The sequence below is a fragment of the Sceloporus occidentalis genome, unplaced genomic scaffold (assembly GCF_023333645.1).
Source record: "Sceloporus occidentalis isolate IW3139 unplaced genomic scaffold, rSceOcc1.0.p SCAF_3, whole genome shotgun sequence".
Taxonomy (NCBI): domain Eukaryota; kingdom Metazoa; phylum Chordata; class Lepidosauria; order Squamata; family Phrynosomatidae; genus Sceloporus; species Sceloporus occidentalis.
This window is the reverse complement of record NW_028316983.1, coordinates 74,532,521-74,652,798: the sequence shown is the minus strand read 5'-3', so window position 1 is coordinate 74,652,798 and position 120,278 is coordinate 74,532,521. Positions and strand designations below refer to the sequence as shown.

The 120,278-nt window shown below is 39.9% G+C and overlaps 5 protein-coding genes across 10 annotated transcripts; 1 reads left to right on the top strand and 4 right to left on the bottom strand.

Moving 5' to 3' along the window:
* Positions 1-801: 801 nt before the first annotated feature.
* Positions 802-39,270, bottom strand: LOC149316237 (fatty-acid amide hydrolase 1-like). Its single transcript, XM_089515071.1, has 15 exons — positions 39,102-39,270; positions 32,543-32,656; positions 32,006-32,149; positions 30,644-30,777; positions 29,097-29,303; positions 27,105-27,145; positions 26,117-26,241; positions 22,634-22,759; positions 21,583-21,680; positions 21,098-21,197; positions 18,597-18,637; positions 14,870-14,909; positions 14,387-14,495; positions 3,003-3,148; positions 802-2,878 (listed from the first exon to the last, which is right to left on the bottom strand). Exons 1-15 carry the CDS (start codon positions 39,267-39,269, stop codon positions 2,750-2,752), a joined length of 1,722 nt encoding a protein of 573 aa, XP_089371197.1. The 5' UTR covers position 39,270; the 3' UTR covers positions 802-2,749.
* Positions 39,271-40,207: 937 nt separating this feature from the next.
* LOC149316236 (5-cytosine rRNA methyltransferase NSUN4-like) lies at positions 40,208-59,251 on the bottom strand. 2 transcript variants are annotated; one of them, XM_089515069.1, is made up of 6 exons: positions 59,047-59,251; positions 55,172-55,563; positions 53,861-54,015; positions 48,208-48,362; positions 44,863-44,987; positions 40,208-44,052 (listed from the first exon to the last, which is right to left on the bottom strand). In XM_089515069.1, exons 1-6 carry the CDS (start codon positions 59,176-59,178, stop codon positions 43,776-43,778), a joined length of 1,236 nt encoding a protein of 411 aa, XP_089371195.1. In that variant the 5' UTR covers positions 59,179-59,251; the 3' UTR covers positions 40,208-43,775. The 2 variants fall into 2 exon arrangements, with proteins under 2 accessions (XP_089371195.1, XP_089371196.1); XM_089515070.1 differs by lacking the exon at positions 59,047-59,251 and adding an exon at positions 58,187-58,236.
* Positions 59,252-60,523: 1,272 nt separating this feature from the next.
* On the bottom strand, positions 60,524-64,347 carry LOC149316235 (cytochrome b-c1 complex subunit 6, mitochondrial-like). The gene is made up of 4 exons (XM_089515068.1): positions 64,224-64,347; positions 62,388-62,414; positions 61,208-61,369; positions 60,524-60,761 (listed from the first exon to the last, which is right to left on the bottom strand). Exons 1-4 carry the CDS (start codon positions 64,272-64,274, stop codon positions 60,729-60,731), a joined length of 273 nt encoding a protein of 90 aa, XP_089371194.1. The 5' UTR covers positions 64,275-64,347; the 3' UTR covers positions 60,524-60,728.
* Positions 64,348-64,416: 69 nt separating this feature from the next.
* LOC149316234 (leucine-rich repeat-containing protein 41-like) lies at positions 64,417-86,621 on the top strand. Of its 3 annotated transcripts, none has more exons than XR_016280451.1 (10): positions 64,417-64,906; positions 66,048-66,134; positions 67,368-67,438; positions 68,666-69,848; positions 71,621-71,872; positions 75,400-75,564; positions 75,815-75,913; positions 78,465-78,587; positions 80,754-80,890; positions 83,046-83,112. XR_016280451.1 is itself a non-coding variant. In XM_089515062.1 (10 exons), exons 1-10 carry the CDS (start codon positions 64,795-64,797, stop codon positions 86,565-86,567), a joined length of 2,403 nt encoding a protein of 800 aa, XP_089371188.1. In that variant the 5' UTR covers positions 64,420-64,794; the 3' UTR covers positions 86,568-86,621. The 3 variants fall into 3 exon arrangements, 2 of the variants coding, with proteins under 2 accessions (XP_089371188.1, XP_089371189.1); XM_089515062.1 differs by lacking the exon at positions 80,754-80,890 and adding an exon at positions 86,333-86,621 and having other exon boundaries at positions 64,420-64,906; positions 83,046-83,121; XM_089515063.1 differs by lacking the exons at positions 64,417-64,906; positions 80,754-80,890 and adding exons at positions 66,746-66,973; positions 86,333-86,621 and having other exon boundaries at positions 66,084-66,134; positions 83,046-83,121.
* An 89-nt stretch (positions 86,622-86,710) lies between these two features.
* On the bottom strand, positions 86,711-107,812 carry LOC149316233 (DNA repair and recombination protein RAD54-like). Of its 3 annotated transcripts, none has more exons than XM_089515064.1 (18): positions 107,558-107,812; positions 105,741-105,827; positions 103,942-104,061; positions 103,175-103,235; positions 101,700-101,835; positions 101,032-101,101; positions 99,438-99,726; positions 98,670-98,794; positions 97,580-97,730; positions 96,555-96,681; positions 95,801-95,875; positions 94,932-95,062; positions 92,618-92,728; positions 91,867-91,990; positions 91,411-91,489; positions 89,916-90,095; positions 88,785-88,948; positions 86,711-87,839 (listed from the first exon to the last, which is right to left on the bottom strand). In XM_089515064.1, the coding sequence occupies exons 1-18, from the start codon at positions 107,558-107,560 to the stop codon at positions 87,638-87,640; spliced, it is 2,235 nt and encodes a 744-aa protein (XP_089371190.1). In that variant the 5' UTR covers positions 107,561-107,812; the 3' UTR covers positions 86,711-87,637. The 3 variants fall into 3 exon arrangements, with proteins under 3 accessions (XP_089371190.1, XP_089371191.1, XP_089371192.1); XM_089515065.1 differs by having other exon boundaries at positions 99,642-99,726; XM_089515066.1 differs by lacking the exons at positions 98,670-98,794; positions 99,438-99,726.
* Positions 107,813-120,278: the final 12,466 nt, after the last annotated feature.

Sequence of the window (120,278 nt, the reverse complement as noted above, 5' to 3'; positions counted from 1 at the left end):
CCTCCCATAGCTCCTATGTATTGACTGAAGTTCAGTTCAGCCGCCTTTCAACTACGTCACATACTACAGTCTACAGAAAAGTTGGAGAACCTTTGGCCTTTCTCAAGACTACAACACCCATAATATCCTGTATCAGTTACCATACTGGCTTGGAGGGCTGAGGCGATAAATTTGTTCCACAGAACCCAATGGAAACTCATTGAGAAATGAGACAGCATTCAGATATATAGAACTAGCCATCTAATTCAGGTTCCTGATGCAATACTCATATGGTACTGAGCTGGCACAAATGGGTTCTTTTTCTTTTCTTTTCTTGGTTTTGTTTTCTTTGCTATTAAAATGGTCAGCTGTCTTGAATTCCTTATGAGCAAGAACCTATATTAGAGACTTTTTTTTTTTTTTTTTAAAAAGACAAATTCCACTCTTCTCACCAATTTCTTCTACATAATGCAGAACATAGCATACTGCATACAATTAACAACTGGTCTCTCCATGCAGGTTCCAGTGTGGTGCAGTGGTTTGAGAATTGATTACAACTTGAGTTCAAGGTTCGAATCACCTGTCAAGCATAAAAAACCACTGGGTGACCTTGGGCACATTCTCTCAGCCTCAGAGGATGGCAATGGCAAACCCTCTCTAAAGAAACTTGCCAGGAAAACCCTATGATAAGTTTGTCTTAGAGTCACCATAAATCAAAAAGTGACTTGGAGGCACACAACAACTCTCCATGAAGTTGTTGCGAAACACAGGCCATGACATGTTGAACATATATAAGGAGCTACACAGAATCTATCCCTTTACAAAAAGCACTTATTCACTACTTTTCAACTTAAATTCCAATTAAACAAATAAGGACTGTACACAAATGTTGTGATTTGATCCTAATGGTGTAACTGCACAGCAGACCTTGGGGAAAAATTTAACCAGAATTCCTAGAATCCCCCAGCCGGTATGGCTATTGACCAAACTGGCTCAAGATTTCTGGTAGGCAGCTGTAGCCCAAACAAGAAACGTTTTCAAGCTCTTATGAATTCCAAGGTGGGGAAGACAGGTCTGGTGAAAGCTTGGGGTGGGGGAAGAAAATGAGCAAGTTGGGAACATTTGGAGTTGAAATCAGTGGGCATAGTACTCTCTTCCCATCACGAACACCTAAAGAAGCATAGATATGGAGGAATACATGTGAAGGCACCAGAGACTTAGAGCTAAGATTTGAAAAACAAATATTTACAGATAGGATAAAGACCACCACCATTGTGATTTTTAAAAAGATTACAACTATCTTGGGGGTGGGGAGGTACACAATAGAGCAGAATTACTGCAGAGCTTTAAAAAAAGGAGCAGTAAACACTGAGGTCTTTGGGGCAGCCTTTTGGAGCCTGAACAATGTGGTTGAGGAAATGGTAGGAGGACTGGACTTTGGTCTCTCTTAACTAAGCCCCACAGTTATTCATTTCCAAACTTAAACCCATCTGCAGCATTTCAAAGAATAACACATTTTATACTGCTGAATAACTTATTAATGTACTTTTGCCCCTTTCAAGTATGGGACAAAGGAATTGGCTCAGGTTTATACTTCGGCTCTGAGGTGACTGTGCAGAATAGAAGGAGATGTTTCCCTTGCTTGCAGTAATTTCTTCTTTTTTTTCATCTCTTTATAAATTTTATTATTATTAAAATTTACAAATCAGATTTTTGCTCCCCAAGTGTACAATTATTTCATCAGTACTTCCTACTTTCAAGTAAGCGGCACTAACTAAAACAAAATGACTTTCAATTCTGTTTGTATAAATAAACCTCTACCTATATACAAACTCTCCTGTCTGTCAAACTGGTCGTTTTGATATTATTTATATAATATTGCATTCATTCTGACACCGATACCAAACTGAGTATTTAAATAATCAAAATTTCCTGCTGTTATCTATTAAATTCTTAATGCCTGCTCTAACTTAAGACAAAACCAAAGATATAAATTATCAAATACATTACCAATATTCTCAAACATATTATCAAATTATTAAATTAACAGGTTATCACATACACAAAACTCTTGAAAGATTAATATATGAATGAATGAACATGTACCAGTAATCAATCCATGTCTAAGTAAGCAAGTCAGTTTATCCATTTCTGCTAAATCATATATTTTAAGCAGCTAGTCATGTAGAGAAGGTATGCTTGAATTTTTCCATTTCTGTGAGAGTGTGAATCTGGCCATTGTCACCATGTACAAATCTAGTCTACCTGCAGTCCTTTCCATGGTGAACCATGTTCTAATGTTTCCCATTCAGTCCTTTATCCTCCAACTTTAAAAAGCAACCATGGTTCAGTGGTAGAAAATATGCTCCATGTGAAAAAATGTCCAAAGTTCTATCTCCATCATCATCTAGGCTAGGAAGAGCTAGGAAAGAATTCTGCCTGAATCCATAAAGAACTGTTGCCAGTCAATGTCTCCTGCATTGGATGGCCCAATGTCTGAATGGATTGTGTGGCAGATGATGGAAGTGGATACTTCTACAATACTGGCTTCTGCACTGACTACAGACCCCTTCTTAATGAAAGAAGTCACAGTTATCATGTAATCACCACAACTGATCCTCTGCATATTCATAGCAGCCCCATGAACAGTCAAAGTTGAGGCAGAAAAGCATTTCAGAGATTTAATCAAAACTTGGTCCAGCTAAAAAGCCCATTGTCTGTCAGTCGCAGGAGACAGTTCCCCATCATTCTGCTTCCAGCAACTTCACACTCAGTGCATCCTTTCGTTTTCCGAAGTCAGCTTCTCCACTTCCTTCATGAATCGAAGGCACAGCTCATCCTGCCATGGTAAAGCTACGCACTGGACAGCCACAGGGAGTCCCACAGCTCCTTTCACTGCCTGTAAGGACAGAACACAGGAAGAGAAATGGGGACTTTTTGGTTTAGTTTGGGTACCAAGTCCCCAAGAAAGGTTGCTGACAGTATTTATGAAACAACACTTGCCAACAGGACATAGGACATACCTTCACAAAGATCTTGTCCCATATATCATTATAGTGCCCTTTGTGGCTCTTCAGTTCCTCCTCATCTTCCTTTGTTACTGTTGTGACAGGGACCACTCCAGCAGGGAAATCCAAGTAGTTATACAACAGAGTGTAAATGGCTCCCACTGTAGTGACAAAGCCCAATAGATTACTACTACTTTTTGGTACAGTTGAGGTGCCTAGTTAAACTTTTTATGACAGCTTATGATGCTTAGTAATAATTGTTATATCATGTTTGAGGAGGGAATAGCTTTATAATCCCAGTCTCTTCATATTTGCATTCTATTCTATATAATTCTATATAAAATTCTATATTTTCTATATCCAATGTATTAAAATACTGACAGGTGGGATGGAGGATTTCTGCAAGCTATTAATTGTGGGCCACTTCATATGTGAAAGTCTCAGTGTAAGTGGCCTTTAAGAAGATGCTGAGGCACCAGTGGAGGGGTACCAGACCCAAGAGCTACTAAAGTAAGGGTCGGAAACTATCAGGAGACCTAGGAGGGCAGCACCCTGAAAATACTCCCGTAATGGCCCCTGGGTCCAAAGGAGCCCCTTTTTAAACATGAAATGACTTGTATGGAAAACACCTCCCTGTTGGGAGCACTTGGGACAAAGAATTTCTTTTTAAAAAATGAGGGTGCTTCAGGTGTGACCTTTCCTACCCTCAAAATAAAGAGACAAAGACCACAAAGCCCAAGACACTTGAAACCTATAAACCCAAAAGATACCAAACAAAAAGGAGCCTCAGGCCTGTTACAGACAGCCAAAATAAAGCTGCTTCGAGTCACAGTGGAGGTATGGTGTTTCAATGATGCATGCGTCCTAAGAGCCCAGAAGTCACACCAAAGCCACGCTCCAGCTGGAGCATGGCTTTGTTGTGGCTTCTGGACTCTTAGGACGCATGCATCATTGAAACACCATACCTCCACTGTGACTCGAAGCAGCTTTATTTTGGCTGTCTGTAACAGGCCTCAGTTCCTTGAGCCCAGACCTGACAGTCCCTCTGTGGTGGAAATATTCCCTGTTGAAATAAAAAACTATAGAAAGATGGAGTCACCTTTGTCAGCCAGAGAGATGGTTTTTGAAATAAAGGCTTGGAGTTTAGAAAAACTAGAGCAAAGGAATAATGAGTGCATCTTGACCTGGATGGAAGCTGGCACCAGTAAAAAGACATAACATAAACTACTGAGATAAGGACACATAGTTGACATTCAGAAGCAAGGTTAGGAGGAAGGTTACAGGAGGGGGTAAGGAGTGATGATGCAGTTTTAATGTATGCATGTATTTCTGTTCTGATTGTAAGAATTCTGTATGTTTAAATTGTAATTAGCCAATCAGGTGTATTGAAGAAGCTTCTTTGTATTGATTGCCAAAGTGTGGGATCAGTGTGGAAGTATAAGGCACTTGCTCAGTTGTACTGGGGGTAGTTAATCTACTGATCTCCAAGTGCCAATAAATTGTTTTACTTTTTGTGTGGTGGCAAACCTTTCCCTTCTGTGGTATTTTGTTTTAAATAGCTAGAAGTTAGGTGCTGGTGGAGAGTTGGAGGAGAGCATTGGTCTATTGTGAGTATAAATTATGGTTGTGATATTTTGTTTCATTCTGTCTGGTTGTGGTGGAGGCTCCAGTAAAGACTGTTGAGCTGCAGTAAAGAGTAAAACGTGGGTATATAACATGTGGAATTTGTCTGTATGTAGTGTCTGAGATTTGTGGGTTTTGCAATCTGTCCAGTGTGTACTTTTAAATCCTAATCCTATAGTGTTTGCGCCTGTTGAAATTGTGCTTGTGGTCTTTTGTTGTTTTGTGTCTAAGGATGGCTGAGGGAGGTTAAACTCCTTTGGATTACATTAGGAAAGGCATGGGGAAACGTTTGAAAAAGGAGCGATTAATCTTTTTGTGTAAAGATGTTTGGAGTCAGATTTTGCCAAATTGGCCGAGAGAGGGTGGTATAGATATTGACATTGTCTTGCAGTTGTATTCTAAAACATTGGAGCCAGAAAGAGGGTTACTCAATGATTATTTGTATATTTTCTATTGGTATAAGACTGTTGGAAAAAGCCCACCTGGGTTGAATAATTGCAGAGAATTGGTGTTTAAAAAGGATGAGAGATTAACTAGTATTAAAGAAGCTGTGTTCAAGGTTCAGATTGATTTGGCCCAAATTGTGGAAGAGATAGAAAAGATAGAGATAGACTCTGTAGAGAGAGGTGCAAATCAGGGAAGAAGGCCCCCACATGACAAGAAAAGAGGGTTTTGAATTAGCTTTGTGTGTTAGACAGTGGCCAGGAGCAACCCAGAGGTAGAAACTTGTTGTTTGGGGAAATTGAAATTGTTTAAATTATAAAAATGGGAAATTGCCTTTGTGTATATTGTAGATAAATTTTGGAAAATTGGTGTTTTAACTTGAGGTTTTCATGATTTTAAATGATCAGTGCCTTTGGGAAAGTTCTGCCCTAAATTTGAATGCATACCCATTTAAAGCCAAAGGAAAATCTAAATTGAATATTAAGCCTGTGCCTTCCCAGAGACATTGCAAATTCTTTTGTCGGTGAAAGTTTTAAGAAGATGGGCAGAAAGAAGTGCTTTATAGTGGTGTTGTTATGGCATAGTAATAATAAAATAGTGAGTTTTAAGCTTAGCCAGTAAGCTTCAGCTGTGGTCTGATTTTGTGAACTGGACTGTGGTTAGAAGTTATCTAAGAGTGGAGAAAATTGTGAGAAAGATAAAAGAAAGTGTTTGAAGGTATGAGGATGTGAAAATGATGGTGTGTGAAAGGAGAAAGCTTATGGAGCGAGTTTATAATGGTTTGGAAAATGGTTGGAAAATGTTTACAGAGGAAAGTATAAACAAGGTTTGAATTGAAATTGATGGCTCAAGAATGTTGCAGAAGGTTTGAGTATGTTTAAGTGGCTGAGAAAGATTTAGAAATGAGTTTGGTGCAGATGGACAAGCTAGAGTGAGTTAGAGAGAGAAAGGGGGGTTAGGGAAAGCCCATGGTTTGCATTTTAAAACTTTTCCTTTGGCTAAAGCTAAAGCAACAGTAGAAGCTATGTTGGAAAGAAAACCTGGAATGGAGGTTCGTGTTGCCAATCTGGTGACTTTCACACCAACATGGGTACTTTTCAGAGCTTTTGGTGTGATTTTGGTGATTGGTTTTAATAGTAATTTTGAAAGTTAAATATTTGGTGAGTTTTGGCCAAACGTTTGGGGAATTATCTTCGAGGCTTGTTGGCTACACTGTTTGTGAGAGTTTTTTTTCCTGGCTGTGGCTAAAGGAGATGGAGCAGCACAGCGTTGTAAGTTGTAAGTTCAAAGCTTGTTTTTTTAAAAAAAAATTCTCTTCCCCTCTGGCTGAGATTTTTGTAGACTATTTTTAAAGGCAAAGGATTTTTTTCCCCTTAAGTTCATAGAATAGATGTTGTGCTTTAGACTTAGATGAAAAAATAGTAAATGTCTTGTTAAGGGTGATCTATGAAGATGCTTGTTAAAAGAGATTGCATTAAGATGGTTTGTTTTTCTTTGAGCGGGAAGTGTGTGTGTTTGTAGAGAGAGTTCATATTACATGAATAGCAGCCAGCCAGACTGGATTCTATCTGACCAGAGAATGCAAGCTTGTTTTTGATATTTTTAAATTTACAGGCAAGCAGCTTTTTGCTCAATGTTTTGTTTTTATTTTCTGGCCTCAAGATGCTCTCATGGGTTTTTAAAATGAAGTTTAAGTTGTGCCTTTGGGAATTTATATATGTTTTTTTAAATGCAATTGTTTTTCATTGTGCTTTTTGGATTTTAAATTATAAACCTGCAATCTTCTGATTGGCAATCCAGCTAAATTATTTTTCCAATTAAAGTTGATAAGATTAGTGTGTTAGGCCTGAATTCTTTTGAAGCCTGGGGAAAAGTTAGGATGTTTTGGTTTTGTAAGGCTACAACTGTGCTAGGCTGAAACAGCTGTTGCAATCATGAGCATTCGCCATGCAAAGTTTTGCTTTTGCCTGGTTAGAATTGGTTTATTTTTTGAGTTTTAAGTTGTGATCCATGAGTTTCCTGGCCTATTCCCTGGCCTATTGAATTTTCGCTTTTCCTGAATATTGTGTGCTTGTTTTGTACTTATTTCAACTGCTAATTTTTGAGGCCATAGCTTTTGTATTTTTGAGCTCAAAGATGCCTGCAAAGTCTTGCCAATGTCATGTTGTGCACCGCCCTGATTTGTAGAAGGGCGGTATATAAATAAAACTTTTATTTATTATTTATTATTATGTTAAATTGGCTTGTTTTAAATCATTTTTTGTTCCTGGTTTTAATTTTTAATTTTGCTCTTGAATATTTTGATTTGTTTTGATTCTTGCTTATTGATTGCAATAATTGTTTTTTTGTTTTAAATTTCTGGCCTAAAGTTTTTGAAATGATTTTTTGTTATAACAGATGCTGAGAACTATTTTTATATTTTTAAGTTTTGAGAATGGCCCATCCAAGAGGTTTTTGTATATTGTTTTAGCTTGAATTTTTATTTTTATTTTTTATAATATCTAAATGTATTTTTGAAAGCACCCGAAGTTTCTTTTTGTGATTTTGGAACCCAGAGATCCAGAATATAATTGTTATATTCTGGTTAATTAGTGATTGTCAATTTGATTTACACTCATTGAAATTTATAATTTTTGTTATTTTGAAAAAATAACATGGCGAGCCAGTTGATCCTATGTTGAATTATTATGTGGTTCTGGAATGGAATAAGGAACGATATGAAAGTATTAAAGAAATTGGTATTCTACAATATTGTAGCAAGAGAAAATTTGGCAACATTTTACTAATTTAAATTCTGGTTTCCACTGCCAGACGTAATCAAAATTAATCACGTTAAACTCAAGCCAGCATGTGTGAAATTGTATCCTAATTCCAAGCTAGAATATATCATTTTGGCCTGAGAGGAGTGACTAAAAAAAGAGCATGAACTGATTTTTTGAGTCCTGAGTAAAAAGCAAAGAAGTCACTCTATCATAGTTTTGTTTTTTCCTGTTCCCTGTTCTGTTGTCAAACTGTTGTGGATTCAAATGAGATAAAGCTGTGAGTACATTAGGTCAGAGTTAAAGTTTCATATTCAGTATGTACATGTAAATGCAGTCTGTAAAATTAAGGTTACATATGTATTAAAAAAAAAGCATTCAAAAGGTCCAAAGATGCAGGCATAGATAAAAACCTAAAGCATAAAGAGCTCAGAATGACCCAAGAATGATCCAGGGGATCTGTTGTTAGTTAGAGTTAGCAGTGAGACATAAATTCTAGAAGAGAAATATCTTAGCAAAGCCTATAAGAGGGGAGTTAATGAAATGTGGCTAAAGTATACCTTTAATGTATTCATAACATTCTAATAACTTGTCAATTAGTATTTTTCAGTTTTTTGCTTTTCCTTTGCCTGGGAAAAGGGGGGGGGCACAGACAAGAGGAACGAAGTTTAAGCCCCACTTACAACCGGAAGCTGAGTGGGCTCTACTTCGCCATCAATCAAGAAAAGCTAGGCTGCACCTTTCCAGGACTTCAGGTACTCTACGCCAGCTCCTCTGAAAGAAAGATTTCAAATGCTCTCTATCACCCCTTTTCTCTTTTATGATTTCCTATATGTCTGTTATAAGTGATGCACAAAAATAATAAAAAGAATACACATACAGGTGCATGTCCCATTTTCACACCCCGGAAGCTGAAATGGGCACCACCTTGGACTTCAATCAAGTTTGAGCTGAAGCTCCATCAAAATATTATTTTTTTCAGAGACATTGCCTCTTTTTCTTGTCTATATTCCTTGTTTGTGTTCTCTATTTATGTTTCTGTTTGTTGTCTGAGGTTTTTATAAGTAATTAATGCTAAAAGTGATAAAGTTCAATCATACATATTCTCAAATCAAATCACATCCCAAAACATAAGCCTACATATACATGCACATATGTTCCTGACATAAGCAATAACATATGATTTTCACAATAAAGTTAATAAAGCAACCCTATTGAAAAGAAGAAATAAGCTCATCAAGCTCCACGATCAAAGACATAATTGTGTTTGTCGTCAGGATTCCTATTGTTAACTGTGGAATTGGCATAAAATTCAAGTCAAGCATGGTAAGTTTTTTCTCAGGACGCTCTTTGAAAGGAGGGAGACTTTTATACATCTGGAGATAGTCTTAAAGTGTGAAGGCCAGATCTATTCTGATTAAATGGCATTACACAACAAGAGCTATTCCATAGTGATCTCCCTGAGGAAACGTGAGATGGAAGATGCCCCTGGAGTGGAGGAACATCTGAAACATGCGGCACCCTGGGCATTCCTATTCTGTTATGAGAGTAGTCCAGAGAAGCATAGTAACAGTTGCTTGGCAAGAGTCTGTAACCAGGCTAAAAATTATAGTTTCTCAATGACATGTGATTCTGACAGCAGATACAATATTCTTTATAGTGGAGTTTTCCTATTGAATCATGAAACAAATACACAATACATCACTATTAGAAGATTAGCTTGGTGGCAAGAGTAAACTCCAGAGAATCAGATCCAACAAAAGTGCCAAAGGGTTAAAAGCAATGAGAATATGTGTGCTATACACTGTCTTTCTGAAATTGGACCGACTGGAAGATGTTATTGCCTGGTGATGGTAAGAATATTAATATTTTGGTAACTGCTAGACAGGTTTGTTTTGTTCTGAGTTTAGAGTGTCATATAAACATAGTTAATAGTTGATAGTATCATGCAATATGAATATTGATGAAACATCAAAAGGGGGGAATGTGGTGGAAATATTCCTTGTTGAAATAAAAAACTATAGAAAGATGGAGTCACCTTTGTCAGCCAGAGAGATGGTTTTTGAAATAAAGGCTTGGAGTTTAGAAAAACTAGAGCAAAGGAATAATGAGTGCATCTTGACCTGGATGGAAGCTGGCACCAGTAAAAAGACATAACATAAACTACTGAGATAAGGACATTCAGAAGCAAGGTTAGGAGGAAAGCTACTGAATTCCTACAGGAGGGGGTAAGGAGTGATGATGCAGTTTTAATGTATGCATGTATTTCTGTTCTGATTGTAAGAATTCTGTATGTTTAAATTGTAATTAGCCAATCAGGTGTATTGAAGAAGCTTCTTTGTCTTGAATAATATAAAAAGAGCCATTTTGTCTTGTTCGGGGTCTCAGCTTTTGGAACTTGAATTCCACTGAGTTCATTGTTTTCCTTTGTCGACAATTGGAAATAAACTTATGGATTTTCAATTACTAGGTCCTCTTGCCAATCCTATTGCTCTGCCAATCCTAGAAATTTAAGTTTCCTGAAATTTCTGTTACATATTTGGCGAGCCAGCCAGGAGCCAAGGCAAGCAGGAATTGGCAAAGAGTGGGAGAAATTAACTCTTTCCTGGCTGCACATGTTTCTACTATGGGTAGATTCTTATCAAGGCCCTGCGCGCACTTCAATACCTTTAATTGAAGAGGGCTAAAGATAAGGATTGGCTCAAGTGGTAGGAACAGAGTCTAGCCAAGGAGACCACTTAGTAATTTGAAAATTCACTGGGGGAAAAAGGAAAGGGGAAAAAACAGAAAAAGAACAAATCATCTCTTCAGGAACAGGTAAAGTATAAAATATAGGGAAAAGTGAACTAAAAAGGGAGCCTCGTTGACCGGTCCAAATCTTTGGATGCGAGTGGGAGAAACGACCCCCTCCCTGTGTTAGCTGAGCCAGTAGCAAAGGTTCTGCCCAGAGAAGCCTTCTTGCCAAAACTCAGGAACCGGGCCCCTAGAGAACATAAGCAAGGAACTGGGAACTGAAAGGAGGTAGATTGTGGTGTAAGTATTGATTGCCAAAGTGTGGGATCAGTGTGGAAGTATAAGGCACTTGCTCAGTTGTACTGGGGGTAGTTAATCTACTGATCTCCAAGTGCCAATAAATTGTTTTACTTTTTGTGTGGTGGCAAACCTTTCCCTTCTGTGGTATTTTGTTTTAAATAGCTAGAAGTTAGGTGCTGGTGGAGAGTTGGAGGAGAGCATTGGTCTATTGTGAGTATAAATTATGGTTGTGATATTTTGTTTCATTCTGTCTGGTTGTGGTGGAGGCTCCAGTAAAGACTGTTGAGCTGCAGTAAAGAGTAAAACGTGGGTATATAACATGTGGAATTTGTCTGTATGTAGTGTCTGAGATTTGTGGGTTTTGCAATCTGTCCAGTGTGTACTTTTAAATCCTAATCCTATAGTGTTTGCGCCTGTTGAAATTGTGCTTGTGGTCTTTTGTTGTTTTGTGTCTAAGGATGGCTGAGGGAGGTTAAACTCCTTTGGATTACATTAGGAAAGGCATGGGGAAACGTTTGAAAAAGGAGCGATTAATCTTTTTGTGTAAAGATGTTTGGAGTCAGATTTTGCCAAATTGGCCGAGAGAGGGTGGTATAGATATTGACATTGTCTTGCAGTTGTATTCTAAAACATTGGAGCCAGAAAGAGGGTTACTCAATGATTATTTGTATATTTTCTATTGGTATAAGACTGTTGGAAAAAGCCCACCTGGGTTGAATAATTGCAGAGAATTGGTGTTTAAAAAGGATGAGAGATTAACTAGTATTAAAGAAGCTGTGTTCAAGGTTCAGATTGATTTGGCCCAAATTGTGGAAGAGATAGAAAAGATAGAGATAGACTCTGTAGAGAGAGGTGCAAATCAGGGAAGAAGGCCCCCACATGACAAGAAAAGAGGGTTTTGAATTAGCTTTGTGTGTTAGACAGTGGCCAGGAGCAACCCAGAGGTAGAAACTTGTTGTTTGGGGAAATTGAAATTGTTTAAATTATAAAAATTGGAAATTGCCTTTGTGTATATTGTAGATAAATTTTGGAAAATTGGTGTTTTAACTTGAGGTTTTCATGATTTTAAATGATCAGTGCCTTTGGGAAAGTTCTGCCCTAAATTTGAATGCATACCCATTTAAAGCCAAAGGAAAGTGTTTTCTCTATGAATCTCTGTTCTCCAGCACTACACTGTGGTCATCATCCAGCAGAATTTCTGTGGAGGACCTAGTGATTCGTAGAGAGAACATATTAATCAAATCTGCAAATACTTAAAGCCACAAATGAGGAGTGCTGACTGCATGTCTCTTATGTTTATTATCACTGTCATAGTGGCTGTTTGCATGGTGGAGACAGCTACCATGTCTTCTCTGTTTAGTAGGCACTCCATATGACAGCCGTAACATTTGAAAAGCCTTCCCATGGGGTGAGCACCATGCAGATGCCCATGCAGTGTTGTAGTCCTCCACACACACGCCCCGCAAGCCTGCTGCTACTGTTCAGTAGGAGCAAAACAAACAAAAAACCAAAAATTTCCTTGAAGTTAAACAGGAAGGGCCACTCGGTTTTCAAGCACAGTTGTCCACCCTACTCTCCAGGAGGTACAATTTTTGTTTGACAACAGGACACATATTCCCTTCACACCTTGTTTGTAAGGGAAGGTGCCATTTAAAAAAATGCAGCACAGTGCTGAATTTCAATGACAAATTCACTAGTGGGCAGAACTTCCTAGAAGCTTACAGAACTACTGTTGTGCTTAAAAACAATATACATGTTCCCTGTGTACCTTGTTTGTTTAGTATGATGTGGATTTAATTTTTTTATGATTTCTGCCACTGAAGTACTAAATTTTGACAACAACATCAGAGGGGCAGGGACAATTCATGTATCTGCCAGCAGGTTCCAAGGGGTAGAATTGGGTCAAAGATGTTGTCTGTTCCCACCTTACCATAATAGATTAACCAGATGCATGGGTCTTCAAAACATTACTTGTTGTCATGTAGCAGTCAGTAAAAGAAGCCCAAGGGGTTCAAATCAGGGCCAGATGCTGCAGCACTCAGGAATACTCTTAAGTAAGCAGCTTGCTCCAACAATATCTGAAGCTTAGATTGTATTTATCTTGGCCCAAGCTACTCCACCCAGCTCCCTCCTCTTCCCACAAAGTGGGAAGTCTTAAAGGGATAGACTTGGAGTTTTAAGCCCAGATCATCTCTCTCATTGTGAGAGCTCATGCCATGCATGCTGTTGGTACTGATGTGTCATTCCCAGCAATTGTGGAGCTTTCAGAGAAGGGTGTGCATTTGCAATCTAGTGGTGGAGGTGTAACAGAAATTTCAGGAAACTTAAATTTCTAGGATTGGCAGAGCAATAGGATTGGCAAGAGGACCTAGTAATTGAAAATCCATAAGTTTATTTCCAATTGTCGACAAAGGAAAACAACAGAGATTCATAGAGAAAACACTTTCTAGGCATTTGTAGGTCCTCCAGCATGATTCTATGGTCAAATTCTGGCAGATGCTGACCATAGTTCTGCTGGACAACTTAAGAGATTCCAAGAGAAATGTTCTCTCAGGTTAAAAATGTAGTGTGTTTTTATTTGTGGTTTTTCCACTTTCATGTGGGTCCTGTGCCCCTAACCACAGCAAACGCGGAGGCCCTCCTGTACTTGCTCTCATGGAAGGGTTACAGATTTGCCACTGTGAGAATTGGAATGGAACACCTGATATGCATCATTCACCCATTAAGCACAGGTGCACTCCTTCTATTGACTATGGATTGACCATTAACGCTAATTAATGGTGTCCCATAGGGATCAGTTCTGTTTCTTACGCTATTTTAACATCTCCATCAGGATGGCAAAATGTGCTCTTTCAGATATTATTGATTTGCAACTCCCACCGTGCCTCGCCATTTGCTATGTTGGCAGAGACTAATGGGAACTACAGGTTTTTTTAAAAAATAATTAATTTAATTTATATCTCATTTTTCTCCCCATATGGGAACCAAATCGCCTTATAAGTTAAAATGAAATACCTAAAAGCAGCAGTGATGTCCAAAGTACTACTGCCCAGTCCTGATCTAGACAGAACTGCTGAAAAGGGCCATCTGGGGGTGTGAGATGCATTGGCACCAACATGCAGGCGACATTCAATACTTGGTTTCCTTATATCAATTGAATTGTAGAACATTTTTTACTAGCCTGGTTCTCTTCAGATGTTTTGGACCACACCACCTACCAGCATGGCTGTTTGATGATGATGGGGGTTGTAGTGCAAAAGATCTGAGAGTCTGGGGAAGGCTATTCCGCAGGTTCTGAATTGGGAAAAAGAATTTTTCAAAAACAGTAAGCCAAAAAGTTAAACAAAGAAGACAGCTGTAATTATAAAGCTGGGAAGACATTTTACATCTTTGTCAAAGAAAACTAGTTTCTGAAAATTCCTCAAAGAGCTATGTAGAACTGTTTCATTTCTAACTCAGCTAAGAAATGAATATTTGAAAGTATTCTAAAGAATTTCAGTGCCCTCTGGAAATCTGATTTCACATATAATGTTCAAGTACTTGAAAATTTTCCAGGAAATCCAATCTTAAATGCAGGAGTTAGTGCAGGGCAAAGCATCACATCCAGCTGCAGTTTCTTCCACTCAGCAATGAATTCCTGGCAGTATTCCTAAGGAAGGGAGAAACAGGGAGAGGGAGAGGGAGAGACTTCAGCATTCATGCCTTAATTACACATTTTCTTAACTGCTGCAATATGCTGTACATGGGAGTACTCTTGAAGAGGGTCTGAAACCTTCCATTGGTGAAAATGCACCAGGCTATGTTGTTCTTTAATGCATGGCAACAATATAGTATTATTCCAGTATTGACTGGTTGCCAACTGCTTTCTGGGGTCAATCCAAGATGTTGGTCTCCTCCAACTCTATGATTCCATGAGGTCACATGGACAATCCTAGAAGCTAAATTTTCTTAATATAATTTCAAACATCTAAATAAAACAGATGTTCCTGAAAATTGACTCAAAAGCCTTAAAATAATTTTTACCTCAATTTCAGAATGAAGTTTCCAAAGTTCTTTCACAGGCCTAAAATTTGAAAAAGAGGAAAGAAGTAAAAGTAAGCAAGAAATAGCTTTGGCTTTCCATGTTAATCTGATCTACACCAGTCTTGCCCAACCTGGTGCTCTCCAGATGTGTTGGACTATAAAACCCACCATTCCCATCCAGCATGGGGAAGGCTGTTGTACATTAATGCCAGACCAAGCCATTACCTAGCCAAAGACTGTTCCTGATATAACTAATAAAGGAACTAATATGCCATTTGCAGGGAAGAACCACTGAGTGGGAGGAATGGATACTTTAGACTTCTTGTGTCCATAAATAAACTCCTAGCAACCCCCCCCCCAAAAAAACCCCACATCCCCCTCAACACAAACTGTTTCCCCCTTGATTCCAGTGTTAATTCTCATTTGAATGCCTTGCAGGAAAAAGACTGAAGGAAAAAAAAGCATAGTTCAAGCTCAGTCTTATTCCCTTCCAAAGAGCCATATTACATTTTTCTTATAAGGAAAGATGGAAATGGGAGCCAAATACTTCCCTTGTGAAGTCTAGCTTTACTCTTAAAATGTTGTTATATACAGATATTGTTAGTTTAGACTGCTTTTTTTTCCTGATCAAGACTATTTTTTTCAGCAGCAAAGTACATAAGCTTTAGGTCCCCAGAAACTTAACTGTCGGTTGATTATGACTGTCAGCTTTTAGCACAGTATCTCAAGGTTTCTTCAAAATTCTAAGAACATGGGGTTTTATTTTAAAGCATGTCTTTAACTCTCATAATTATAGCAAACATATACGCACACATATACACATCTGATATAGACTCAAAACCAGAGGAAGGTAGTGGAGACTGTAACAAAATATCCCAATATTATTTCACCAACAAACACAAAGCAGTTACTTAGGTAAAATATTTAGATACATTTTGAACAGATTGCTTATTATATGTATTATCTCAGCTACAGAATTGGAACCTTCTATTTCAGACTTTTTCCCTCTGGTTCAGACTTCTATTCTAGTACTCAATTTAGAAATCAAAGATAAAGCCATGTTAGTCTGTAAAATCAGTATGGAGAGAGATCTTGTAGTACTTTTGAGACTAACTGAAAGAAACAAGTTGGCAGCCTGAGATTTCCTAGACTTCAGTCTACTTTCTCAATGCATCTGTCTAGCAAATCTCATGCTGCCAACTTCTTTCTTTCAGTTAGTCTCAAAGGTGCTACAAGATCTCTCTACATGCTCAAATTAGAAAGTTCCTTCTGACACTAGAAGAAGTCCCTCCCTCCATCTTATCTAGTGTTACACTGATATTAGGGGTTGTAAAAATTAAGTTCTTCAACAACTCCCAGTATCTTTTTTTGTGGGTTTTCAGGCTATGTGGTCACATTCTCAAGATACACAGCCATATAGCCCCCAAAGCCACAAAAAACTATGGATGCTGGCCATGAAAGCCTTTGACTTCACAACTTCCAGCATCCTTGGACAAGCTGGCTTAGGGATTTGGCAGTCTTTGGTACAAAAACATCAATTTTCCAAACCTTGGTTTTTTATATGCACATGTCAATTAAGGGAGTCCTGGTATGACTTCTCAAGTTCTTTTCTCCCTGATCAAGTGTCTCAGCTACCTTCTTTGAATTAATATAGAAATCACCTGGACCTTTGCTGACAATCATATTAGACAATACCATCTGCCCTTCATATCCATGGATTCTTTATCCATGAATTCAACCATGCACAGCTTGAAAATATTTCAAATGGATATAAATCCCAAGAACCAAGCCTTGATTTTGCTATTTTATATTAGGGACACCATTGCAGTATGACATTGTATTTATGGGATTTGAGCATCCACTAATTTTGGTATCCATGGGGAGTCCTGGAACCAAACCCCAGCAGATACCAAGGGCTGACTGTACATTTAGCACATTTTTAAAAGAAGTGCTCCCTCAGGTGGTGAAAGATATTGTGTCATAGAATGTGATTTTCCTCATCCATACATTTAATATGTATTATTTTGTCACTGGAAAATAAACCTTGGTTTAACTGGCAAGTCTGATTGTTGAGGCATGCATTCTATTGAAATCTCACTGTGGGAAGGAAAACTTATTACATTGCAGGTGATGTATATTCCCTTTAATACCTAGTTTGGTCCTGGGAAGATGCAAGCATTCAGATATTTATATTTTACAGTCCACCATTGGATGTTTAAATATTTCCTGGCACACAAATATATTTCTGAGAGAAAATCCTGTCCCCAGCACCTGTACCCTACTTTTTCCTTTTTGGTGTGTAAGCAAATTTTAACATGGACAGCTTTTCAAAAAAATGTCTTCCAAGATGGGATCCAGAGAACTTTCTTCCAAAACCAATTTTCTAATGGGTCTTACTGTCAGCTTTCTCCACTGCCCAGTTTTCACAACCATACACTGAAATGGGAACCACAATGAAAAGGATGATTTTGACTTTGGTATTTATTGATATATCTTTACACTTAGGGATCTTATCTAGTTCTTTCATTGTGGCTTTTCCACATCTTTGTCTTCTGATTTCTTGACTACACTCTTAATATTAATTTGTGACTGAGCAAAGGCATAGAACATTTTTATGCATGGTTGTGAAAACTTGACAGTGAGGAAAGCTGACAGGAAGAAAATGAATTCATTTGAAATGTGGTGATGCTGGAAAGTCTTATGGATATCATGGAATGCCAAATTTACACCAAGCTCTTGGTATTCCCTGTGGATACCAAAATTTGTGGATGCTCAATGGCACAGTAAAATTGTATTCTTTATATAAAATGGCAAAATCAAGGATTACTTTTTGGATTTTGTTGTTGTTGTTGAATATTTTCAAGCTGTGAATGGCTGAATCCATAGATGCAAAATCCATGGATATGGAGGGCTGACTGTAGAAATAAAAGGGTCTAAGAGCAAATTAACTCTGAATTCTCACTACAAACCTAAATGGAAGCTTTTGTAGTTTTGAGATACCATGTCTCACTATCAAAATCAATAATGCTCAGTAAAATGGAAGGTGATAAAGAAAGAGAAAGATCACATTAGAGATGGATTGATTCAATCAAGGAAACCACAAGCCTCTGTTTGCAATACCTAAGTATGGCTGCTGACAACCAGGGATCTTGGAGGTCTCTCATTTGTAGGGTTGCAAGTTGAAGCTGCAATTGCAAGAAGGCCTGTATGGCATCCCTGACAGGATATTCAACTAACTTAGCCTTTAGCCAGTAAGTATTATTGAGGGTGGCCAGAGGGAAAGTGTTGGCAATACAGAAAGCATATATGAACAACTTGAGTAACTCACTCCTTGAGCAACAAGAGTGAAGACAAATATTGTGTTCTCCCAGTCATATCCTCTCTAGGCCTATTTACTACCTTTTTTGCAAGAACTTGATGAAGTCAATTTCTAGAGCTACAGCTCCCGGAATCCCCCAGTCAGTATGGCCACCAGTTTAGTTTTCTAAATTTGGGGAGTTTTCGTCCAAAGAAATACTTTTCCCAAACTCTGCTTGTTGCTTAACTGCTGTAGAGTTCAGCAGGCAAGGGATGTGGTGAACCAAAGCTCCACAAGGTTATCGGTGGGAGAAACCATTCAAATCTTCTGATGCAATGGAGGGAAAGGTAGAATCACTAGCCCAAGAAGTTACAACCCTCTGTTCCTAAGAGAGATGAAGAAACTATTTTTTCACCAATCAGTCCTTACCTCTCTGTCATGTTTCCAAACATGTTTGATGTACGAGAACTCTAAGGAAATAAAGAAGAATCAACACAAGAAATTTTGTATTTGCTAGACACCATATAGAATTTTTTTACTCATTCTACCCACTGTTCAGACAGGTAGACAGTCCTTTGTTTTTTTGCTTCTTCTTCCTCGTTATCATTTTCTTCACATTAGCCTGGATTTCAAAATACACACTGCTCTGTTGCCCTCGATTTTTGGACTCTATTGTTAAAATCACATTCCTCAAGACATGAGATACCTTCATTTCTTAAATATAACTTAGCCTCCTGTCAGTTCCTCTCAATGCGTTTGGAGTTTTTCACTGGCTTGGAATGAAGGCTATTACATGTCTTGTGATCTTCTAAGCTAGCGTAAGAATTATTTTATTTATTTATTTCATTTATTTATATCTCACCTTTCACCCAAGCTGGCTCACAGATGAATAAGCTAAAACAATACATTTTAAAAACAGTTAAATATATAAAATTAAAAAGCATACCAATGTTTTTTTTAAAAAATGAAGCACCTTGGAAAGAATATCATAATTGTTCATTCCCAGGTTGAAAAATGGGTTTCCCAACAGCAGAAAATTGTCAAAGGAGAACAGTAGACCAATGAGAATTCTGTGCAACCTCCAGAAGTGTTACAGAGGAATTATTCTGCAGAGAGAAAAAGTGGGGAGCTTTGAGGAGAAAACCTGTTTTTCTCTGTAGAATAATTTTTCTACAATACCTCAGGACAATAAAATATTGGGAGAATACGGCAGAGAAATAGTTATTTCTCCCTTAGTAGAAAGAAAATAACTGTCTTTATTTATCTTTGCATGCAAGGGGGAAAAAGTTGAGGATTTACATCTAGGCTAGAGTGATTATTCCATCTCTGGTTAAAGGCCTGTACTGCAGCCACTCACTCACAAACCACATACCAGCCTGGGGTTCTGGGTCGACTCAGCCTGGCATCATTCTGTAGGTCACTAAAACAAGTACCCAGCTTGTTGGGAGCAATTAGCTTATACAGTCAACCCTTCTTATACACGGATTTTTTATACACGGATTCAAGCATACACGGTTTGAAAATGTTCAAAAAAAGTATAAATTTCAATTATCAAACCTTGATTTTCCAGTTTTTATGAGGGACACCATTTTGCTATGTCATTATATTCAATGGGACTTGAACATACATGGATTTTGTTATACACGGGAGATCTTGGAACCAAACCCCAGCGTATAACAAGGGTCCACTGTACTTTGTAAACTACTTAGTACATTGGTAAGTGGTATAGAAATATACTGTATATACTCATATATAAGTCTAGAAATTTTGGTCAAAAAATTAACCCAAAATACCTGAGTCGACTTATCCATGGGTCAATGTAAGTACTGTACTTTAAATCATAAAAATGGACCACTCCTGGTGAAAGACAAAAGTGTGATCTGTCCTGGAAGCACTGACCTTCCCTCTACTTTCTTATCCATCCAGCCTTTATGATGGGCATGAACAGTTATACCTGCTGGATATTTTTTTTTACTTTGACATTGTTTTCCTGTGCTTAATCCTTTACATTCTTTGTTACATGCCTCTAAGTCTTACACTCAACTTATCCATGGGTCATATCAAAATCCATACTTTTGGCTTCAAAACCTGTCCTCGACTTATACATGAGGTCAACTTAGTCGAGTATATACAGTACTTGCTATTGCTATCACAATATGCACCTCTTGCATGCTTCTTACATAATGTTTTTCACACATGTCTTTCCTCCTATTCCTTCACTTCACATTTTTGTGCTATGCTCTTTGTTGCTTGCACACTGTCACTTACATTCCCCCACAATGCCTCTCTCCCTTGCTTCTCACCTACAGCCACTTCCACTGCTGAATCTTACTACCCTCCTACTCTTTCCTTCACCTCATCTTGTGCCCTTGCAAATGTTTCTTGCATTCTGCCACTCTCACCATTTACCTCTACTCTCTCTCTTGTTTCAGTCCATACCCTTGAAGTGTGTCCCTCCTGTCCTGTGCCCCTCTCAAGTTTCTTAAATGCTGTCACTGAAGGAGCCTGGAGAAACTAGGAGTAGCTGTGTGGTGAATTTCTACGTATATATCTTAAATGGCTTAGAGCCAGTGTCCCTCTAGGAGCACTTTCTCCCATATGCTTCTACCTAATTGTTAAGATTAGGCTCAAAAAATCTCCTCTGGGTGCTGCCATAGTTGCAATGGTATGATGGGTAAAGACTAGGGATAGACATTTTTATAACATCCCCTGCCCCTCCCTAGGGAGATAGATCTGCCTTATACCATTTAAACATCTTACTACACCCTTCCTCTCTCTGTATTTTACATGCACATATTATCAGACATAGGTAAGAGTGGTTTTGCTAACAAGAATATCCTTTAAAAATACAAAGAAAACCCTGTATTTATAACAATTATGGTTGCTTTTTTCAGCAGATTAGGGCATGTCAACGAAGAAACAAGCCTTACTATTGGTCTGACGATCCAGCTTAGGAGATGTCGCAGCCAATTAGGAAATTTTGCCATGAGCAGGAAATCCTTTATTGAGGGATCCGCCAACTCGCCTTTGCTGAAAAACAACCAAGACCATCAGACTAGGTAATCTTCAAAATGATTTATCATTTTAGCCCTCAGTCTCCCAGCTCCAGTACTTTGACCATCACAAGTGGCACAATATTATAGAATCCTCAGCTATCACACATGTGAACTCCATAAGGATTCAGTGTATGCACTGTGAATTAGTTATGCATTATTTCATCTCTTATCTCTATTTCATTCTATTCTTCAGATGTACATCCTGACAACACTTGGCTCAGGTCTAATGTGTTTTACAGTGAAAGCCAACACAAATTATTTATTCCACTTTCCCTTGGTTTCCATATCCTCCCCTAATACATGAATGGAAGGATGTAACACAGCTCATGCATCTATTTTTTACATAACATAGTACTTACAAGCTTTCTAGATATGTGGCACAACCATCAATAAAGAAGCCTCTGACACAAATGTTATACACCATGTATTCCATACGGATGGGCTTAAAGGGAACCAGCTGGAGGAAAAATAAAAATAATTAATTAAAATTATATGAAAATAGTTATCATTGTAAAACACAAGAAGACAAGAAATAACTTGCCCATTCAACTAAACCCTTTTGCATGAAACAGTAAGGCAGAGAGACAATTCTCCTGGCAATGATAACAAAAATGATTCTAAAGGAAGGAAAGATGTTCAGTGAACAGATTAAAGGTGTAACTGCTCAGCCTTTTGGAGGCATAAGAATTAGAAACTTCTACATTTCCCCACATGTCCTCTAGCCATGGCAGAAGCAGCTACAGATATTCATCACACTTTAAATATAGCCATTATAGATTGTGTGTTATTCTGTTGGATTGCCATCCAGAGATTTTTGACCACATATAAATTCTTTGTAGCTAAGATTCAGTATGGATCAAAGAGGACTAACACTGAGCTGAGATAAAGAAACCCAGAATACACTAGGCACTCCCTTTGGATCACAGAAAAACACCCAGAAATATATACATTTCATACATTTCTTCAGTTAATGAAAGCTTCTGAAAGTAAGAAGTGAAATCATAATTTAAAATCTATGTCTCATTAATTTGCACATTAGTAGAAGATAATGTAGTAAAAATGAAGACATTTTCAAGACATCTGCCACAAGGTGATGAAGCAGCATCAACCCCGAACCCTCATTATATTTACACCTTGTAGAAATACAGTGTCTGGATATGATCTGAGATCAGGCCAAAGCACATGTACCCTTTAGGAATGATATTCATTTTCTACCTTAAGTGATGGAAGGTATTTTCATCTAGAACACAGCACTGAGGAAGAAGAGGCATAACCACTTCCTACTCCATTTCTGTGCTGCCTTTCTCTTCAGAAGGGACCTAAGGTGGCTCAGAAATAAAATGACCACTCTCATGCCAAGTTCTAATACTGCTAAGCACTGGGTGAGGATTTAGAATGAAGGGTACATACCACATGGCCAGCCTTTTCCAGGAGCTCCTTGGTCTTCAGTACAGCTCTTTTCATGGAAGGACTTGGCATAATAAAAGAATCAGTGATGTAATATCCTATTCGAAGAGGCTGAGAGCTAGAGTACACCTGGAGCCGTGAAGGAAGGGGGAGAAAAGAATTTTGGAGTGATCTCGGTATTCAACAATCCCTACTGGAATTTGCATGAGTCAGCCAGCAGGCCAGGTTAATATGTGAAATAGAACATGTGGAAATCTGTGGCAGAACTTGAAAAATTACTCTTTTGAACTACAGCACCCAGAATCCCTCAACCAGCCCAGGCCAGGCTGGCTGGGTGACTCTGGAAGTTGCATTTATTTTACTTATATGATTTATATCCCTCTTTTCTCTCAAACAGGACTTAAAGTGACTTAAATGTGTAAAACAGAACACCTAAAATAATAGTAGTGTATATGCTCATGTATAAGTCTAAAAATTTAAAAACCAAGTTGACATATCCATGGGTCAATGTAAGTACTGTACTTTAACACACACACACACACAAATATATATATATATATATAGATAGATAGAGAGAGAGAGAGAGAGAGAGAGAGCGAGAAAGCATCCCCTGGTGAAAGGCAATCTGTTCTGGAAGCACGAACCCCCTTCTGTTCTCTCATCTATTCAGCCTTTAGTGTGATCACAAACAGTGATGCCTGCTGAAATTTTGTAAGTTCTTTGGCACTGTTTTCCTTTGCTTCAAACCTTTATATTCTTTGTTATATGCCCCAAGGTTTTACCCTCCACTTGTCGCTGAGTCACAGAATTTTGGCCCCCAAGCCCACCCTCAACTTATATATGAGGCTGACTTAGAGTTGAGCATATATGGTAAGTATAACAGTTAAAACACTACTTTTAAGACATTCATTTAAAAACAATTAAAACAATGCAAAGTACATATTTTCAAAATCACGTCTATTACATGTTCATCTACCCTGGTCAATAAGGTTGAAAGCATGTTTAAACAGGCAGATCTTTGCCTACCAGCAACAGAAAGAGTGCAACCCAAAACAACCCCAAGAGAGTTTCACAGCTTAGTTAATTCAAAGAAGTAACTTTTGTAAGCTTGAGTTGGTGGGCCTGCCCACTGCTGATGGCAACACCCTCCACTGATGGCACACACCCTCTTATATTCCTATATTCAGCCAATGTGAACCTTCAGTCAATAAGATGGGGAAGCAACGTGTCCCTTGTTAGCACAGCTTCACTTGCTACTAGTTTGTCTGTGAACAGAACTCAAAGTCCTAGTTTTTACCTATCAAGCACCATATGCGAGAAGGGTTTCCATGTTTAAAAACAACCTCATATGCATGTTGATGGAGGCTCAAGCAAGAGGTTTTTCAGTGGTTGCACCTGGGACTTCTTCCCTTATGAAGGCTAGATGCTCATCTCCAGATCCTTCACCAGGCAAAAACGTTTGTTGTAGTTTTTAGTTGCTTTAGAGAGCCATTGTGGCATAATGGTTTTAGTGGGCTACGGCTCTGGAGACTAGGATTCGATTCATTGCTCAGCCATGAAACCTACTGGGTGACCTTGGGCAAGTCACACTCTCTAAGCCTCAGGCAATGGCAAGCCTCCTCTGAACAAATCTTACCAAGAAAACACCATGATAGGGTTAGGGTTGCTATCAGCTGAAAATGCCTTGAAGGCACACAATAATAACCATGTGTGTTTTTAGTCATTTTAAACATTTCCGGTAATTAAATTACAGTTAAAGATCTTTCAGGTATATTGCGCATGTATTTTGCCTTGAGTCACAGTCTAGGGGAAAGAAGGCAGGAAATATATCAGGAGGAAAAGGCTGAGATGGTGATGATTAGCTATCCTCTATCATGTCAGTGCCCAGTTCTGTGGTCCACAAGGAGGTTTTTGTTTTTTGTTTTTTGTCAAAATTTGAGCAGAGTACAGCCTGGGTCCAACCTATCTAAAAGACTGTAGCTCTCCATATAGGGCTGCTCATGTTCTGAGATCTCTGGGGAAAGCTTTCTCTCAGTCCTGCTAGTTCCACAGGCATATTTGCTGAAGAGACATAAGATAAGGTCTACCATGGAAGCTAGGCTGGTCCTCTATTTACTCTTTGTCCACTAGCATGCAAAGATCTTTTAACCTTTGTATTTGGTCATTAATTGGCAAATATCATTTTATAAAGGCTATTAACTGGTTGCTTTGAAGGTAGCTTTACTACAGGATGTCCTCTGTTCACTACAGGAAAATACTGTATTTTAATTCAGTGTTTAGTTTTAACATGTTAACTTGTTTGTTTTCTAAAAAAATTCATCAGTAATTAAAATGATTTCAGCTGTATTTTGTTTACATTCATGCTCTAAGTCAGCTTGGGAGACACTGGGGGAAAGCATAAAAAAAAACCCTTATCACCAGTGTACATTGACATGATGCTGGTGCAATTAGTTACTTATACTAGTCCCTAAAGATCCTCAGCCACTGGATCTGGCATATAGGACTACCCCTTTTGTTTCGCAATAGGGCAGACAGAGGTTCTCACAAATGCTGGAAAGAAAAAGAAGGATGGCGCCAAGACAATCTCTTTGGAGATGGAATGCCAAAAATCAGCAGAAAAGACCTTCATATCTGGTACACACCCTCCTCTCTTCAGAGGGTGGTGGGTGGAACCCAAAGCAGGTCTTTAGTGGCTGATCTTAGAACCTGGGCAAGTTTGTGAGAAAGCTGGCAGGTCTCCAAGTAACCTAGTCCCAGGCCATTAAGGGCACTGTATGTAAAGGTCTGCACATAGAACTGTGTCCAGACATGGATGAGAAGAGATGGGCCCTTCCTGACAGACTATACATTCACTATGCAGGTCCATAAATACAACTTGAACCCATCAGCTGTGAATGTTGGATGTGATGGCAGATTGGTGACAGACTGAAGATAATTGTTTATTTAATGGTGCAGTGCCAGGTGGACTCTGGCTTAAAAGTCAAGGTTCTATCCCAAACAAACAATTAAGCCAACAGTATTTAAAATTCTTCCAAAAATAGGTAGTGGCAGCAACTGAGCAACAAAAAAGCTATGGCAGCCATACAAACTGAACAAAAAGAGGCAAGAGTTATTTTCAAACTATTTGTGTCAACCCTCTTCTTTCTATCTTAAACTCAATTCAATAAGCTTAAAAGGTTAATTTTCCACCTACAAAAATAACCACTTTTCCCCCAGGTAAACACATGGGAAAAAGAAATCTGAATCATGCTTCTAATTCCATGCATTCCATCTCAGCCTCTACAGCTGCTTTCATGTGCTTTTAGTCAGATGTGAACAATGTTTATTTTACCTTCTGGTTATTAGTACATGAGAAAGGAAACAATGTTGTTGGATATGGCACAGCCACCAAAAGGAAAGAGAGAGAGATTTCTTAAATACTCCCCTCTTTCCCCATGATTCCTACTTTATGTAAGAGAGGGGTAGCCAAACCTTGAAACCACTCACCTGCTCATTGAAGGGAAGCGGTGGCACTGTGGGATCCAGGCGGAACATTTCCTCACAGAGGAGAGCTCTCAGACAAAGAGCTAGGCTGTCAACATCCTTTGCCATAGGTCCTAAGCTTGCAGCAACTAGAATCAAGCAAAGAATGGTAGTCTTCCCAATTTGTTCTTTCGGGCTTAGAAAACTTTTCTGGAAGCAGTAACAAGTTGTGTTTAGAATAATAATCACCAAACTAAGGGCTTAGAAATGCTACCTTTTCACAACAACTTGCCAAACTGCCATGGTGTCAAAGGGATTCTAGTAGCTGTAATGCAAAAATGTAACTTTTCCAAGCCCTAACTTTAATTATAAAACAAAGTAAGGTGCAATTCCCTTCTTGTAAGAGTCAAAAGCCACCATCCACGTTGGCTGGGGGATTCAGGCAGCTACAATCTACGAAGTAACTTTCTGAATTTCTTTTTCCTCATACGAATCAGAGTAAGTCCAGTAAGAATCCATTCATTTGCTTGTACGCCAGATATCGGAGACAATAAATTCCATTGACACCTAAAACTGTTCTGTGTGACTTCCCCTTATGAAAAGTGGAAGCTTTTAAATAAAATGGGCGTTGAACAATTAAATAAACCAAAGTGACTTATGGAAAAACTTGATGACACACGGAAGGGATGAGAAACATGTAACATGGGCTCACAGAGACCTTCCAATCCCCTACTACCATAATATGTTCCATTTTGAAAACCATTTAGTACTCATGTTTGTAGAACTATACGTCAACAAAGTAAGTGTGTGTGTGTGTGTGTGTGTGTGTGTGTACACGCGCGTTAATAAAACTCATTTCATGTCCTCTGAGCACTGGCAATGTGTATGAGTATTGTTATTGTTGTGTTGCTGGTGATGAAGGCAATGTAGTACTGGGAAGACCAGTTATGGAATAGGATTGCCATATATTTACCAGGAAGACCTTTCACTTTCTTCAAGCAAAATCACCCACCTGATTTCTGCCCACGGATGCTTGGTACCATTCCTTTTTTGCTGTGGAAAGATCACCAAAACAAGAAATAAAAATATTAGTAGCAGTTTTTGGCAAAGCTGTCAGAACTCTGAGTTCTCAACATCAATGTTTCACTAATTTTCTAATTGGGAACCTTTCTCAGGTCCAAACACAACTGCTGTTTCAAGCACCTTGGAGTCTCCCCTCTACTGCATGGGGAGGAAGCACTTTAATTAACAATGGCCAGCACTGATTGAATGAATCTAGGAAACAAATTCTGGAAACTCAAAACTGCTATTTATTTTGCTTGTATAATAGACTGATGGCCAGTGTGATGTAGTGTTTTGCATGTGGGACCATGACTCTGGGGACCAAGGTTCAAATCCCCACTCAAGCATAAAGATGCCTGGGTGACTTTTGCATGTCACACTCTCTTTGCCACAGAAAATGGCAATGGCAAGACCCCTCTGAAGAAATCTGCCAAGAAGACCCTATGATAGGTTAGCCTTAGGGTCACCAAATCAAAAATGACTTGGAGGCACACAATAAAACAAAAGACAGTGCATGTCTACTGAGAGGTACGTTAGGCCAGCTTTAATGTGTCATAGGCTGCTACCACACTGCAGAAATAAAGCAGTTTGACACCACTTAACTGCCATGACTATGGAATTCTGGGATTTGTAGTTTTGTGAGATACAGTACTTAGCTTTTTGTGTCAGAGTGCTCTGGTGCCCCACTAAACTACAAATCCCAGAATTTCATAGCATTGAGTCATGGCAGTTAAAGTGGTGTCAAACTGCTTTATTCCTGCAGTGTGGCAAAGCATACTCAGGTGAGTCAGTATAGAACTGCAGCCTCTCAGAAGTAAACAATAAATAATTATAATAGTCCAACATGTTGTCTGTGTAATAACTGTGCCAAGTTGTTTTGCTACTTGGACTTAAGACTTGCTGCCCCATCCTGGAAAGTCTCCTGCCTATACACTTACAATAGATCTGGATCCTATGGAAGTGTCCTATACATCAGCTCTTATGAATTCTCTGAAGATGCTAACCAATAAACCCTTCCAGAGCATGGCTGCATAGCTCAAAAACCCACAAAAAAAACCCCTGTAGCTCTTATGAATGTTTCTAGCAGCTGTTTTTACCTATGGCCCTAATATAATTGGCAGTCCTTAGCAAACTAGACTTGGGGAATCTGTATATGAGCCTGTCCATATCTTGAGATCTTCTCAAACTACAGAAAAAGAGATTCCAGCTCAACATTAGGAAGAACTTCTTGACAGTAAGAGCTGTTCAACAGTGGAACAGACTCCCTTGAAGTGTGGCAGAATCTTGTTCTTTGGAGGTTTTTAAACAGAGGCTGGGTGGCCATCTGTTGGGGGTGCTTTGATGCTGTGCTCCTGCACTGCAGGGGGTTGGACTGGATCGGCCTTGGGGGTCTCTTCCAATTGTATAATTCTGGGGAGGCTCTTCATTCTTTCCCACCACCCTCGCAGGTACATCTGATGAGAACAGAGAGGCCCTCTTATTGGCTGGTTCCAGGCTCCTGAACACATTTCCTAGAAAGGTTAGACTAGCACTTTCCTTGCTATACTTTTGTAGGCAAAGAAAGACCTTTTTGTGTGGGCAGGCCTTTGAGAACTGACTGTTCATATTGTTTATATTTGTCCATCTTTTCTTTTATGGTTTGCTTTTAACTGTTTTTAATTTTATTGATAGTTTAATTATATTTTTAACTTTTATATGATGTAAAAAATGTTGCTGTCTCTGTTTTAACTTTTGTAAACTGCCTTGAATTGAAGACTAAGGAAAGAGCAGGACATAAATAAATAAAATTATTATAATTATTATTAACAGAACTTACAGTGTTGACTTGTAAAGTTCCCATAGATTCACTGAATCTACTGTGCTTGAGACTAACAACAGGATTTAGGCAACTCTGTATTGTGAGCTAAGTGCTGCCATTTAAGGATTTAACATGGCCTAGTACCTAATTCTATTGCCTGTAGTTTTCAATCCACAGATCCCACAGAAACCAGCTGGAATACGGATGCTGCCTCCTATGTCTGTGCCAATACCCAGGATGGATCCACCACTTTTAATAAGAGCACTTTCTCCTCCTGAAGAACCACCTGGAGTTTTGGTGTGATCCAAAGGATGTACCGTTTGGCCAAAGATCAAGTTGCTACAGTCATAGCTGAGAAGAAAGAGAAGGCAGTCAATAAAACAGACACAGCCAGCCCCAAATCTTTCAGATAAAGGTCTGGCACACAACCTGAACCATCCCTTACTTTGTCCAATTCATTAATTAGGAAGAGGAATCTTTATCCACTGAGGATCCAGAGAAGCTCCAACTACACAAAGCCCCTGCTTTCTATTTATACCTCATCCTCAGTTGTGGGAAAGAGGCACAACCACAACCTGCCACAACCATTTGCTGTCCAAACAAATAGATTTTCTTCATGCAGAGAGGCACAAAACTCTTGTGAACGAGCACTGAGATGGGTCCAAATTGGAATAAAGAAGCACACCAGTCCCAAGAACCAAAGCAGTTCCCTGCGACTGCCTTATGCCTTGCAACCAGATGCAATGCTCCAGGTTCTTTATTAAAACATGATGCAAATGTATTTTTTAAATTCACTAAAATTAGCAACAAGCTGACGTTATTCCTGGGTACCATGGGAAGGGAAAGCAGAACAGCCTGCCACGGTGACTAGGAGGCAAAAGGTAATAGTTTCCAACTTCCAGTTGAGCATGTAGATTGTAAATCTACAAACCAAGAGAACAATAACTAGCCATCATATTTCTAGAATGAGCTGGAGTAGGTATGAGGAGATTAGCAGAATGAGAATGACAACTTTCCAAAATAAAAACTGTGCATGGTTCAAGAAATTAAACAAGGGGGCATAACATAAGTTGTCAAATTTTCCCCTTGGCAACTCTGAAGCACATACTTCAGAGGTGGAAAACATGTGGCCCTCCAAGTTGTTACTGGGCTGCTATTATCCTAGCTAATGCATAGCCAATAGTGTGGGATCATGGGAGTTGCAATTTATCAGCATCTAGGATCTCTTTCTGCCTTCATTCCATGAAGCATTCAGTTGCTCCTCAGAAGCTAATTTCAAGACAGGTTGAAATAAGAGAGACTAGCTGGCTGACAGCCAGCCAGAGTTTTGCAGAGCTAACAAAACCATCTGCCTTGCCCAACTGTCATCACCACAATGTCAAGTATTTCAATGCTTTACACACAACAAAGACTGGCTTTAGAAGCTCCATTGTAAACCACTCAGGGGCCAGTTTCATGGCATCCAGTTTACACCTTTTGTGCTTTCTCTCTCTAGTGACAATTGGAGTATAGTTCTAAGCAGTGTTTGTATATCTGCTGTTTATCTATAAACAAGTGCTTTCAGACAAGTTATACAAAATGGACAGAAAAGGTTTACAGTTAGTAAATAGATGCCTGTCATTCCGTCTGAAAACAGCCAATAAGTTGCTGAGTATCTGTACATAGCACCGGCAGTAGAGGGTAAAATTTACCTCAGTAAAGACTGAGGAACATTTGTTTTTACAAATGGAATTGCTCCTTGATGTTTCAGCACCTGGACAACAACAGCATCTGCTACTGCTGGATGGTTGAGACGTTTCACCAGGCCCAGTGTGGAGACGAAGCCCTAGAAAAAGATATGGAAATGAGTTATCTTCCTCACAGAAACTTAATATATCATACAAGTCCTGACCATAGTATATCAAAAAAATAACACAAAACATCACAAATAACACTCCCTCCCAACACGTTTTATACATTATGGTTTCATTTCATTTTCTATACGAATCAGAGACTCACATAGGAATGTCTACCATGTGACATTCCTTCAGTTTACCAAAAACCATTCACTTTCATTAGGGGAAAGATATTACACATTAAGTATACAAATCATACTTAACAAATCATATAAAAATCTTGTGACAAATTATATAAAAAATCTTCAGACTGTCAATAACTTTCACTTACATTTTAAACATACAAAGTAAAGGAAGAACACACATTTTTAAAAATACCACCTTCACCATGGAGTATTTATCTTATTCTTGTCATTTTTTTGTCATACTTTTGAACAAATCAAATTAATCTTTATATGAACTGATTACCATTCTTTTTGCAATGCATGGACAGCTTTATTCATAAGTGAAGTTAATCTTGATTCTATTTTGTATGACTTAACTCTTGAAAACAAACTAATCAAACAACCACTTTTGTTAAATGCCACTCTGCAGACTTTTCTCAAAGGATTCTGGTATAGTAAGTCTGTATGATTTCACATAATGAGATGATGACACATCATGGGGTGGCAGGAGACATTCATCAAGATATAGTGAGTCACAACCAACACACCTCTCCTCTTGCAATCTATCTGATAAAGAGGGTGTTCAGTATGTGAAGTGAAGCAGACTTGACAAATATGAAAGCTGATCACCATTCAAAATGATGCAAGTTCCACTGTGTAAAATTAAGAGGTTGTATAAACTACCCTAAACGGTAATTTCCAATCCCACTCAGCTGCTAGATCCCAAGCCCCATATCCATTCTTCATTTCTTGTTCCAAAAGTGGATGACGCACAGTGCAATACCAATCCCATCATCTACTCTTGACTAAGTGCAGCAGTTTTTCCTGAAAATTTGTGTATGACTGACCTCTGAAAAACCTTTCTTTATTTTGTATACCAAGAATTCAACAATATTGTTTTAAAACAGAGAGGCACCTGCTACAATTAACTCAAGACATCAACTTAGCATACCCATAAAAAGAAAACATGCATACTATTAAGAAACCCCATGCCCAATTATTGCTTTGTCACATGAATGCCAAGCATCCTGGCCACGGTCCACTCTGGCTGTACCTTGCAGTCAACTGAGTCCTTTATACTGATAGGAACTCCATAAAGCAAACCCTTCTTTCCTTGACTTTTCATTTGCAGAAGCTGGGATTCACTCTCTTCAAGATAATCAGTCACACAGTTGACATCTTTATTCACTTTCAAAGCCTGAGGAAACAGGAAAAGACAGCCAGTTGAATGAGGCAATGGTCTAGATTTATGAGGAATGCTGCAATAGTGAGGTGCTGGAAGACAGGACATAATGTGCTCTGTATCCACCAAGCTAGTCTGCTTCTTACACATACAGTAAAGGAAGTTGTTCTGAACTAAGATTTGAATGGTACTCCTTTTGGCTTTTGCGCATGTAACTGAAGATAGTGGGAAGCACCACCTTATCCTTCACCTTGGGAAGAAAAATGACTTAGGTGAGCCCTGAAATAGGTCAATTGTGAGCCAACACACAGATCAATGGCACTGTATAAATAAATAGTACAGAAGCGATCTCAAAACTACAATTTTCAAGGACCTTTACCCTTGGATTAGTTTGAAGTCACTCCTCACCTTGTCCATGTAGGTATACAGGACACTTTCAGGTGAAAGCAAACCTTCCCTGAGTTTCCTACAGAGTTCAGGTAGAGTCAAAGACAAGATGGATTCTGGTTGGTGGCTTGGATTCTGAAAGAGAAAGAAAAAGACTTCCGTACATTATCTGTAGCTCCCAATGATGACAAGCCTGTGCTGCTCACTCCAGCTATTCATATAATCCACCCACACAAGCAGCATTGCCTGTGTTTCTTTTGAGAACAGTGCAGAGAAACCTGAATAAGTAAATTTCATTGCATAAACTCAAGCAAAAAAGTTTGGCTAGCACCTGAAGATTGTCACCTTGTATTGAATTCAGCTCTGATTCATTTCTCATACACACAATTAAAACAAGAACATCCTGTTTGGAAGAGTTGCCGGAAAATGCAACAAGGTAAAAACATTAGACAACAAACTCTGATTTTGCCACACACATGCCTTCAAGTCACCTGCCAACTTATGGCAATCCTATGAATTTCATAGTTTTGTTAGGCAAGGAATACTCAGAGCTGGTTTTGCCAGTTCCTTCTTCTGAGATATAGCCTATAGTACCTGGGATTTGTAGGTGGTTGTTGCTGACTCTGCTTAGCTTCCAAGAACACCTGGGATCTAGTGCCTTTAGGATATTTAGGCCGTTGTTCTACATACCATCCTGTAATTAAGACTGTAAATGCGCACAAACACATACAGTCGGCCCTTCTTATACACGGATTTTTTTATACATGGATTCAAGCATACATGATTTGAAAATGTTCAATAAAAGTATAAATTTCAAATATCAAACCTTGATTTTCCATTTTTTATAAGGAACACCATTTTGCTCTGTCATTATATTTAATGGGACTTGAGCATCCATGGATTTTGTTATCCACGGGGGATCTTGGAACCAAACCCCAGCGTATAACAAGGGTCCACTGTATATGGTACAACCTCCTTATCTATGGGAGGATACGTTCCCAGACTTTCCACAGATATGCGAAACCATGGACAATAATGAATCCTGCCTTTTTCCGTGGGAAAATAATAAGAGAGGGTGGCAGGCTTTATTGGGAACCAGGCGCTGCAACTTTTCCATGGGCTATTGGCAGCACAGATGGGTGATGTTCCTTCTCATATAGCGTCTGTGGATGACTAAGGCAGCAGTGGCCTTACTCAATGCTTGCTGGCAGCCACCCAGAAATGGAAGAGCCATGCAGTGCTGGGGTGGTGGTAGCATATCCTGCACCACCCCCACCCCCACGGAATGTGGGATTCCATATTTTCATATCTAGATGGTTGTCGTCATCAATGTGTGCCTTCAAGTCGTTTCTGACTTGTGGTGACCTATCATGGGTATCTGGATAGAGCCATGTTTTTGAGAGGCCACAGTGACCTCTGGAACACTAGCAAATTTCCCATGGGAAAGGCACACTGACCAGAAGACATATGGAGAACTAGACAGTGCTTAATGAAGGTTAAATGGGTTTGTTAATCACTCCATCCTCTCCTCAGACTTTCCGCACACAACCAACTTGCTGCTACAGACCAAAGCTATGCCACACAGACCAGAACTCCAATCTCTGTGTATGTAGCCTTCACATGCTGTTCGAGATCTGCTTTGTTTCTCATGGAACCCCCTCTTCAGGACCTGCAATTATCACTCCTCTTACTCCCAACTTCTTGCTATCCAACCTTTCACATCTGTCTTTCTGTTAGCTCTGTATAGTTCTTAAAGTTGCAGTGGTTTTGTGTGATTGTGTGTACATCTGCACATTTCTGAATAAAACTTTTTTTGTCCATCAAAACTAGAGGCTCTCTGCAGTTAGTAGTAGTATACATAGGTGTAAAAGGTCCTTAAAGCTACCCAACTTCTTGCAAGCCTGCTCCTGAGCTAATAAATCCCTCCAAATATCAAGGAGACACTGTCACTGTTGAAGAGGACCCCAAGTCTCCCCACCTTTTGGGATAACAGTGGAGCTGGAGCAAGCCAACCCCAGCCACTGATCTCTGACCCCACCCAGATGTAAAGAGCCATGTGGTGCCAGGGTGAACCAGGACAAGGTGAGTACAGTTGCTGATCTCTGCCCCTGACAAGCTTTCCTTCCCATCCCTTGTCAGCCCTACCAGGCCAGCTGGCCATCCATCCTTGGGGTGGGGCTTCAATGTAGGTAGGTGAAACCACAGACAATGGCCATGTGGATATGGGAAGGGGAGGGTCCAGGTGTGCACGCTGGGCTCTCTTGCAGCCTGAGCAGGCAAGGCTTAACCCGACATATGACTTCCAACTTTTGACAAGATTTAAAAGGGTTAAAAAGTTGTCTTATACGCCAGAAAATACGGTACCTTGAATTCACTGCTCTGTATCCCAGTCTCTGGAGCAGCAGAAAGCAAGCAATAGTATGCTCTTTCAAATATTTAAACATGGTTATCATGTCACCTCTTAACCTTCTCTTCTCTAGATAAAAAGTACCCAACTCCCCATGTCTCTCCTCATAGGGCATGATTTCCAGACCTTTCACCATTTTGTCACCCTCATCTGAATAGGTTCCAACTTGTCCCTAACCATCTTTAATTGTTGAGAACTGGAAACAGTATTCCAGATTATGTCTGACTAAAGCAGAACAGAGTGGCACTACTACTTCCCTCGATCAAGACACTGCACTCTTATTGATGCAGTCAAGAATTGCATTGGTGTTTTTACCTGCTGACATGTTCAGCTTGTGGTCTATTAAGACTCTTAAAACGTAGCAAACCTACAGTATCAATGGGTTTTCTTGGCAATATTTGTTCAGAGGGGATTTGTCTTGGCCTTTCTCTGAGACTGAGAGTGTGTGACTTGCCCAATGTTACCCAAAGAGTTTCCATGCCCAAGCAGAAACACTGGCCTCCAGAGTCATAGTCCAAGAGTCCACCATGCTGGCTCTCACCAAGCTTGTAACTTTATCAAACAGAGATAAGATTAGTCTGGCATGACTTGTTTGAGAAATCTGTGTTCATTTTTAACGATCATAACATTCCTTTCTAAGTACTTACAGACTGTCTGTTTAATGATCTGTCTTTCCTGGTATTGATGTCCAGATGATTGGTCAGTAATTGTTAAACCAAGAATGGGCAAAGTGTAGGTAATCTGCAGCCAGTAATCATTTCCAGACTAATATAAGGATGGAAACGTCTGTGCATCATTGCATGTTGTGTGCATCGTGATGCTTCTGTGCTCCAACTGCCACAATTAAGGACTTTCTTCTTGCAGCCACATCTCAAAAACTTAATTATACAGGTCTAGTAGATTTGAATCACATTTAATGGTTACTGTGTGTTAAATCAAGACCTACCAGACTAGGGTTTAAAGTCTTGTCCACCAGAAAGCTGCATTTGTTTATGAAAAATTACAAGGTACCCTGACATCTTAGTTGAAGCAGGTTTACACTGCCATAAACGGTTGATGATCAAATTTTTTAAGGCTGCATCTTTAAGATGCAACAAAGATAATGATAAAAGTTTTCAGTACTGGATTGGTCTACCTTCATTTTAAATGGGCATAATTCTGATTAAATATGCTTAGGATTGCACTCCACCAGTTGCATGTTGGCAGGTGCAGCTTTTCTTTTCGGAAGGGGGAAGGAAAAAGAGGGTCACCTGGGCACTTTTGCACTATGCAATTAAAGCACCATGATCCCACTTTAACTACCAGGGCTGCATCTTGCATCCCGCCTCAGCTATGGAAACCCACTGGGTGACTCTGGGTGAGTTACTCTCTCAGCCTCAGAAGATGGCAATGGCAAACCCTCTTTGAAGAAACCTGCCAAGAAAACCCCATGATAGGTTCATCTTAGGGTTCCCATAAGTCAAAAAAGATTTGAAGGCACATAACAGCTGGTGGCCATTAATAAACCTTAACAGCCCTACAATGGAGACCAACAGAGCATGATATATGTGTTTGTGTGTGTACACACACATATATGGGTCAGAGTGGTGTACCGGTTTGAGGAGACTAAAGTTCAAATCCCAGCTTGGCCATGTAAACTCCCTGTGTGACATGAAGTCGAAGGCTTCCATGGCCAGCATCCATAGTTTTTTGTGGATTTTTCGGGCTATGTGGCCATGTTCTAGAAGAGTTTCTTCCTGACGTTTTGCCAGCATCTGTGGCTGCCATCTTCAGAGAAGATGTGTGACCCCTGTGTGACCTTGGGCAAGTCACATTCTCTCAGCCTCAGGGAAAGTCAATGGCAAACCTCCTCTGAAGAAACCTGCCACAAAAACCCCATGATAGGTTCATCGTTAGGGTCACCATAAGTCGTAAACAACTTGAAAGCACAAAACATCAATGAAACTGTGACTCCCAGGATTCCATAGGAGGTTGCCATGGTAGATAAAGTGGCATTTTAACACTACAGTGGTGAAGGTGTGATAGCCCTTGGTGAAATTATGCCACTTAAACAGTGACCAGAGGTCCTCCTTTTCCAGGACATGCCTTACATGCCAGCCTTATGTCCAGGAGGAATTCCAAAATGTCCTCCATTTTGTGTATGGCTAAGAATGGATTGCCATTTCTATGAGTATGGGTTTGCTGTTTTTTTTAGACGCGGCATAGCCTAGTGGTTTGAGTGTTGGACTAACACTCTGGGGACCAGGCTTCAATTCCGAGCTTGGCCATGAAACCCACTGAGGACGATATCACACGACTGAAATTGGAAGTATAATCCAGTGTCATCCTGAACAGAATCATGTGTATTCATGTTATTGTGCAAAAGGTTACCACACACGATCGCTGGCAGTCCGAACGCAATCACGCGTCAATCCACAGTTAAGTAAATTCAGTGAACTAGCGAAGTCACAAACCCTACTCCTAGTTGTTTGGTGTGATGTGCATTTCTCCTTTGGGGGTCCCATGAAGCCATGCTGCAATTCCGCTTCAATTTTGCTTCTGCTTGTCCTTCAGCATTGATGAGGGGGGGGACTGTTGCCTGCTAATTAAAAGGCATGGACCCAGAGCTATTGGATAACCATTATATTCATGTTTTAACGTGACAAGAGTGAATATATGCTTGTTTTAATGTGAATAGAGCATATTCTTTCAACCATTCTTCCCAACCTCATTTGTAAATTGTGGGGTTCCTTGGTTCCTCTCTCTCACTCGCCTAAATATGCTATGCTCCAGTCATCTGGTGTCTCACTGAGCATGCGCAAGGGTGCCAATTTGCAATTAAGAACCCACCGATGCGATGGCTTACTTTGCACAGAATCTGGGTCGCGTTTGGGGAGGCCATTACAGCGAATTTAAGGTGTGATAAGTAATCACGTAAGTGCATGAATTTTCGAATTGACCTCGCTATCTTCTTTCGAAATTGAGAGCCTCCCGTCCCGTTTGATAAACTCCTGAGTGACCTTGCGCAAGTCACACTCTCTCAGCCTCAGGGGACAGCAATGACAAACCTGCTCTGAACCAACCTTGCCAAGAAAACCCCAGGATAGATTCACCTTAGGAAACAACTTGAAGGCACACGACATGGTTGTTAGCGCCCTCCTTGCGTTTGTACCCTTTTTATAACTGTCAGCATTTTGCTATGTGATGCCTTAATTTTATAACTTTGGTTTGCTGATTGTACGCCGCCGCCGTCTGGCAGGTTTCATGTCTATTTTATCTCGTGTATGCAAAACGCTGTATATAATTTTACAGTGCTATATAAATAAATATTTAATAATAATAATAATAACAACAACAACAACAAAATGAGTGCTTTTAGCTTTTCTATGTTGTCATGTCCCCCATTCTTCTGGCATGTCCTACTGGGTTCTTTTTTAATGGTTTTTATTTTAACATGTTATAATTTAATTTATAACCGTTTTATCTCTTAAAAGTGTCCAATTGTTTTTTTAAATTTTATATTCATATATTTTAATATTCCTGTACTGTTTTTATTTGTATTGTTTTATACATGTTGTTCACTGCCTTGAGTCCCTTTGTTGGCAGAAAAGCGGGATACAAAAATAATAATAAATAAATAAATAAATAAATAAAGCATCAGTGATTCTCAAACTCTGGTGCTCTTTGGGGATTTTATTTGTTTTAGAGTGTTTAGATCCAGCTCTTCTGCCATTAAAAAAGAAAGGCTTCCAGAGCAGCTTACAAATGCTTCATTATACCATTTGGGTTTAGGACTCCAGCTCCCAGAAGCCTCAGCCAAAAGCCTGGATTTCCTGGGAGCTGAAGTCCAACGATAAAATAAACATAAAATAACATAAAAGGCCAGAGTTTGGGAACCACTGTCCTCCATTCTGACCGCCTGGTCCTCCTTTGCGGTGAGGGAGGACTCCGAAAGACCTCTCAGACTGTCCCTTTGAGACAGAAGAGGCTGCATCCACACTGCAGAAACAAACACCGCTTTAATTGCCTTGGGCTCCAAGCATGCAGTTGCAGGAGGAGCTGCATTGGTCGTGGGAGCTACCTGCATTCCCAGAATGTCACTCCATGCATGGAGCCGGGGGCAGTTAAGCGGCTTCAATCCGGATTTGCTTCTGCAGTGTGGATGGGCTCCCCAAGAGGCACCCTCCTCCTCACCTGTCCCTGCCACCGCTGGGCAACCTTCCCCATCCTTTCCAGGGCTCCCTCTCGCCTCCGCCTCGCCTCCTCGATCTGCCTCCGGAGCTTCAGCCGCTGCCGCCATTTCAGCCACAGAAGGGTGGCTGCAGAGCAGCAGAGGAGCGCTGAGAGCAGGCTGGCAACCATCCTCCTCTCTCTGGAAAAGCAGGTGGGCGTGGCCTTTGCGCAGATTGGCTGAGCCCTAAGCCACGCCCACCTGAGCCATGATTGGAGGACAGTGCTACACTGCAGCAGCAGGGTCAAGGCACTGGCTCCATCCTAGGGACACACACCAACAAACTATCATCATCATCATCATCATCATTATTATTTTATTGATATGTATGGTTTTTATGGATGTAAGCTGCCTTAATCTTATTGAAGAGGCAGGATAGAAATAATAATAATAATAATAATAATAATGATGATGATGATGTTGGGGAAAGCAGAGGGTAGTAGAGAGGAAAACCACACATGAAATGGCTGGATTCAGTCAATGGGTCACTGGCCTGAACCAGGACTTTGGTAGAGAGGCTGAGAATAGGGAGTCTTGGGCCCTTATCACACGAGCAAAATTTGAAGTTATCCCAGGGTCAATGTGAAGGCAATGCAGGGGCAATCATGGGGTTTCAACTTTGTTTATCGCACAATGCCATACGCAATCAGGAGCCATCTTAAACCCTATCAGAGGTCATTCCAGGGTTAGGTAAATTTGGGGGAAAGAGGATTTATCTAACCCTGGAATGACCCACGACTGTGTTTAAGATGGCTCCTGATTGAAGCCCCATGATTGCCCCTGCATTGCCTTCACACTAACCCTGGGATAACTTCAAATTTTGCTCATGTGATAAGAGCCCAGGAGATGTCTCATTCACAGGGTCGCCATGAGTCAAACGTGACTCAAAGGCAGCTAACAACAATAAAACAAAAATAAATAATCGATTTACATAAAATAATTTATTTCAGTACCTCCCAGACCTGAAACAACTACTAAGGAAGACCAAGGAAGAAAGTTCAAAGGCTTACTTCAATCCATAAATAGGTTGGCAGCATTGTCTTTATTTTCATAATAAATGCTTTCAAAATAAATTAGCCAGCTTTTTTCTGCAGTCTTTAAAAATGTATAAAATTACACTGAAGTGTGTTATTATTATACAATGTGGTACAATATAACCAAACAATTTACAAATGTACAACAAATATAAGTTTATATAGCTGCTCTCTCGTTGGACATTAGATGTACTTCTTATGGACAGCGCTCAACATACAGGGTGGTATTAATAGGTTCTCATCAATTCTCTTCTTGATTATTAGCTTGAATAATAATATTGGGAATTGTTTTTTTAAAGGTAATCAGTTGCCTTGAACAACATTTCAGGAACTGGAGCAGGTTGCTGGGTAGATTAAGAATCAGGATCCTCATCATTGCTAGCTCAAACTGTGTTTTGTTTGTGTATATATGGATACAGGCATATGCACACACACCCTGCCAATAAGTCAACAAAAGAGATTCCACACAATTTGATGTATCCAGCGATCACATTCCAGAACCTGCGTTACACTAACCTAATTTCTACTGTTTCATAATCTTATGTAAGATTACATATGTAAACCAAAATATTGGTTCCTCCACCTGAAAAATACAACTCTGCTTTCCAGCTGTTAAAGAGAGCATCGAGAACCTCAAAATAATGTATATTAATGCTAGCAAAAATTGATTTTAACAGCAGCAGAGACTTGGTGTATTTCCAGATGCTGAAGGGTGTGTGTGTGTGTGTGTGTGTGTGTGTGTGTGTGTGTGTGTGTAGGAACCATTCTGGCCTTATTACACATACAGTGTACTCAGAATACTTCCAATGATTTTAAGATGGCTTACTCTCAAGTAGCTGAGAGATACTAACAATACATTATCCAATTTTTATGCCATGGACAAGGGCAAAGGGCTACACTTCAGCATTTGTCAAAGTGCACACACAGCCTGGATTTAACAGGAAAAAAATCTTTGGAGTCTTGTAGGCTTCCCAAGATAATAGAATTTCAAATGAATTCTTTTTTCTTTAAAGACCAACTAGGCCTAGGCTCTTCTGCTACACAGCCTGCCCAGATGAAGAAGCAGGGAACGGAGCTCTCTCAATGGCTTCTCACAGTGGGCACACAGAAACACAAGCCATTGCTGGCTGGGATGCCATTCTTGGATGCTGAATATGAAGATTTCTTTAAAACTATTAACCTTTGTCAAATTGGTACTCTGCTGCCAGCATTCCTTGATCCAGTAACTGGACCACTACGAAAACCATGTCATCTTTCTTAAAGGGCATGTGTGTTCCAACCTGGCTAAACATCCTACATTTCCTGATTTTTGTATGCTCATTTTTAAAGAAATAGTTTAGGAAGAAGGTTCTCTGCCCAGGTGAGATCCGGAAGACATCTACAGATACACAGCTCACTGACCAACAAGTAGAGCCTTAGCACATCATCATCATATACTCTCTGCCTAAGATATCTGGTATCTGCAAGACCTCAAGTCCCATTGTTCCCAATGGAGGTGTGTGCACATGATCATGCTGCGATTAGGGACACTGGGACTTCAAGTAAGCCCCCATTGTTTGGGGTCAACTGTGTATGTAACATCTGCATTGGTGATACTACTGCCACTTCCAAGTATTTTCTTGATCAGTTTGTTACCCTGCCTATTTTTAAACCAACTGCCATAGAGGTCTACCCTCCCCCTCTCAGTCCCGGCTGCTTCAATCACCAGTGGTGTGTCAGTTCCTGAGCTTCTCATGGACAGGGTCACTGCAAAAGGATCCAGGCTTGTCAAAGTCTACTCCTCAGCCTTTTATCCCCACAGCTACCACATAACCCCAAGTCATCCCCTGAGCTTCACCCTGCCATGCTTACTTCCTCAATATTTGGCCCAGAACTTCACATCACCCCTACACCTACACCACAGAATCTGATCCCAAGTTAGTTAAAACTACACTCATCCCTCCATATTTGCGGCTTTGATATTTGTGGATTTGATTATTCACGGATTTGATTAATATGTTCTCTCTAGGAATATCTAGGTTCTCCAGTGCAACTCTATGGTCAACTTTAACTAAACGTTGCACTGAAAGACCCAGAGATTCCTCGAGATAATACTCTAGTAAGCATTTGTAGCTCCTCCAGTGCAGTTCTATGGTTAGTATCTGTCAGATGTTGACCACAGAGTTGCAGTGGAGGACCTAGAGATTCCTAGAGAGTGTGCTCTCAGATAAAAACATGGCATCTTTGTAATTTGCTCTTTTTCCATATTCACAGGGCTCTTGTGCCTAGCTAATATGGAGGGACAAGTATACTTCATTCCCTGCCACCATTACAAAGCCACTGCTTGACTTCCTCTTAGAGTCTGTTCTTGAGCTTCTTGTTCCCACTGCTGTCAGAACTAAAATCCCATATTTGCTCGAATGTCTCCCTGCCTTTGAGGCACTTACACTTGAGGAGACCTCTCCTCAACTTACCATCACTGCCACTACCACAACAACTGCATCTCCTTCTCAACTCCTCACTAATTTAGCTACCACAATTACACAAGTTCTTGTTCCTGAGTTTTCCAGCACCACAGCTGCTACCACGACTGAAAGTCATCCTCAGCTGATCATTATCACTGCTGATCTGGCCACAACAGAATTCTCTTCTGAGCTTATTAGCACTAGCAGCAGCAGGACTACACTACCACCAGCTCCTCCTCCACAAGCATTACCACCATCACCATCACCATCACCATAGGTACAACCAGAATTACTAGTTCCACCTCCATACACCCCAAAGCCATATCCTGAGTTTTGTCCTGCCATTCTTCTCTCTCCTGCTCACACATAGGGATGAATTGCCCAAAAAGCATTTTATCTTTTAATGGCAATCTATTCTTTTAACTTAAGGGTGAATTGTTTTACAGTGGCCCTCAGTATCCACCGGAGTTTGGTTCCGGAGCCCCCATGAATACCAAGATTGATGGATGCTCACATGCCATTATATACAATCATGCAGTAAAATGGCATCCCTTATTTAAAATGGCAAAATCAAGGTTTGTTTTTAGGATTTTTGTATGTGGGTGTCTGAATATTTTCAAACTGTGGTTGATTGACTCTGTGGATGCAGAATCCATGGATATGAAGGGCCAACTGTAATTCTGTAAATAGTTTAATTCTATTTTAATGTTTGCATTTTGTATGTTTTTAATTGCATTATTAAACTGAAGGCACATAAATGCACAATGCACATATAGTACTCACACAGCAGCATTGACCACACCTACGCCTACGTAATGTTTGCACACAGCTGTCCACAAATTTTGGCCAATGCCAATGTAAAAATTATATCTCACAATTCCCCACCATGTAGACTGCTTGGGCAGTGACTGCTTTTCCACTTGATCCACAAGCATCGTGTAAGGTGTAGAGAAGCCCACATATGTTGCTGGTAAAACAGGAAGTTTCCATTTTTTTGCAAATTCCATTACAGCTTTGTGGTAATTCAATACAATCCATTTACATACTTATTACAGCTTTAAATAACAACAACAACAACAACAACAACAACAACAACAACAACTGTTAAAAGAATGCTAGAAAGATACCCTCTCTCCCATCATGTCATCCTCGGTCCATTCTAATTTAACCTGTGCAGTTTACAAAAATACATGGGTCCAAAATTAGCTGTGAGGTGAGGAATGATAAGTTCCCCAAGTCTGCAATCTGGATAGAAAGAAAATGTACTCTGGAACAACCTTCGAAAATAGCTTAAGTCTTCAACTTGTACTTCTATGTCATATTGAATTGCCAATAACTCCACAGCTCTCTCAACCACATACTCATTCTGGAGCTGAGACAAGGAGCATGTTGAGTAGATCACTTCACCTCCTGGCTTGGCAGCAAGAATTCCAGCTCTGGAAAGAAAGAGAAGGGATATATATTGGATGACAGTTGGTGGGAAAGTTTAAAGCTAAAGAGCTGAAAGATTATTCTAGAACTCTTTACCTCTAATCGCAATGTCTTCTTAGCCACATAGAACAAATGTATCAAGAACACCAAATAAAAGGATCTTTAATATTTTAAACTTTAACATGCCCTTCAATTTGCCACCTGCCAAAACAGTACTATTATTTTGTTTCTCTTACAGCAGGAACATTCTCTAGATGTGTTTGATAGCATCTCCCATAACCTCTGGCCAGTGGTTAGGATTGAGAGGAAGTATAGTCAAAAAATATATGAAGGGCCAGAGATTCCACACTCCTGTTTGCAAGCTACCAACATTCTGAATTTTCCCATGTAAAGAGCACTGTTTCTCTTTTTCCCTCTCCCAGAATATGGTAAATCATCATACTTCATTAAAAAATCTTTTACTAGACTCCAGCATAGGTCCAGGACATTCTGGAATAATTACATTAACCTGAGATTCCAGTTTGGCTACAATCCCATGCATTTAAATGAATCATTTGCCTTTCATTGTTTGTCACAATGGCCAAAAAAAATTCACCTTCCAGGAGACTAGGAAGAGAGACATTCTAGAAATTGTCTCCTTTGTTTTTTAAATTATAACTAATATGGAAATGTAAGTTATAGTCATGCAAAACATTTTCTTCAGCTACTAACACTGAAACAACTTCTTTACAAGTCCATAAATAACATAATCGAACCTACAACATGGGACAATTTGCACAGATCAGTATACATCACTCAAGGTCAAGGTCACTTACACAAGCAACTCCAGTTGCAGCATGGGCAACATCTGACGCTCCCCTTTTCTCATACGCATAAAGATATTGTTATTTTCTTCTATGAGTGAGTGCCGATCATTTGTGCATGGCACATCCACAAGCACCTACATGAAAAATATGAGAGATTTTAGTCTAACCACCCACACAGCAGTGTTTGAGGGATAAAATGCTGCAGTCAATCATTTATCTGAGCATGGTTAAGAAGAGGAAATATGGGATACCAATGCAATGATAACAACACAGGTGATTTAATACTGGGGAACTAGAAACATTACAATGAATATTTCTAGCTCACAACTCTATTAGACTTGGGAGCTAGAAGTACAGTATTCCAAGTAATACTTCTAGTTCCCCAGTTTTATGGCACCTGTATTATTATTATTGTGTATTATGATTATTCTATATTTTGTATTATTATTCTAAATAAAACAATAGGAGGGTGCAAACATACGAGGGCTAATGCAGCACACCAGGGAATTGCAAATAAATAAATAAATAAATAAATAAATAAAAATCAGCATGTGCTTTATAGAATATAGCAAAGCCTTTGACTGAATAGATCATGAAAGTCTATGGAACACCCTTAAAGACATGGGAGTGCCAACACATCTGATAGTCCTGATGAGAAATCTGTTCTTAGGTCAAGAAGCCACCATCAGTACAGAACATGGAGAAACAGAGTGGTTCCCAATTCGCAAAGGGGCCAGAGAAGGCTGCATTGTTTCATCCTACCTATTCAACATATATTAATAAATTTTATAAGTAGTAGTAGTAGTATATGCAGAACATATTGTAAGAAAAGCAGGCTTGGACACAGAACAAGTGAAAATAGGAGGAAGGAATATCAACAGTCTAAAATATGCAGACAACACCACAATGCTAGCAGAAAACCTTCCAGACCTAGAACAACTACTAAGGAAGATCAAGGAAGAAAGTGTAAAGGCAGGCCTACTGTTGAACATAAAGAAAACAAAAATAATGACAAGAGAGAATTTAGACAAGTTCAACCTAGGCAATGAAGAAATAAAAGTAGTAAAAGAGTTCTCATATATGGGATCAAACATTGATAGAAATGGGGACTGCAGTTAGGAAATCAGAAGAAGATTAAGAAAGGGGAAAGGGGCTATGAAAGAACTAGAAAAGTTCCTAAAATGCAAAGATATACAACTGAACAGAAAAGTTAGAATCATACAAGCCATTGTTTTTCCTGTTATCATGTATGGATGTGAGAGCTGGGCAATAAAGAAAGAAGATAAAAGGAAAATCCATTCATTTAAAATGTGGTGCTGGAGAAGAGAGTTGAGGATGTCATGGACAGCCAAATAGACAAACAAATGGGTCCTAGAACAGATCAAGCCAGAAATCTCTCTGGAAGCCAAGATCATAGAATCGTAGAGTTGGAAGAGACCACAACAGCCATCCAGTCCAACTCCCTGCCATGCAGGAACTGCCAATCAAAGCATCCCCAATAGATGGCCAACCAGCCTCTGTTTAAACACCTCCAAGGAAGGAGACTCCACTGCACTATGAGGAAGAGTGATCCATTGTCGAAGAGCCCTAACTGTCAGGAAGTTCCTCCTAATGTTGAGGTGGAATGTCTTTTCCTGTAGCTTGCATCCATTATTCTGGGTCCTGTTCTCTGGACCAGCAGAAAACAAGCTTTCTCCCTCCTCAATATGACATCCCTTCAAATATTTAAACAGGGCTATCATATCATCTCTTCTTCTTCAGGCTAAACATCCTCAGGTCCCGAAGTCATTCCTCATAGGGCATGGTTTCCAGACCCTTCACCATTTCAGTCGCCTTCCTTTAGACACGCTCCAGTTTCTTGACATCCATTTTGAATTGTGGTGCCCAGAACTGGACACAATATTCCAGGTAGGGCCTGACCAAAGCAAAAGAGTGGCACTGTTACCTGGTGGCGCAGTGGTTAAATGCCTGTATTGAAGCCATTCACTCAAAACCACAAGGTTGCGAGTTCAAGACCAGCAAAAGGGCCCAAGCTCGACTCAGGCTTGCATCCTTCCGAGGTCGCTAAAATGAGTACCCAGACTGTTGGGGGCAAATTAGCTTACTTGCTAATTAGCTTACTTGCTGTTCACCGCTATGATCTTTGGAATAGCGGTATATAAATAAAACAAATTATTATTATTATTATTCCCTTGATCTCGACACTATACTTCTATTGATGCAGCCTACAATTGCACTGGCCTTTTTAACTTCCTCATCACACTGTTGGCCCATGTTCAACTTGTGGTCTGCTTAGACTCCTAGATCCCTTTCACAAGTAGTCTCCTTGAGCCAGGTGTCCCCCATCCTATATCTATGCATTTCATTTTTCTGCCCTAAGTGCAGTACCTTACATTTTTCTGTGTTCAATATAATTTTGTTAGCTTTGGCCCAGCTTTCCAGTTTATTCAATTCATTTTGAATTTTGATCCTGTCCTCTGGGGTGTTAGCTACTCCTCCTAATTTGGTGTCATCTGGAAATTTGGTAAATATGCTCCTAATTCTGTCATCCAAGTCATTGATAAAGATGTTGAATAGCACTTGGCCCAGGACAGACCCCTGTGGCATTCCACTGGTCACTTCTCTCCAGGATGAAAAGGAATCATTGTTGAGCACCCTTTGTGTTCGGCCAAACAACCAATTACAAATCCATGTAACAGTTGCCTTCTCTATCCCACATTTTACAAGCTTTTTTGCAAAATGTCATGGGGAACTTTGTCAAATGTGTTATTGAAATCAACATATGCTACATCCACAGCATTCCCCGACAAAACTGAGGCTGGTGTACTTTGGACACATCATGGAAAACATGAATCACTGGAAGAAACAATAATATTAGGAAAGGTAGAGGGAAGTATAAAGAGAGGAAGGCCACATGCTAGATGGACAGACTCAATTGGTGAGGTCATGAGTATGGGTTTGCAGAAATTAAGCAGAACAGAAAATGACAGGGAGTCTTGAAGATGTCTCATTGGGTTGAGATTGACTCAAGGGCAGTTAACGACAACAACAACAGAGTGTTTTTAGAGTTCAAGAACAGAAGCAGATTCCAATTAGAATTTAAATACAACATTCTCTTAATTAAAAACAATGCACAAGGTTACAGAAGAGACAGAATACAATTCTAAGCACGGGCCTTCTTGTCTATAGACACACAACTACTAGAAAGAAAACTCCAAAGGTGTAAATACATTGCAAACACTATTCTGTATAAGAAAAGGGACAGTTCAAAAGATTCTACATTCAAGAGCTGAAAGCACCAGAAAGGGTGGGCATGTCCCCAGTCTCAATAGTATTACCCCTGGTATTATTTACCCTATCAAAGGTGCCTGTCTCCAGCTCACCCCACTTCCTTCCATCCCACGATGTAATTCGTACTACTTTTTGGAGCTCTTGTGGAAGGTATCTGTGAAGAACCTCATGCAGGCGACGGGTGCGAGAAGTAGAAAGATCATTGGCTGCCAGCTCTCCTATTGCAAGAAAAAAGAGTAGCATAAACCAAAGGCAGTCAAACACTCAGATTTTTCAAATCCCTAACCAAAATCTACATGTGTTTGGGATATTATAGTTACATAGTATCTACACACACATTTTCTCTCTCTTGCACACATAAAAACAATCTCAAGCTTACTATACCCAGGGACCAAAGCAGCAGATTCAAAGAAGTTAACAGGAAAAGATTATTGTCCTCAAAACCAGCACAGAACATTCCCACGACCCAGAAAACTTCAATGCAAGAGGAATTTCTGCACCTCTTTGATCTGAGCAGGTGACACTGCCCTCCTTTGAATTTTTTTTTAATTATTTTATTGGTAGAATGAAATTAATACATGTTATTATAATAAATTGATAAAATATTGATTAAATTCACCTTACAATAATATATAAAAAAGACTTTTACATTATATTCCCCATACATATAATATATCCCTTTATATTCGATTCTTTACTACTTTATCTAACTTTAATTCATATTTCTTTTCATCATATATTTTTCATAATTCCCCCCTTCCCCCAAGTGCTCCCCATCACCCGAGCCTGTCTTCTTATTACTCTATCTCCAGAATTGTAACTCTTCCTCTGGTGGTAAAACACCTCCTTCTTTTCCTAAAACTTTTTGTACAAATGTTTCCCATATTGCTTCGAAATCATTTCTCTTGATTATTCCTCTTCTAAACTTAATTTCACTAGTTAACTTATCATTAATTGCTATTTGCCAAATCTCTCTATACCAATCTTGTATTTGTAAATCTCCCTGGTCTTTCCACTTTTTTGCTATCATTAATCTCGCCGCTGTTAATAAATTTGTAATTAGATCCTTTATAACTTGGGTGCAGTTAATTTTATCATATAAAGATAATAACGCTATCTTTGGACTAAATTCTAAATCAATTTTTGTTATTTCTTTTATCTCCTCAAATACAATTTGCCAAAATTTCCTTACGGTTCTACAACCCCACCACATATGCATATAAGTGCCTATCTCTTGACACCCTCTCCAACATAACCTTGAATAATTCTTATTTATATGACTTAACCTTACAGGCGTTAAATACCATTTCCAAATTATTTTGTAGTAGTTCTCTTTTATTCGTATAGAATAAAATTTTAAATGGCGTTGATTCCAAATTTTCCCCCATTCATGGTCATTTATTTTTTGTACTAAATCAACCTCCCATGTTGTCTTTAAATAATCTTCTTTCTCATTATATTTTAATAATAATTTATATATTTCACTTGTGACCCCTTTCAAAGTTTCATTTGCCTCTATACTTTCTCTTTGCCTAATCAACTGTTCAAATTTTGTGTATTCTCTAATCTCTCCTATATTTTTCTCATACTTCTTTATCCATTGTTCCAATTGAATACAATTATACCAAGTTAATTTTGATCCTTGCAATTTCTCCTTTATTTTCCCTTTCTCCCTCATAGTCTTCATCCATTCTCTTATCCTATATATTTCTTGACCTTTTACTAATTTCCCTACTTCTTCCTTTAAATTTACTGGAAAATTTTTTAGCATTATAACTGGTGTTAAAAGTGAAATAGCTGGCATTAGTTTTTCTTTATTTTTTTTCCAAATTTCTAATATATTCTTTAAAAAGGGGTTTTCTATTTCCTTCATTTCTTTCATAGTAAATTCTTTAAAAAATATATTTTCCAATTTTTCCTCTATTCCTGTTGTTTCTATCTCTAACCAATCTAATTCCCCTTTCTCTATGATTCCATCTATAATATATCTTATTTGGTTTGCATTATAGTACAATTTTAAATTTGGGAGACCCAAACCTCCTTCTTTTTGGGGTTTATACCAATATCTTTTATTAATCCTTGCTTTTTTATTCCGATTACAATAATTATTCACTAATACTTGCCAATTTTTAATTTCAACCTCTGATATTTGTATTGGCAACATCCTAAACAAAAAATTAATCTTAGGCAGAATTTTCATTTTTATTAATGCGATTCTACCGAACCATGATAATTTTATATTTTTATATTCTTCTAATTTCCTTTTAATTTCTATTCTTAATTTTTTATAGTTCTGATCCTCTAATTTGTGTAGATTTTTTGTAATTTTTATTCCTAAATATTTAATTGTATCTTTTACCTTTATATCTATCTTTCCATCCTTTACAAATTCCTGTTCTTCCGTTTTTGGATAATTGAACAACATTAGCTCTGATTTATTCCAATTGACTCTTAGTCCTGTCATTTGTCCAAACTCCTTTAAATGGTTTTTCACATTGTTCATTTTTTCCAAGGGGTCTCTAATTGTTAATAGAGAATCATCTGCAAATAAACTTATCTTATTCAATTTTCTCATCCCAATTCCTTCCAGATTTTTATCCTCCCTAATAATATTTGCTAATATTTCAATAATTATTGCAAATAAAACCGGGGAAAGAGGGCATCCTTGCCTTGTTCCTCTAGAAACTGAAATTTGTTCTGTTATTCCATCATTTATTGTTACTACTGCTGTATTATTTAAATATAACTGATCTATCAATCCTCTAAACTTTTCTCCCATACCTAATTTCTTTAACGTTATTTTTAATGCTGGCCATTCCACACAATCAAAAGCTTTATAAATATCTAATGCCATTATTCCTGCTCTCTGCTTTCTTTTCTCTATTATATTTATTTTATTCAGTACTCTTCCTATTAAATTTGACATTTGTCTTCCTTGCACAAATCCACATTGATCATTTTGAATATATTTATATATAAACTTATTCATTCTTTTTGCCATTATGGCTGTTAATATTTTAGCATCCTGATTGATAAGGGATATAGGTCTGTATGAGCCTGGATCTGACAAATCTTTATCCGGTTTTGGAATCAATATTATCATTGAGTGGTCCCATGATGGTGGGATCCTTTCTCCATTTAAAATTTTATTGTATAACACTTCTAATTTAGGTATTAAAACCTTTTTAAAAGTTTTATAATATTCTGGTCCTAATCCATCCATTCCTGGTGATTTCCCTCCTTTTAATTTATCTATCACTTCTTCAATTTCTTTTTTCGAAACTGGTTGTTCCATTATTTCTTTATCCTCTTCTTCTATCTTTGTTCTCCAATTTTTCTCTACATATTCCTCAATTTTGTCAATTGAACTATCCCCTGCTGTATATAAATCTTTGTAGTATTCTTCAAATATCTTTATCTTTTCTTTCATCAGCATACATTTTCCCCTGTTTTGTCCTTTATAACCCCTATCAGATTTTTCTCTTTCTTTTTTTGTGTTAATCTTGCTAACATTTTTGAATTTTTGTTACTATATTCAAAAAACTCCCTCCGTAAATATATCAAATTTTTCTGGATCTGATCTATTTCTATCTTCTCTAATTCCTTTCTTTTCGCTTGCAGTTTTATATATATATTTTTACTTCTATTCTTTATATAATCCTTATTTAATTTTTCAATTTCCGTTTCCAATTTGATTTTTCTCTCTTCCTTTTGTCTCCTTACCTTGCATGTTTCCCTAATACAAATCCCTCTTGCCACTGCTTTCATAGTATCCCATAATAAAGCTTGAGAAATCTCTTTGTTATTAATATCCCATCTAACCTGCCATTCTTCCTCTATTTTATTTATTTTATTTTATGAAAAAGTATTTAAGGAAATGGAGGATATGCAGGGAGATTACACAATTATGGCAGGAGATTTCAATATGGTCATGGATAAGGTTAAAGATAAATCAGACCCAACAATAAGGGACAGACTTAATAAGATTACACCTTTGAACAAGATAATGAATAGGAAAGAATTAAAAGATGTATGGAGATTGATTAAAGGAGATGAAAAGAACTATACTTACTATTCAGCGGTTCATAAAAATTATTCTAGAATAGATTTCATTTTTGTATCCAAAAATATGATGTCAAGGGTATTAAATAGTGAAATAGAAGGAATAAAAGTTATAGATCATGGAATAGCAAACATGGATTTCATAATTAAAAAAGATTATAGAGAAGCAAAAAGATGGAGGCTAGACACTAGCATACTTAATAATAAAGAAATAGTGCCCTCCTTTGAATTTGATGATTCTAACCCAGAAACTCCAGAAGAACCTGGGAACATACATGATTAGTCAGCAGCTGCTACAGCAGGGTAGGGCACTTTAACTGAAGAGATGTGTCATACAGAAGACAGAGCTGGCCGTCCAGATGGGACTAGAGCCCTATTCAATTCCCTGTCTGGGTTTGCCTGACAATGAAGCAATATTCTAGCTTGCTCCCATGAAACTAAGGCAAAGGATTTATAGTGTTACTATAATGATATCTACAACCTAAGTTTCACCTTGTTTTAAACCGACTTTGCTGTAACCTGAAAGTTGTTTTGCGTGAACCTCAACATTTTCTTATCAGAATCCAAATTCCTGCCAAATTCTCTGGCTGGAACTTCATTCAACTGAAATTACCACATGGAAGAGAACGATAGCTTTCTAAAAACTAGTAATCTGAACCATAATATGCCATAAGCAGAAGTGAAAAATGTGGCTCACAATATAGTACCAAATGACCCATGCAAATCAATCAGACTACATCTTATCGCAATTAACCCAAATTTCCTAACTTCATTTGAGGGTGAGGGAAGCTCGAAAGCTGCATTCCCATACATTATTGCCTGAAATTAAGTTTTGAGGGACTTCATTCTAAGTAAATGTACTTCAAAAACAGCTCCTTCCTCTTTCTTCCTTTTCATTCCACCTTCTCCAAGCTCAGGAAAGCTGGGTAACTGCATAGAGTAACACCTGATCTGCTTTCATGTACATGATCAGCCACCATGCATGCTAATGCAAAGAGTAAAATATAAAGGCTTTTTATGCAGTAATAAAGAATGCAGTAAAGAATGTATTCTCTACAGGAATAGAGCAAATTGTCTAATACTGAATCAGTTAATCCATTTTGATCTGTACTGTTTTCACTATAAGGTTTTAGATGGGGTCTTTTCCAGCCCAACTTGGAGATGTCGGAGAGTGAACCTGGGATTTTCTAAATGCAAAGCATGTTATTTATCACTGAGCTATCATTGAAAAATAAATCATACAAGGCACAGCACATAAGCATCTCCTGTTACAGAATTGTTAAGTGAAAATATAACTACTTGTTGTAAAAACAGAGCTGTGGCTATCAAACTCACTTACTAGGATTTAATTCAACCTAGATGGTGTGTGTGTGTGTGAGAGAGAGAGAGATTCTTTTAATGAATGTGTTTATGAATATACCAACTCTGAAAGTCCTACACTGACTACAAAGTAAGAGACTTTATATAGAACATAACCACTACAGTGATTGCTGCTGCCTAAATTAGCTGGTTGATGATTATCACTCTTTTTGGTTATATTCTACACAGTAAAAGTTTATTTTTGTTTGTTTGTTTCTAATTGACCCCATCTACATCACATGAGTATTGTACATCATATAAGCACACAGAGAGACAGGAAAATAATGTTACTTACGGCAACACGCAGTCTGTAGAAGTGCTAATGTCTTCCCACCTGGTGCTGCACAAAGATCGAGGACTAGGTCACCAGGCTGTACATTGAGAGCCAAGACAGGCAAAACTGATGCAGCATCAAGGAGATAATAACCCAGAATTCCTATCACATCTGGCCTATAAATGAAGGAAATGTATAAAACTTAAGTGCACAGTGAATGCAACAAATCAGAGTTCTACAAGGACTTCCACTTAGAGCACGCTGAGTGTATCGAAGAGCAGTAGCTCAAAAGCAGACCATACACTTTGCAAAAAGTTCCAGGTTCTATCCTCAGCATTTCCGGGTAGAGTAGGGAAAAACAAATGCTAGACACCTCCTGCCAGTCAAGATAAACAACAATGAGTGTGATGGACCAAGTCTGAACTCAGTATAAGGAAGCTTCCAGTATCATTCTTTATAAATTATTTGTACTAACTTGTTTGCATTTATTTTACATGTAAGCTGCCTTGAGATCTTTTGATATTTTGGGTTTTTTTTTTTTTTTGCATGATGGCCCCACATAATAACCACACATTATTGAATTCCCTGTTAAGGAAGAACATATTAAAAAGGCAAAGGTAAAGGTAGTCCCTTGATATGAATGTCTAGTCATAACCAACTGTAGGGGGCGGTGTTCATCTCCATTACTAAGCCAAAGAACCAGCGTTGTCGGAAGATGGCTCTGGTGGTCATGTGGCCAGCATGATTGAACCAAATGCTGTTATCTTCCCACTGAGTAGTAGTACCTATTTATCTACTTGAATTTGAATGCTTTCATACTGCTAGGTTGACAGAAGCTGGGACTAGTGACAGGAGCTCATCCCATGATGCAGCACTCAGGCCTCGAACTGCCAACCTTCTGATCTTCCAATTGTCAGAATTGGTGTCTTAACCACTAAGCCACCACATCCCTGCTCTATTCATGTTTTTAAAAGGAACTTCAAGTCTTTTTTTCATTTTTCCAACATATTTTAATTGATGTTTTACTGCTCTATTCTATTGCTAATAATCTATCTTTTTTTCCTGGTTACACACACACGCACACACACATATATGCTTTTAAACTATGGTAGCCAACCTATGACTCCCTCCCGATGTTGCCAGGATTCAAGCCTCTGTCACCACTGATCACGGGCCACTTTAGCATGGACAGATGGGAGTTAGCCTCAGACATTTGGAATTCAAAAAGAGAAAAATTCTTCTGCCAAAGATAAGATGTTTTCAAGAAACATATTCACTTTCATATGACAAATGTTTGAAAGTACCTTCCCTCAACACACACAAGCTAGTCACCTGGCTGGATGAAAAATGCTGATGTCTCCTTTGGGAAATGTGTAGCACTTGATGTTGGGACTGATGGAAGAAAGAGGCTGCTCCTGCTGAGTGGAAAGTTCAGTCCTGGTTTCTGGAGAAGGGGCTGATTGACTGGTATTGTCCTCACCTATAGGATCAGGGTTCTGTACTACTTTTTTAGATTCCCAGATGAAATCCACTGCATTCAAGTCTTCCAGCTGCTGGGTTATCTGTAGTGCATCAGAAAAATTGTTGACAAGAGCACCATATTTCTGCTCCGACAGAAGACTGATGCGGATCGAAGGCCAAAGACTGCCGAACTGCACCCCATAGTTCATGTCAAAGATCTGTAGAGCCAGCCTGGTGGAAGGCACCCGAGGAGCAGTGGTCGCCTGTACAAATATTAAACTATTAGTAATGTGAAAGATGTGATTATACAACTGTAATGTAGGCTAGGAAATGATGTATACAGCACTCTCCCTCCACCCATACACATAATTCTAGTACACTAGGAAGTATGATTGAATACCACAGTTGTGAAACTCTATTCAATGACATAGTTATTTCTTACTCAACCAGCACCCTACTGACATCCACCATGATGTAGTGGTTTTCTACGACTCTGGAGACCAGGATTTGAATTCCCACTTGTACACGGAAACCCACTAGGTGATCTTGGGCAAGTCACATTCTCTCAGCCTGAGAGAAAGGCACACCTCCTCTGAAAAAATCTTGCCAAGAAAACCCTGTGCTAGGGTCACCTGAGGGTCACCAAGAATTAGAAATGACTTGAAGCACTCTACCAATAATAATACAGATGAGAAAAATCCTGTGGTGCCAGAGGAAATAATCTTTCCTAGGAATACTTTGCTCAATGGCTAGTAAAATACATAGAGGGGAACATATGAAGCATTTCATTCAACATCCAGAATGCCCATGAAACCAGTTGTGGAGTTTGGTGTAGTGGTTAAACAGTTGTGGTCATGGAGTGTGGTATAGTGGCTAAACATCTGGTCTTGGGAGATCTAGGTTCAAGTCTGTGTTCTTCCATGAAGCTTGCTGAATGACTGCAAGGCAGTCACTACCTCCCAGAGTAGGTAGTGGTAAGAGGACTATGTGTGTAAGCAAGCAAGCAAGTTAGGATAGAAATGTTAAACTGGTAAATGATAATCATATGCTTTATTTTGCAGCAGCTTTAGTGAAAATGGCCCTATGTGACAGATCTCTTCTTCCAGTTTGGCCCTGCACTTCCAAACCCCTAAGGAAGCTTGTTATTTTCACTTTGACCTATGCTCCTCCTTTAAAATCCCTACTTGGATTTGGGATGACTAGGCCTCCAGGTGGACTAGTGTGTGTGTGTTAGGTTTGTGGACTTGTATGTGTGTTAGGTTTGTGGACTAGTATGTGTGTTAGGTTTGTGTTCTTTATGGTAAGCGTGGCCCACCCTTGCTTCAGGATGAAAAAAGACAGTCTGAGTCAAAGTTAACAAGATAACAAGAAAATTAAAGTGGTTTGTTATATCCTGTAAAACAGTAAACACTTTAATAAGTTGTAGTATTTACTTTGAAAATATACAACTAATTTGTGAAGTGGTGCTGGAGAAGATTACTGCTGAGGATATGTGGATAGCCCAAAAGACAAACAAATGGGTCCTTGAACAGATCAAGCCTGAACTTTTCCTGGAAGCCAACGTGATGAAATTGAGGCTGTCATACTTTGGCCACATCATGAGATGACATGATTCATTAGAAAAGACAATAAAGTTAGGAGGGGTAGAGTATAGAAGAAATAGAGGAAGACCCCACGCCAGATGGATAGACTCAATCAGGGAAATCATGAGACTGAATTTGCAAGACCTAAGCAGTGCAGTGGAGGATGGGGGGGTCTTGAAGACGTCTCGTCCACAAGTTGCCATGAGCTGAAGTCAACTTGAAGGCAGTTAAAAGCAAAACAACAAGTATTTACTGTATACACTTATGTATAAGACTAGAAATTTTAGTCCAAAAATTGACCCTAAAAGTTAAGTCAATTTATCTATCCATGGGTCAATGTAAATATTGTACTTGAACTCTTCTTTTTAAAAGGAACCATCCCCTGTGAAAGGAAGAGCGTAGTCTGTACCAGAAACACAGAGCCCTTCTGCTATCTCATCCATCAGCCTTTAAGGTGAGCACTGTTAGGCCTGCTGGAATTTTCTAAACTCTTTGGGATGATTTTCCTTTGCTCCATCCTTTAGATCAGTGGCCCCTAAACTGTGCCCTTTAAGAGATTTTGGACTTCAGCTCCCAGAGACCTCAGCCATGTTGGCCAACAGTCTGGGATTCTGGGAGCTGAAGTCCAAAATCCCTTAAAGAGCAGAGTTTGGGGACCACTGCTTTAGATCCTTTGTTACATGCCCCCAAGTTTTACTCTCGACTTATCTATGAGTCATCGCAATATCCCTAATATTGGCCCCCAAACCCGTCCTCAACTTATATGGCAGGGAGTTGGACTGGATGGCCCTTGTGGTCTCTTCCAACTCTATGATTCTATGATCATATACGAGGTCGACTTGATGTCGAGTATATAGGGTAGTTCCAACCATAGAATGGTATTCAACCTGATTTATGTCAGACCTTTCCCTTCAATCAGTTCAAGTAGCCAGCACAAATTCACTCTCTATGGACTCATCCAACTCTCAACTCCCAAATGTCTTTTTTCAAATGCCTCCTGTTGTTCCAAGCACTGCTTCCAACCCATTCTTTCACCCAAGAACCAATCTGTTACCTACAGTGGCCCCTCCATATCCACGGATTCAACTATCCATGGCCTGAAAATATTTAAAACTGTATATAAATTCCAATTACTGTAGTATATTATATAATGGGATGTGAGCCAATGTGGTTTTTGAGCTACAGCTCTGGAGACCAGAGTTCGAATCCCAACTCACCCATGGAAGCCTACTGGGGTGACCTTGAGCAAGTCACACTTTCTCAGCCTCAGAAGAAGGCAATGGCAAACCCGCTCTGAACAAACCTTGCCAAGAAAACCCCATGATAAGGTTGCCTTAGGGTCACCATGTTGGAAACTACTTGAAGACATAGAACAACACTTAAAGAGAAGGCCAGCAACATCAGGGTGACCAGACATGTCCTCCACTTCAACCTTCTGTCCAAGAGGAATTCCAAAATGTCCTCTACTTTGAGCATGACCAAGAAGTATGAATTTATTGGTCCAAAACACACTGCTGATATAATCCAGTTTGAGACCACTTTAACTGCCCAGGCTCAGTGAAAGGGAATTCTGGGAATTGTAGTTTATTATGGCCCCAGAGCTCTCAGACAGAGAAGGCTAAATGTCTCACAAAACTACAGTTCCCAGAATTCCCTAGCACTGAGCCAGGGCAGTTAAAGCAGTCCCAAACTCGATCATTTCCAGAGTGCGCTTTGGACATATGAATGTTTTTAGTTTTTAGATGTGGTAATGTCCTCCCTTTTTCTTGACTGTCCTCCATTTTGCAGTGCCTTGCCCTCCTTTGTGGTTAGAATATCTGGTCACCACTCTTCCAGGACAGGTCCTACATTCCCACCTTCTGCCCAGGAGGAATGCCAATCCAAATGCCCTCCATTCTCAGCAGGACTAAGGAGGAGGAGGAGCATGGATTTACATTTCTATAAAGCTTTGGTCACGCCTTCCATCTCCCCTTGAAGGTCCTCCATCATTCGCCTTCTGCTCTGGTGCCGCCACAAACGACCGTGCCCAGAATTCCATAGCATGGAGTCAGACAGAGAGAGTTCAAAGTGGTACCAAACCGGGTCATTTCCGCAGTGCGGATGCTGCTAGTTTTGGCTGAGGAGGAGGAGGAGGAGAAACCCGCTTCCCTCCCTCCCACTCACCCATTTCTTTTTGTAATGGCGGCAGGGAGCCGAAGGGAAGGCCGGGGGGCCTGTCAGGAGAGGCCCTTCTTGCCGCCTCAGCAGCTGCAGCAGCCTTTTCCTCCCTTGCTGCCAGGGGCACGTCGCCGCCATCTTTTCGCCTCAAGGAGGCCTTCCTTCCTTCTCCTTCCAAGCGCCGCCTTTGAGGGGGCCGCCTCAGCGCCTCCTCCTCCATTGATGGCTGGGCTGAAAAGAGCGGGAAGGGCACCACTGAGGCTGGAGCAGTGCAGGGCTGCATCCACACTGGGAATATAACCCGGTTGGGCACCGGTTTAACTTTGCCTGGCTCTTTGCTATGGGATTCTGGGAGTTGGAGTTTGTTGTGGGCCCAGAGCGGACCTCCGCTCTGGGCCCACAACAAACTCCAACTCCCAGAATTCCATAGCAAAGAGCCAAAGTTAAAATCGTTGCCAAACCGGGTTATTTCCCCAGTGTAGATGCAACCCAGAAACACTTACATCAATGTAAATTCATGCTTCTTAGTTGTGCTTTGGAGTGGAGGATGCTCAAGAAAAATGTAGGGCCAAATAAAGGCTAAATACACACAAAAATGTCAATGCATGCTTCCTAAGTCGTTCTCAAAATGGGGGACATATTGAGGTTCCTCCTGGACCAAGGTTGAAATGTAGGGCTGGTCCTGGAAAAGGAGGACGCCTGGTCACCCTGATCTTGTGTTTACTTCAGGCCTGATAGGTTGGCACTTACACACCAGCACTTGGGAAGGAATAGGGCAAATGTCCCTACTGAGCCATTCATTTGTTGTTGTTGTTGTTGTGTGTCTTCAAGTTGTTTGGCCAAACATTCCAGGGAATATCTTTTGAGGCTTGTTGGGAACACTGTTTATATGGCTGGGCCAGGATTCTAACCCTGGTCTCCAGAGTCACAGTCAAAGGCTCAAGCAACACCAACACGCTGGCACCACTTTAGCTGCCATGGTACAAGGCTATGGAATTCTGGGAACTGTTTTGTGAGCTACTTAGCCTTCTCTGTCAGAGAGTTCAGCTGCCTCAATAGACTGCAATCCCCAGGATTCAATAGCATTGAGCCATGGCAGTTAAAGTGATGTCAGACTGGATTATTTCTGCAGTGCGAATGCAGCCAAGGTCACCCAGTGGATTTCCATGGCTGACTGGGGAATCAAACCCTGATCTCCAGATCAGTCTTAGTCCGACGTTCAAACTACTACACCACACTGGCTCATCTTTTTTTGCTTGCTTTTGCAGTGGTCTGTCAAGAGCTCATAATGTGGGAGAACACTCATGTTTTGATAAGCAGAGTCTATAATTCCATCTGCCCCACATCATTTTTCAGTCTTGTGAAACTTTTTTGATACGCCATACAGTAATTTCCTGAATATTCCTGATTGCTATTAGTTTTATTTCAGAGTGTACTAAGATGCTGTTTAGTCCACACACAAAAAACCCAATGTTTGCACATGTCACAAGAAATATGTTTAATATGGAAATCTACAGAATTATTTTATTAGCAGCTGTAAATTATCCACAGAACACAGATGGTATCCTGATGGCAACACCTACATTGGACCAAGTTCCATTCTTCTTTAGCCACAGATGTAGAGCAGCATGTCTATTCAAACAGAACATGCTCAAGTATGAAGTAGGAGAAGATAGACTTGTGAACATTTACTTCAATTTTGGGAAGAGTTTGTGAGCCACCTGAAAACCAAGAAATGGACACATTAAGCAAAAATGTAAGCAACATACATCATTAGACCTTTTGGAACCAACTGCCTCTTTGCACATTATTTTGGACTTTTACTCTAGAAAGCTGCTAATACAGTTGTAGTGTAACAGCAGCAGACTGAATTTCCTTCATCAAACCTTTGAGCAGCTACACAAAAGCATTTCTAAACCACCCACAAAGATATGATGTTTAGAAACCATACATTTACTATTATAATACTGAAAGTTCTTTCAAACCTATGGAATACATAAGGTAATATTTCAATTCTTTGTAAATGAGCTAATGCCTTGATTCAATAATTGTTCCTTACTTGATATTAATGACAAGTTTCTGTGATTCAGCACTGGAAAAGTAAGGTTCCCTTCTACATCCAACAATCCAGCATTCACATCTGAAAATCATCCCAAAGCAAACTTACACAATGGTCTCTAGCATGCAAAAAGTCAAAGAGCTCCTCTGTACACTGTTCTTCTGTCTTGGACCTGGAGGACACTCGAGCATCGCACTCCTCTAGACGTTCCCTGGCTTTCACACATTTTTCTGTCTGTTCACAGTGTTCCCTGATAGTAGTTAAAGGATCCTGGAAGAAAAGCAAGGTGTAAACAATCCAGATGGCTCATTGCTAAAAGACTGGTTCATCCTTATCGAGACAAGTTGAGAACAAAAGTTTGCCTTCTCTAGCCCCACAATTATAAGAACAAGTTTAGAAATTATGAACTATATATACACTTTAAATTTATACCACTTCCTATATCAAATGACATTTCAAAGCAGTGCATGGTGTTAATATTAATACTCGTCATTTCAGAATAATGTATTCCTACGCCATCAGCTTTCCTATATCACTTATTTTAAAAAGTTGATTAGGATCTAAGAATTATAAATGATTAATGCATGGCTTCTTTGAAGAGCAGGTCCCACATATAGACTGCAGTCCATATAGCACTCATTTTAATCTAAAATGGAAGAATGTTGTTGTTCAAACCATGTTACATATACAAAAAATATTTTGAATGTCCCAAACAGAACAGTTTAAAAGAATAAATTAAGGTTTAAAAAAAGGTATATGAAGAAATAGCCTGACCAGTGCAATACTGATGCCTACTCAGCACATGAAAAAGTTCAAACTAAATAAGGAAAGACAAAACACTAGATTTTACCCTTTCAGTCTATCCATCAACTTATCATTTTGTTCCTAAATTATCATTTCCCAAGAAAAACACAGCATACTACTGGGGAAGAAAGCAAGATATACCTAGACTTGGCAAGCTTGCCTTTTCTGAATGTGGCAATGTGTAAAAGCTGGTGTTGTATTCTATCAGTATTAAAAGTGATACAAGTTGTCACTATGCTAAGTATTTTAAGGGACTCCATTTTGAGTCTAAGGAGAATTATTACTGTACCGTTTTAAGACTACCTGCGAGGTATTTTGCTGATGAACTTTTAATTGTGAACCTGAAGAGTCATCACCACCTCTTTGTACCATTAATAGTTTTCTAGATCTATGTGGGAATTTTGTAGAATGCATTGTTATTTGTTGCTCATGAGTGCTTGTGAATGCTATTTCTTGTCTTGTTATTATAACTAAAATTACATACCACAAGGTCTTCCTCTTCCTCCTCCTCCTGGATGAAGAAACAAAACAAAACAAAATAAATCAGAATGGACTTTCAAGTGTCCTTACATTTACAATTATATATTCAGCCATAGCATAATTCTATCAACTATTTTTTAAATTTTGCTAATTACTACAGTTCTTTCATAACACATACTCCGTATTTGCTTTGTACAGCAAACTATTTTTAATGCTAGATACCTGTTTCAAAGTAATTAAGTAAGATGATTTTCAAAACCAATACAAAACATACATTTTTACAGGCCAGACTGTACTTAGGAACCTTTTATAGTCTGGCAGTATAAGACAATCCACTATCTTGTGCTATCTGTATGGTACCTGAAAGACAAGATATAAACTGGGCCAGATGCCACTTAGATTTCTCTGTGAAATCACTAGGCAATAAATACAGTACAGCTGAGATCAAAACACACGGCACTCACATATTTGAACTACTATCCCCATCTTTCCTGCCCAGTGGCCATGTTGGCTGGGGTTGGTGGGACATGTTTCTCACCCATGTACTGGAATGAATTACCATATAACTAAATATGGGGGACTCAATGCAGCATTTTAACAAAGTTCTTGTGAAACAATATAAGACAAAACAGTGTAAGTAAAATATAATACACAGGAGACATACAAATATAATGGGCTTCAAAAGGTCATGGAAGTTACACCAAAGTTAACATATCTGTGAACAGCAAAGAAAGGGTGAGTGATAATGCAGCCCCTCAGAATCAAGGCTGCATCTGCGCTGAAGAAATAATCCAGATTGACACCAGTTTAACTAGCATGGCTCAATGCAATGAAATTCTGAGATCTGTAGCTTTGTGGGATATTTAGCCTTCAACATCAGAGGGCTCTAGTGCCACAGAAGACTACAAATCCCAGGATTCCACAGGATGGGCCTTGGCAGTTAAAGTGGTGTCAAACCGCAATAATTCTGCAGTGTAGATGCAGCCTCACCTACAGAGATGAGAGTCAGTGCTTGCCATTAGGCGGTTGTTCAGTACAATAGTGTGTGAAGAGGGAGGATGAGCCAATCCAGGATATCCTCACAGATCGCATTTGGTTTTATGAGGGGGAAAAAGAAGAGAAAGCCAAGGATTGAAAGAGGGAAGACAACAGAAGAGGTGACAAATAGAGAAAGGCTACGTCCGCCTTTTCCAGGGCATGTCCTACCTTTCCACCTTCTGCCCAGGAGGAACTCCAAAATGTCCTCCATTTTGAGCAGGACTAAGAAGCACGCTAATCATTTAATCCTATTTTAACATTATTGTTTTTGTATGTTTTTAATGTTGTTAGCTGCCTTGATCTCACTGGAGAGGAAGGATACTGGGATCACACACACCCCTTTGCACTCTTGATTCCCCCAGATGAATGCCATTATATCTATCCATTTTGGTTTATAATAGTTTACCCACTCTTCCTCAGGGCGCCCAGAGGTCCTCCATTTCCAGGACATGTCCTACATTTCCTCCTTCTGTTGCAGATTAAGTTTTAATTAATTAATTAATTAGAACCCAAAATTTCATTTTATAAAGAGCAGGGAAGCTATACTTTTTAAACTTCTGGGCTTCTTAATTTTAACCAATCTACTCGGCTTCTGTGCAGGAGGCATCCTCCAAAGCGTCCTCCATTCTGAGCCTGGCTGAGGAGCAGGGATGCAACGCTTCTAGGAGTCTTTGGGGCTTCTATAGGTGCTCAGGTCCCCTATTTCCCCTGATGGCCCTCCATTTTGCGCTGCCTGGGCCTCCTTCGCAAGGAGAAGACACCTGACCCTGCCCCAGTCCCTGGAGAGCAGAGGGCCACTCACCTCGGGGTCCCCAGTCCGGCCTTCCTCCACTTCCTCGCCCTGCCTCCCCATCTTGGCTATCCTTCCTCACTCAGCCGCCTGAGAAGGACGCTCGAGGGTCATCCCGCCCACGCTCCGCCGGATGCCCCGCCTCTTCCGGTTGGCGCATGATTCCTTCCGACCTTCTCCTTTCCGCCCCTTTATCAGACCTTCCCAATATGGCCGACCATTTCCGCCCGATCGCAGCGATTTCCCAAACTCTGCCCTTTCAACACATGTTGGACTTCAGCTCCCAGAGGCCTCAGCCACGTTGGCCGAGAGCCTGGGATTCTGGGAGCTGAAGTCCACAATTAAAGAGCACAGTTTGGGGGCCACTGCTACAGACTATATCTGTTGAATCAGTGGTTCTTTAAAGAATCCCAGGCGACTGGCCAACGTGGCTGGGCCTCCTGGGAACTGAAGTCCAAAATCTCTCTTGAAGATCGCTGCCCTCATCAACATGGCGGCATTATTCGCCCGCACAACAATGACTGACCTTCCCAAGATGGCGTAAGAGGCCAGTGGTTCAGAGGGGAGCTGTCGCCGGAGCAACATGGAGGCCGAGCCTGAGGCAAAGGCAACTCCTCGGAGGCCTCTCAGCCTTTTTGAGCTCAGCGGGGCGGTGGTCAGCTCCGCCATGGGACGCGTGGAGAAGGAGGTTTGGGGTAAGAAGAAGGGGAAAGGAAAGGGGCTCAGCTAGGAAGAGCCTCCCACTGGCCAGGAAAAGCCCTCCTCTGAGGCTGAGAGAGTGTGGCTTGGCCAAGGGTCACCCAGAGGGCCTCCATGGCCGCAGGGGCACCAGGCGTCCTCCCTTTCCCAGGAGGGCAGCGCTGAGAAGCCTGGCTTTATGTCAATGTTTTGAGCTTTTATTTTGTATTTATTTATTTATTATTTATTATTTATTTTGTATTTTGTATTTTATTTGTTTATTTTAGTATACTTATTTAGTATTTTAATTAGTAAATAATTAGTTTTGGGGAAAGGGTAGGCTAATAATAATAATAATAGTAGTAGTAGTAGTAGTAATAGCAAATTATCAACAACTTATATTTTTTCTTGAACATCCTCCATTTTGTGGTGTCTTGTCCTCCTTTGCAGTGAGGACAGTCTTCTCAAGAGCCAGTGAAGTTGTTTAAAGGGCTTTGTGCACAAGGACACACACTCTCTCTCTCACACACAAACAAACATCCCTGGATGTTTCAGATAGTGGTCTGAATGGGGAAGCAGCAAAGGAGGAGTCTTTGGGGGTTTCCACACGATAAATAATGCAGTTTGACACCACTTTAAGCACTGCAGCTCCAACCTGTGGAATCCTGGCATTTGTAGTTTACAAAGTCTTCTGTTGTTGTTGTTGTTGTTGTGTGCTTTCAAGTCATTTCTGACTTATGGAGAGCCTATCATGGGGTTTTCTTGGCAAATTTCTTCAGAGGGGGTTTGCGATTGCCATCCTCTGAGGCTGAGAGAGTGCGACTTGCCCAGGGTCACCCAGTGGGTTTCATGGCAGAGCAGGGATTTGGAGTCGTAGTTCAACACTCAAACCACTACACTATGCTGGCTGTATTTCTACAGTATAGATACACCCTATGCTTTGGGAAGAAGGTTTATTTAAGCTGTAGTTCCTAAACAGTTAAATTCTACTGAGCGAGGTGAACTGCATTTCCTATTAAGCATGCAGAGAATAAGACCATTATGATAGAGAAGAAAATGCAATTCACCTAAATCTGTTCTAGATTTGGGGGGAGGAGTGGGGTTGTGTATGTTTGTGTGTCCATAACTGAAATTCAGCTTTGTCTTCTCTCCCAAAAGCACTCCCAGGTCCAATACTCCAGGGTATCTTGCCTCTTCTTAACATTTATTATCTGGAGCGAATTGAGGAGACTGCTGTGAAAAAAGGTCAGTTATTTTGGAGGAGGTGATAGTGGAAGGATAAACAAAGTATAACATTGTGGTTTCTAATAAATTACACTCATTCCTCCATGTTTGCGGCTTTGATATTTGCGGCTTTTATTATTCGCAGATTTGATTAATATGTTTTTTCTAGGAATATGTAGGTCCTCCAGTGCAACTCTATGGTCAAGTTTAACTAAAAGTTGCACTGAAAGACCTAGAGATTCCTAGAGAGAATTCTCTACTAGGCATTTGTAGCTCCTCCATTGCAGTTCTGTGGTCAGTGTCTGTCGGACGTTGACCAGAGCTGCACTGTAGGACCTAGAAAGGTTTCCTTTCAGGTATTGTTATTTGCAGTTTTTCCATATTCACAGGGGTCTTGTGCCCCTAACCCTAGTGAATATGGAGGGACAAGTGGAGTTTCCTTCCTGTTGATTTCAGAATATAATTACATGTTTCAGCATCAGGTTTTGCGTGCAAAATAGAATAGCCTAACTTATAAGATTGACTATGAGAGTGAGAAGGCAGGGAGAATGAGAAGCAACAAAAGTTATACAAATGATTTGCACCTTCAATCTTCAGTTTAAATCTAATACAGGTATATCATAGAATCCTAGAGTTGGAAGAGACCACAAGGGCTGTCCAGTCCAACCCCCTGCCATGTAGGAATACATGGTCAAAGTACTCCCAACAAATTGCCATTCAGACTCTTTTAAAAAACCTCCAAAGGAGGAGACTTCACCACACTCCAAGGCAACACTGTTGAACAGCTCTCACCATCAGGAAGTTCTTCCTAATATTTGGGTGGAATTTATTTTCCTGTAGTTTGATGGTGAATCTTACAGGTATCAAAATGACTGCTACTCTTGCTGGATATGGAATACTTGGTTTACTTTATTTATTGTGAAATTCTGTACATATCTACTCAGCAGTAAGTATCAGTGGCACTTACTGCCAGGTAAATAGGTATAGGATTGCAGTCTAAGGTGTATTTCTTCTGTACTTACAATGCAGTGCTATGTGTGACTACTCAGCTAAATCCCATTGAATTAAATCATACAGCTACTTCAGAGTAAATTCTACTGAATTAAATGGGATTTACTCTGAAGTAGGTGTAGAATTGAAATCTTCCTGTGTTATAAATCAAGTCATATAGAAATCTGTATTATATCAAACCAACAATATACATCACATCTGAATATCACTTCTTTCTAAAAAGTCTACTATGTATTCCCTCAGGACTCTCAACCCAACCTATATGGTGCAAGCTCTGGTTTGACATCATGAAAACAAGACCTTCTAGATTAGAGGTAAGTTGATTAACATGACATACACATAAACAACATGTCTGATTAATCCAACTTCCTTCTTCATGGCCAATTTGGTCTTCAGTATCTGCCAACTGCTGTAATGCTGCTCGATCAGTTTCATTTGTTGCTTTTCTTCTAAATATTGTTCTGTGTATTAGAAAATAGCATCACAGAATTAATTACCCTTACCAGGGGCAGTCAGTATAGGCTTCTGCTTTTCTCCAAAGACATTATTCATAGATTCTGTATCTACGGATTCAACCACCTGCATCTTGAAAATACCACCACCACCACCCCCCAAAAAATTCCAAGAACAAACCTTGATTTTGCCATTTTATATAGAGAACACCATTTTATTATGCATATCATGGGACTTTAGCCTCCATAGATTTTAGTATGCACAGGGGATCCTGGAACCAAGCCCCAGTGGATACCAAGAGCACACTGTATAACTTATTTTTTGCTTTTCTCTCTTGTGTAATAAGAGAATACAAGACAATCCACAGTCTTCCACATTTTTAGGATAGTCACTTTACTCTGTGGTAGCAAAAATGACAAAGAGTCCAGCGGCACCCTCAAAACTAGGCAGACTTGCACACGAACAGACTAAAATAAAATAATCATTCATGATGCCTGACTTCTAGGCCTGGTATTCAGTACATACTTAAGAAGCTGAAGCATAGGCATCTCCATGATTGTAAGCAGATTGTATATTTGTCTCACGTCTTCACTACCTGCTGAAAGCATTCATACTTTTAAAAAACAATTATATCCTCTTTGAAAAACAATTGCACCATCTTTCAATTTACAAGCCTTTTCAAGCCATTTTAAAAAATAGAATAATTAATTAAAACAACACTACTGGATATTTAAACACAAATCAAAAATATCAGCAGCAGTTAAAACTGTAACTGAAACAATGTATGTCAGCACTATTAGGCAGGTGAAAGCAGCCAAAAACAGCCACATCTTTAAAGCCCATCAAAAATCATCTGGTAGGAGGGAAACAAACACACCTGCCATAAAAGGGCATCCTATAAGGACTGGGACCATGATAAAAAGGCATGAGACAAAAACTGCTCTCTAAGCATGTCCACCATTGTTTACTTGTCATACCTATGCACAGATTTATCCAATTGGAGTTCATTTGGGTTTCTTCTACAATGCACACAGGTAAGAGCTTGCTACTCAAGACATTTATAGTAATTTGGTTTGATCTGATTACAGAATATCACGTGTTGGAGGAAAAAGTTCCTTGAAACTTTCTTCTCAAATGTGCTGCGTGGGATCTTGGATGTATCTTCACACCAGTGCCTCCATGATCCTTCCTTTTTGCCTTTGCTGTATACTTCACAGCACATTACCCAGCTTACCATCTACAATATGCTTGAAGGTGTTGCAGAACTCTTGGCAAAACATAATCAAGATGTTCTAGAAAGCTTGGCTGTCTCACTGAGATCCCTGACATTCCGCCACCTTCTCTCCTGCAGTCTGTCCTCTAGAGACCAGTTGAGTTTGTTCCTTCATCGCCTAATACATCATGGGGCTGTGGACCATCTATCAATGTACTCTTGGCCTGATCCTGATCCAGCTCTTTTAGCCCTTATTCTAAAAATGGGTGCTGGAATTTGGCATCCTGGAAAAACACAGATGAACCAAGAAAACCTTTGTCATCTCTGCAAAGAGAAATCTGCAGAACAGAGCCAAAAGTTAGATCAAGAGCTTACATTTCCTTCGGATTCAGGCAGACAGTTTCATAGTACAGCAGCTGGCCAGTGTAATGATAATGATCTGAGAAATGAGAAAGCATTGCCCCTTGTGTCTCAAGAATCTGTTTCAGCCTTTGACAACCATGCCAGTTTGGCCAGAACCAACAATGAGAATCTTCAAGACACACTGAACTACAAAATGGACAGCAATTCTTGCCAAAGTAGGGCACAGTATAGTCCATGTTCAGAGAGCTGTAATGCTGAGAACTTTCCCACATTCCAACACGTTTCTCCTTCGAGAAGATTTCAGAAACGGGGCAAAGCTGTAACAGCAAAGAAGGGCAGCAGCCCTCAGACATCCAGCAAAATGACTGCCGACTCAGAAGACCTTTATGATTTTGTCTTTAAAGTTGCAAGAGAAGAACAGGAGAAAGGATTCTACAGCAAAAGAAGGAAGACAGAGGAGGGAAGGACCCATGCTAATTGCCACTTCCCAGCAGAAGCTATCAGTGTAAATGGTACGGATTATGCAGAAGGAGTCCAATCTCTTGGGATCACCTCTGTGAAGACAGCTGGACACTTCCGAAGCGTGTCCACACTGGAGATGTTCTCCATCCCACTGACCAGGAATATGTGCCAGATGCTTGGTAACCTGCTAAGCTCTTGGGTATCGTTAGAAAAGCTTGTTCTAACCTTAAATGGTGAGTATTTAATGAAACATCTTCAGATGTTTGTAGCAATTTTAACCTTCTAAAGTAGAAGTAAGGAATTGTACCTGTCCAGATGTTGTTTAACTTCAGTTGTTATTAGTAGACTAATAACACATAGCGTGCCATGGCTTCTACACCCTGTAATAAAGGAAATGTTAACATTTTCCAGTGTTTTGGGTTGCCAAAATAGGCAGAATTCATGGCAAGATATTCCTCCTCCAAACTGGGAAGCAGCAAAAGCAAAGTGGGGTTTTTTCCCATTTCAAAAAAGAAGTCCTAGTTCAATCTTTTCAGACACTAAACCAAATGAAAGGCAGTCTTTTATGCTGTAGTCAGCAGTCCTAAAATACTTCTATTACTAAATAAATACATTTTTACTCATTATGATAACATAAAAACAAAAGACAATCTCATGTATGGACATTTTTTCAGTGTATGTTTATGTAGGTGTATGTTAATGTAATGTTTAGATTATTTTCTGCTATTGGTTATCAAATAAGTATTCAGCTATAGCCCATGAAACAATGCCTGGTGTTTTATATTGTATGTATTGCTGGTATAAGCTAGCAAGTATTATTAGGATGATATTTACACCCTTTCAGAAATCTAGGAAAAATCCAGGTTTTCCTGCTGTGATAATTTGGAAAAAAGGTTAAAGGTTAAAGAATGCTAGAGACAGACTAACTCACTCAGTCACCTTCATGAATGCCTGCTAAAGGCTAGAAGTACATTCCAAGAGACAGCTGTGTTAGTCCATCATATCATAAAAAAGGAAAATGGGAGTTGGCTGGAAGAAGGAATTTAGTAGCATTTTTTGAGACTACCTAGTTTATTTCAGCATGAGCATTAGCCCGGGTATTTAAGTATAATAACAGTTACAGAAGTGGGATGAGAATATAAGATGCAAAAGATGCAAATTGTGACCCTTTAAAGTATAGTGCAAGACGATGCAGATATTTCAGATAGCTGGGTGTAAAAGAAATAAATGCACTTTCAGGCCTTTGAACTATATATTAATATATGCAGTGTGCCAATAAACCAAATAGAGGTAATGGTTTATTTGCAAACATGCTTCCCACAAGTGCAGTTTAATTAAAGAATTATCTTCAGAGGGATTTCTGACTCTAAGGAAATTGTCTTTTAGTAAGCAGATACTTTACTTTCACACCTCTATACCATAGATCAGCTATTTGAAATACCTGAACTGTATTATCTTATATTACTCTTTGAAGCTAGAGAGTCACAGTCTTTCTGTATCCTATTGCATTGTGATCCCACTCTGAACAAATCTTGCTAAAAAAACAAAAACATGATGGGTTCACCTTAGGGTCGCCATAAGTGGGAAAAGACTTGAAGGTACAAAACAAAAACAGAACATCCTTCCTTCCCCTTTTTCCGGTGGGATAGCTGCCTGGGGAAGGCAGCTATCCCACCACGAAAGGTGCATGGGGATTGATCCTTCTTCCTCTTTTTCTGGTAGGACAACTGTCCCACTGGGGAATTGGTGAGGAGCCAGTTAAAGGGACCAAAGAGTAGGGGAATAAGAGGAGTGACCACACCTGCCCCTCTTCCCCTGCCCACCCATCCCTTTAACTGGCTTCCATATGGGGGTGGGTTCGGGGGGTTTCCACATTTGTGGGGGTCTTGTTTTCCTAATACTCACAAATGTGGAGTGCTGACGGTACCAGTATGAGGTGTATATCTGTTTCAAGTAAAGTAATCTTGCTCAACATCTGTTTCTATCCTCTCAAATCTGGTTCCAGGCCTAGGCCCCGGGATTTCCAGTATCCTCTCTGGACTTCGGACCCTCTCCCAACACAGCAGTTACTGCCTCCGTGTAGTATGCATTAGTGACATGTTTTCGCATGTTCCCTGCATGAACCTTGTACATTCTTTTTTGAGTGCTGTTCCATTGCTTCAAACCCTTTTGATCAGTTTTGATCTCAAAACTGCAACAGAATGGGACAGACCAGAAGAGAACTTGAGTTCATTGTCCTTACAAGAAGCAATTCCAGGTAAAATTGCTAATTGCCAACTGAACACAATGAAATATGACTCTTTTCTTGTATGTATAATTTAATTAGATGTGACCATTTTGTGGAGATGTTCCTATATTAGTTTAATCATAGAACCATATGCATATGATTGCTGTCATGGTGGGATTATTCCATAGTTTGGAATGCTTCCCATAAGTAATGTTCTGTTCTGCTCATTCATCGAACAAAAGTGTACAATTCTATTAAAACTGGATTTCCTAGTGAAACAAAGTTACTGCATTCTAAACAGCTGTGCTTACCTTCCTTTATTGGGAAAAATCGAGAGTCTTCCAGTTCTAACATTCCACCTGGCTAAAATACACCACTTGGAAGTGGAAAGAGACAAAGTTCTGTAGTCAAGCATATGCTGTGCATACAGATAGTCCTAGGTGTAGTATCTTCAATGAAAAGAAAAGTTAAGGTGGCAGATGTAGACAAACTGAGAATCAGGAAAACTATGTATTGCCAAAGACATTACTATTGTAGATGGACAACTATCTGATCTAGTTGCTGCAGGACAGACGTGCCGTCCAAAACAAGCCGCTCTAGGCAGCACCTTTTTTGATGCGTCATAAGGGCTGCGATGCAGCCCTACGTTGCCTCTTTTGCCTACAGGCATATGGGCATTTGGCCGCCCTTACGTCATGAGGCTGTGCCCCGTGTGGATGGGGCTGCAGCCTTGTGACGTAAGGGCGCCGATACTAGGGCTCGGCGAATGTGGATGCTGGGCCACATCGAGCCCCAGTATCAGTGCAAACAGCTTGTGTGTACCAGGCTAGACTATCTGCAGAATAGTCACACATACTCTCTGAACATGGACTGGTGGTTGAGGCATGTGTTGAGATTCATTGAAGCATCTTGATGTAATGCTAACACTTTTTTACATTTGTTTATATTTCTTAGTTTGGTAATAATTCTGTAGTCCATCAGCACCTGCTGGAATGGAAGACACTGATGTAAGAGTGTAGATGTCAAACAAACAACAACCCAAAACTTGATTTGGAAGTTAAGGTCCAAAACACGGTGCAGAAATAATCAAGTTTGAGACCACTTTAACTGCCCTGGCTCAGTGGTAGGCAATCCTGGGAACTAGTTTATTGTGGCACCAGAACTCTCTGACAGAGAAGGCTAAATGTCTCACAAACTACAGCTCCCAGAATTGCCTAGCATTGACCCAGAACCATTAAAGCAGTCTCAAATTATGAAGTTGAAGGCTTTCATGGCTGGTATCCATAGTTTTTTGTGCTTTTTTTCAGGCTATGTGGCCATATTCTAGAAAAGTTTGTTCCTGGCGTTTTGCCACCACCTGTGGCTGGTATCTTCAGAGAATGCTGGCATGCAAGTGAGTAGGGTATATATATACTGTGTGACCCTGGGCTGAGAGGAGTGATTTCCATGTTAATCTGTGTATTGTTCTATTGTTGAATGGCAAGGCTATCCATACATCAAAGGAGTCACAGACAGAATAGGGAAACTGGTGAGGAAACACAACCTCCAAACAGTTTACAAATTGACCAAGAAAATCCAGCATGTGCTGCGCTCAGCAAAGGACAGGGGAGACCCTCTCATGGCCGCAGGGATTTGCTGCATACTATGCAGCTGCAGACAAGTCTTCATAGGGACCACCAAACACAGTGTTGAAACATGAATCAAGGAACATGAGAGATACTGCAGCCTGGGTCAGCCAGAAAAATCAGCAGTAGCAGAACACGTTATAAACAATCATGGGCATAAAATGCTGTTTGAAAACACTGACATTCTGGACCATGCCAACCATTATCACGTCAGAATGCACAGGGAAGCCATTGAGATCCACAAACACCTCGATAACCTCAACAGGAAAGAAGAAACCCTTAAAGTTAGCAAAGTTTGGCTACCAGTCCTGAAAAACACTAAAATCAAGACCCAGCAAATGCAAATGAAAACCACCCAGGGTCAGGGGATTTTCCAGCAGACAATGGATCTCTATTTATTTATTTATATATTTATTTATTTATACCCCTCCCTTCAGCCCTAAAGGCTATCAGAGCGGCTTACAATTATTATTTTTAATTAGACAGTTCCCTGCCCTCAGGCTTACAATCTAAAAGACAACACAAAAGGAGAAGGGAATGGTGGTGGGAAAGGGGATGAGGTCCAGTGGTTATTCTCTCCCTCTGAGACCTGGACCAAGGCAGATGAACTGGAGGGAGGGCTCTTCTTCAGGCTAGCCCTGGTGGAGCTGGGCCTGCCTGTTCACTACCTCGCAGGCCGAAGGATGACACAAATCCTCTTTGCATATTCTCCCACCCTGAGGCCTTGCCATTCAACAATCGAACAACACAGATTAACATGGAAATCACTCCTCCCAACCTAGGGTCACATATATACCCCACTCACTCTCATGCCAGCATTCTCTGAAGATTCCAACCATAGATGCTGGCAAAACACCAGGAACAAACTCTTCTAGAATGTGGCCGCATAACCCAAAACACCCACAAAAAACTAAGGCCTGGTACACATGGGCAGGAAGTGGCATGGTTGTGTCGATTCTAGGGTTCCAGAGGCACAGCAACCGCATGCTCCGGAACCCTAAAACGTGCTGCTGCTGCCATCATGCCAGCCTCCTGTCCCTAGGGGCCACCATGATGACATACGCGACATGCAGTGTTGGTATGTCATGCACAGGAAGCGGCGTCATCGGGCTGCGTATCATTTCCACGCAGTTTGGCTGCTCCAGGAACAATACGCAGCAAAGAGGAGGCAGCGTTTTGCCACCCATATGTACAGCTCCTAAGTCTCAAACTGGATTGTTCTGCAGTGTGTTTTGGGCCTAAGTCTACTTTAAAAGATAAAGAATGGTTTGAACAAATCTTCTAAAACATAGGCGGGTTACAGACCGCTCGTTTGAGGCGGCCTGCACCCGCCCCTTTCCCCGCTGTATCGGGGCCTCAGCTGCCAGACCGGCAGCCTCCGAGGCCCCAATCCGCCGCTTTCCAGGCCGCGGGGAAGCGGCAAAAGGCCGCTTCCCCACAGCCTGGAAAGGGGTGTCCTTGGGGCTTCAAGCTCCAAGGACACCCGGCGAAGGCAGGGAGGAGGAGAAAGGGGCCACTTGGCCCCTTTCTCCTCTGCGTCACTGGGCGCAGCCATGTAAAGGCTGCGCCCAGCGACGCAAACCCCAGAAGGAGCTACGTTTCAGAGCTCCTTCTCACGCTGCGGAAAGGGCACTCTAGGTGCCCTCGCGTGGTGCAAAGATGTCACGTCCGTGCCGCCTCGTTTGGAGGCGGTGCGGTCATGATGTCATAATGGCGGTGTCCGTGTGGAACGGCCGCAGCCATTTTGTGTGCGCTCCGCGCGTGCTAGGGTTGGGAACGTCCGGAAAGGATGCTCCTTTCTAACTCTAGTACGCGTGGAGTGCATACTTTTAGGCCTGTCTGTAAAGGGCCATAGTTTGCAATTCTTGTTTAAAACTACAGCTTTTATTAGTGAGCAGAGCTTTTATTTCCTTTATCTCTTCTCTTACATAGAGAGCCATCTGGAACATCTTGAAATCCGATTTCCCAGGGAACCTCTTCAAACTAGTCTTCTGGTGCCAGTATTGAAATCTTCCAGGTCTCTCCAGAGTCTCTCTCTAGACAGTGTTTCTATTTCCTGTCCCCAGGAGGTTGGGCTTCTCCTTTGTGCACTCAAAGGTAAAATGGAAGCAATCTTGTTTGTAGAAAAACTGGACAGTTGTAGTGATCACTATGGCAGGATGTATCAATGTCAGCACCTTGTCAGTCCTACATAAAAGATGATTGTGTGAAAAGCATGCAAAAAAAAATGGAAAGCTCAGTCTAAGTATTGATGTAATGCATCTGTTCAACATGCATTGTGCTGAACATGAAAACTTTAAGTAGCAAAGTCCAAGCCTTTTGTCATAAAATCTTGTTTGTCTTTAAGAATATAGCCCAAGCCTGAAGAAGCTAAGCTTTCATGACATCAATCTTTCTAGCCACTCAGAAGAAGTCCTCTTGCTACTACAGGATCCAGTACTTCAAGGTATATTAAAGTAACTCATGCCCATGCTCCAGACTGTTTACAACTTTGAGTGAAAACTAGTTCAGCTGCCAGTTTCATGATTGCTCTGTTTTAGAAACTGTTCCAGAGCCAGTATAGTGGTTACAGTGAGTGAGAATGTATGTTGGATTGCCCCTCCTAGAAGCCTTAGCCAGCATAGCCAACAATAAATGCTTGGGGTTGCACATCAACAACATCTAGAAGGCCATGGAGTTCCCCATCCTTGTGTTAGTGCAGTGGTTCTCAAACTTTTTAACCACGTGACTCCCTTTATATCTACATGCAGATGTACATCTCTCCCCTCCCCCACTTGACATAGTATATGAATTAATATATTTTGTTTGTTTAGTGTGTATATTTTTGTTCACACATTCATGTACAGTCGCCCCTCCTAACTCATGTATCTTGGATCCGCAACCTTGAAAATCTGTGGAGGGGCGACCTCTGCTTTTTTTAGTGGGGTGTGCACGCATGCACAGACATGCACCCCATTCAAGCCTGTGGGGCTTGAATATGCGTGAGCCTCCGTTTTCATGAAGGGATCCGGAATGGATCCCCCAAGAAAATGGAGGTCCAACTATATATTCATATTTTAACATTTTATAAGGAAATAGCGCTCCTCCTCCTCCCTCAGGCCCCACTCCAAACACCCTCCTTGCCTTACTCTTCCCATTCAAGAGAAAAAAGGTGTAAGAAGTGGAAAAGGAGGAATCAGGGCCTCCAAGTCCTAGGTCCCCTTGAGTAACTCTCAGGGCCCCCCTGGGGGTCGTGCCCCACAATTTGAGAAACACTGGGTTAGTGTGTTGGACTGGGAGTTGGGAATATGCATTTTTAATCCTGTTTGAAATTCACTTGAGTAATTTTAGGGAGAGAGCCAGCATGGTGTAGTGGTTTGAGCATTGGACTAAGACTCTGGAGATCAGGGTTCAGTTTTCCATTCAGCTATGGAAACCCATTGGATGATCTTGAGTGAGTTACACTCTCTCAGACCCAGAAAAGCCCATTGATAGGGTTGCCTTAGGGTCACCATGTCAGAAACAACTTGAAGGTACACAACAAAAACAATTGCAGGAGGAAGGAAAGGTTAACCCTTGAACTCACTGGAAGGTGTGAGATACAGATTTTTCTAAGTACCAAAGTACCAAATCAAATTAATCAGGACAAAACAAGTGAAGCAGCAATTTCCAATTTATTAGTTACAATCTTGCAAGAAGGGGTGTCTCAGGCAAGTAGGCACACCGTCTGAGGTTTTACACAGTATTTATAAGACATTTTCTGTTACAATATTTCTATCTCATTTTTTTATTGGCCAGATCTAGACATGTGATCAATTTTAAGACCACCTTTCCAAGTATGTAAAAACTCCACCCATAACATATCTCATCATACATCTCATGACCATTTAAATTAGTCATTATAGATTCATAGGTGTGTTCTAATATTCATCACCCCCCATTACGCATGGTCAGTTAGATTTTAGTGTGAACTTTAAGTCACCCTTTTATAAAAAAAAAGTATTCTTGTCAATTTCAAATTTGGAAAAGCGGTTTATAAATAATAAATATTATTATTATTATTATTATTATTATTATTAATTAGTGAGAATAAAACTCCCGTATCGCTTGATTTATTTCTCCCTTGTAACATTGTCTTTGATTTACAGATGCAGACACAAGTTTTTTCCTTTGAAGCTTCTTTGTCTAATTAAACTGCTGTATTTGTAATGCAAGTCTATTTAAACAGAACACTTAGCCATTTTGATAATCTTAATAGAGCAAAAAAATTACTATTTAAAATAACTGTCCAGCATATTTTATAAGTTTAGCTTGCTTATTATCGAAGATATAAACCCCCTTTATTCTTGTAAAACAATATATTTAATAAATAACAGTGTTATAAAAAGCTTATCTAAACTTTCTTTTATTAACCTATATATTTTTATAAAATTCCCTTTCAGTTAAAGGCCTCAGCTGACCTTTACTCAATCCTATTAGAATAGATATATTGATTATAATAGTATACATGTATATATGTGGTTCCATATTATCTATATATGCAATCTAATTCTAGCATATGTTTATATAGTCTTATACAATTTCTACTTTATTCATATGTTTCTAACTCTTATTAAATCCTATTGTGTTTGATTCAAATCCGTTTCTCTCAGAAAGCATAAGTCCAACTAATAAAATAGTTGAGGGATGGGGTGAATTTTGCTCTGAGCTTCTTTGCTTGCTGTGCTTTCACTTCCATTTAGTGGTGAGCCCCTTCCTAATACAAGTTCAGTGGTGGGCCTGAAAAAGATGTGTAGTGTATTCCAAGGGGAAACTTGAGAATATACAGGGTAGGCGTGCATTGCTTAAATGCAAGAATAGAAAAGGAATAATTATTCACATTTTAAAGAGATTCATGGGGTATCACTGTGTTTTTTAAATTTTGGTACTGATTGTTCCAGAATGCATTAAATGTCCCATTGCAAGATACTGAAAAGGGGAAACTGCATATCTTTATGTTGGCTTTTGTCTTCTAATAGAAATCACCTTTTCCTTTTGTCGGCTGTTTGAGAATTGTGCTGCAGAATTTCTGTCTGAAATCATCAATGTTGTGAAGACGAATTCATCACTGAAGAGCCTCAAACTCCCTGGAAATAGGCTTGGTATGTATGGCAAAGGTATTAGTTACCCCAGAATATTTTGTTTTCCATTGTAGGCAAGGACTGTGTGCCTTGTGAGGGTTCTCTGGGTCATTTTCCCTTCTCCTGCCTGAGCTGGTTGGGATTTCATGAGAACACCTTTTATCAAAGAACTCACCACCACCCAATGATTACCCTTTCCCCTCTTTGGCAACACACCAGGATGTTGCCAGGGATTCCCTGGCTCTTCTTTGCAGAGACATTTCCGCCTCTCCTTTCTTTCTTTGGCGGAAGAGTTATGTCTTGTTGAGCTGAGGTATGTGAAAGAGGCAGTGTGAGCGTGACCGGTACTTTCAAAGAAAAGCTTTAGTCTAAGTAAGAAAATTCTTGTCCTTCAGGCACAGACAGAAAGTATAAGTTATAGAACAAATAATTTCAGCCAAATCAAGAAAAGAATCAAAATATCCTAATGCAACTGGCTGGTACATTCTCTTAATCTTACTCACAGATCAGATAGGATTTGTAGTCCTTGATATTCATAGGATAGCCAAGAGCCGGGACTCCATTGTCTGGCTTCAACCAGTCATCCTAAATCCAGTGCTTTTGGTTAGAAGCCCTCATGGTCTGATTAGAGAGAGCCAGAGACAAAGTGGCAAAGTAGATGGTTAGGAAGAAGTGGCCTCTGGCCACAATCGGTCTGGTACTGCAGCGACCACATGGCCTGCTCCCAAAGCAGCCCATTGCTTGCAGTCCCAAGAAGCACTGGCCACGAGTCAGTTTAAACCAACTCCTTTTTGTTGAGGCTTCAGGCTCTGTTTGGTGGTATCAGAACAACTTCCATCTCGTCGGATAGTTACTGTCTCATCACCTCTGTGATGCTGCCTCATTAAAATAAAACAGTATCTTCTCCCACATTTAGTCCTTTGTTATCTGTGGAGATAAATAGAGGGGCTCCCATTTATCACTGCCTTTAAGAGTACTAAAACTGATCTAATCTGATCAGGGTTTTAAGCAACATTACTTTATTTTCCTTCTTTCAAGCCCAGTTGACATAGTGTTGCAACGCAAAAGGAAGAGGAGACCAGGGAGGAAAGAGGAAAATAAGTGATTTTAAGTACAAGATGTTACATAATGGCTAAAAGAAATGATTGATGGTGGAGATAGTTCTGGGAAGGAATGATAACGAAAATGATAAGAGGGATTGGTTGGGAGCATGAATCACTTCCTTGTGCCATTTATTCATCTAGTCCAGGTTTGCACAGCATGTAGCCTGCCAAAGTATTTTGAGTGGACTGTGAGGACCTCAAGGCTCCTCACCACCTGGCTTTCTCCCTAGAAAGAGCCAGGCTGTGGAGGAGGAGGATGAGTAAACACTTGCCCCCAAGCCTTCTCTCCTATTCAGCTTTCTCCTGGGAAAGAACTGGGCAGTAGAGGAGGAAGAAGGGTGAACATGTGTCCCCCAAGCCTCCTCTACAGCCTGGCTTTCTCCAGAGGAGAAGGTTGGGTGAAGAAGGAAGGGCAAATGCATGCCCCCTGGGCTTCCTCCACACCCTGGCTTTCTCCAGAGAAGACTGGGCTGAGGAGGAAGGGAAGAATGGCACCCCCCAAATTTCCACTGCTGCTTTCTCCTGGGAAATAACTGGACGAGGTAGGAGGAAGAAGGGTGAACATTTGCCCCCCACAGCTCCTCCACCGCTTGGCCTACTCCCAAGAGAGCCAGGCAGAGGATGATAGAATTAATATTAATAATATTACTTAATAATTACTTAATGATTAAAGTAACTTATTAATTAATTATACCTTAACTGGGAAAGTGAGCAGCTACAAAGCCTATCTGCAGCCCAAAGAAGTTTAGCCTTTTAGCCTATTTTAGTTTTGGCCCTACCTACTGCCATGTTGTGCAAGTCTGATCTAGTCCATCCAAATAAAAATAAGCCAGGTTCTGTCTCCAGATAAAGTTTCAGGGGCAGCCTTATCGTTAAGCAAGCGGACAGTCATCTTAGGTGGCAGATGAGGGAGAAAAATGGCGCCCCCCGTCCTGGTTTTCCCCCATTAGAGTACACGGCTGTGTGTTCCACATGGTCTGTTCTGCACCCCCATATCAGGCTGTCGCCCCATCACCAGTACTGATTAAGATTGAACTGTCAGATTCTGCAGGAGGAAAATGGTCTCATTTTGTTTTTTTCTCAGAAAGCAAATCTATTTGAGGCCAATTCTGCTTCCTTGCCCTTGCCAATTTCTGATCAGACTGCATCTCCCAATATAATCCTGCCTGGACCCTGAGATCCACAGGAGGGGGCCTTCTCTAAGTTCCACGATCTTGACAGGTACATCTGGTGAAAACAGAAGAGAAGGGTATTCTCAGTGGCCGCCCTAGACTTTGTAACTCTCTCCCTAAGGAGACTAAAACAATCCTGTTCTTCCATCAGCAAGGCAGACCTTTTATTCAGATAGGCTTTTAGAAACGAGAAAGGGCTGTAAGTGCTGCACTGTTTTAAGTTGTATTTTTAATGTTTTTCAGAATCTTTTAGAGTATGTTTTATGTGGTTCTTAGTTCAGTTTTAATGTGGCTTTTGTGTGTTTTAACTGTCAACTTTTTAATGTCTAAGCCACCTTGAGTCCCATTCTCAAATACATTAAATCAGGGGTAGGCAACCTTTTTGAGTCGGGGGCCAGGTTGCTGTCCCTCAGACAACTGGGGGGCCGAAGCCGGGGGTGGAGCTTCCACCCTCCAGGGGCGGAGCCACATGCCGGGGTGGAGCTTCCACCTTCTGTGGGCGGAGCCACATGCCAGGGTGGAGCTTCCACCCTCCAGGGGCGGAGCCACACACTGGGGGTGGAGCTTCCACCGAAGCATCATCATTATCATCATCACCACCACCACCACTATCATTGTTACAGCAGACCTTTGTTACAGCACTTTGGAAAGTCACACTGTCTCACCTTCATAAATAATAAAAATAATGAAATGAAATAAAGAGCAATAATAAAAATAATGAAATAAAAAAAACAAAAATAAGTGTTATATATTTTTAAAAATTAATGGAAAAAACCCAAAGCAGACCTGAAATGACTCACCTTTCCACCTCCTCCACCTATTTCTCCTCCTCCTCCTCCTCCTCCTCTTTCTCATTGAGAGGGGATTTTGCAGAAAGAACACCCAGGGCAAGTAGTAATAATAATAATACTAATAAAGTTGCAAGCAAGGAAATTACTAAAATGCAATTGAAAATAAACTGCAGCAAGCATGCACACAGTTTCAACCCAGAAAAGCCACAAGTTGGTGAGAGCATTTTGCAGAAAGAACACCCAGGGCAAGTAGTAGTAGTAGTAGTAATAATAATAATAATAATAATAATAAAGTTACAAGCAAGGAAATTACTAAAATGCAATTGAAAATAAACTGCAGCAAGCATGCACACAGTTTCAACCCAGAAAAGCCACAAGTTGGTGAGAGAGCATTTTGCAGAAAGAACACCCAGGGCAAGTAGTAGTAGTAATAGTAATAGTAATACTAATAAAGTTACAAGCAAGGAAATTACTAAAATGCAATTGAAAATAAACTGCAGCAAGCATGCACACAGTTTCAACCCAGAAAAGCCACAAGTTGGTGAGAGAGCATTTTGCAGAAAGAACACCCAGCTAACCCCTTCCCCCAATGAACCAACCTCTCGCCTTGCTGTGGCTGCAGCTGCTGCTCTGGCTCCCTTTCTCCCTCGCTCTGTACTCCTTCCTTTTGCCTCCTCCTCCTTTCCCTGCTCTTAGGGAGGAGGAGGAGGAGGGCAGAGGGTGAGGTGGAGCCTGCTGCAGGCCTGCTGCAGCCCCTGAAGCCCTGTTGGAGTGCTCCAGGGGCTGCACCGGGCCTACTAGATGGGCGCCGCCATTTTGTTTTTCAAAATGGCGGCCGAAGTCTCGCATGACCTTTGCCATCCTGAGGTCACATGAGACTTCGGCCGCCATTTTGAAAAACAAAATGGCGGCCGGAGCGGCGCGAAAACGGGGGAAATCGGTGGCAGGACTGTGCAGGGGCCGGCAGGAAGGCCTTGGCAGGCCGGATCCAGCGCGCGGGCCGCAGGTTGCCGACCCCTGCATTAAATTAAATAAATTAATTTAAATGTTTAAAATAAACAAACCAAATTAATCAGTATCTTCTGGTGAAAATAAGGGGCATTTTCCAAATTGAACTGGACAATGCCAAAATTCAGCCCTCTAGAACCTCATCTGGTTATATCACAGTATATTTAATGAATTCCTACTAGCTGAAGACTTGTTGTAGAAACTTGCTGTTAGTTTACTGACATCCAAAGAACAAAATGTTGATATGGGAAGCAGAGGAATACACATATTTTTTCTTCCCATGCAGCTGGTTCCCAGCATTTCTCTTGTTCAAACCATGACTTGCTTCATTTTTTCACTGCTTTCACCCATATTGACTCTCTAGTATTTATAATTTGCACTTAAATTGAATTTCTTTATTCTTAGGAAATCACAGGTTGGTGGCACTGGCTGATATTTTTTCTGAAGATTCATCCTCTTCCATCTGTCATCTGGATGTAAGGTATGTTTCACTTAAACCAAGAACCTTCCTCAGTCAGTCTTATCTGGGGGTAGGGGGAAGAGGTGGATGGCAGTGACATAGCATTATTTGAACTAATGCTCGCCTTCATGCTTTCATCAGCTATTTTTAAAGAAAGATGTCAATTTGCAAGTAGAAAGAATCTATCTACTGTGTATTTCTCAAGGATATTTACCACTTACAAAGGTGTTTCTATGAAGTATTGGGTGTTCTCTTTAATGGTCTGTGTCCATGGGAGACTGGATTCAGGGATACTGATTTATACTGATATGCAAATGTTACAGTCTACACTGAGTCCTGTTATTGGGCTTCTATTATCCCCATTTTCAGCGGACAAGAAAATGAATTTCCCCAATCAGTCCAGAATATAAGTGACTCAAAGAAGTCACTGTAAAGCCATAACATTTGTCTGATCACAACGTATTAAAGATGAGTGACCAAGATTGCATAAAATTTCCATTCTTGGTCAATTAGCAAGACAGATATGCAGATTAATAAAGATCTTTATCTTGGCAGAGTCTTTCCCTCCTTTCCTACCTGCCTTATGAAGGTGTTAGCAGGGGGAAGATAATATCTGAAGTTGTTCTGCTTCTTCTAGTAATCTAAGTGGATTTCAAAAAGCAGAGTATTTAGTGACTACAGTTATCTTACTGCAAGGCAACTCAGTTGTTCAAATCTGTCCAGTCTAAAGTGTTCTCTTCCAAACAAATTAAGAATGACTAAAATGGGAAGGAACTTCACATTTCATTATAGGAACAGCCCTCTTAAAAATGATGGTAATGGCTCATCAGGATCTTCCCAGTCCATTTCACAGTCAAAGCTTAGGGGCAATTGTTTCCAATGACATTATTTTTTTAGTTTACATTACAACCCTGACTAGGTTCAATCAGAAATGAGGTTCTGTTTGCAGCAGCTCCCTCATAACTGTGGACAAGTTTGCAGCCATAACTGTATTCATTTTACAAACCTTTAACAAAAACTTTTTGTTGAGCCACGTTTCATTTATGAGCAGCGCCTTGCAGAATTATTCACCCCCACTTTGCATTTTTTAACTATTGTTGTTAGTCTTATCTAGTCATGATTAAGTTACATTCTTTCAACTTTGCATTCCAAGAGACGTTCATAGTTTGGGATAGGTATTTATAATCCAATCCTGATTGGTACTTATGCACATTTTATCCTGACCTTTTGAGAACTTGTCTTCAAGATGCTGTTTGTTTAGACATGCTTTTCAGAAACAGTATTATTTAAATTTAGATCATGTGGCACTGGAATTGCACAAAGGTAGACCGCATTCAACTACTTATGTTGCTTCTGAAAGCAGTGGCTTGCACTACCTTATAGGGAAGTGTCACAAGAAAGGAAGTGAATACTGATACAACCAACAAGTGTCAACTTGTTTACTTAACTTTTTGCCACAATAAAAATATTTTGTGACCAATGTTTTGTTTCTGTGTACACCAAGTGATACCACCACCAACATTAGGAGGAACTTCCTGACAGTAAGGGCTGTTTGACAATGGAACACACTCCCTTGGAGTGTAGTGGAGTCTCCTTCCTTGGGGGTCTTTAAACAAAGGCTGGATGGTCATCTGTCGGGGATGCTTTGATTAAGAGTACCTGCATGGCAGGGGTTTGGACTGGATGGCCCTTGTGGTCTCTTGCAACTCTACAATTCTATGAAATGAATTTAATTCCAGGTTGTATCATAACAAAATGTGGAAAAGTTACAAGGAGGTGACTGCTTCTGGAAGTCACTGCAGCTTAACCAACTTTTATGAATGCTTTCTTATATCAACAGAGCTCTCTGGAGACCAAAGCTAAAACTGCTTAGCCTTTAAGCAATTGAAATATGAAAAACTATATTTTTTTCATTTAAAAGTTTTCATCCTTGTGTAAATTCTGACGAACATGTTGCCTTAGCATTATCCAGTTAGTAAATCACAATTTCATATAGAAGTATGCAGTTATAGAATCAGACACTATTTTTAATAAAAATCAACCAACTACAGTTGTCCTTCCCTTTTCACGGACTTGGAGTCCAGTCTTGCTGTTTGTGGGAGGGGCAAGCGGGGAGGGGAAAAATGGTGGCATGCGCCTGCACACAGTCTTGCATGTGCCTTGGACGCGCAAACCATTTTCAATGGGACTCGAATATTTGCGAGTCCCCATTTTCAGAGGAGGGGGCCGGAACGGATCCCCCACGAATTGGGAGGGGCTGTGGTATACACAAAACTGTTTCCATACTTTTGAAAGCTCCCTCTGGAATACACTTTCTATCCTGGTCCTCTTTTTGTGCTTTTGTTTTTTGGTGGGGGTGGAGGCAACTGCTACAAAATTGACTTATTTCTTGATAGAGAGTAGACAGAGTAGCCAATGTGCTACAAGTGGGACCTAAGATTTTAAAAAAATCTGCTCCAGTAAGGTCACCTAGAGCATGTAGGGTCATTCCTCTGGGCCCCTGTGAGATGCTTTTAAAAAGAGGAAGTGACTTGCACTCACTTCCTGGTTTTTAAACTTTTCCTGGGCCTAAAAAAATGGCAAAAGTGTCCCCTACTCAGAGTTCTAAAAAGGCATTAGGGGGCAAGACTGGCATTTTAATGGATACAGCCCTATAGCCTGCCAAAATTGCCTACATTTACTTCATAGTGTAGCAAGCTAATACTCCAAGCACATGGAGAGCAAATGAACAAGCTGAGATCTTTTGAGCCTTCTTAGCAGTGACAGCGTTCCCACTTGTCTTTTTTCACTGGATAAGAGAAGAAAATTGGACTTATCATGAGCTTTTCTTCTGATCTAGCAATAGTGAAGATATCCACCCCGACTAGTGGCTTGTTACTTGAGGGTGCCTGCAGTGTGAGTTTTTTCACAGCTAAGTCTTCCTGTGCCTTACTGCGGTGGATCTTATTCCTACTGGCCTCCAATTGAAACCTTACATATACAACCTATCAATTTTGAATTTACAGATTCCAAAATTCTGGTTATTTCTTAGAGCATTGTGTCTACTACTTCCCGGACATATTTTAAGATGCAGGGGTTAAACCATTCATAATTGTGTTTCCACCAATGGGAATTACACAGAAAATCCAATCTAATCTGTTGCAAAAAGTTATGTGCATTCATAGTAACTGTATGGGAGTATCACCTAATCAATCAATTTGTAAGCAGCAATGGACTCAACATTCTTTTACAGCTCCAACTGTATCAAACCTGATGGGCTTCTGGAGTTTGCTAAGAAGCTGGAGAGTTATGTAACCCAACACAGAGAACAAATCAAGTTCACAAAACTTTGCCTCTATCAGAACTGGTTGGACCAAGATGCTGCAACTGCACAAGAGGCCCTTTCGCGTTTAAAAGCAATGTGCAGTGTAGTCAGTGACACATGGGACTCATCTCAGGCCTTTGCTGACTACATAAGTGTAATGTAAAGAACAATTACAAAACAATATCTTGTAATAAAGCTGCTTACTGATGTACCAGGATTCAGATTTTCAGTTTTTTCTAGCCAACTGAAGAAAACCATCCATGATTTTGATATAGGAAAGGTTTAATTTTACAGACCTACCAACATAATCCAAAGGACAAATTGGAACATCAAAAGTGAACACATATACTGTGATTCTTTCTTCAGTCACTGTAATCTTCCTGTATACATCATGTGTCAAACATAATTCAGCTTCCTACATTAAGAAGGAAGTCTCCCTACTTTTGGGGGAAAAAAGCTCATCCCAATTTCTTCTTCCCATCAACTTACGTTTATTATATTCAGTCTTGTTTTTAAATAAGTACTTTATCTGGTTCCTTATCACAGACATGCTATGTTCAGCACAATAATTTTTCAGTTTTAGCTGTGACTTTATTGTAGAAGACAAAAAGTTTGTAACAGTAATTTTGGCATGAGGTAATCAAATTTGATTTTTATCTTAAAATTGTGCTATAATTTATTAAAATTATTTGATGCTTTAATCTGCTCTAACAAAATAAGTTAAGAGGTACACGGTTACCAGAATGATTAGACAGGCATCTTTTCAGGCTTCCTCTGTGAAAGTGACAGTCAAGACGAATGATTGGGGGGGAGCGCAAATACTTAGTACTGTGCATCATCTTGCTTGAGTGGGATGTAAGTACAAGGATGTAACTTTATAACAGGGCCTTCTGGCATTGGTCAGACACCAGACATCATTAACATGTTTAGTCTGTTCTCTGCTGGAAATGCTCAGTAGCTGGATGCTAAAAGTGAAAGATTTCTTTAAACATTTGGTACTTGTAGAAGCCTGCTTCACCAACAGTCTATCCAGTGATCAAGTGATGTTTGTTCAGGGAAGTCTTTTCTAAAAGCAGTCTGTAATAGATCATACAGAAAAAAAAGTCTTTTTGATGCTTTCTTGGGGAGAAGACGTTTCTCCAAATGACTCTGATGAAGATAACCAATGTAGTAGTATCAAATATCTGCTTTCTTAAAAGAAGTAACTTTAGCTCCAGAAGACGAAATTAATGGTCATGGAATTCCCCGCTGCTCTTCATGGGAATGATGATGGAATGTGAAAGTGACAGCAGCATCCCAAGCAGCTTTTAGGACAGTGTCCTGGAGGCCACGTTTATCAGCACAGTGATTCCACTGGGATAGATCAGAAGTGCAGTCAGATCCTTCTGGAGGTGGCCTGACTTGATGACCATTCACACAGCGACGACACTTGATCCTGGAAAAAAAAGAGCATATTATATTTACAAGGGTCAGAAACATTGCATAACTTGACTCCAGGCTATCAAATCTGAGCTTTGGAGTTTTAAAACTTACTGAAACTAGAAGCAAATTAGAATAGATGCATGTTCTACTTTGTAATGTGAAATGGACAGTGGGAATGCATTCATCATCAGTAAAAAAAGACTAGGCAAAATTTGATACTGTTCCAGAAAGTGGGCATTCTTTCTAGTTTACAAAGCAGCAGCATAGTGTAACAATTTTTAAACCTCTATTTTAAACACAAAACAGCAGCCTCTCTGTCTCTCCTTTTAAAAGTTTTAAGTGTGTGCTAGAATCCTCAATCTATAAAGGTGGCTGGGAAAGTGACCACACTGGATAACATTCATATACTGGACTTAATATTCAAAATAAGGACTTCTAAATCAGCAACATACAGACCCAGTCAATCTGATCTCTATCCTGTAAGATTCAAATCACACTGTTCACAAGAGTGAGCCTATGCACACTGTAGGCTCCTATATATGTTACCTCCAATGCACTGAGTGCCTGTGTTTGCAGGAAGTCATGAACCTGATGTACAGGTTGGATCTCAGGCTCTGGAGCTAAATCCAGCTCTCCCAGGGTTCTCCCCTCATCTGGTAATTTCCTACCTATTGTACACACTTTTCTCCGTTCTAAAAAGGCTGAAAAGCCTCTTCCAAGTCTTAGTTACTGAAAGCAATACCTTTAAAGTAAGATAGGGTATTTTTAGTCTTAAATTCTGGTACCATCCAATACTGAAATGAGGCCCCAAAGAAAATGAATTCTGCCCTTGGATGAAAGATGTTGCCTGCACTTGGTACCTACAGATACATACATACAAAGACACGCATTCTTCACCCACATCCCCAAACTCCTGCATAATAAAGCAGACAGTCCATTTAACCTTTGCAAGACTTACTTGTCATGGGTGTCACTTGTAGTGGACTCACTGAGTGTGAAAAGCTCCTTCAGTTCCCCAAGAGAAAAGTGTCTTTCTACATCTTGCTCCTCATCAACTACACAGCTGCTGAGAGCCTTCTTGTGTGTCTGACGCTGGAAGATTTTTTCTTCAATAGTCCCTGTCTACAAGGATATAAAATAAAGAGTGATAGGATGCTTTTGTAAGAGCAACTGAACATGCTCCTTACCCTAATGTAGAAGAACTGGGGTAGGTGCATGTGGGGGGTGTTCAGCTGATATCTTTCTTATAGAAAAGAAAATCACAGCATTAACTACTAAGCATAAGGGAAGGGATTCTTTAAACATTCTCATCTGACTCCTGCCTTTAAATACAAGAGTAATGTAAAGTCTGAAGAACACTTACACAGCTTATCTGACAAACTGTGGCCTGTTACAGACTGCCAAAATAAAGCTGCTTTGGGTCTCTTTGGAGGTATGCTATTTAAATGATGCATGGGTCCTAAGAGTCCGGAGGTCGTGCCAAAGCCACACTCCATTCCTAAGCACCAGAGTGCAGCTTTTGGTGCAGCTTCCGGATACTTAGGATGCATGCATCATTTAAACAGCATACCTCCAAAGAGACCTGAAGCAGCTTTATTGTGGCAGTCTGTAACAGGCCTGTGTTTGGGCATGTCCAACATGCTTTAGGCAGTTGTATGCCTTTTATGATACAAACAGATCTTACAAAATTTACATTTTTGGATTACATTTCCTAGAATTTCCCAGTGAGCAGGGGAAGTACAATCTAAACAGTTACTTTGCCAAGCTCTGATCATAACACAATAGTAAATAATCATACTCCATTGCTGTAAATGAACAGTCTTAATGGTTTTGCATGTTGTGATATTGTGTCTTGATACTACAAACTCCCTACACAATGAGAATCAAACCTGGGAGCTAGCAAAACAGCTATCCTGATTGAGATGACTTCTATTGCTGCCTCACCCCTACAGTCAAAATATAACTTATGCTGAAGTAACCCTTACACAAGCAGAAGTTACCAGCAAAATTCCAATCTTAGGCTTTACCATCTATATTCTGAGATACAATCAGTAGCAATCAGGATTATGGAGTTCAACTCAGGTCTTACCGAGAGCAGACGATATATATAGCAAGTCTTCTTTTGGCCATCTCTCCATACACGGGCCATGGCTTGTTCATCATTGGCTGGATTCCAGTCTGGATCAAACATCACAAGTCTGTTTGCTCCAATCAGATTTAAGCCACAGCCACCAGCTTTGCTGCTCAGCATAAAAATGAACTCGGGGCTCTATGAGAACAAAACTCAAATTAAGTGCCAGTCACAAGTGGTATGGTGAACTCCAAAAACATGCCTCACTGCACTGCTTTTAAAGTTCCATAACGAAGTTATAATCTGATGTTCTACACCTTCCTCTCATTCTCAAGATAGTAGGCTTTCCCAGTTTTCTAGTGGAGATTATTACAGTGACCACACATATACAACCAAAGAAGAGTCATCTATGTGAATGCAACCATGAAAGCACATACCATATATACTCGATTATAAGTTAACGTCATGTATAAATCAAGGGCAGGTCTGGGGGCTAAAAATTATGGATTTTTATATGATCCACGGATAAGTTGAAGGTAAAACTTAGAGGCATGTAGCAAAGGCTCTTAAGGATGAAACACAGGAAAACAATGCCAAAAGACTTACAAAAAGCAGGTATAACTACTTGTGCACACCCTAAAGGCTGGATGGATGAGAAAACAAAGATCAGTGCTTCCAGGGCAGACTGCAGCTTGACTTTCACCAGGGGATGACTCCTTTTTAAATAAGAGTTAAAGAACAGTACCTACATTGACCCATAGATATATCGACTCAAGGTTTGGGGTCAATTTTTTTTTACTAAAATCTCTAGACTTATACATGAGTATATACAGTAAGCACTTTGCTTGTAAAGATGCTGAACAAGAATAGAAAGTATGTACAGCATCCCTACTATCTTCCCATTACCTTTTCTTCATCCTGTCATAAATAAATGGGATAGCTTTGAATTCCGGTGGATCTTGAGGATAAACTTTGCAACTGCATAGACATTTGTGTCTATAGGTACATGTGTATTGTAAAGAAGCAGAAAGTGTAACCAGCTATAGGAAATTCCAACTAAATGTTGGGGTCATCTTTTTTTCTGTCAGAGCTCTTTGACAGTGGAATAGATTACCTTGGAGGGTGGTGGATTCTCCATCTTTAAAGATTTTTAAACAGAGGTTGGTTGGAAAATTGTGTATGTCTGCATGGGAAGGAGTTGAACTAGGTGGCCCTTGTGATCTCTTCCTGCTCTAAAATTATATGAATCTACATGGCTCTGTCAACTGAAGTAACAAATCCTTTTGTGTACTGGCTATGAATATTAATTTGAAAGATATACTGACAATATCCTCCACATCTGTTTCAAAAACAGATTAGATATGGCTGAAGAGAGACAGTGGCTAGTATTGGCCCAGCATTTACCACACAATGTCATCTCCTTGTTCAACTATGGCATAAATGACATAAGATTAAAGAGTCGTTTAACTACTATGGTCAAAGGGAAGAACTTAAACTTAGAAACTTTACTTACAGAAACACTGTTGAAATGCTCCACTATCTTTGCCCTCTTTTTAATTGACATGGTGCCATCCAGACGGGCATACAAGTACCTGACACAAAAAATATGGTGAATTAGGAGCACATGACAAATGTAAATTGTGTCTTGAGCATTTCATTTTACGTATTTTAATTGACATTTTGTATTTAATGTTTTTTAAAAAATTTTACACTGTATTTACTATGTAACTCTTTAACATATTGTTAAATATAGGAGGAATAGCAACAACACTACTGCTATTTAAGATTTTAAAGCTTTATCAAACACAACACAGCAAAAGTACATTGTTTCTATTTCTAAAAAAAACATTAAAAAAGGAGGGAGTTTCTCTTAGCTTTTGAAAGACCCAAAGAACATCACAAACAGCAGGTAGTTTCATAATTTCTAACCCATCCACCACCTGCAATCTTATTCAAATATACATTATACCTTCTGCTTCTGCAAAGTTTCTCAAAGAGGTCCAGTGTTTGGGTGTAATTAGACACCAAGACAACTTTATCATTACTAGTGCTCCTAGTAATTGCCAGAATATAGTCTAAAACCAGCATCTTCCCTGGAAGGAAAAGAAAAAGTATCAGTGTTCATGAATTATACAAATGTTCATAAATCAATCCTGAGTACAAATTCACATGCTAATCAGCATGTCTGAGTGTTAGACTATAACTGAGATCACAGTTCGATTCCCCACTTGGCCATGACAAACCAGAGTGACCTTGGGCAAGTCACTCTCTCTCAGCCTCAGAGTATGGCAATGGCAAACCCCTCTGAAGAAAGCCTGCCAAGAAAACCCTCATCTTAGGGTTGCCATAAGTCAAAAATGACTTAGAGGCACATAACAACAGCAGCAGCAACAACATACAGTGTGCCCGCTCCATACCCAGGCGTACCATACGGGGTTTCTGGTTTACGTGGAAGCCGCGCTGCAATCAAATGAATGGCCACACCACCACAGGCACAAGCCCCATTCTATTGAATAGGGCTTATGCTTATGTGGAATTTGCCTTACACGAGGGGGGGTCCGAAATGGATCTCCCGCGTAAGGAGAGGCTCCACTGTATAGATCAATTAGTGGATCAAACATATGATAGTCTTTTGGCTGAAGAGCGGGGTATAAATACTATAAATAATAATAACAATAATAACAATAATAATAATAGATCAGTTTTGCAGCAACATTTACCAGAGAGCTGAGGTTCCAGAGATTTGGTGCTGTAGCCAGAAGGGAACAACTTCAGAGCACCCACAAACCCTTCTTCCTCCTCCACACACTTGTCATAGATCAGGGCAGGGTCTGGAAAATGGATCAAGAGTCACTGGACAGCCCTGGAACTGCCCAACTCTCTAATTAATAAGGCGGACGGATGTACATTAACATGATCAAAACCATTCTTTTCAGAAACATATTTTACTGACAGTAATTCTTCTGGTCCTGATAGTCACATAATTTTACATTTTTAAATGCTTTTCAGCTTCGTGAGCAGCTTTGCAAAATAAGCCCATAATGATTTCCGGCAAGGCTGAGCAGGATGTTTCCTCATTCATTCACCCAAAATGCTTCCCAGTTCCATATTGACCCATATACCAATTGCATGTCTAGCCTTTCTAGCATCTCAAGATATTTCAGGTTCACCTCATTTAAAGAGCAGCACATTCTTAAAAGACTGTTTTAAGAATGGAAAGGAAGAGAAGAACAGAGATTTTAAATCTACAGATATATTATGCAACAGATACATATCGGCATGCCAATGATGAAAGCAATCACAGAATACTCATAACACAAGCTAACTTTAATGATTCACAAAAAGACATTTAGGGTTTTCTAAAATGGAGACTAGACTGGCAAATATATGTCATTTATTGCTGTAATTAACTTTTGAATGAATGAATGAGATTTTATTTATATACCGCCATTCCTTCGATCACGGCGGTTTACAGAATAATAAAAATACAGAATTACACAATCGAAGTCCCCCCATATTAAAACAATATAATACAAAATTATAAAATCCCATCATTCAATCCTAATAATTAAAAACCAGTAAAAACACAGTGGAGGCAGTTCCAACCATTACAATACACAAGGAGAAGGATGGCATTAGGACACGTGGGGGAAAGCTTGGCGAAAGAGGTAAGTCTTGAGGTTTTTCTTAAAAGATTCGAGGGAGGGGGCCGAGCGGAGCTCGTCAGGGAGAGAGTTCCAAGTCTGCGGGGCCGAAGCAGAGAAAGCCCTATGCGCAGACACCGCATATCTCACATTGGGAACTCTCAAAAGTTGTCTCCCAGAGTGCAGGGCGGATTATATGGGGAGAGGCGGTCCTCCAAGTACTCTGGGCCCAAGCCATTTAGGGCTTTATAGGTAAAAACCAACACCTTGTATTGCGCCCGGAAGCGAATTGGCAGCCAATGCAGATTTTTCAATATAGGTGTTAATGTGGCTGGCCCTGGAGCTACCAGTGACCAGCCTTGCTGCCATATTCTGAACCAACTGTAGCTTCCGAGTTTGGTACAAGGGTTGCCCCATGTAGAGCGCATTACAGAAATCGAGTTGAGAGGTTACCAGTGCATGTACCACTGTTTCAAGGTCCCCCCGGCCCAGGTAGGGTCACAACTGGCATATCAGCCGAAGCTGATAACAGGCACCTCTGACTGTCGCATCCACCTGAGGAGTCAGGTGAAGTGATGAGTCCAGAAGCACCCCCAGACTGCGAACTGTGTCCTTCACGGGAAGCGTGACCCCATTCAGGACAGGTGAACAAATTTCCTTCCCGGGACCGGGGGAGACTATCACAAGTACTTCCGTTTTCTCTGGATTCAGGCTGAGTCTGTTTTCCCTCATCCAGCCCATTACCGACTCCAGGCAAGCATTAAGAGGAGAGATGCCATCCCTAGTCACTGCATCAGTCAGAGACACAGAGAAGACTATTTGGGTGTCATCAGCGTACTGATAACACTGCGCCCCGTGTCTCCAGATGATCTCTCCCAGCGGCGTCATGTAAATGTTGAATAGCATTGGGGACAAGATCACTCCCTGAGGGACCCCAGATGTAAGGGCCCTCTTATCGGAGCGACAGTCCCCCAGCTCCACCATCTGGAATCTACCTGAGAGGTAGGAACGGAACCACTTTTTATTCTACAATTCCAGCATTATTGGCTTCTCTCACATATCCTCTGTCTGGGGCTGTAATAGTTTCTAACAGCTTTGAAAGAAACCTAGCCTGCTTTGAAAGAATTCTTGATATAAGACAGGGAATAAAATTAAAACATAAAAGTACATAATAATTTTGACAACCATCATGCATAGTCACAGCTTCAAAGTGTAGGTCCTTCCAAAGGTGTTGTAAGGACAACATCTTAATCAATCCTCTCTTTGAAGGTTCAGCTATTTAAAACCCTTCATAGGCAGACATTTAACTTGATGATAATTTTTTGCAATATATACTGGGTCCTGGGGACAGTACATCATTTAAACAAAATAAGCTGATAGAACTACTCACGATTACAGAGCTTCTTCAGAGATGTGATTGAGGAGAGGGAGGATACACTAATTTTTCCCTCTTTCAGATCTTCAGCTGGTTTTGCTTGCTTCAGGAACTGTTTGTAAAGCTCAGATTGAAGAGGAGTCAGTCTAAAATCAGACAAGTCACAGGTTGTATTACAATCTCTGAACACCTGGCCATCTTAAAATCTACAGTCCTATCCATAACAGAATTGTATAGAACCAAAAGGAAAATATAACCCAAAAGCAATATCTAGCTCATAATGGTTTAAGCTTTCCAATGCCTATAGGCAATTTTTGCTTCCAAAATCTCATCACAAAGTCAGAAGTATGCTATCCATACAACAAGCTGACTCTGATAGAATTTAGAAGACTTGGAAAGTACCCTAGCCTTAAATAAATATATCCCCCCAGCACATACTTTCTGGAAATGATTCTACTTTGAAGTCAAACACTAGTCTTGGAAATGAACTCATTAGAGTTTCTTTCTCAATGCCAAATACACAGTCTGAAATCTGCTGTAATGAGGTCACTTAGATGTCTTGGGGAAGAAAGTTAGACATGGTGGAAGGAACACTTCTCATTTTTTATGTTTTGTCCTCAAGTTATCAGAATGCTATATTCCAAGCCTTAGTGCTGTCCTTCAGTATGCCCTGGAAAAATCCATCTCCCTAGAAATTCTTCAGTTCAACATATCAAGTGGTGATATTCTGACTAATCCAGTTTTAATATTTTGAATTGGATCTAGACTTTAGTCATGCTTAGAATAGATTCAATGAAATCAATGACTACATTAAGTCCTGTTTAATTTTCATCAGAATCATAGAGTCTGCACTTCATTTTCTGAATTGTCCTTTCATCTTGTACCTGCAGCACACCACCTGCTCTATTTTCACTGGTAGATATTTTGAGAGAATATCTGAAGTCCTCCTTATAAGACATCTAGGAAGAAACAAAGTACAGTTAATGTGCTATCATTATGTCCCTTGAGACCATGACCAGCCTTCTGCAGCATTCTTCCCCGATTATTATTATAATTTCATTTTCTTATATCCCACATTTCTCCCAATATAGGGACTCAAATTCAAATTCAAATTTTACTGCTTTTGACCAAAGGTCAAATATAGGGACTCAAGGCAGCAATAACAACAAAGACACCTTCCACATTACACATCTACAGTTCCATAAGCAATACATATTAAAGGTGTTCTTAATACATTTAGGAAAAGCCACACAACATAACAAACACTTTTCTAGAGTAAGCTTTGCCAAAATGTTAGCATCCATTTTATCACCATCCAATCCTCTTTCACTGAAAATATCAAAGCATAAAAGGGGGCAATAAAGAAAGCAAACTACGAACAAGTAGTGACATTATTAATCAAGGAAAACAATGTGAATATAACCCAGAAAAATTGCTGAGTAGTGTCTTCAGTCAATTGAATGGGTGTAGTTTTTGAGCTTCTTTAATAGGGCAAAGTAAAAAATAACAATGAACAGAGGACTTCAAAAGCCAAGTCATTCCACAGCATGACACGAAGTGCTGCAACAGAGGAAAATTATATGATCTGATAATAATAATAATAATAATAATAATAATAGAAAATATTCTGAACTTCACCTGTTGACAATACTGATGAGTTCTTTAAGTCTCTCCTCCCCCTTGTGTCTTCCTGCTTCACTTGCATCAGCATCCCTGCCTTTTAGAATGGGAATTTCAAAGTGTTTTTTAAACTCCTGAGCTGTTCCTGTCCAAAAAAAGAAGAAGAAAAAGGCAGGCATGTAAAATATTTAGAAATAAGCTTCCACAGAACATCACTCCTGCCTCCAAGTCCCATGACCTTCTTACTGTGTCCTCTTTAGAGAATATTTATACAAAGCAGACAGGAACTGACAGAATCTCCATTGTTGAGGATAAATACACATTTAAAAACAGTGGGCCCTTGCCTTACACATGGAACCCTCCTCCCCCCCACATAAGGCAAAAAGCGCATATGCTCAAGCCCCATTGGATATAATGGGGCTTGTGCTCACTGCACGGCTGTGTGCATGCACCGTGGACATGCACACCATTCTCCCTTTTGCAGTGTGACTTCAGCGTAAGCTGAAAGCCGCCTATAATGAGCCCGCGTATGGCACGGGCTCACTGTATTAATATTTTTTTAAATACAGTTATGTATAGATATATAGAGACATATATATATAGACATAGGCACATATTGTAGAGATTGCTGACCAGCTGTTCTGCAGTTTCTCATTAAAACGTTGTCAATGCACTGCTGGTTTTGGGTCAAAGATTCCAGCACAAAGGATCAGACTCTCAAAAGTAGAAGTAAGGAAATCTAGTCCCCTCCAGGTGTATTGGTGACAGCTCCCAGAACCCCAGCTACTAGCCACGGTGGCTATGGTTTAAAGGCATCACAGTCCATATCTGGAAGGGACACGCATTGATTATCCCTGTTCTCCTTTGCTTGGACTCTGGTTAACATGTCTTCAAAGTAGGCAACTATGTGTGTAGGGCAATTTAGTACACCCTTTGAAACCTATCATAGTGTTTTCCCAAGTCCCACTGGAATAATAGAAAACTTAGGAAGCCAACTTGCTGGCCTTCACTTTTGGTTATTACATTGTTAAAAGACTACCTACCTAGGATGCCTGAGTTGACAAAATGTACCAGGCTGAAGTATTCAAGGAGGTCATTCTGAATTGGTGTTCCTGAGATGAGTACCCGACGTGGTGTTTTCAAGTTGTAGAGAGCCTGGTATGTCTGGTTGTCTGAGTTCTTGAGCCTGTGACCCTGAAAAACCAAATTACCGAAGAAAGAACTCAAACACTGCTTAACCAAAAGAAGAAAGAAAGCAATTTCTCCGCCACCCCTGAATAAGGTTAATATACCTGTCTTATAAGCTTGTAATAAAAGCTAAAACTTACTTAAATAGTTATACAATGTATCAGTGGCTAGATACTGAAAGCAACAAGTGCTTACAAGAAATGCATGAATAACCAAATGACGAATGAATGTGTGTGAAAAACTCATTCACCAAACTAATGACATTCTGCAGGGAATATTCAGTAAACCATATAGTTCTCCAGATGTTGTTGAACAGTAACACACAAAATTCCTCCCTAATGGCAATACTGGCTAGAGCTCATGGGAATTTCAGTCTATAACAGAGAGCTGCACTCCTTTTAAAACAAATCCACTAGAATATTGGTATCTTCCTTTATGTAATGCAGTACTGAAACAGTAAATGATTACAAGAAAGTAAGATGAGATGTATTGTGCATAGTCTGAGGTATTCACAAGATATGTTTCTTTGGTCCTGTTTTTTTTAATTTTTGCAATTATATGACTTCTGCACCTTTATATGCAGCATCAAAGGCCCATTATTTATTATTTTTAAATTCAATTATATAGAAATATTACATAGATGCACACACACACACTTTAGATTACTGACCACCTTTACTGTTTTCTCACTAAAAGCTTGACAATACGGTTATCGGGCCTGCAATGCCATCTCCAATACAACACATTCAATCCACTGGGTGCCACTAGTGCTCAACATGACTGGTAGGTATATAATGCCCCTTTCAAGCTGGTCTGCTGGAAAAGTATTGTACTGATTTAACAACAACAAAAATCATAAACATGTTATTCCTTCAGAAATATAAAAGTGGGAATTTAAAGAGAATCTTTGTTCCCAGTCTGCTCTTTCAGCTGCCTCCCACATACCTCATCGCATATGACCAACCCGACACTCCCTTTCTGAAGAACTTCAGCATGAAGCCGGAATGTCTCATAGGAAATAATCAGGATGGGGGATGGTACTCTAAGACCTCTCTGATTCATAAATCCAGCTATTAGAAAAAAGTGAAAACAGGCAAAGAAAGAAACATGAATGAAATGTGTTCAGAAGCCATAAAGGAGACAAGTGAAAATATTAAGACTAGAAGTTTCACAGAACTGTACAACCAGCCAGAAAACACATCCAAAGGGATCCCAATCTATTATTTTCAGCTTTCCCATACAAAGGGTTCAATGTTCTGCTATGCAAAGAAGTATTCATGGCACAGATGGATACAGCCCAAGCTGCCCAGGTCCAACAAGCAACACTGCAATTTCTGATTACAGGACATCTCTCCACTTCTCTCCTCACTGGAGTGAGACCTAGTGATATTTAGAGCAGAATGAAATCAGTGAGACTTAATTCAGTCATAACTAAACTAAGTGTCATTGATTTCAGTGGGTCTATTCTAAGCATGATTAAGTATAGATCTAAATCACAGTCCCTTGCTTTCTCTGCTGAATTTTCCCTCCATTCACCATCATTAAAATCATTAAAATTATTCAACCTAAATCACAATATTCCACTCAATGTAGCCCACTAAGAAAGCAATCTTATTAATTTAGTTTAAAACTAATTTGAAATTCACCTAATGTAGTGATCTTGCTTTTCAACAGAATATTATTCAAGCTGCATGTACAGTACTACCTTCATACCTAGCTTAGTGTCTATGTCCTCTTTAGAGCCTCCATCAATAGCCAATGGCTGGATCCTTCCTCCAAGCCATTTGCCCACCTCATTGTACCAGTTTTTCACCAGGCTGGAAGGTGAAACGACAATGGCCTTGTCAATTTCAGGTTTGCAGTCTGGACTTTGGCGCAAGAGTGTCCACATCAAAGTGATGCACTGCAGGGTCTTACCCAGACCCATCTCATCAGCCATGATGCAGCCATGACTTCCAGGGATCCGACGGCCTGTCACACACTCCCACAGGAATTTCACTCCCTGCATGCAAAGATTTGACTTTGATCAGAATAGATGTGCAGAATATATATTTTTTTAAAGTGATATTGTGCTGTCTTGCTGAAACATAGAACCAAAGTATTTTGCCGTTTGCAGGCGCATGCAACTGAAATTAAATTTTTATTCAGCAGATGTCACTAATAGAATTTTCAGAAGCACCCAAATGCTCTGGAAGTAGCATCTGTATAAACAGGAATGGGTATATTAAGTTAAGTTACCTATACTTGATATAAGTGAGAGCCAGTGTGGTGTAGTGGTCTAAGTGTTGAACTATGACTCTGGAGATAAGGGTTTGAATTTCCATTAGGTCATGGAAAGTCATTGGGTGACCTTGGGCAAGTCACATTCTCTAAACCTTAGATGATGGCAATGGCAACCCCCCTCTCAAGAAGCTTGCCAAGAAAACCCATGATAGGTTCACGTTAGGATCGCCATAAGTTGGAAATGACTTGAAGCACATAACAACATCAACTTGATATAAGTAATCATAGCACTAGATTACACTGCTCTACCAAAAGTGGAGAACGAGTAGGCATGGGAAACCAGAAGGTACACTTGGGTGGGGGGGGGGGATTTTGCAGATGAAGGTTCCCATGAGAGCCAATAATGCCATTTACTACAGCTTGGTCATACTCTCTCGCAGGGATTAACAGTTTTAGCTAGCCTCAGTAACAACAACAACAAAAATTTAAAAAATTGTGATCGGAATGACGGTGGCTCATCATATTATAGTAACAGCCCATTATACAGTGGGCCCTTCCCTTAAAGGGGGATCTGTTCCCCCCCCCCCCACATAACGGAAATTCCACAGATGCTCAAGCCCCATTAAAGTACTAGGGATTACACTTTTGCTCCAGTCAAGCAGCAGCTAAAAAGGAATCCATCTGGTGAAGCTGCTTACTTCATTCAGCCTATTTCTCCAATGCTTGGCCTCCAGAGGGGTCCATGGAGGGAAGCCTTGCCTGGTCGACTGCTGTGTCATGAGACAGGCAATTGCCCGACCCAGCCTTCCCCTGCACCTTGCCTCCAAGGACAACTGCCCCCACTACCACCACCAAAGTCAGGCACTGCAGGTACAGGCTGCTCATAGCCAGCAACCTTCCTTTCTCAACAACAGTAACTTTGTCTTACATCCTTCATGTAAGTTCCCAATACAGTCAGTATCTGTAAGGTTGCTACCCTATCTTCACCTGGTGAAAAAGGTAAGCATGATTCCTTTGGATAGGAAATTCATAGCAGCAGAAGCAGCAATAACAACTTCTGTATTTAGTTTCTTACAGCACTCACCTCTCTCTGATGGGGACGTAAAACACGGCTGAGAACAGGATCCACTACCACATGAACAGGAATTTTGTCCCTTCAGGAAGCAAACAGAGCATAAATCTGAGGAAGTGTGAATGTACAAATGACCACTCTGCTTCAAAAGAGAGGCTTTTGTTTCTTAATTACTTTTCAATTCAGAATCACTGAACATGAGTCCATTTCCAAGCTGTAATAAATTCAAATGTGTTGGCTACAGACTGAGGCAACTGCACCGAAACATATTACTCAATTCAGCAATTGAACAATGAACACTTTCTAGCTCTTGTTAGTCAAAGAAATACTGGTAATAAAGTATTAAGTGAGTACTACTACTGAAAGGGTACTGTCATTTCTTTGCCATTTCCATACAAGAAAACAAGGATTTTCTTATTCGGAAAAAGAAACTTAGGAGTGTCTCATGAACATGGCCTATCTTTGAATATGCAACATGTGAGATGAGGAAGATGAGCAGGGCTGTGTAAGATATATGCTAGGTTTGCATGTTATTTGTGAGATCCAGACCTCAAGTCCAAAGTATAGTCAAGGCTCATATAAGAGGTAAATAATCGAAATGTAAACAGAAATGAGAATCAATCTAAAACATCTGAAAAGATATACTGACAGGAAGTGGAAGATTAATGGAGATAACTCACTTGTCAATTTTCAGCTGATCGTGAGCACTCAAAGTTGGAGGTTCATACAGCACCAGAGCCCCTTCTTCAAAAGGATCATGGAGAGCATGCCTAACCCCTGCACGTTTAATACCCAGGGCCTTTAAGCCCAGAGATCCTAAAAGATAACACCGAGAAAAAAATAGCCTTTTCCTTTCCAGCAAATGCAGAACTGTCAAATAGAGGATGGTGAGACTAGACTGAAGTAATGTGAGATACAGGAGTGAAGATCAAATAGGTTAACATATCATATTAAGTCTAGTGCATCATTTCTTCCAAGATTTGCCACTTTCATAGGACTCTGCATTAAGGCAGAAAGTAGCATGAGACCAATAATTCTTCCTAAGATGGTGTCTCTAGCTGAAAAAACCCAAGAAGGTAGCAGTAATAGTATCAGCAGTAATGTCTAGGCATAGTTAACAGCCATGACAATTATTTTAAACAATTGATAGTACAGTCGCAGCTGACTGGGTGTGTATTCCCTCTCTTCTCAAGAAACAAGTATTTTCCTGTACATTTTGGATTGTCTATAAGTAAATCTAAGAAGGTTGCAACCCAACTTCTCCAAAACTCATATTAGCATATTAGCATGACTGCATATTAGCATAATAAATAATAATAATAATGATAATAAAATTTTTATTTATATTTTGTGCCTCTCCCCACGGATCGAGGCGGGATTACAGCCAGTATCAAATGGATGATACATCATAATTACAATCATTTAAAATCAGCTTCATAAAACAACATAAAAACAACATAAAACAAAACAACAACAAAAGCATGTACTACAGCTTTTGAAAGTGAGAGATGAGATCCCTCTAGATATTTATTTTATTTACAAATATTCATAAACTGCTTACATTCAATAAGTTCAAAGCACAGCATACAAATCTTGGTGTAATTCATAAAATAATTTATTATCTATATATCCATAGGAATAAAATGCATGGTAAACCTAATTACACTTGGAAAGCTTTCATAAATAGGGTGTCTTCAATTTTTTCCTAAGTTTCAAGTCACATACCAGGGAGAGGCTTACTCCACAGTGGGAACTACCATAAGATCACAAGAACCAAAAGAGTTTGTAAGTGAAACTGAGAATTCAGACAACAGCAACTAATAGCTATAATGTCGAAATGCCCCGCCCATAAACACCCCGACAGCCAAATGTAATACTAAAACAGGGTATTCACTAAGGCTATGCAGCTAACACAGCAGCCTTGTGCATGTTTATTTGGAAATAAACAATGTTGGGTAGCTTATTTCTAAGTCAGATGTACAAATGGCAACTAAATAACCAGTACAACCTACTACTCATTACTGAGTTTTTCGTACATGAAATTCTGTTCTGCTAAACAAAACTCCATTCTCAAATATTTAGTCTTAAAGACTACAAACAAATAAACAAACAAACAGTGAGGTTTTATGCTAGAAAAAGAAAACTCCAGATTCACCTGTATAATTTGGAATAGGAACTTTGAAAGGTTTTGACAAAATGCTGCGGATAAAAGCCTCCTGGGAATTAAAGAATAAAATATTCATTAGTTTGACATTAAAGGTATAATTTTATACTAATCAAATAAGCTTGAGAGACTGTTGTACCAAGGCAAGTGGAACTTACTTCCAAGTACATATATTTAGGGTTAAACAGATATGGCATATGTACTATATTTAGAAATGTGCATGGAGCTCTTCAGTATATAGTCTGTATGTTTGTACCTTATTCAGATACTGAAACTCTAATGACCCAAAATCTTTCTTCATAATACACAGGTTATTCTGAGCCAGAAAGCCATAGGAGTCTATTAACAGTTTAGATTGCTTACCATCATGTTCTTTTGTATTCTGAAGAAAGTTAAATAAAGTATCACTTCCTTTACTATTTGACTGAGCAAAAAATGAATTGAAAATGGAATCACTTCTGATAAAAAATATCAGACTCCTTATGGATACCTGAGGACAGGAAAACCAGTTTCCTCATAGAGTGTGTGAGAAACCCATACATTAGTGATCATCTGGTTTTCTGGCCTTTGTGACTTTACAATATTACAATACCAGGAGACAACATACAGAAGTTGAAGTGAGCTGATTTATGGCCCAGATATTTTCCTGTCAGAGGATCTATAAGAATTTCTGTTCCCCCCTCTGCTCCACAAACACCAAAACAAGAATAGATCAATTAGCCAAAGTCTTACAATGAAAATGTAAAGAAATCACTTGCATGTTTGCTGCCATCAAGGCAGTGAGGCCGATTGGTTAACTGAGCCAAGGGTTTCCGGAAAGGTGAGATATAACATTCCTTGTTATCAGCCTTGCTGCCATGTTTCTGCCTTTTTGGAATCTAGAAAAGATTATTATTATTATTATTATTATTATTATTATTAAACTTTATTTCTAAAGTGCTGTAATTATACACAGCGCTGTACAAAGTCAGTAAAATTAAGGAATATATAAAAGCCTGCCCGAGGCATACACTCTAAAAGTAATAACAATTAGATAGAGGAATAGATAAAATTACAATATAGGAAAGAAAAAACAAATTAAAAAACATCAGATATAAAAACAAATCACATCAAAAGATCAAACATATTGCTTGAGGATTTTGAGAACCAGAGTGGTCTGAACACATTACTGTCATACTGACTAAACATTCAGTTAGACCTCTGCATTTATGCATTTGGTTACAATGTTCACTGTCAGTGCCACAATTTAGCAGGGCTTCAAAGACAATTGTTAAGCATGACAGAATCAAAATGCCAAGGATAACATTTAATCTGCTGCATTCCCTTAAAATCAGCCTTGAAACATTGCAGATAGGGAGAAGCTGAATATACAGAAGTAGAAAGAAAATAAAAATAAGAGGTAGATAAAGTGGGGGTGGAGGAGAGATAGACTAGTTTTACACTGAAACAAACTAGCCCAACTAGCTCTTTGAAAATTGTTATTAGAATATGGCTAAGGCTAACTCTGCCTTTCAGACACAGGCAGGAGCTTGCCAGCTGACATCTGTTTAGCCATAAGATTCGTGCATACTATTCTCCACTCTTTGAAATAAGAGGAATATGAATGAGATAATTTGTCAGCTTTCAATAGATGCCAGTGGAAATGTTTATTTATTACATGAAAGAAAGAGAGAGTGTGAGAGAACATAACCAAGGCTGGAGTCCCATGTACAATATATGCTACATACGTATGCACACATACATGTAAGCCAACCTCACACAACTCATGCAAACCTATTTTCAAATAAACATGCATGTGGTTTGGAATCTCTGTTTAAAGCTGTTAAAATAAGGTAATTAGACTAAGATTAAGTAGCACTCTCCTGCATTAAAGAAACTAACCTGCAGATCAGCAAAACCTGAATAGTATGGAAGGCTTAGAGGACCGATCAACCAGGAAGTAAAAAAAAACCTGTATCATCTGTCCCAAATAAGAAACTCTCCTACCGATTCAAGTTAAGTCTATTGCTACCAAAAAATCCTAAACAACAGAATTATATTTTTAAAATCCCTTGGCATAATTAAACCTTGACTAGAAGCTTCCTTGTTCATAGGCCGGCCATCACACAATTTACATTTACTCATTTTATGAATAAATATAATACTATTTATTTTATAATATTTAGCATGTATTTTATGATAAATAATATACACTTAAGACCAACTTAGGAAGAGGGCCAACTTCACACACAAATTGGGGTAGGCAGCTGTGGACCTACAGTTCTTTTTTCAAGTGCTGTAATCCCTTGCAATGTTCTGCGCTGCCTACATATGATGGGAGTATATCTGGAAGGCCACCATCGCCAACCTCCCAGCTATAGTGTTAAGAGATCCCACTGAAAGGAGAGGCAATAACCTGAAGCCCACTCTGCTAGAACAAACCTAGTCTTGGTCTGGCCAGTGGTTGGTTAGGAGAGCACCTGAGAAACCTGTGAATGACATTTTAAATTTCATGATGAAAGAAAAATCAGGATCTAAATATATTAGTAAGTAATTAGCAGGATGGCATAATGCTCACAGTTTCTGGTCGCCAGTCATCTTCCTCTTCAGAACTGTCTCCTCCAGGCTTTCTCTTGGCTAGCTGGCTAGGAGCCAGGCTTCTCCTCTGCAAAGCAAAAGAGAAAAGCAGTGGACAATGGCTACCCATTAAAATGTACATAAACATGATTATTATTATTATTATTATTATTATTATTAACCTTTATTTATAAAGCACTGTAAATTTACTTCAACAAGCTGTTGCAAGCTGTTACTGGGCCTTCAAGTCACTTTTGACTTCCAGCAACTCTACAATGAACCTGAAAGCCAGCATAGTGCAATGGCTTGAGCACAGGATTCTGACTCTGGAGACCAGGGTTCAAAAATCTGGTTAATCATGGAAATCCACTGAATGACCTTGGGAAAGGCACTCTCTGTCAACCTCATAGGAACACAAAGGTAAACCCCCTCTGAACAAATCTTGCCAAGAAAGCCCCATGATAGCCTTAGGGTTGCCTTGAAGGTTCACAAATTCAACCTTTGAAAGCACACAATAACAAAATGAGGCTATCAGAGTTTTCTTGGCAAGATTTGTTCAGAGGGGGGTTGCCATTGCCTTCCTCTTAGGCTGAGACTGTTATTTGCCAAGGTCACTCAGTGGGTTTCCATGACCAAGAGAGGATTCAAACCCTGGTCTCCAGAGTTGTAGTCCAATGAGCAAATGTTCCAGTGTTCAAACTATGCTGACTCTAAAAAGATGCTGGATGCATGTCAAGTGTCTCCAGAGAGACATCCATGGCAGAGTGTTGCATAAGGTGGCCAGACAGGAAAAGAGGAAAATTTTAGCACGAGTAACTTGAACAGCACACTACTCCTGCTGAACTTGCCCCAAACAACGGCCTAAATCCAATTATTAGCCAGAATCACAGTAGAGCCACAGGATCAATGAAACTTCTATGGGAAGAATCTGTTAGAATATCAATCAACCAGACTTGTATTGACTTCCCAAAGAGCCTTTATTGTAGCTGCTCTGAAACTGTGGAATAGTCTTCCGGAGGAGATCTGCCTTATTACCTCCCTGGAGGCATTTAAGAAGGCACTTAAGATGGATCTCTTCCAGTGAGCTTACCCACCTGACCTTGTGTAGGAGATATCGCTCCACTTCTCTGACCATTGTATCATTTTATTCCTGTTGCTAATTGGCAACGAGTTAGTCTTTAATGGAATTATTATCGACAATGTATTTTACTAACGTGTTTTATTGGTATATTCTATTGATGTGTTTTGTGTATGTTTTATGGGTTTGTAATCCTGCCTCGATTCATCTGGAAGAGGCAGGAAAATATAAATAATAATAATAATTATTTTGACCGTTTTGAATTTACCTGCTTTGCTTTATTGAGCCCCGTCTTGTATTGCTACGTATTATTTATATGTATTATGCTATTATTTCTTAGAATACATGGGCAGGCTTACTCTTATCTATTTTATTGTTTGTACATACAGCGCTGTGTAAATCTATAGTGCTATATAAGTAAAGCATAACAATAATAATGATGATGATGATGATGATGATGATGCTGTAAGTCAGCAGTGCTTCCCAACCTGGTGGCCCCTGTATCACTGCCAGCCCTCCAGCCATTGGCATCTAATGAGGTTTCAGGAAAGAAAGAAACAAGTGTAGGGAAACGGGGACATAACATGGTGCTGGCCCCTGGCATAGTGGTCTGAGTGCTGGGCTATCTGGGCCCCACAACAAACTCCAGCTCCCAGGATTCCATAGCATTTCAGCCAGACAAAGAGTTAAAGCGGTGCCAAACCGGGTTATGTCTCCAGTGTGGATGCAGCCTGACTTACCATTGCCTCCTCCCTGGGGAGTTGTGATGTCCCATCCGGGCAGAGAGGTCCAGGGACCAGGGTCCAAGAGAGGGATCTGGGGGAACAGAAAGGCAAGAGTCAAAAGGAGCCTAGGAGGCAGCGGCAGCAGCAGCAGCAGCAGCAGCAGCAGGAAGAAAGGAAAAGCCAGACTAGGGCAGCCAGCCGCGCAGGAAGCGGAAGGAAGGCGGCCGGGGCGCGAGCGAGAGCCCCCTCTCGAGACCAGCGTTGCTTTCTTCTTTCCCGCCCTGCTTGCTTTCCAAACTCCTTCGCCCAGACGCGCTCAATCGCGCGCCGAGCGAAGCGGCCTCCCCACCATCGATCAGCTCTGCGCTCCTGGCTCCCCAGAGAATGAATGGACTGGCTTTGGCTGAAGCTGGGAGCCCGCGAGCACGGCGGCCAGGAGGGGGCGCCAGAGAGTCGCGAATCAACCATTTATATCATCATTGGTGTTCTTGTTATTATTCTTATTATTGCTAATATTATCAGTATCCTTATCATTGGTATTATTATTGCTATCACAGCATTAACATTATCATCATTGTTACCATTATTATTATTATTATTATTATTATCATTATCATTGGTATTATCATCATCATCAATGTCATCACTATTATTATTGGTATTATCATCATCATTGCTATTGTTATTGCTGTTACAGTATTATCATTATCATCACCATCATTTATCATCATCATTATTATTATTCCTATTATTGGTATTATAATCAATATCATCACTATTATTATTTGAATTATTATTATTGCTATTATTATCATTAGTTTTGTTATTATTATTATTATTATTATTGGTATTATTATCTTGATCATTATCATCATTGGTATTATTATTATTATTGGTATTATTATCATCAATATCATCACTATATTATTATCATCATCAGTATTATTATTATTTCTATCATTATCATCATCATTTTCATTTGTATTATTATTATCATCATCATCATTATCATTGGTATTATTATCATGACAATTATTATTGGTATCATTATTATGCTTATTGCTATTATTATCATAATCATGATCTTTTGTATTATCATCATCATTATCAATATGATTATTGTTGCTATTATCATCATCATTATCATTGCTATTATTATTATTGAGATTATTCTTATTATTGCTATTATAATTATTATAATTATTATCATTATCATCATCATCGGTATTATTATTACTATTACTATTATTATCATCATCTCATTACTATTAGCAATAATAGCAATAGCAATAGCACTTGACATTTCTATATTGCTTCATAGTGAACTAAGCACATGTTATCATTGCTCTTATCACCACCACCATCATCATCATCTTGTGAATAATTTACATGGCATTTTGCAGATAAAGTTGCTCAGATCCGCTCTGACTTGGATGCTAGAGTTAACACCTTATCAGTCGATGTAACCTTGATTCCTGTTGGTCCAGTGTTAATGGATCCTTTTCAACTTGTGCAGCCTGATGATGATGTGGACTGTGGACAGGATCCTTGGAAAGGTGAGAGCCACCACATGTGTCTTGGACCCTTGTCCTTCTTGGCTTATTAAACAGGCCAGAGGGGGACTGGCTGAATGGGTAAAGGAGGTAATCAATGGCTCCCTACAACAAGGCAGAGTTCCATCTTGCCTAAAGGAGGCTGTTGTGAGGCCTCTGTTAAAAAAGCTATCCCTGGATCCTACAATAATGAATAACTATCGGCCAGTGTCCAACCTACCATTTCTGGGCAAGGTTTTAGAACGTGTGCTGACTTCCCAACTCCAGGGGTTTCTGGATGAAACAGATTACCTAGATGCATTTCAATCTGGTTTCAGGCCTGGCTATGGAACAGGGACAGCCTTGGTCGCCTTGGTGGATGACCTACACAGGGAACTGGACAGGGGGAGTGTGTCCCTGTTGGTTCTCCTGGACTTCTCAGCAGCTTTTGATACCATCGACCATGGTATCCTTCTGGAGTGCCTCTCCGGGATGGGACCTGTGGACTAGGATTCCAGAGACCAGTGTTTGAATCCTGGCCTGGACATGTAAGCCTACTGGGTGACCTTGGGCAAGTCACACTCTCTCAGCCTCACAGGATGATAATGACAAATATCGTATGAAGGAACCTGCCAAGAAAACCCCATGATAGGTTTGTCTTAGGGTCTCCATAAATCAGAAACAACTTGAAGGCACACAATGAATTATTATTGGTATAGTATTATTATTATTGGTATTAATATTAATATTATTGGTATCATTATTGGTGTTATTATTATAGGTATTGCTATTATTGTTATTTATTATTTATTATTATGTCAGGCTATTTAAGAGCTGAGTTTGCTGAACGCAAGTGCTGGAAGCAACTTCCCTGTTTCCTGGCCAACATAACCTTCCAGACTCCTGCATTTCATACTTCAGACTTCCTGGCTTTTTTGACTCTTGGACTGTGTTCACCTTGATTCCTGTTGTCTTCCTTGACTCAGACTGCTTGACCAATACCTTTCTCTTAATAGACTCTCACAGATGACACTTTCTAGCTGCAGTTATTTTGCTGTCTCTGCCTGCATTATCAGTTGGTAGTTGCCTCCCGGCCAGCCTGTGTGGGTGTTTGGTAAACCAGGACAAATACAGAGAAACAGAATTGTTTGCAATTGGAAAGAGGGTCGGGCAAGGCTGTATTCTATCACCCTGAGAACTTCATGTGAAAAGCAGAGGGGGGAGAAAATTGGAGGAAGGAACATCAACAATCTAAGATATGCAGATGACACCATAATAAGTATGAGAACACACACTAACATAGTACAGTAGTCTGAGAGCAGGGGACTGTCAAATTAATGATTTACTGTCAGAGATTTTGTTAACTGAGGTATGCCTGTATTAACCACCGCTCAGTAGCACTTCATTAGATCAAAGGGTTTTTTATTGTTGTGTGCCTTGAAGTCATTTCTGACTTATGGTGACCCTAGGGCAAACCTATCATGAGGTTTTCTTGGCAAGATTTGTTCAGAGGAAGTTTAATTGTTTAGACAATTAAAAACTCACACTATCATTTTTGGAGAGAAGGTTGTTATTTGTGAGGTTTTGTATATTGCTCTTCTGTGCTTGACTGGCAACTCTACATGCCCAAATTTTACCATCTATCTGCAAGAGGCCAAGCAGGGCATTTACTAGTTTGATTTGAAGAAAGTGTGTTGGATTCATAGAGGCATTCCAAGAACAGAATGGCTCGATTTATTAATGAAATGTGCTATGGAATCCAGTGAAGACACCAATGTCACATGGTAGGAAGCTATTTCAATAATTTCCCCATTCCTTCACTCTGTAAGGGCTCCCATCCCTCAAAAGCAGACACACACACACACACACACACACACAGACACACACACCATGAGGCACTTGGAATTGCAGAGAAACGATACATCAACAGAAATCACTTTTCTACTCTTTGGATGTTAGCAAATCACTATTCATAAGTCTGAAATACTACCCAATGTCCTTCCCTCACCTCCAAATTCTACTCTTTATTTCTTCTAGTATGTTCTTTTATTAATGGTCACATGCATTCACAGAACAGTTATTTCCTGCCTTCATTATTTCAATTTCCTGTCTTAGTTATTACAATTAGAAATACTGCCAACAAGTCCCTGGAGAGTTTCTATGAAACAATTGTAATCAATGGCCACAAATATGGTGCCAGGACCTGGCATATTTGAAGGGTGGGGGGATCCTGTCCCATATATCAGATAATTTAAGAAGCACTGCCCTATCTCAACCAATGATACCCCCTTTTTCCTATTTGTTTTATTTTGTTGTCACCTTGGGTACACCATAAAATTGCAGAAGTGAATGGAGTTCTGGTGGCCATCTTGTCCAATCCACTACTCAGTGCATGACCATGTCATCTGCTACCTCTTACTTCTACTTCGTGTTGCTTGGCCACCCGGTTAGTGTCATCAGCAACATCTAGGAGGAGATCAAACTGTTGGGTCTTGGTCCATGACTTTTGTGTAAACATCAATGGTGAGACCATGGCAAACTGTCAGCCTCTGTAGGAAAACCTCTATCTCTTTCTAAAGATTAACAAGGGAACAGCAAGCATGAGCTAAGAACAGAAAAGTAAGCATCAGCCAAGCATTTATATTTTTTAAAGCTGGAATGGCTGACAGAGACATGGCTTTTATTGAACAGCATGTGTTGTAGGGTGACTTCTGGCAGCATCAAGTGGGAAGGTCAGCCTTTTTGTTCTTGTAGTGCCTTGAGCCTTTGAAAGAAGGATAGTATTGCAGCGCAGAGGTGTTTAATCATAGGATTCAGCTAAGCCAGGATTTGACCACCTCAGTTTTTCATTTAATTTTGAATTATGGTCTCTACCATTCCACTTCTGAAGTCCTTTCTAGACTTAGTGACTAATGTTAGCCATTTCTATTGCAGGCTCAGTGGGTACAGAGATGGTTATTTATAATGATAATTGGCTATTTTGTCTCCTGGCACAAATAATTATTGCATGAATAGTTCATCTCTCCATGCTGTGGAGGTAATTTCTTTTCTGTGCTGTTCAATCTAAAGACAGGTCACTGAAATATGTGGAGCTGGAATTGGATTAGCCCCTTGCTACACACACCAGTATAATATAATCAGAATTAAAGTCTGTGCTCAGTGATTAGGCAGGGAATGGCTTAGGTCTCAAATGTAACTATATAGGAATGCCATATATTTATGGCTAAGTGTCTTCACACGTTACCAGAGCTTGGAAAAGTTACTTTTTGAATTATATGTTTCAGAATCCCCAGCCAACAAAGCCATTCAGAAAACTGTAATCTAGAAAGGTAACCTGCTAGGATTTGATGGCCTGATATGACATCTTACTGGAAGTACATGCTGTTCCTGTTGTGGTGTACAACTCCTGGAATAGCCATGCTGGCTTGGGGATTCTGGGAAGTATAGTCAAGGAAGTGAACTTTCCAAATTCTGGATGTGACTAGAACTGCAAAAGATGTAACATGTTATACAGCGTGGAGTCAAAATATTGTGCAGAGGGAATCTTTTGAGGGGTTTTGGTTTTGCCTTAAGAACTCTGCCTTTCTTGCCCCCATAATTCACTCACTCTGCAGTGTAAAATGTACAGACCAATATAATCACTGCTCAAATTATGTGCCTATGCATCCCTAGTATGTTTGTTGCATGCAAGGAATTTTCTAGCTTCTTTTTAAAAATCCTATGGAATCTCAAGTTTCAGTAAACCCTAAAAATCTATTACCCTGTCCGAGCCTTTGGGAATGTTCAAAATTCACAAAGTCCTTCCCTTCTGGTCGTATGTCAAGGATCTAGTCCAGCTCTTCCACAGCAATAGCCATTGACACCTCTCCACCAGTACAGCTAGTAGTTCCTCTTCTGCCATACAGGTGTCTTAAAGTTATTAGAGTATTTGAAACCTCTGATGACTTTCATGACAGGGAGGCAGTGGACTCTGCATGAACTAAAGATGCATTCAACTGTATCCAGGAAAGTAGCTTTCCTATAGACCTTTTTGCAAGACCAAGACTACCTGTTTCATGAGCAAGTAGGACTGGGTTAAATTCAGGTACCAAAGTAATTACCAGTGGCGTCCCCAAGCTTGGTGTCACCAAGTGAAGGGAGGCTACAGAAGGGGTGACCCCACTTACTTGCTTGGAAGCCCACTCTCCCAGAGATGCCAGGGGGCAGCTGGGCAAATGAATCAGCAGAAGGGATCGGAAATAGCATGCTGTCCCTTCTCCTTCACGGTTCCTGGCTTCCTCCCGAGGAGGCAGCCTGATGAGGGTAAAGCCAGGAGAAGTGGACTCACCCTACTCCTCCCGCTTCTTAGAATAATATGACATCAATATGACATCCCTTCAAATATTTAAACAGGGCTATCATATCGCCTCTTAACCTTCTTTTCTCCAGGCTAAACATCCCCAGCTCCATAAGTCGTTCCTCATAGGACATGGTTTCCAGACCCTTCACCATTTTAGTCGCCCTCCTTTGGACATTAAATATTTGAAGGGATGTCATATTGAGGAGGGAGCAAGCTTGTTTTCTGCTGCTCCAGAGAACAGGACCCGGAACAATGGATGCAAGCTCCAGGAACAGAGATTCCACCTCAACATTAGGAGGAACTTCCTGACAGTAAGGGCTGTTCGACAGTGGAACAAACTCCCTCGGAGTGTAGTGGAGTCTCCTTCCTTGGAGGTCTTTAAACAGAGGCTGGATGGCCATCTGTCAGGGATGCTTTGATTTAGATTTTCTGCATGGCAGGGGTTGGACTGGATGGCCCTTGCGGTCTCTTACAACTCTATGATTCTATAAGTGGTACTTCCTGCCTTTCATCCTTCCTTATAGCTCCCTAAGTTATACCCTTGACATATCCACAGGTCATATCAAAATCCATGATTTTGACCCTGAAACCTTCCCTTGGTTTATACATAAGGTCGACTTGTACACGAGTATATATGGTAATTTTTAATTTTATTTTTAAACCTGGGGCCTCTCCTTTCTCTTTCTGCTGTAAGCACTGTAACTACGCTTACACATTTCTAATTTCCCAAAAGGATTCTAACTCTTTAAAAAGATGATGAGGGAGTGAGACTTGTGGAGCTGACACTCAAAATCCACCAACATTAGAGGCATTTTGGGGTATCATGTTGAAATCCAAAATCTGTTAATTATACTAACTCCTGGATTGTACCTAGCATATCAGTTGTGTCACTGATGTTTATCACACTATACTCTTAAAGTGCTACTATTCCACTTTGACTCCTCTAGCTGCCTCCTGTTGCATTGTGGGATTTGCAGTTTTAAGGAGGGGTATTTAGAATTCTCAGGCAGAGAACTTCTGTGCCTGAGAATTCTAAATACTCCTCCTTAAAACTGCCAATCCCAGAATGCAACAGGAGGCAGCTAGAGGAGTCAAAGTGGAATAGTAGCACTTTAAGAGTATAGTGTGATAAACATCACTGTGTCTTGTACTCTGCCTATCTACTCACCTGTTTTAGCAGCTCAATGGGCAATATCAGCCTGGATATTAAAAATATTAGATGTTGATATCATTTAAATATTTTAATGACATGACTTGTTCCTTTTCTCATGACATGATGGTGGTGGTGATGATTTTAAGATGCTCCAAAAACCAAACAAGATACTATTTTAGATACTAAAACTGTTAATGAGGAACAAACATGTCTGCATATTGGACAATCTAGAGTACCTAGTCTGGTGCCTCTCTTAATTTTCTGTCTTGGTCTATGCCTATTCCTATTCCTATTTACTCATGAGTAGGTTCTGTTACATTCATTGGCCTATACTGCCAAGAAAGTATAAATAGGATTGCAGTCTTAATCCTAAATGGCTTCCTTCATACATTCTAAATTCTTGTTTATTACACATTATTGTTTCTGTGACAGCCAGCATGGTGAAGTGGTTTGAGTATTTGCATCCAGACTAGGACTCTTAAGAATTGGGTTTGATTTCCTGCTTGGCCATGGAAACCCACCAGTTAACCTTGGGTGAGTCATACTCTCTCAGCCACTCAAAACCCTGTGCCTTAGGGTTGCTGTTAGTCAGAAACAACTTAAAGGCACACAACAATGACAAATCCCACCTGTCTCGCAAGGAGAAATTGTGGTAACATTTATGATTCTGTGCCGAAGGCCTGATACAGACAGGCCAAAATAAAGCTGCTTCGGGTCACTTTACAAGTATGCTGTTTAAATGATACATGCATCCTAAGAGTCCAGAAGCCGCACCAAAGCCACGCTCCAGTCCTAAGGACTGGAGTGCAGCTTTGGTGCAGCTTCCAGACCATTAGGACGCATGCATCATTGAAACACCATACCTCCAAAGTGACCTGAAGCAGCTTTATTTTGGCCTGTCTGTATAGGGCCTATGTTTCCCCCAAACAATGCTGTGAAGTGGATTAGCCTGAGAGATAGTGGCTGGCCTAAGATGACCTTCATGGCTGACCAGATATGTGAAAGAGTGACTCTCAGTCCTAGCCTGAGACTTGGTTTGGATATAAATTTGTTTGAATATGATGGGGTAATAATACACTGTTACTAACACAAATAATTCAAATTGTTTAATTTGATAAATTGCTTTATTTGCTTTTTTAAAATGTTTGTTTTCTGGGAATACAGAGAATGGCATGGAAGTTGCTGACATTGAACCATGGGGCACATTTTCTGTTTTAATGTGGCAGAGAAAAAGCCAGTCATACACTTCCTGACTAATTCTAACAATTTAAACAAATGCAGAGGCTCTCCTTTGATGTTACTTGCAAAATCTATGGAGTTCACTCACATTTGAGTGAAAATATAAAGAACTAGTAATTAAATGAGTTAATTAATGAATTTTCTCCAGAATTCTTCCCAATACTCTCACATTATATTATTTTCAACAATGGAATCCTCCTTTCCCCTCAGTCTCTTCTTAAAATGAATGAATGGCTTTATATAAATAAAAGAGGAACCAGGAGGACATAATGTTATATATCACATATAAAACACAGTATATTAAATTTATCACAAGAATATAAAACAGGATATACACCTCACTCATATTTAAAGCAAAATAAACACTCACACTGTACTTTGCACATAAGATCTTTCTTATCTGAGTTGTTTTTGCTTTTTGTTTTGAAGTAAAAGCACTGTCAAAAGCAATTAATTAACATTCAGTGAAGTATAAGATTTTCCTTAAAGCCTCTTGTCCTTGCCCTCTGTTTATTGCTTTCCAGTTTGTGAGCCAATGGAAACTGACAAGTGGGTAGCCTGAAAAAGGAAACACAGTACAGGCAAGCAGAATTTTCTCCACCTGGAGGGCTATTGTCAGCTTTAGCTCTCATTGGAAGGAAATACCAGAATCACAGTGAACAATTACAGAATCCCTGATTGACTGTTTGCCTTACTTCTTGTGCCTTCAACCAGAAGCCAAGATATCACTCAATGTCAGATTACATAAACTTCGTCCTTCTCCCTCAGCTCATGGCCAGAGCAAACAATCAGCAAACAGCATCCTGAAATGTCATGTCACTTGACTTGTGAATCAAACACACCAGTGGCTCAGTCCTAATTTCAAATAAGAATATCTAGAACATGGCCACATAACCCGAAAAACTCACAAAAAACTATGGATGCCAGCCATGAAAGCCTTCGACTTCATATCTTTTTACTGTTTCCAAAAGGTAGCTAAGCTAGTCTGTTGCAGCAAAAACCAACAGAAAAAAACATGGCACCTTGAAGACTAACATAATATCTTTTGTGGACAATGTTCCCCTTTTACAGATGCATGAAGTGTTATCCAGAATTTTGGGTATATGTAGGAGACATAAGGTTAAGAATGAGATTAAATGCAGAAAATACTGACAATTGCATTGCGAGTGTTAATGATGCAAATAAGTATCACTCTAAGTGCTTTATGCAATTTTCTTCTGACCTCACTGGCTGCAGTTCCAGTGGATAAATGCCTGACATTTTGGATAACACTTTATGGAGGGGCATATAGTTCAAGGATGCTGACACACTGCAGAATTAATGCAGTTCGATGCTGCTTTAATTGTCATGGCTCCATCCTATGGAAGCCTGGGATTTGTAGGCTTTTGTGGCACCAGAGCTCTCTGACAGAGAAGACTAAATATGTCACAAAACTACAAATCCCAGAATTCCATAGCACTGAGTGGTGTCAAACTGCATTAATTCTACAATGTAAGTGCAGAATGTGTTAGTCTTTAAGGTTCCACGAAACTAGAATAGGCTTCCAATTCTGGCTGGAATGTTGCCTGAAGTTGAGAGGACCACACCCTAAAAATGGCGCTGGCTCTGGTTTAGTTTGGGTGAATAGGGGCAGTCAAGATGCTAGCAGAATCAGATGAGTTGGTATTTAGAAAGATGTTACCATATAAGGTAATAAGGTTCTTTGGCTTCTGTGATTGGCTTGCATTACATGAGGTGATGTTACCATATAAGGTAAAAATGTTCTTTGGCTTCTGCGATTGGTTTACATTACATGGGGTGATGTAGGGAGAAGGTATAAAAGATAGATAAGCCCGATAGGGGGCGCTGCAGTCTTGGTAACACTCTCTGAGTGTGCTGCAGCCCTGCAGTAATAAATGGTGTTTTGTTTCTCTTGATTTTCGGTTTCCTGACTCCTTCTTCCAGCGGCGGGCCACCAGCCTTAGGGCTTGTGGGTTTCGGCGACCCCTCAGTTTGCTACAAAGTTATGCTTTCTTTTGAGTTTTATTTGACCAATTGATTGACTCCACCCCCATGTAACACTGTGCTCCATTAGTAAAAAGACTTGAAAGTAGCCTCCATCACCAGATCTCACTCTCTCTGTATATATGCTGGTGTGCACACAAGTGCTCTAAATTCTTGCTGTGCATTTAATTCATGAGATGCCATTAAATACTAAATATTTAAACATGTGAGCCTTCAGTAAGCTAGTGTGCATCATTCTTTGCCACTGATGTATCACATCTATTGAGAGGGTGGAGTTTTTCTATGGATTCCAAAATGGTGCCAAAACAAGACACTCTTCTGCCCACCTCTTCTCCCAATAGCAATTAGCAAGTGCATTTTTATACCACTTGTCAGTGCATTTAAGCACTCCCTAATGGCTTACAATGTGTAAGCTAATTGCCCCAACAAGCTGGGTGACCTAAGGAAGGATGCAAGGTTGAGCAGACCCTGGAGCCCTGCTTGTGGTTTGTAAGTGGCTGCAGTACCAGCATTTAACCACTGCACCACCAAGGCTCAGACAGCTAAAACTCTGATGTCAACTTTGAAGAGCAAGAGAGTCTGTCTACTTAGTTTTATGCTGTGGAAGTTATCAGAGAATCATTCATGTGCCCCTCTTCCACATGAGTGATAAAATCCTTCTGGGCCACATGTCTACCTTCTCATAGGCTTTCTGTGGAATTTGCAGTTTGAAGACATTCCTACACACATACCTGTCCAAGTCATTTGGATGGACTGAATTAACCCCAAAGCACCTGCCAGTCCTATAATATTTGGCTCTATTTGTGTGTGTCAACACCATAAATTCCCTACATGTCACACCTTTCAGCTCACAGTTGGCTGTCTCCAACTTCACAGAAGTTTGAAGCTTTTCAAATACTGCTTTGAATTTTCAGTATCTGGAGAGGGAAAGACAATGATTTCTTCTTACATTTCCCCCTAATTCCTCTCTTTACATTTCAAAAATTACTTTAGAGAGGTTGCTAAGCAGCTCCTGCAGAGATGCAGGTGCCCAGATTCTTTTATCAAAGGACAAATCTTCTGCAGATCATGATGCAGACTTGCAGGGAAAGTGATTTAAGTGGTGTGATTACCTCTTGCATTATGGAGTCCTATGGAGAAAAGAGAAAGGAACATTGCCAACAGACGTGGACAGCACTGAGGGTGAAGTAAAATGTGCCACCTTTCTATGAAGTCATTTCTTTCAAGTCAAAATAATTTTTTAATGAAAAATGAAGGGTTAGATCCATTCTGCAATCTGGCCCATTTAATTATACTCAGTGGCATTTACTTTTGAGTAGATGTAGAAATTTAGCTGTTCTGGCAATCAGCAGGATTAAGCTAGGACAAACATCTCACATTGATCTGAGGAGGAACTACCATATAAACTCGACTATAAGTCAACCTCATATATAAGTCAAGGGCAGGTTTTGGGGCCAAAATTTTGGATTTTTATATGACCCATAGATAAGTCGAGGGTAAAACTTAGGGACATGTAACAAAGGATCTAAAGGATGAAGCAAAGGAAACAATGCCAAAGAACTTTAAAAATTCCAGCAGGCATAACTTTGTGCTCACACTAAAGGCTGGGTGGATAAGAAAATAAGAGAAGGAATGGTGTTTCCAGGACAGATTACACTCTTGACTTTCACCTGGGGATGACTCCTTTTTAAATAACAGTTAAAGCATAATACATACATTGACCCGTAGATAGGTCAATTCCATTTTTTGAGGTCAGTTTTTTTACTAAAATTTCTAGACTTGTACATGAGTATATATACTGTATGTGTGATTACGTTTGGATAGATCAAATACTAAGGACTTTATCACGAGGCAAAAAGGTAAAATTTTAACAGTATAAAAGCATCTTTGGATGGTACTTATCACATGACATCGTGTTTGTCCTGCTCTTGTCTTGCATTCCATTTGTTACTGTAGTGTACTTTTCAGTGATGGCCAAAACCTATCAATAGGCTCTCAGTCTTGCTGCTATTGCATAACTGCCTTTGTGCAATAGGTCCTTTCCACTACAGTTCTTCTTCTCAGGCAGTCACATGGTGTGAGTGAGCATGTTTCTGCTCCTCTTCCCCCGCCTTGCAGCAATTGCACTGCCAATGACTTCCTAAAGCTGGTTGCTGTGTGCATATTCACACAGCAGCTGGCTTCAGGAGGCAGTCTGCAACCAGGTTCACTTGTGATGTTTAGGACTGCTGTGTGAATGTGCATACAGCACCCTGCACTTCTAGGGGGAAGGAACAGCACATCCAGACAGCAAACAACTTTGGGAGGTGGTTAGCAGCCACAATCACTCATCCTCCCTTCCTCTTGAAGGTGGCATTTGGCAATGTGGAAAACAAATCATGTGACCATGGATTGTCAAAGCATTACCACAGGGGAAAAGTATGATAAGAAATGACGTCAAATATGTATGTTTCCATTCTTAAATATGTG

Coding starts and splice junctions, on each gene's coding strand:
- LOC149316235 (XM_089515068.1), bottom strand. CDS start 64,274: ATGGGGAGGCAGGGCGAGGAAGTGGAGGAAGGCCGGACTGGGGACCCC. Junction 61,370..62,387: donor AGGAAGAGGAAGACCTTGTG/GTATGTAATTTT, acceptor CTTTTCTTCCAG/GATCCTTTAACTACTATCAG. Junction 60,762..61,207: donor TGCATGCTAGAGACCATTGT/GTAAGTTTGCTT, acceptor CTTGGTTTTCAG/GTGGCTCACAAACTCTTCCC.
- LOC149316237 (XM_089515071.1), bottom strand. CDS start 39,269: ATGGTTGCCAGCCTGCTCTCAGCGCTCCTCTGCTGCTCTGCAGCCACC. Junction 30,778..32,005: donor AGGACTCAGTTGACTGCAAG/GTACAGCCAGAG, acceptor ATCTTTTTCTAG/GGCTTCGTCTCCACACTGGG. Junction 3,149..14,386: donor ATTTCCTGGAAAATTTTCAA/GTACTTGAACAT, acceptor TTGTCACTACAG/TGGGAGCCATTTACACTCTG.
- LOC149316234 (XM_089515062.1), top strand. CDS start 64,795: ATGGAGGCCGAGCCTGAGGCAAAGGCAACTCCTCGGAGGCCTCTCAGC. Junction 64,907..66,047: donor CGTGGAGAAGGAGGTTTGGG/GTAAGAAGAAGG, acceptor CTCTCCCAAAAG/CACTCCCAGGTCCAATACTC. Junction 75,914..78,464: donor ACAGGATCCAGTACTTCAAG/GTATATTAAAGT, acceptor GTCTTCTAATAG/AAATCACCTTTTCCTTTTGT.
- LOC149316233 (XM_089515064.1), bottom strand. Junction 91,490..91,866: donor AAACTTTGCAGAAGCAGAAG/GTATAATGTATA, acceptor TTTTTGTGTCAG/GTACTTGTATGCCCGTCTGG. Junction 90,096..91,410: donor AGCATTTCAACAGTGTTTCT/GTAAGTAAAGTT, acceptor TTGTTCTCATAG/AGCCCCGAGTTCATTTTTAT.
- LOC149316236 (XM_089515069.1), bottom strand. CDS start 59,178: ATGGCGGCGACGTGCCCCTGGCAGCAAGGGAGGAAAAGGCTGCTGCAG. Junction 55,564..59,046: donor GCCATTACAAAAAGAAATGG/GTGAGTGGGAGG, acceptor ATATTTGTACAG/GCGACCACTGCTCCTCGGGT. Junction 44,988..48,207: donor AGACAGGCACCTTTGATAGG/GTAAATAATACC, acceptor TTTTTCATGTAG/GTGCTTGTGGATGTGCCATG.